The sequence below is a fragment of the Pinus tabuliformis genome, chromosome 7 (assembly GCF_031772625.1).
Source record: "Pinus tabuliformis cultivar Carrire ecotype Pingquan chromosome 7, CPIR1, whole genome shotgun sequence".
NCBI classification, from domain to species: Eukaryota; Viridiplantae; Streptophyta; class Pinopsida; order Pinales; family Pinaceae; genus Pinus; species Pinus tabuliformis.
In genome coordinates, this window is record NC_142293.1 from 773,034,097 (window position 1) to 773,178,275 (window position 144,179).

The following is a 144,179-nucleotide window of genomic DNA, read 5'->3' on the forward strand; positions in this document are numbered from 1 at the left end:
ATTAAATGCATTAACGCAGCAGGGGCTTCATTTATCAGCTGACGGCCTTCTCCTGGTGGCCGTGGTGTTAACACGGGGCAGCCCATGCGTGGCATGTGGCTCGCCCGTCCTTCCCAGTCCGCCACCCGCATCCGGGGCACTTATATATGTCACATTAGGTTTTATTAAAGTATTCATTTAATATAAACATAATGACTTTATGCTTAGTGCCCCTTTTAATTTCTTATATATATTTTAACATTTATTTTATTAATATGATTTATTTATATTATTAATTTATTAATAATCTGGAATATATAATTTATATAGTCCTCTTTTAATATTTACCCATACATTAAGCAATGTGGGTGTTGATGGATAAGTAGAACCTCTATTCGAAGAAGTGTCATGATATTTGCTACTTATAGTTAATTTAGTATATAAATACTAGTGCGGGTATGCGACACATGCATATGTAGCTATCATATGCATGCACCATATGCCTACTATTATTCTTGCGTTCTTTATATTTGTAGATAGGTCATTACAAAATTTGCTTCTTGAAAGTAAAATATTGGCAGCAAAAGATGTATGTTTTATACATCAAAATTTTAACTTCCCGAGAGTATAGTTTTGGGGGATGGGAACCATATAGAATTTAATGTATAAGTTGATGTGAAAATGGGCTAACACACCTCTCCTTTCTTGTGTCTTGTATCAATGTCAACAAGAGTTTAGATATGGCATACACATGGGGTGTATCTACATGTTTTTGAGAGAGTGAACCAATTGCAATTTTATCCATTCCTTCTTTGTATATGACCTCAAAATCAACATTTTAGTTGTCCAGTATTTTTGTTGTTCAAGAGAGGCTCATTGTTCAAAAAAAAGTATAAGATGATAAGTCTTAACCTTGAAAAGCATGCTCGATAGTATTGAAGCCTTCTCTTTAATGCATGCAAGTAGGCCAACATTAATTGTTGTTACGTAGATTTTGCAACATCCCTTCCCTTGTAGTGTTTACTTTGAAATGAAATGGGTCTATCCTCTTTGTAAAGATCACATCAGTCCTATTATTGAAGCATTGCATTCAATCATCAATATCTTAGTAAAATCTAGAATGGCTAAACGACAAAAGCATGGGTGGCGTCATGAACCATTGAATGAATTATTTGTGGGAAGGGTTATGAGAGGGGTGGCATAGCTATGAATAAACCTTTTGTAGTGTCTAGTGAGGCCTAAGAAGCCTCTTAACCTTGTAATGTTTAGCGGAATGGGTGATGTTAATCTAATGAATCAATCTTGTATGGACTTGCCTTGACCCCTTCTTGAGACTGACATGCCTTAAGTATTCAAATTCTTGTCAAAGAGATGCACACTTAGATTTATTGGCATATAGTTGATTCTCTTATATGACTTGAAGAGCTATATATAAATGAGAGGTGGGACTAGGCCAAGTCTTATTGTTGATTAAAATTTCATTAAAAAAAATTAAGAATATGCATCTATAAGTATGGCTTTAAGATCTTATTTTTGGTGCTTTTGAAGGTATAGGAAGCATTTTCTAAGTCTAATTACATACCCATGAGGTGTGACTATGCCAAGTCTTATTGTTAATCAAAATTTCATTTAAAAAGAGAAGAATATACCTCTATAAATGTGGCTTGAGGATCATATTTGTGGGCCTCTGGAGGTAAAGGGATCATTGGCTAAGTCTAATGGAAAACACACGAACTCATAATGACCCTCATGAGTTCATAAGGTCGTTTTTGGAACATCGTCCTTTGGATTTGAATTTAATCATAACCAAAACAAATATCAAGTTTGGAGAAGTAGGCACCCTTGTGGAGTTCATCCAATAACTCATTTATTATGGGAATGGGAAACTTGTCTTTGATTGATATCTTATTTAGTTCCCTATAATCAATAAACAACCACCACAATCCATCATTCCTTTGCAACACAATGACAAGTTTAGAGAAAACATTACAACTAGGTTGGATGTCTTATACATTCAATAATTTTTGAAGTAGGTGCAATCTCACTTTTTTGCGAGCAATAGTAGTGGTATGGGTTGATCTTGAGAGGGATGCTCTTTGTAAAGAAAATCAATGCCATAATCATGAGATGAAGGAAGGCTTAAAATTCTTGAACATTTTTATCCATGCCTGTTTGCAACTGAATGAGGAATATAAAAAGATCACTAATGAAAATGATATAGAGACATTCAATGACCTTATTAGACACTTTTTCGAGTAGTTCTTCCATCCTATGAGAAGATATCACTTGATTGGGAGGATTGTTTATCCCATTGAGTGTTTGAGTGTGACCATATTGCTAGAACTATAGGAATAAGATATCAAATTCATAGAAATGGTGCTAAGAGAGTGAAGCCAATGAATATCACGAACAACATTGATGCTACCTAGCCTGATAGAATACATGGGGGTGGAAAGTCAATATTCAAACATGTTGAGATTGGGTTCTCAGGTGGGGAAGGAGGGGGGTGGGTGGGTGTGCGCATGTGCCTTTTGTTGCAAACAACTTCTTATCCTCTCTTAGAAACTCTTAAGACAATGTCCTAGTTAATTGTGGTTGTTCTTTGTTATTTTCTAGTCCATTTTCAACCTCACTTGATACAATTCCTATTGCCTATGAGCTACAACCTATGATATACCTCTCTTAAAATGTTTTTAAACCATTGTAGTTGATGCAAGCATGTCTATTCCAAAATTGGAATGGTGGTTCACTTTGGATACCATCCTTTTCGCTACCACTACCATTTTGGGTGAATTTCAATTTTCTTTGGGAATGCTTCTACATAATCAAAACTAAATGGTGGCACACATTTGTTTAAATATAATATTAAATCACTATTTTGATATCATCATTGTACTTTGATTCACAATGCAAATGCGATTAAAACTTTGGTTTATGCAACCAATGCCATTGCTCAACAATTGGCAAGGCAATATAATTCAATTCTTGTCTCAATTCAAATAGTAATGTGAATGCAATGTGATGATTTGTTTGGATCTATTTTGAATGTTGGAATGTCATAGAACATTATAGTTCCTCTAGATGTATTGCCATCATAGTGATATTCTTTAGGTGAGTAAGCATACTTATTTTGTAATATGTGATATTCACAAATTAATGAGGTTATTTGTCTTGCAACTTTTTTGTAGGAATTTTGCTTACCACCCCCTTTTGTATGACAAGAAGAACAATGTGGTTCTTTGCTTTGAGAAGGTTTTCTTTACTCTCTCCGTGTATAAAGTTTTGGTTCCAATACTTTTTAGTTATGTGTGACCTTTGCACATGGTTATCATTTTGAGCTTGTACCATGACTTAGAGTTATTTCCTTATTGATATGGTTGTTCTTTCATTAATATGCATATTGTAGTGATTTATTTATTGTCCCGAAAAAAATATCCTTTCTTGAATTTCAATATTGTTACCGCCATGTAGAAAGATACTTTTTATTATAAAAGCAATTACGTTAACACTAAAATATTATATAGTAATCCTTTTTTTATTGAATTGTGGGGTGTAGTTAGGTCAATGGTTACAAGAGTAGACCTTTTGGGTTATAAAATAAAAATCGATATATGAAAAAACAATTTAGGTGATCATATACAAGTCATGGAACAAGGATTGTGGTTATGGAGTAAAGTTGGTTATTTTTCAAACCATAGTTTTCAGATTTTAAATGAACTTCAACCTCCAACCAATCATTGTTGAATATCCCCACCCACTCATAGGATATGTAAATGCTTGAAGCAATTGGAAATTAATTAGAAAAATTCTTAAGCTTGGCCTACGCCATGGGAGTAAGGTAATTTTCACCCATCTCAGTATCATAGGATGTAATTATTCTCAATGGACCTAGAATTTGGATGGTGGAAATTCATTTTTTAATAATAGTTTGTTTCGAGATAAACAACATGAAGGAAGTATGCAAAAGGCAAAGGTTTCCGCAACCCAAAAAATGTAAAAAGTTAACGAATCTAATGGATGTCATTAATCCAATGATGAATCCCAAGAGAAATAAAATGGAGCCATTCAAGCATGTAACTCTTATAAAGGAGTTTTCCACACCCTTTAAGTGGTGTGTTATTAAAATAATACATTCATGACCAAAGTGCTCTTTCTTAAATGCGTTTTTTGGGGGGAATGAATATGAAATATGAATCAAATAACTTAGGCCAATAAAGGGAACTTATCTTTTCCCAAATCACAACGTAATATAATTAAAGATGTTCGAGTATCTACTAAAATAAAAAGGAAAAATAATAATATTATAGTGTACAAAATTCCCAATGATGGAATTTAGAAGAAGGTTGCTCCTCCACTGATTTATTAAAGCAGTGATACTAGAATATTACCTTGGCTAAACAAAGTTTGTATATTATATACTTGGCTAAACAAAGTTTGTATATTATATACTTAGATTGAGATAAAAGGTTAAAATTAAATATCCGACCTTAGATTTGAGCATTTAGAGGTTAAAATTGAATATTATATATTGAAATGGTTGTCTGTGATTGTACTTTTATTTATTGGCAATTTTTTTTTCTTATGAATACAATAATGTAAAACCTTACTAAATATATCAAGCTTTAACGTCAACCCATATCTTTTGGCCATATGTTTATAATATACAAAAATGATATATATATATATATATATATATATATAAAAGTTGGAAGGCTACATCAATTAATTGACTTGATTTGTCTATTATTCTACTTATTGTTGATTCTCTTCATTTTACCAAGTATTTATAGGTCAATTATTCAAATTATTTACTCAATGGATGTGGGAGGCTACATCCAATATCAAAGGGCTAAGACAATGACCATGAACATTATCACATAGTGGATGTTTGTCCCATGTTTCATGGCTACTTTTAACTTTCTTATTGGGTCTTCCATACTCTTCCAACATTACTTATTTTAATTCCCTTAAATTGTCTTACAAAAATTTCAAAATAGTTTTAATTCCACAAGGACCAAACTTAATTTTAGTTCTATAAGACCTAAGCTTAAACTTGGTAATATTTACTTTGCTTTAAGCTTATGATTAGTTGCCAATAAAAAAAACAAACATCTTCATCCTAGTTTTATCTTGGTAACCTCTCAATCTTCATTAAAGTGAGAGTCGTTCCATTTCCTCAACCTCCCATGGCTAAAGAAATTATAAATTTAACTTCATAATTATGATAATTTGTTTTATATAAAACTAATATAGTTTAGAAAATCTTCGGCAAAATCACATAATCAATCTTTTGTCGACGCGTTTCGAACCAACTAGTGTGGTTCATCGTCAGGACAAGTTGAACCACACTAGTTGAACCACACTAGTTGGTTCGAAACGCGTCGACAAAAGATTGATTATGTGATTTTGCCGAAGATTTTCTAAACAATGTTATGGATCACAGAAGTCTAAATTCATTAATAAAACTAATATACTTATTATAGTTTTTAAAAATATTTTTTCAATTTTATTTTAGAATAACTCTAATTTGAAAGTCCTCTTACACATGAGATTTCATTTTTCTTTTTTATTTTGAAGAAATAAGATGACAGCTAATAAGGCCAAGGGGAAAAAGCTGGAACTATGATAATTTGTTGTATATATATATAAATATAATTTTATTTAAGAAGAATTCTAATTTGAAAAGTCTTCTTATACATGTGATTTCCTTTTTACTTTTGATTATGAGTAAATAGGGTCACAACTAATAACCCCAAAGGGTTAAGGTAGGGACAACCAATAGAGTGAAAGAATGGTAGGGACAACCAATAGAGTGAAAAAATGAAGCTGCATAAGAAACAACATGCATGGAAACCATTATGCTTGATCTATCTATGGGTCAATAAAAAAGATAGGGTATATTATAGTTAAGACAATGTATTTGGAGAAAATAAGTCATGTGAAAGATTTAAACTATATTTTACAATAAATACAATAAAAAGTTTGTAATTAAAAAAAACAATTTAAACTTAAATTATTTGAATAATGAGTAAGAGCATGTGTTTCCTCTTAAGAGGTCACAGATTCAAAACCAGAGGGGTAGAGTATGTATGTCTTCGTAGACTTAGTAGTCAAATCGCTGCGCGGAGGTGGGTCCCTTGTCTCATAAACAAGGGAGTCTCATACACTAATTTGGTGTCTGGCTTAGCTGTGACCTTAAAAATAGATATTATTATCATTATTGTTAAAAATATATAAAAACAATATTTTAATAATAAGTAAAAATATGCATGACCAATTTTTAAAAATAAGTGAATAAATACATTTTTCAAAAAAATAAAAATAAAATCCTTCTCAATTTCTCAATTAACTAACCCTATACACTAAAATATCTATCTCTTATTAATATTAAAAATTATATAATTTATTTATTTATTTTTTCACTTTTTCAGCGTAAACTCACAGCCTTTATTTTGCTGCCCTAATTGGTTATTTGTTATTTACGAGCCAAGTTAGGATATATTTTATCACACTCGATTTAATAAAAAAAAAATAAATCCTTGTAGAGAATTTGATTCCAGATTAAAACTTTACTTTCTTTTTGTTGTGTCGAGATAAAGAGAGGTCCGTAACTCGAAAGACACTCACACGAAGAGGGAACGAAATATCACAGAGGCGGAGGCAAAACGCGCAGAGTCGAGTTGAATCTAGTGAGCGAAAATGGCAGCAGAAGAGTTGAATGAGGTTGCGCGAATGACATATTCCAAATATATGACGCAGCAGAACAAAGCTCTGGATTCTCTCACTGATCATGTCGAGGATAGACAGCTTAACTCCATGAGAGTTCACGATGGTTCGAACACCGCCCGCCTTACCTTATGATCGCATTTTGCTAATATAATTATTGTCTCAGCTTGTGCAGTTTAAGTGTTACATTTTGCACAAAGGTCTTTTTTCTGTATGCAAATTGTAATAATATATTATAAAGCAATAGCTCGGAAAAAGTAGACATGTTCTTCTAAGATGCTGCCACTGGGTATCTATTTTGGCAAAGGTAACCCAGCTTTGCAGCCACTCTAACCACATAAAACGGCACTCTTAAGCTTTAAACCAAGCTTGTTATTCCTATCAGGTCACGGAGACCAAACTTAGATCTCGTGTGAAATCAAGCAACCTTTTCATTAACACGAGTCTCAAGTGTAGACTTATTCCCTAATAATACTCGGTTTCAACCATATTAAGGTCGATGGCCATGGCATGGCCTCGTGAAACGGTGAACTAGAAGCAAAAGCATTGTAATGCCAAACAGGGAATATCTTATGTTAAATGATCATCCAAACAATTTAGTAGCAAGGTCACAGCCCCAAGAGAAGAGCTTGTTTTACAGGGCTACAGAGAGAGATAGAGAGGGGGAGAGCAATGTGCAGACTAGACCACATCAATTGCAGCATTCCCTTTTTCAGCTGCTTGAATCCATCTTTTTTCTAATGGGAAGGAGATGTCAAGCAGTGTAGAGACCGCATCAATAGCAGCATTCCCCTTTTCATTTGCTTGAATGCATCTTTTTTCTAGTGGAGAAAGGATGTGCTAAATATTCAGGCTTATACTGCTAATGATTCACTTGGAATATCGATTTGTCATTTATCACTATTATGGATGGTCTCATGTTTTGCTTCCTTTTTGTTGCTAGGCAATCTATCAAAGACAACTTGGAAATAACCTGAAGGTTATCTACCACTTAAAATAAAGAACCAAAACCATTATAGTGTTCTCTTACTTGACGGAAGGATGTGCTTTGCCCTCTTCGTATAACTCAAAAGTTGGGTTTTTACTATCTAGTCAATTAGAATGAGATTTATAAACTACGCGAAGTACCAAACTTTACTAACCATTCTGCCCCCAAAACCATATGGACACCTAATGGGAAATAAGTTTTAGAGGATACCGGAGGTAGCACCACCTACCGCCATCTCTTTGGTTACTGCAAAACAATGCAGTAAGCTCATTTCCAAAACCGGGAAATTTGTTTTCTTGATGATATGCCCTCAAGGAAAGAAGAATACGGTGGCCACGACCTCCAGACAGGGCCTCTCCGCACGACAATTACAGATGGAAAAGGTCGTGGAGGAGTACTCCCCCGCAAGGGTTCCTCTGCACTATCAGGTCAAGCACCCCATCGATCTGACCCCAGGTGTGCCACTGCCCAATGGACAAATCTATCGACGCTCTGTTCTGGAGAACGATGAAATCAAGAGGCAGATTCAGGATCCGCTACAGAAAGGTCACATCTGTTCGAGTTCATCACCCTGTGGGAGCCCGATTGTGTTGGTATAGAAGAAGGATGGGACTTGGAGACTCTGTATTGACTATCGAGCGCTCAACAAGATCACTATCCGTAATAGGTACTCGATCCCACGGATTGATGACCTCTTGGACCAACTGAAGGGGCCAAAATATTTCAGCAAGATCGATTTGAAGTCAGGATATCACCAGGTACCAATCGAACCCTCCGATGTGTGGAAGACTGCCTTCAAAGCCAAGGAGGGCTTTTTCAAATGGTTGGTTATGCTTTTCGGATTGACGAATGCTCCTGCAACCTTCATGAGGCTAATGGATGACATCTTGCAGCCATTCACCAACTCATTTGTAGTGGTATACTCGGATGACATCTTAATCTTCAGCGAGAGTTGGGAAGAGCACCTCCACCACATCCGACAGGTTCTCCAAACACTGCGGCAAGACAAGTTATGTGCCAATTTGGAGAAATGTACTTTTGGCATGACCCAGGTTCAGTATCTGGGATACATTATTGATGAACAGGGGGTGCATGTGGATCCAGCCAAGATCCAAGTCATTTGGGATTGGCCATCTCCAACCACTCTAACAGAGCTTCGCAGCTTTCTAGGTCTTGCCAACTTCTACCGTAGGTTCCTGGTGGGATTTTCTCATATCACTTGGCCCTTGAGTCAAGTCACCAAGGGAGGAGCGAAACCAAAATTCTTTTGGTCTGAATCTCAACAGAAGGCATTCATAAAGTTGAAAGATCGCCTCTGCACGACACCAGTGCTCACTTTACCAGACTTGCAACAACCAGTTGAGGTCGAGACAAATGCCCCTGACTATGCTATTGGGGCAGTCCTTACTCAACACGGGCATCCAGTGGCATATCATAGTGAGACACTTTCAGACACAGTTCGGAAGTATCCCACTTATGACAAAGAGATGTATTCCATTGTGCAGGCCTGCCGACAATGGAAGCATTACATTTTGGGGAAGGAAACGATCATCCACACAGAACACTGACCCCTGCAGGTCATACAGACCCAGGGGAAATTGTAGAATGATCGCCATCAGAAGTGATCCACATACCTGCAACAGTTCCATTTGAATATCAAGTATAAGAAGGGCAGCACCAATAATGTTGCAGATTGCCTTAGTCGACCATCGATCATGGCGTTAACCACCATGCTCAACTCTTGTGGGCACGAGACTTCTGATTGGCCACTTCTCTACGAAAGCGACCCAGAATTCAGCCACACATACCAGACACTCTTGGAGGGTCAGCATGTTCCAGATTTTCACCTCCTGGATGCTCTGTTATGCCACCTGGGTCACCTTTGTGTTCCTTCAAGCGAGCGTGCCAAGATGATTTGGGAAGCACACTACAGTCAGGCTGCTGGGCATTTCGGGGTCGAGAAAACGGTGGCAGTACTGCAGAAGTATTTCTATTGATCGAATCTTCGAGAAGATGTCGGGAAGTACATCAGATCATGCACCGCCTTTGCCATTGCCAAACTGACCATCAAGAAGTAAGGCCTTTATACCCTGCTGCCTACCCCTAGTCGACCTTGGGAATCCATCTCCATGGATTACATGTCAGGCCTTCCTTCCACTAAGCATGGAAACGACTGTGTTTTTGTGGTCGTCAATAGGTTCTTGAAGATGGCCATTATGGCGGCCTGCAAGAAGAATATCACTGCAGAAGCCACTGCTAAACTCTTCTTTGAACGAGTGTGGGTACACTTTGGGATCCCGCAATCTATCATCTCAGATCGGGATAGCATGTTCCTCAGTACATTTTGGTCCAGTCTCTGGTCGATGCTGGACACCAAACTCACTAAGTCCACAGCCTTCCATCCTCAAACTAATGGCTAGACAGAGGTTGTCAATAGGATGATTGTACACATTTTGCGCATGTATAACTCAAAGCATCCACGCACATGGGACGAGAGCCTCCCCTATGTTCAACACAGCTACAACTGGGCTCTCCACAGCTCGACTGGCCACAACCCTTTTCAGGTGGGTTTGGGATTCTAGCCATTATGTCCCATTGATGTGGCCATGCCATTTGCAGCTACTCACGCAGATTCGGCTCATGTCCAGTCTGAAACAGATAAGGCAACCAACTTCATTGAGCACATACAACATATTCGCCAGCAGGTCCATGACATTCTGGAGAATTCAAATGCCAAGTACAAGCAGCGACATGATCAACATCGGTTGCCACACAAGTTTCAGGTGGGCGACAAAGTTTGGTTGCATTTGCAAAAGGAACGCCTTACCAGAGCCTATCAGAAACTTAGACCACTCTGATATGGTCCTTACACCATTACCAAGGCTGTGGGAGACAATGCATTTGAGCTCAGCATTACCCCATTCCTTGGCCTGCACCCAGTGTTCAATGTGGACTGCCTTCGACCATACTTTCCACCATTACTAGACACATCCGACATTGTAGAACAACTCACACCCACAGAGTTAAATCCAGATTGCATAGAACAAGCTACAACTGATCGAATCATGGACACATAGATCAAGCACACTCGCCAGCAGAATATCCAACTGTATCGGGTTGTCAAAGCAGGTCAACTCCTTCACCAGGGCAAGTGGCTCACTAGGGACCAAGTTCAGTAGAAGTTTCCTCATCTCATGGAGGAACTCAACGCAACGGGGACCATTGCTTCCTAGGGGGGGGGGGAATGATCCAGGTGGATATTGGTGGTCACCTGCCAAGTCCATTTGGACCCCCACCATTGTTTCTTTCAGCTTTTCAATTTCCTTAATTGTAGCACAGTTTACTATTTTTAGCAGTTTTTCGGGTCTTGAACATCTGGAGCCGTTTTGAGGCCCTAAACGACGTTTTTTGAGAACTGGGAGCAACATGGGTCCATAGACCGATGTCTCTCTTCCCAAAGTTGTAGTTTTCAGATAGATCTTTCTAACGAGATATTGTACGCGTCAAACGGAGATCGTATGCCAAAGCTACGACCCGGGGAAGTTGATGTACCAATTTACTTAAATGGGGCCCACAGTTTGGCGTTTCATCTTCTAGGGTTAGGTTTTTGGATGTTGAGGGTTTTCCATTGTTTCTTAACAATAAATAGGCCTTCGAGCCTCATTGTAATACAGTGCAGAGGCATGTAGCGGCAACATCTCTTCTTAGAGATAAGCTACCATCGCCCTCGCTGGTCTATTTCCATTGCTGTTTGTAATATTTACATTAATGAAATGAAGTATTATTTCCACTGCATCTTTGTGTTTATGGTTATCTTTGTAATTTGTTGCGTTCCTGTTTAAATCCTGATCATTCCCGTCTGGAAGTTCTCGGTTCGACTCCTCTGAGTCTCTCTACTTCCCGTCTGGAAGTTCTCTTTTGGACTCCCTCTGAGTCCCGATTTCCCTCTTGGAAATCCTTCTGCCAACTGTCAAGTTGCTCCTCTCCGATCGTCTGTGCAATTGCAACACTGATCCAGATTCCTTGGCTAGAAATCCGCCTCGGCAACAACTCCTTCTACCTTGGTCTTGCCCTATTAGGTACTGTTCTAACCACAGTACCCCACCAACTTTGCTCCCGCAAACTGCCCATAGCTTCCTTCGCCCCAGCAACTGAAGGATTGAGCCTCTTGGCTCTGCACAACCTTGACACTGACAAAACAACTCCCTCATCCAACTGTGTCAGCCCTCCTGGGCTCTACCTCTGCGCTGGCCTCTCTCTGGCCCAGACTGATGACGCAGTCTCTCTGTGTCAACCCTTCCTCTGTCGCTTCTGCAAGGATTAGCTACTGTCACTCAGGACAACTGATCCTGCTGCAAATGCTCTGCTTAGCTGATGTCTTTAGCTCTCTTGTGATCTGCAACCACGCTCTGATACCATGTTGAATTTTCTAAGTCTATTCGTTAGAAAATTAATCTGTATTTTGCTGGTTTATTTCTTCTATTTGTAAATTCTGAACAAGTTATTTAAAACATTTAAATACCGAAATAAACACAGTACAGTCACAACATCTACAGATCATCAACTGAAGGAAAACAAGCACACAAGTGACACCGTTATTTTTGGACAAATGTCCCCGGAAAAACCCAATGCGAGAAAACCTGTGCAGCTATTTTGATGGTTTATTATTATGCAGTATTTCCTTGAGTACACTTGGGTGCCTCACTGGCTCACCCGACAGAGAAAAATACACGGCAGCAATACTTCTATATTCAGAAACAGGTACTCAGAAAACCTGTCGCACGAAACCCTCCCCGACACAACTGAAGCTCAGCGTTGGCCCTTCTAGCCTCTGCGTTAGCCTCCTGCTGACTTGCGTTAGCCCCCTGCTGACTTGCGTTAGCCCCAGGACCCTCTGCATCAGCCCTCTGAGGCACTGCGCAACCTCTGGGACCCTCAACGTTACTCCAACAGCCTCTGCATGGATGATGCAGTCCCTCTGGCCTCTGCACTGACTTTGCTGGGTTTTGCGTAGCCTGGATTGGCTGCTGCTTTCACTCTCTCTGCTTCTGCGCTAGTCTCTCAGTATTGTCTCTGCCTCTCTGCCTCGTACTCACTGCCCCTCGCTGCTGATCACTGATTCAACTTTGCTTAGCAACCATGCTCTAGCAAAATAAATGATTGATCACTTTGGTGTATTCTCCAACTGACCCTCAAGCCTCTTCTTATACTTTTCTTGCTGGTCCTTCAACGACTGAGACTAAATCTCTAATCAAAGGCTAAGATTAGATTTGGCTTGATCCATGACTTTTGGAACCTTCTAACCCAGTTTTATATTAATACCCATTAATATTTTTTTTCCTAAGTTTAGACTTAGGAACTCCATTAAAAATATTAATTATTTTAATATCTCCCAAACCGGATACAATCTGTTCAAACCATTTCCGGGTCTTGGAGATCTCATGTGCTTTAGCCTCTCCATCAATTTTCATGGCTAGAGCACATCCGATGCTACCCCAAATCAACAACATTCTCCAGCGATTTCTTCTGCATATCATGCAAGGGGACAACTGCTTTATGCACAGTGACCAACTCCTCATAAAGATTCATCATAGTGTCTCCCAATGCTTGAACTTCACCATATATGGCCCTTTGAAGCTCCTTCAAGTAAACCTGTGCGGGAGACAACTTCTGAATTTCTGCCTGGAGTTGTTCTATTTGTTGTCTCGCAGCCTCCAAGTCCTTTGCTTTCTGTTTATTTTCCGCCATCAAATACTCTGTATTTGCCTTTGAAGCTCCTGGAAAGGCCAAATTGGCTGCGACAATGGTTTGAGGATTTCTCCTAGTATCCATGACAATCACCCTTTCTGTATTCATGAAAGCAAGATGTGTGAGGTCATTGGGGAAATGCTTCTTTCTTGCCTGCACGATTTTTCGCTGAAGCTCATTGAAACTCAGGTTGCAAATATCCATGACCGGGCTATCATCTAAAGGAGGAATTTCCTCGTCATCACCTAGAGCTTACCCATCTGTAGGAGGAGGCGGAGACTAAGTGATGATTTGCTCTGTACTGGGCATAAGATTAACATCTTGGTTCTGCTGCTCTTGTTCTACCTCCATGTTTGAAGAACTATTAAATTTTTGTTAATTTCAGGTATGTTCTATGCTTGAGCAATTTATTTCAATTTTCACAGTTAGCTCAATATCTTTTCCAGATTAGCAATGACATCAGCATTAAAGTAAATTGCAGATAGAACATAAACATAGATCGTAGAAGACAAGCCAAGACAAGAGGACACAAGATGCGGCGCTAGCCAGGGACAAACCCTAATGTGGGGGAACCCTTGATCAATTCTTCTTATAAGTTCTTCAATAGTTCAACAGAGAGAGAGAGACATAGTACATTTACAATAGAAGTCAACACTTTGACTTATCTAAATAAGAGCATAAATCATCTCTAAGAAGGTGATACATGAGATAACTGAACACAGTTGAAGACATGCTGCTTCAACTGATTCTCCAAGGTGACTCCTTCACCTATCATTGTGCTGCACCTCGTCATCATGCTGCACCATGTTGCACCCATCATCACTATGCTGGACCTCATGACCATGCTGCACACATCATACTGCTGCATCTTATGCTGCCATTACTGTGCCATGTGCCATTGCTGTACCATGCTAGCCCCTATTGTCCCATGTGGCACACTGCTGTCCCACAGTTAGTCATCCATTGTTGCTCCTATGATTGCTTGTTGTCCCACTGTTTGCTGCACCAAGCACCATTGCCTAGCTGTCCCATTTATCTAGCTGCCAACATTGCTTGTTGTCCCACTGTTTGCTGCACTGTTGCTCTCTGGTTAGGGCATCACCTACAACCCTATTCCTTCACACAACTCAACAATCAGCCCTCCAAAAGACTGTGGTTTACCAAGGGAGTATGCCTCCACTCCTATCCTGCCATTGTCTGCTTGTTTGACCTCAAACGCAACACATAGATGGCCTCTAGCTGCTGGCTATGGCTTGCAGCCTAGCCCAACAGCTAGTTGTAGCTGCGACTCCCTTATACACCACCCAAACAACCCTTAAACAACACTGTTTTCTCCTCCAGATTTGCGGCCTTCCTTACCCAACAATCTGCACCCAAGATGGCTCTCAAACAAGCCTCAAAGCAGCTCGCTGTAACCTACAGCAACTCGGCCTCTCCACAGAAGTACCACATTGCTCTTTAAGCTCGCCCACGCTGTCCCTTTGGCCCTTCAAACTGCGGCTAAGACTCCTGCAATCCCTGCTCTAAATCTGCACTTGAAACAACCCCAAACAGATTTGTCTAACCCTTAAACTTACCTCAGAAATACGTTGTCCATACAACCGTTCCACGCTGTCTAGGGTAGCCTCCTAATCACGGTTCCAAGCCTCCTTCTCCACGCAGATTTTAGAGCTATATTTAGAGATATATTGCCACACATGGATGCATAGAGTTGTCAAAGGTTAGGGCTTGCTAGGACTGCGGCTAGAGCTGCTAAGACCTCTTCCATAGCTGCGTAGATCCTCCTTCCTAGGGCAACGTTAGGGCTTGTAGAGACTAGTCTAGGGCTTCATACTAGGGCTCCTTTACCTTCTGCGTTTTAGGGCTTCCTCTCTTAGATTTCTCTTACACTAAAACCCAGAACAAGTGGAGAGAAATCAAGGGTGAAGTGTATGTAAAATGACTCTCAAGTCATCTCCTTTTATACTAAAACATTGAGCACATGTGGGGTTTATTTGGTTGCTGGCCGACCTTGACGAATTGTCTATTGACACAAATAAATTCATAACTCCATGAATACTTATCGGAATTGGATGATCTTTAGATCAATCCTACAACTGTCGATAAGAGGGATCCAAGAAAAATATCAGCTGCCATAAATAAGATGCCCCACATGGAGTTTGGCCCTAGTGCCAATTTTAACACTCCCTCTCAATTAGCGAGATCTCCATCCGCTGATCCATCTTCCAGACTGTACTATCTCTGCCATTAGTGCCCTGCACTGCTGAACCATGAAGAAGAAGAATTAATCGAGAATGTCTCATACCATTCTCCACTGACCCGAAGTCAATTCCATATGAAGAGAGTCTATCATACCACTCTTACTGACCCGAAGTCAGTTTCATTGATCCAAAATCAATATCACAAGAGAGTGTCTCAAACCACTCATACTGGTCCTAGATCAATGGAGGTCATTCTAGCATAGGGAGTATGGTAGATACAACGATGCGTCCATTGATAGTATTACTATGGTCCCTAACCCCATTTCCTTACTCATTGGCCAGATGAGATGTACTTCCTATGAGTCCCAGGCTGTATGGGTAGGATGCCTCGATAGGAGAACCACTCATCCTATCCCTATGTCGCCAGCTGAGCCATTCACCCTGTACACAACGCGCCATTAGGGGAGGGTGAGTCGCCCTATGGTCGCTTGTTGCTCCAGGAAGTACCCCAAGCCCCCCGAAGCTCCTAGAGCTCATGCAGGACCCTCATAAGAAGGTCTCTCAACGACTCCAAGTTGTTTGGGAAAGTCACAAATTTGACCTTTCCCCAGGGCTTTGACAAAATGTCTGTGACCTATACATCAGTCTCAATGCGATGGAGCCTCCTCGCTCATCGACATACCATATCCCAGATAAGGTAGTATCTGAAGTCTATATGTTGGAGCAATCATAGAATACGAGATTCCTCAACAATTGAATCCCCCCTGGTTGACACCAAAGATCACGGTGGTATCCATCATGTGTACAAACAACTCACTGAAGAGCTTCCACAACCAGGCAGCTTCACACGAGATCATACTCATAGCTATGTATTCGGTCTCAGTGGTGCTTATAGCAACCGACTTCTGCTTCCTGCTCATCCAGGATATCGAGCAGAACCCAAAGAGAATCAACACTCAGAAGTGCTCTTGAGATCCTCCACACTGCCTGCCCAGTCAGCATTCGAATAATCAAGCAGCTTCATATTTTCAGCAGTGTATCTCAATCCATGGGAGATTGTTGCCTGAAGATATCTGAGAAGATTCTCGTCACCAATCTAGTGAGGCTCAACCATATATGAGCTCACCATGCTAACTGCAAAACATATATTCGGATGGGAGTTCACCAAGAACATCAATGCTAGTATGAGTTTGTGAAACTCAGAGGCATTTCCCAAATCAGGTCCGTTATCCCTATCACATAACTTCTGAAAGTTAAGCTCCATCGAGGTAGTCGCGGGCTTGCTGTTCACCATTCCAAATCCGGAATCCAACTCCCTCTTACTTTTGCAAATGAGAGGGTCTGCATCTGTCAGAAAGAGGTCGTCCTCAGAAGGCGCCGGTATGAGAGATCTATCATCCACAACCTTCGAGCACTGGTTTGGATTGGCTTCACTCCTAGTGAATCTCAGCTTCATCAGACAACTATCAATCCTCTCATACTAAGCCTGAGGTGTTTTGCTTTAAGCCATAGAGGGCTTTCTTTCACCTCCATACATGAGATTCCCGATCATGAATCTCAAACCACTCGGGTTGTTCCAAACCTATGGACTTGCTACATGAGGGGAATGGTACCCTTGTAAGATTTTTCTTCGGTACATCTTGGACATGTACCTTTATGCTCTTCTTGAATTCATGCATCCCTGTCATCATCTGACTCACATCGGGTAGGGTCCCATAATAAGTAGACCTCCGGTGCTATAGATGAGATGTGACAACTGACATGGTCCCCAGTGGACCATCCTGCAACTTGATACAAACTACCAACCCTGAACTGAAAAGCATCTTTGAAAATTCCATTTTCAAACATGTACCTTTCCATCGATGAATGGCACCCTGTAACCTTTGATTTTCATTGCCGAAATGGACACTAGGTTCTTCTAAGTTCTTGCAACCAAGTACATAAAAGAGATTCTTGTAAATGAATCGAGTTATCCTCATTCAATTGAGGGGTAACATTCCCTACACCCTTTTCGGTATAGGTGGCATCGACTCCAACTATAATCCCATGATTGTTTCCATCTCTACCAAATTAGAGAGAACACCCTTTTATTCGATGCAGTGCCTTGAAGCACTACAATCAATAAGCTAGATTCCTAAAGAGTCTGAAGGAGAGGGCCAATATAATATAACGCTTCTTTATCTTATCAGAGACAATATTTGATTCTTCATACCCGGAGTTCCTTGCTTTCTTTGAAGAGTCGACTATTTCCTTGATGACCTGCATTACCTGTCATTCCTCCGATCATTGAAGATGTCCCTGGATTGTTATCATCATCAAGTGATGTGTCCCTACCATTCGGACACTCCTTCGCATAATGGCTGAACTTATTGAAACCAAGGCATCTGTTGCCTTTCCTTCCACCTTTAGATTTGGACTTCCCATTGAAGTGATCTTTAGGTAGGCCATCAGAGGCTTCCGCCGCGCCATTCTGATAATGTTCTTTGCTTTGACTTCACCCTTGGTGAATTAGAAGAGGGATGAGGAATCCACTGATCCTATTGTCCTTTCCCAACTGTCTTCGGTGATTGCTCTTTCACTCTTGCTTGGCTTTGTCTTCACCTCAGCTTTGATACCATGTTAATTTTAGGTATGTTCTATGCTTAGAGCAATTTATTTCAATTTTCACAATTAGCTCAATATCTCTTCCAGATTAGCAATCACATTAGCGTTAAAGTAAATTGCAGATAGAACATAAACATAGATCGCAGAAGACAAGCCAATACAAGAGGACACAAGATGTGGCGCTAGCCAGGGACAAACCCCAATGTGGGGAAACCCTTGATCAATTCTTCTTATAAGTTCTTCAATAGTTCAGCAGAGAGAGAGAGAGAGATAGTACATTTACAACAGAAGTCAACACTTTGACTTATCTAAATAAGAGCATAGATCATCTCTAAGAAGATGATATATGAGATAGCTGAACTCAGTTGAAGACATCCTGTGTCAACTGATTTTCCAAGGTGACTCCTTCACCTATCATTGTGCTGCACCTCACCATGCTGCACTCATCATCACTATGCTGGACCTCATGACCATGCTGCACACATCATACTGCTGCACCTTATTCTGCCACTGCTGCCCCATGTGCCATTGCTGTACCATGCTAGCACAACTGTCCCATGTGCCATAGCTATACCATGCTAGCCACTGCTGTCCCACTGTTTGTCATCCATTGCTGCTCCTATGATTGCTTGTTGTCCCACTATTTGCCGCACCAAGCACCATTGCCTGACTGTCCCATTTATCTAGCTGCCAACATTGCTTGATGTCCCACTGTTTGCTGCACTGTTGCTCTCTAGTTAGGGCATCACCTACAACCCTATTCCTTCACACAACTCAGCAATCAGCCCTCCAAAAGACTGTGGTTTACCAAGTGAGTATGCCTCCACTCCTATGTTGCCTTTGTCTGCCTGTTTTACCTCAAACGTAGCACATAGATGGCCTCTAGCTGCTGGCTATGGCCTGTGGCCTAGCCCAGCAACTAGCTGTAGTTGTGGCTCCCTTATACACCACCCAAACAGCCCTTAAACAACACTGTTTTCTCCTCCAGATTTGCGGCCTTCCTTGCCCAACAATCTGCACCCAAGACGGCTCTCAAACAAACCTCAAAGCAGCCTGCTGTAACCTACAACTCGACCTCTCCACAGAAATACCACGCTGCTTTTTAAGCTCTCCCACGCTGTCCCTTTGGCCCTTCAAATTGCGGCTAAGACTCCTGCAATCCCTTCTCTAAATCTGCACTTGAAACAACCCCAAACAGATTTGTCTAACCCTTAAACTTACCTCAGAAATACGCTGTCCATACAGCTGTTCCACGCTGTCTAGGGCAGCCTCCTAACCACGGTTCCAAGCCTCCTTCTCCACGCAGATTTCAGAGCTATATTTCGAGATATATTGCCACACATGGATGCATAGAGCTGTCATAGGTTAGGGCTTGCTAGGACTGCGGCTAGGGCTGCTAAGACCTCCTCCATAGCTGCATAGATCCTCCTTCTTAGGACAACGTTAGGGCTTGTAGAGACTGCATATAGGGCTTCATACTAGGGTTCCTTTACCTTCTGTGTTTTAGGGCTTCCTCTCTTAGATTTCTCTTCCACTAAAACCCAGAACAAGTGGAGAGAAATCAAGAGTGAAGTGTGTGTAAAATGACTCTCAAATCATCTCCTTTTATACTAAAACGTTGAGCACTTGCGGGGTTTATTTGGTTGCTGGCCGACCTTGACGAATTGTCTATTAACACAAATAAATTCATAACTCCATGAATACTTATCGGAATCGGATGATCTTTAGATCAATCCTACATCTCTCGATGAGAGGGATCCAAGAAAAATATCAGTTGTCATAAATAAGATGACCCACATGGAGTTTGGCCCTAGTTGCCAATTTTAACACTTATCAATCTCTTGGGCAAGTTCTTGATCCTGCTGCTGTTTATTTCCTTCTTCCTGTAGCTTATTCTGTCTTTCTTCTTCTGCTTGGTTCAACATTGCTTCTTCTTCCTCCTTCCTTCTTAATTCTTCTTCTTGAATTTGCCTTTCTTCCTGTTCTTCCTTTTGTCTTTGCTCTTCTTCCTGCTTCTTCTGTTCTTCTCGCTTCTGCTTCCTCTTTTTCTCAGCTGCCATAGCCAGTTTCAGAATAACTGGATCCGCTTTGAACTTGCGGCTTTTCTCCTTTGCTGGACTGTGAGCAACCTTCCTTTCATATTTAATGTTCACTGGGTTGTGCTTCTCTGGTTGTCTTGCTTTCAGAGTAGTGTCCTGGCCCGGAGCCATATCAGAAGGACCTGCTTGGCTGACTGGTGTGTGGAGCCTAGAAGCATTGTAGTAGTTCTTGATCTTCTCCTCCTCTAGTCTAGAGTAGGTTCCACATGGCCAATTAAAATGTAACTTGGCACAATGTTGCTTGCAAATACCTCTGGGATCGTATTAATGATAATCTATCATGCCAAACTTGAAGTTGTCCAACTCTTTACCTTCAGCTTCTGCAATCTTCAGGTACTTGATTTTGTAGGATCCCACTTGCAAAGGCAAAGCAGGCTAGGGTGCTTTCTTTTTCCTTTGCAGTACTGCTAATAAGCCTCTGGCAAGGTGATATGCAACCTCTTCCATGACCAACTTGTCTGTGGCATACCTCGGTAACAAATGTGATGGTTTCTGGATGATATATTGATGGACATGTTTGGACAGTTCATAAAGTGTTATTTCAACCATTACATATGGTTTCTTGTCATTTTAATAAGGTTTCTCAAGAAGGATGTTACAACAATCCATCCATTTTAATAAGGTTTCTCAAGAAGGATGTTACAACAATCCATCCATTTTAATAAGGTTTCTCAAGAAGGATGTTACAACAATGCATCAAAATAATATGACAAGTTACTTTGTCAACTAGTTTTGGTCTTAATGCAGAGTAGTATTTTTGATAAGCCATCATTGAAATTACAATCAACCCAAAAGGCATGGGCTAGATGTAAACCTATAATGATCCCTCTATTTTGTCAGAAGAAGAATACACACAAATATGGAAGATATGGGATATAAGGTTTTATTATGTTAAAGTCTCCCATTCAATGTTGTAGAACACCATATATCTCATACATTAAGTGGTCGTGCAAACTTTTTTTGTGCAAGGAAAAACTTGTGGGAAACCTGGGATGCTTCCCCACATTTTTGGATGGCATCCCTAGCATACCTGTCAACATACATTAGTGTGCCTCACTAGGGATTTGAACCAGGCACTTGTTGACATGGAACTTGCCAAATACCCATCAACAACTAGTTGAGCAATGAGCTAACCCCTTAAGCTTGGTAGTTGTGCTACCTACTTAACCTAGCTAGTTCATATAAATGACACAGTGTTTAATTTGTAATTGTTGTTTACCTTAATTTGACATTTTTTAAATATTAAAATCCCTTTATCAAACTTGAATTGAAGCTAGAAGAGGAGGTAAAAGGGGGATAAGGTTTGAATTGCCTTGATGTTAATGACCCTTTGTACTTCTCATCTGATGAACCTTGTTGCAACTAGCTCTCAACCTTCAAGGCAAAGTGGAAAACGTTTTCAAGAAATGTGATATGTAGAAGATCCATTGTTTGTAGCATGTGCGAGAAAATTCAGTGAATTTAAATCTAAGTTTCACATACAGTTTATTAAAATGGTCAAATTCACTAAGAATTGAAAGGTCTAGATCCATGATTACAAAAAATTGAGCGATTGATAGTAAGTGACAAGGGGTATGCCTACCATTAGTGGGGTTACCAATATATACCCTTCTACAATATCATGTAGAAAATGCTACAAAGATTACCGAAACTGAGAAAGATCCCTAAATCAAGGCTCAATGAGGAAAGACTACTTGAAAACTATGTTACCGGTAACTTGACAAGGACATGTTTCTTGTTTCGTTCCTCTTTCCTTTCTTGTCTTGACATTACACTAGTTATCCTCCAAAGTCCTCTTGCATTGTTTGTCATTTTGTTTCCTTTTCGTGTTTCCCGTTTCATGTATGATAGCTTGAAAACAAATAAAGAGACTCAATTTTCATGAAATTTGGGCACAAAATGCAATGGTTATTTAATTTTTAGCTTTTAAGCTCTTTTTGAAGATTGTTGCCAAGATCACATTAATTGCAAACTAAAACATTTACTTTTGTTCTACATGATTGGTTAAGGGGAGGTAGTGGATATATGGAGATTGAGGCTTTTTGAAGTAAAGGATCCATTAACTAACACATAATTCACATCACTAACTCTCCAACAAAAGTAAAGTGTACTTTGTCAGAAAGAGAGAAGTGCTTGCCATGGAGGATGCTCATCCTGTTGAAATTTCTCAGAAATCCCCTTTTTATGCAAATTCAGAAAATTCACTTGAACTTTGAGGTTCCCTAGATCTATTTCCTATGAGCTTTCACCTTTAGGGTTGAATCCGCAATATAAATTACAACAGTATATATTTCACTTCTGTCCAACCAATTACACAAGGCAGCCCAAGAAAATAAACACTGATCAAATGTATCTCAAGGGAAATATTTTCCCAGCACTTGGGGCGCTATTTCTAAGTTTCAGCATATAGCAGATGTGAAAGTTACATAAGCTGTAAATCAGATTTGCAAGTACGCAAAGTTTGGACATCAAAGAGCTCCTTTATACATGCATAAGATGAAGTTACATGTACATATTAACCACTTTTCCAATGCTGGTACATGATAGTCCTTCAAGCTTATCACAAGCTAGGACATTCCAATGCTCTCCAAACCCTAGCTCCAAATCCAAGTGTATGTAATAGTCGTCAATCACATGCTATTTATCGGAGTTAGCTAAGATGGAGTTGTTTAAACTTTAAATCAACTAATATTATAGTCACTACCCACTACTTTCTTCTTCAATGACTATGGGAGATGAAAATGACTTCATGTGCCTCTATTGTTAGTGATATGAAGCATCACGAGGCGATCTTCATCTGACAACCGTTGAGTTGAGATGTAAGCTTCTTGATGATCAGTTTTGGATGATGTAAAATTTGTTTTGGTTTTGTTGAATGTTTATTTGATATGATACCACTATGAGGATATATATAGACTGTGTTTAGGTGAGATAAAATACTCACTCTAATGTGTGAGAGGATTAAAATCCTTATGGATAAAAGCAATCCCAACTTACATCCACAGATAACAAAATGTATACATAGCTGGTGGAACAAATGTAACACATCTCTTTATATTAATGTTTTTTTTTTGTAAGTCTATAAATTCTATTGATCAATTGGAAATGAATTGCATCACATTTTTTGGTCCAGTGTGCCATATACTAATGGTAACAAAGCTGAGATGTATGATACTGGGAATAGCAAAGGAGACATAGAGGAGCATAAGAAACAATTACAGAGGAGAATCACCCAAATTAGGGCTGATCCTCAAGGCAACCTTTCTTTCCTTTCTTTTTCAAAACCTTGGCCCAACCTTCTGAAGGTGGATTTAACAAACCTATCTGTAGATTATCATTACATGCTGAGGGAGATTCCTTATCAGAGTTCGAAGAAGCCGACTTGTGAGCTTGTTTCAATACACTCAAAGAAGAATTATTATTCATTACCTCTCTACTTGCCGAAGGAGCATGGTTCATAATAGGAGCCTCAGGAGATGTTTGAGGACCTGAGGACTGGACCTTGTCCTTGAATGGATTTCGTCATTAGATCTTTCACCATCCTTGTTCGTAGCAGAAGAGGCCTTGCCCTCCATAGGAGGTGTTAAATTTCCATGAAACTCTGCAACTACTTAGATGAATAACTGAAAACTGAAACTAGTTTACTTTCACCAAGATACAAAGTCTCTTAACAATTCATATACAATGGAATAAAAACACAGAGATAAAAACACAAGCACAAATTGACACACTTTCTCGGGAAACCCAACAAGGAAAACCTACTTGCTTGATGTGGCTATTTTATTGATTATCCTTGGAGCAATTGAATCTATTACAAAGCAATTTGTCTCTCATGAGAAAGCGTTCTGCTTCTCACATAAAACTCAACAAATACAACTGATCTTAGCCTTCCTTGATCACAACTTGATCTTGGTTCCTCCACACAATTGATCCTTTTCCTGCTTCCTTGACTTGCTCTGAATACCCTGCTATCTTGCCTCAATTCTGCTCCTCCTTTGCCTCATTATCCCTTGTGTTGGTCTCTTATTTCCTAGCACACCTCTGGGCCCTATTTCTTAGTGCACTTGAACTCCTATTTTTTAGGGCCCCAACTCCTTTTTGCATACAACCAATTAGCTCATAAATCCTAGGGCATTTGTGCTCTTATTCTTTAGGACACAATTCATGCGCTCGACAATCAAGGCTCTCTCACACTAACTCGTGAGCTTTGTCTTGTCACAATCCTTCGTGCACGAAACAATTGTCTTTTAATTGTGCCTTCATCCTCTCTTTTATAGATTCGATCCATGCTAAATTAGGCTAGTTCAAATTTAGAACTTGAGTTGTGATAGCTAGTTAACTGAGAGTGTTACTTGCTCTCCTTCCTGTCATCACTGGAGTTGTTAAATCCTGCTCTCTCCAATCAACAATGGAGGTCTAACTCGCTCTTCCTTCGATCAAGACTGAAGACTAACTTGCTCTAGTTGAACTGTTAACTGACACCTAGTTCTGTAGTCAAACTGATGAAGATTCCACTTAACTAAAGCTCCAACCCTATGCATGCTAACTTGATGATTATTCTAGTAAAATGGAAATAACTCATCCTAACTAAAGTCTAACTCATGAGGACAATTCGAGGTCTTCACTAGTTAAGGCTCAAGCCAAAAGACCTTTCTCGCTACATTTTCAATAGGACGAGGGTTGCAGGGCTTCCAACTTTTATATATGGAATTTTGGATGTTCCACTTCTATTGAGATTTGAATATTGGGCAATAATTCCGTAAATGGCATGTTTGATGACGAAAGCGACAATGAAAAACACTATTCTCATAGTTCAAAGCTTGGGTCCATTGAAAATCACCTATTTTTAAATTGGTTTGATATGGCAACCCTTTGTTGATATCAATTTCAACACAAATTCTGCCATAGGTGTATACTCCAAGCTGCCCACGAGAGGCATTAGTAGCAAGGAAATGGCCCAGGGAGTCTCCAATGCCCTGAAAGATTGAGTAGTGCCACAAGTTAGCCGGCAAATTAGGAAGCCAAACCGATATTGGCATCTTGGTAATAACTGTGGAAGGGTCAAAATTTGGAAACCAAGGGGTTATGAACAATCCTACATTGCCACAAAACCAGGGCCTTTTGGATAAAGCTTTTTGATAATCTTACAATTCCCCAAATAACACAATGAAAAATCCTTTTGAGCAGAAAATAACCTTGCAATTCTTGGTCCATGAAGAATGGATCCATTGGCAAAGATCAACCGTGCGGGACCAAAAGCCATTAAAATGACAAATTAGGGTTGACTTTGAATAAAGCTGGTGGAGATCCTCCAGATTAGGGTGCAATATTTCTAGGGATGGGACTTCCTTAGTTTTTTCAACCAAAAACGACCCAAGAGTCGCCTAGGGTTGATCTACCTTTGGGGGGGCGTTGAGCATGGACATCATCTTTATAAGAAAAAGTCCGAGAGGTGGAAGGCTTACCCCCAACCCCCCTCCTCCCCTCATAAACGAAGAGCCATAAAAACAATGGCATCTTACCAATGTTAGAGGTTGAGAGAGGGGGATAATCGTCTAGTTGCTTACCTTCAAAAAATAGGCATTGCATGACAAAGGGAATACTCACGCGGATCTGCAAGGAAAACATGAGGTCTCAAACCAGATCTGAGGAACAAACCCTAATGAGAGTGTGTTGAAAATGTAACTAGTGTCGGTCTTCATAATGAAATTCAAATGTATCATTAATGTAATTATTCTATTAATTTATTATGATCATTATTATTATTTTTATTCTAGTCAAAGCATGTTCTTCATGCTTTTAGGGTTTATTGAGTCAAAAGAAAATTTATTGAGTAAAAGTCCTATTTGGACTTCTTGTAAGAAAAAGAAAATTATTTTATCTTGACTAAAAAAGAGTAAAAAAGTCAATTAATCATATCCACAAGATCAAGTCGGCCCTGTCTAGAAAAATCGGCCTAGAAGAGGCTCCTATTTGATCTCTTGGACATGTATAAATAAAAGACACTTGAGCTCATTGAAACACACATCTCACACATCAATTTCTGTTCTGAATAAAAGAAGAAAGATAGGGAAGTCAAAGGAGAGAGAAAACTCGCATTTCTTGGCTTGGTTTTGTTCATACATGCGAAGAAATTGGGGCAACTTTGTGAAATTGCAGGTTCGAAATTGTGTTTGACTAGATTTGACAAGGTTTGGCCAATGTTGACTTTTGTTGACTTTGGCTTGGTTGGAGGAGATTTGAAGGAGGGTTGACTTCGGTCTTTGTGGCAGTCTTGGTCTTGATCTTGGGTCTTGGATATCTCACTTTGATCTGATTCTATAAGAAGAATATTTTGTTTGGGTTTTCCCCCTTGTGGGATTTTGCCTTGGGTTGGAGCCTACATCTTTGTGTTCTTTGTCTTTTGTCATCTTGATGTACTGCACATTTTGGTAATTGTATGATGAAGAAGACACATTAAAATAAATAAAAGCCAACAAACATTCACAAGTAATTATCAAGTAAGAGGAATCAACTCTAATCTACTAGCATATTGATTTCTCAACATGTTATTGGAGGTAAGGTGAAGGAAGGAAGCTTAAAGATCACATTTTGTTGGCACTCTTGTTTAGAGACATTCCTGAAGCAACTATCTTCTCTCTCCCTCTCCAATGGCAAGATAAATGAAGGAAGGTCTCAAGACTTTTAAAAGTCTCCTTGAATCTATTAAAGGTTGCATCATTAAGTTCATCTCCAAGCTATCTAAAGAAGTCATGGATGGAAGTCTTTATTCTGCTCTTACAGGCTCATTTAAAGATGATAATTGACAATGGAGCTTCAAGGCACATGACAGGGGAATGTGGTCAACTCAAAACTCTATCAAAAGGAAACTCTTCTCACTCAGTGGAACTTGGAGACAAGAATAGCTACTCGGTCAAAGGAATTGGATCTACCTCCTTGGAGTTGGAATCTAGTGGAAATATTCATCTCAACAATATCCTCTATGTTCCAGGTTTGAAAAAGAATTTACTTTCTATTTCTTGCTTAGAAGATAAAGGTGATAGGGTGGCATTTGTTGATGGCAAAGTTATTGTTTGGGCAAAGGGATCTAGTATTGAAAATGCAAGGACTATTGGGATTCATGGTGGAAGGTTGTATAGACTTCTAACTCCTCCTCAAGCTCTAGTACATCTAGACATCAACCCTTGTGAATTATGGCATAGAAGGTATGGTCACCTCCATTACAAGATATTGCTATCATTAAATCAAATGGTTACTGATATACCCCAATTAAAAGAAGAGCATGAAGGAGTCAGTAAGGGATGTTCCCTTGGTTTGTGGACCCATGGCAAAGAAGTCACTTGGTGGTCATTAATACTATGTAACATTTATTGATGATCACTCTAGAAAGACTTGGATATACCTCTTGAAGTCTAAAGATGAAGTATTCGAAAAGTTCCAAGAGCTCAAGGTAGAAGTGCAAAATATGACAGAAAAGAAGATCAAAACGCTAAGATTAGATAATGGTGTTGAGAAATCAATGGGCTAGCAATTAGGGTAGATTTCTCTTTACTTGATAATTATTGTGAATGTTGTTGGCTTTTTATTACTTATGCTATCTTTTTTTCATTAAGCAATTACTAAAAATATTTAAAATATGAATATCACAAGAGACAAAGAACACAAGATGTAGGCTCCAAGCCAGGGCAAAACTCCACAATGGGGAAAACCCAACCAATCCTCTTCTTATAGAATAAGATCAAAGTGAGATATCCAAGACCCAAAAACCAAGACCAAGACTCCATACAAGCCTCAAGTGAGCCCTCCTACAATCCATCTTCAACTAAGTCAAATCCAACAAAGTCAATGCCTTCAAAATCTGGTCAAAACCTGAAGTTTTCGGCCCTGTAGTAATCTTGAAATTTTTGGCCCTGCTATAACCCTGAAATTTTCAGCCCCGCAACAGTTCAAAATTATCATAGTGGCAAAATTTAGGGCAAAAATTACAAGATTCTCTCTCCTTTGACCTTCGCTCTCTCTCCTTTGACTTTCACTCTTCTTTCTTTGAATTTTGTTGGTTTTTCTTCTCTTTCTTGCACAAAAATTGAAGTTGTGATGTGATGTCCAAATTATGTCAAGTTGCAATGTATTTATAACTGTTCCAGGAGGTCGAATAGGTGCCTTTCTGGGCCGACTTGAGTAGGAGGGCTGACTTGGTCTTGTGGTGACAAAATTTGACTTTTTGACTCAACAAAAATGATTTTCCTTTTTCTTACAAATAGCCCAAATGGAACTTTGACTCAAGTACATTGTTTTGACTCGTGACAAATTTTCTTTTGACTCAATAAACCCTAGAAGCATGAAGTACATGCTTTGACTAGAAAATAATAATAATAATAATAAATTTCTTTTTTGTCTTTTGCTTTTACATGAAATACATATTGATGCAAGTACAATGATAATTATAAAGACAAAACCTAGTTACATTTTTCAACGCTCCCTCTTAACTAGGGAGTTATTCATAATGACTCAACATGATACTCATAAGAAGAGTTCGAATTGATAAGCATCTTCATCATCATAATCAACATTATCAAACATAGTAAGGCCTTGACTAACAAGCTCTATCTCTCCACTAGATCAGAGCACAATGCTGGGAGGCATACATTTGGACACCAACACCACCTCTCAAGGCATATACCCCATCCTAATGTTTACCAGGTATGTCCTTGTAGGACTATTCTTATCTTGGATATCACCCATCCTCAAAGAATATCAGTCCTTAGGACTACTCTTATCTCGGATATCCTATCCTCAAAGAGTATCGGTCCTCAGGGCTACTCCTATCTTGGATACAAATCCTCAAGAACTATCGGTCCCAGATGCTTATCCAATCCTCCATTCTCCCGAGTCCCTACTGGTGCCTTCACTAGGCTTACAAATGTTAGTCTCGGCCATAGTGCATGACACATGGAGAATGCGGTGTCCTCCCTCACGCCCTCTCAATCAGGGAGGAAATCTTCACTCCCTCTCAAATAGGGAGGAACAACCACAAGCTTAAGCTTGTCTAAAAAATACTCATCAAAGCATCAGCTACATGTTGTGGAGATCTGTTGTAGCTGCTTGGCTCCTATCTGCATCACATCATAACGAGCTTTGACCATCCTGGTTCTTTGTCAATCCTCATGTAGCTTCAACATGTTGTCAAATAGTTCTTCAAACACCTTTTGGAGCCAACGCTCTTCACATCTTCTTTCTTTGTTCTGCAATAGGATTCTGATTTTGTAAATTATATCAACTTCCAGTTATCATCAGTACTGTCAATCAATGTGTTCCTAGATCAAACCAATCAGCTGCTGGTACAATGATATAAAAAATCTTCAACTTCTTGCCAAAGGGTCTTGTCATTGATCTCTCATCTTTCTCCTTTTGATCATAAACTCCCTGGATTTTCTGCCAAACTTCAAGTAGTATTGTATCTAATCATGATCTTAACATCTTCCTCTTTCTAGCTGAGATAGGTAGACTTCTTCCCTTTTGCTTTCATGCTGCTATCCAATTGACTTCTTGTCGAGCATACTTCAAACTTCTTTCTTCTTGTCTTTGTGCTTTGCTGTGTTCTTCCAAATTTTCTATCTGTTAATCAAGCTTAGATAGATCTTGTCTTGACTTGCAATCTTTGTTAGAAGACTATGAAAGAACAAAAGGGCAAAGTGCATAGACAAAATAACAACAGTGATAATCAAAGAAAGTAGATATAGAATACTTATCCTTTGGGAAGAGTCGGTTCCCTCTTAATCTTGGACCTTTTTCATCAATTCGTGTCTTCACGTCAGCATGATGTCATTCTTGTTATTCTCAATATCTAGGTTTTCTTCTTACAATGGAAACACTTGGTTAGGGTTTTCTAACCCAAATCATAGCTAGGGTTTATGAACCCTAGATCCTCCATAGTCACCAAGACTTGTTATTCAAGAATTGCAAGACTTCTACAAGTACGCTGCAAAACCCTAATGATACTATTGACATGCCTTTTATCTATTTCATTTCTTGCTCACAAGACCTAGTCTTCATATGCAATGAACTACTATCAACAATCTCTTATATGTCATGGTCTCTAATATATATTTATGTAGACCCTTTTTCTATCTTTCAAGTGATCATCACCATGACCTAGTGAACAACATAGATCATAAATGCACACAAAAATTATACATACCTCTACAACCTTACCTTTTTCTTTGCAAGGATCCGGTCCTTTGACTTGTCTTCAATTGTCAAGAGTCAACTTTCTTCAACAAAGGTGCCTCAACTTTTTCAACCACAGAAATTTCGTCGAGCTGCTTGCTTTGTCTTGGTTCCTTTCAAACAGGTCAGCTTCATTGATGTCATTCATTCTTCTATTATGTATAGGAAGGAGATCTGGGTAACATGTCTGCTTCATGTACTAGTGTCACAGAGATAAGCTTCAAATCACAGTTCATCCATAGAACTCCAATGTCTCGGTCTTCAAACTAGGATACGAACCAAGGAGATGAATTCTGGAAGGTTTCGATCTTCAAGAGAGTTGTCTTATGTATTTTTCTGGACACAAGTTGTCATACTTCTATTCTCTAGATACCTCATCCACTGTGGTAGTAAAACTCAGGTATGTTGCCAGGAATGTCATAGGAATATGTTGCTTTGTATATCTTCATGCCTTAGAGATGATCCATATGGTTTCTGTTCCTTCCACTATGTATTCCGATGAATTATTGAGGATGTAATCTATATGCACAAACTTTTGGTTCTTCTAGCACATTTATCCATTGATTCAGATCTCAATGATGCCATAGGTTTTAGACCTTTCTCCACAAAATACTTAGTTCTGCTTATGCCCTGACTTCGTCATTAGTAATATTCTGTTAAATTTGGACAACTAGGTCCAAACTCCATGTTCTGATGCTCAGATTAAGAGGCTAATATTTTTGTTGGATTCCTCTTTCTGAGAGGTGTAAAATCCATATAAAAATAGTCTTAATCCGATGAGCAAAACTTATATTTTGAATTTATTATTCTTAATAAATTATATGTGCAAAGGTCAGCCAGTTTTGTAATGTAGGCTCACATGCCCAACAGATGTGTCACACACCCTCATTGATGGATATATATATACAGGAAAAGTTGGAGAGAATTTGATCACAAAAACAACTCACATCTTCCTCTCTCATCCTAAAAAGCACGAGCTACCTGGAGGACGAATTTCAGCCACACGTGGGAAGGACGAAGAGGATTTTTCTGCTGCTAGGGTTTCGCAGAAGTTTGACCAGCGTTGACTTTGGTCAACGCTTGGTCCAAACAAGCTGAAAACTTGTGGGAGGTTCGATTTTTGAAGGCCATACTACCTGGCACAAAAATCGAGGTCAAAGGGTTGACCGTTTTGCTGCTGTGTTGACTTTTAGCTTGCTGCCCCTGCGTTGACTTTTCAGGACAGCGTTGACTTTTGTAGAACTGACTTGGGTTGACTCATCTACTGGTTGGAGGGTTGTTGTGACACATGCTGGGCTGGCTGACCAAAGGAGACTTCGCTGGTTGAAGCATCTTGTTGACCGCCGAAACAATCACATACATTTTTTCTTGTTTCTGATTTGTCTTCTGTAAGATCTGCTTATATGTTCTATCTGCATTTTGCTTATCTACTTGTATGATTGCTGTGAGAAAAGTGAAATTGCTCTTAGCATAGAACATCTACAAAACTTTACATGGTATCAGAGCTGAGGTGAAGACAAACTCTATCTATAGCAATCATCATCGAAGGAAATGGATTCCTCTAAGCTTGAATTCAGGGAGAATGACAAGCTGACTGGAAGTGATGACTTCCATGCCTGGAAGATGTTATTAGATCTCAAATTAGAAGATCATGATCTCCTAGATCATGTGACAGGGAAGATTCAAGAACCTCCATCAAATGCCTCTGCTGCTGTTAAACACAAGTATAAGAAGGGAGAAATCAGAGCAAAACTGCTGATCAGGGAATCCATAAATAAGAGTCTGGTTGCCTACATATCTGAACTAGGCACATCCAAGGAGATGTATGACAAACTGATACTTATGTTCAGAGTAAACAATGTGAACCAAGTGCTATTCCTCAAGAACAAGTTGAAGAATATGAAGAAGGGCCGAGACGAGTCTATTCAAACTTTCTTTATGAAGTTGACCGAAACCAGGAACAATCTGCTAGCTATTGGGGAGACAATAGCTGATCGTGAGATGGTTCTCACCGCACTTGGAGGACTTCCATATGAATGGCAAGTATTCACAACTACCATTCTCAACAATAATACCATCCCTAACTTTGATGAGCTTCTGTCTAGATGTATGCAAGAAGAAACAAGGATGAAGGAATTTGATAATGAAAGAAATGCTGCCTATGTTGCTCATTCCCGAAAGAAGAACTCTGGTGGTTCCAAGGACAAAGGAAGGACTAAGACTCAAAAGAAGAAGGGTAAATGTTTCACCTGCCATAGGACTGGACACTATGCTAGAGAATGCCCCTTCCAGAAGAATTCTCCCGATAGTGACGACAACAACAACAACCGAAGGAATGGGAATCAAAGAAATGACAAATCCAAAGGAAAGAGGAAGGCTCACTTTGAAGGAAACCATCCACCTTCTAAAAGGACCAGAAATACCAGGTATGAGGAGTCTAATGTTGTTGATAAAAGAAATGAGTATATTCTAATATCTGCTCTCTCAGCTGCATCTCCACCCGACACTATGGATGTCTGGCTAATCGATAGTGGTGCCTCAAGACACATCACCGGATTCAAGGAAGCACTTTCTGACATGGTTGAAAGGGATACTAATCTAGAAATTACCCTTGGGGATAATGCCACTTATCCTGTGAAAGGGACCGGGACTGTGACCCTCCACTTGTCTCAAGGACAAGTCCTCCATCTACAAGATGTACTCTATGTACCCAAATTGAAGAAGAACCTTGTGTCTATATCTGCCATGGAAGACAAAGGATTCAATGTAACTTTCTCTGATGGAAAGGTACTCATGTGGAAGAAGAGCTTCAAGGAAGCTATCTCAATTGGTTTTAGAGTTGGTACACTCTACCAGGTTGGAGGGAGTCCGTTGGGAGCTATGACTTGTGATACTATCCGTCAAACCGAACTATGGCACCGAAGATTTGGACACCTTCATTACAAGGCTCTTCCCGAAGCAAGGAAGGTGGTGACAGGGATGCCTGATTTTGGAAATAATCATAAAGGTGTATGTAAGGGCTGTGCTGAAGGAAAACATACGAGGGGACCTTTCCCCTCAAGTGTCACAAAGACATCTGAGATATTGCAACTGGTCCATTCTGATCTTTCCGGTATGTTGCCTGTAACATCCCTGGGGGGATGTTCTTACTATATGACATTTACTGATGACTTCTCTCGCAAAACCTGGATATACTTCTTGAAGAAGAAGGATGAGGCTTTCATGTGGTTCCGTACCTTCAAAGCCTTGGTGGAAAATATGACCGGAAAGAAGATCAAGATTTTGAGGACTGACAATGGCACTGAATATGAGTCAAATGAGTTCAAAGACTTTTGCAGAGAAGCTGGCATTAAGAGGGAGACTACCACTGCATATACTCCTGAGCAGAATGGTGTTGCTGAACGCAAGAATAGGACTATTGTGGAAGCTGCCCGTGCCATGCTATGTGACCAGGGTCTTCCAAAGTTTCTGTGGGGAGAAGCTGCAAATACTGCTGTGTACATTCAAAACCGATGCCCTCATTCCGCTTTGGACTCCAAAACTCCCGAAGAGGTTTTCTCTGGTAAGAAACCTGATGTCTCACATTTTAGAATTTTTGGATGTCCTGTCTATTTTCATGTGCCGAAAGAAAAGAGAAGTAAGCTGGACGCTACTGGGAAGAAAGGAATGTTTGTGGGCTACAGTGAGACTTCTAAGGCATATAGAGTCTATGTACCTGGTCAAAGGGAAGTAGAGATAAGCCATGATGTCACTTTTGACGAAGATGCTTCCCTGAAGAAAGTAGTAGATCTTCCTAGATCTGAAGAAAACCATGAAGAAAGACCTGGAAATCTGGAAGAACCCCAGGATGAGACTATGCCTGATGTTGAAGAGCCAATGGACCCTATTGAACCTTCCCCTTCTCTAGGAAAGAGGCCATCATGGCTCAGGGACACCCTCGAAGATGCTGAGGGTCATGCTGCCCCAAGGGGAACATTCCGAGAAAGCAAGAAGCCGTGTAGATACCAAGGGTATCTAGCTGCCATGAGTACTATTATACAATCTGAACCTGGATCTTTTGAAGAAGCCATCAAGCATCAAGTCTGGAAGGATGCTATGCATGAAGAATATGAGGCTATTATGAAGAATGATGTCTGGGATGTGGTCCCGAGACCGAAGGACAAATCTGTTGTCACCGCTAAATGGCTCTACAAGATTAAACATGGATCTGATGGGAGTGCTGAAAAGTTTAAGGCAAGATTTGTTGCCTGTGGCTTCTCTCAAAAGGAAGGAATTGACTATGACGATATATTTGCACCTGTGGCTCGATATACCACCATCCGATCCATCATAGCCCTTGCTGCTACGCAAGGATGGAGTCTTCATCAGATGGATGTCAAGACTGCTTTTCTGCATGGTGCAATAAAGGAAGAGGTGTATGTAGAACAACCTCTGGGATTTGAAGTTCAAGATCGAGACACTTATGTTTGCAGGTTGAAGAAAGCCCTCTATGGGTTAAAGCAAGCACCCAGAGCTTGGTATGAGAGGATGGATAGTTACTTGATGAAGCTGGGCTTCACTCGAAGCAATGCTGATCCTAACCTTTACTTTAAGGTTGAGGAAGGAAAGCCTCTCATTCTAGTGCTGTATGTGGACGACCTCTTCCTGACAGGTGATGACCCTCTCATTCATCAATGTAAGAGGGAGCTTGCTGCTGAGTTCGAGATGAAAGACCTAGGACTGATGCACTATTTCCTAGGCCTGGAGGTCTGGCAGAGACCTGGAGAGATTTTCCTTTCTCAAGGAAAGTATATTGTGAAGCTTCTGGAAAGATTTGGGATGGTGGACTGTAAGTCCGTGTCGGCACCAATGGAACTCAACTTTAAGAAGTTGAGTGGCAGCGCTGCAGGGCCTATCTTGGCCAATCCTACTGAGTATCGTCAACTCATAGGAGCTTTGATGTTCTTAGTGAACACCCGTCCGGACATATGTTTTGCAGTGAATACTTTGAGTCAACAGATGGTTGAGCCTCATCATTTTCACTGGGTTGGTGCCAAGAATCTTTTGAGATATCTTCGGGGCACGATAAACCATGGGCTGAGATACACTGCCGGGAGTGTGATACTCCGGGGATATACTGATGCCGATTGGGCTGGCAGTGTGGTGGATCGTAAGAGCACATCTGGATGCTGTTTCAATCTTGGTTCTGCTTCGATCTCATGGATGAGCAGGAAGCAGAAGTCGGTGGCTTTGAGCACCGCGGAGGCCGAATACATTGCTGCTAGTATGGCCTGTTGTGAAGCAGTTTGGTTGAGGAAGCTCTTTAGTGAGCTGTTCCAACATGTGCTAGATACCACTGTAATACTCTGTGATAATCAGAGTGGGATTCGTATGACTGAGAATCCTGTGTTCCACGACCGATCCAAGCATATTGATATCAGATACCACTTTATCCGGGATATGGTACAGCGAGGCGCCGTAAGGCTCGATCATATAGGAACTGATGAGCAGGTCGCGGATATTCTCACTAAGCCCCTGGGGAAGGTCAAGTTCCTAACCTTCCGTGAGAGTCTTGGTGTCGTGGAAAGACCCTATGATGTGGGTCCTGTTGGACAATGAGCTCTGGGAGCTCTGGGGGGCTTTGGGGATAGCTTCTCGGAGCTATAAGCACTCATAATGCTTCTGCCCCACCCTTGTGATTATTGAGCTGGTTCGCCACTCATTTAATCTGTGCCCCGTATGCATCCTACCCATTGAGTTCAGGGCTCATGGGAAGTACCTCTCATTTGGCCAATGAGGTGTGGAAAAGCTAGAGACTATTAGCAAAGACTGATGGACGCATCAGAGATTGCCGTACTCTCTATCTAGGATGGCATGGTCCAACCACTTGATCTGGGATCAAGATTTGTGAGGTCTGGGGACCTCTGGACTGATTATGTCAGTCGGGGAATGATGTCTTTGTGACTGACCCACTTCTGTTCTGAAATAAAGAAGCCAGCAAAGCAAGTTTCGGCGGGATGACTCACGATGTTAATTGCACTAATAGATGGAGTTCTCCCTAGTTGAGAGGGAGTGTTAAATTTGGACAACTAGGTCCAAACTCCATGTTCTGATGCTCAGATTAAGAGGCTAATATTTTTGTTGGATTCCTCTTTCTGAGAGGTGTAAAATCCATATAAAAATAGTCTTAATCCGATGAGCAGAACTTATATTTTGAATTTATTATTCTTAATAAATTATATGTGCAAAGGTCAGCCAGTTTTGTAATGTAGGCTCACATGCCCAACAGATGTGTCACACACCCTCATTGATGGATATATATATACAGGAAAAGTTGGAGAGAATTTGATCACAAAAACAACTCACATCTTCCTCTCTCATCCTAAAAAGTACGAGCTACCTGGAGGACGAATTTCAGCCACACGTGGGAAGGACGAAGAGGATTTTTCTGCTGCTAGGGTTTCTGCTGCTAGGGTTTCGCAGAAGTTTGACCAGCGTTGACTTTGGTCAACGCTTGGTCCAAACAAGCTGAAAACTTGTGGGAGGTTTGATTTTTGAAGGCCATACTACCTGGCACAAAAATCGAGGTCAAAGGGTTGACCGTTTTGCTGCTGCGTTGACTTTTAGCTTGCTGCCCCTGCGTTGACTTTTCAGGACAGCGTTTACTTTTGTAGAACTGACTTGGGTTGACTCATCTACTGGTTGGAGGGTTGTTGTGACACATGCTGGGCTGGCTGACCAAAGGAGACTTTGCTGGTTGAAGCATCTTGTTGACCGCCGAAACAATCACATACATTTTTCTTGTTTCTGATTTGTCTTCTGTAAGATCTGCTTATATGTTCTATCTGCATTTTGCTTATCTACTTGTATGATTGCTGTGAGAAAAGTGAAATTGCTCTTAGCATAGAACATCTACAAAACTTTACATATTCTTAGTGATACTTGCCATGTAGATAATTTAGATGATTTGGACCTCTTGTTACAGGAGTAGATTTGGATATCTTCGAGTCACAAAATTTTTTCACCAAACAAGGTCTCGACCTTTGATTATGTAGTATTGGTCTCTTCTATAGATTGTATACCATAGTAAGGTGACCTTTGTGTATGTCACCAAAAATAACCGCAGAACTATATTCCTCAGAATCTTGCTTCTATGTATGGTAAATCCCAATTGTAGTGGATTGTCAAAGAACTTGCCTTTGATTTGTAGTGCAAGGAGATACCTTCTTTTAACCTTCTCATGTTTATCAAACTTCAGATGCTTGACAAGGATGCTCAGTTTGGTCACAAATTGAATGTCAACATGATATAGTGCAGACTTCAGATTTCTAATGAGCCGAGTAATGTCATAGGTCTGTCTTGCCACAAAATAGTATTCTTCCTGTAGCTAATACTAGTCTTTTTGTGGCTCGTACCATTTTATAATCTTCACCACTTGTATATTTCTGAAAACTTTTACATTATCTTGTCAAGCTTTATATATATCAGATTGTTTCAGAGATAATACTTCTCCTTTTGTTTTGAGTGGGAATACTTTGTCCAGATTATACTTTAGTGATGGATGATTCGAATAATACTTCCTCCTGTAGTAGCCGTTTAGTTTCAGACTTTCTTGGAGAAATAGTATATGATGTATTCTATGTCTGTTTTCTAGCCTTTCGCATCAGAGAGGTACTGTGCCTCTTGCAATACGTATGCCACAGAATTTACATGGTACTTTGCTTAGGATGCAATAAAGACAAACTTCATGTACCTTTAAATAATAAACTTCGGTCTACTATGGATGTCATCTTGTGATAGAGGAGAAGTTGTTTTAAGAGTGCTGATGAGCAGGAGTGTTGCTGAGAGGGAACCAAAAATCTTTAATAAAGTTAGAGAGAGATAGCTACTTCAATGATCTTCTTCAAGAGTATTGGCTGTTGCAAAGATGGATCACTTCAGGTCTTCTGCTTTTCCTTTGCCAACAAATTGTGATCTTCAATCTGCGTTCGTTCAACCTTAGCTCTGATACCATGTTGAGAAATCAATGGTCTAGCAGTTAGGGTTTTACTTGATAATTACTTGTGAATGTTGTTGGCCTTTTATTACTTATATTCTTTTCTTCATCAAGCATTTACCAAAAATACTCAAAATACAAAGATCACAAGACACAAAACCCCAAGCCAGGGCAAAACTCCACAAGGGGGAAAACCCAACCAATCCTCTTCTCATATAATCAGATCAAAGTGAGATACCCAAGACCCAAAAACCAAGACCAAGACTCCACACAAGCCCCAAGTTAGCCCTCCTGCAATCTTTCTTCTTCCAAGTCAAATCCGACAAAGTCAATGCTGGTCAACACCTTCAAAATCTGGTCGAACCCTGAATTTTTCTGCCTGGTAGTAACCCTGAAATTTTCGGCCCTGCAACAGTTCAGAAATCTTGCACGTGTGGCAAAATTTAGGGCAGAAATCACAAGGTTCTCTTTCCTTTGACCTTCGCTCTCTCACCTTTGACTTTCGCTCTTCTTCCTTTGGCTTTCACTGGTTTTTCTTCTCTCTCTTGCATAGAAATCGAAGTTGTGATGTGATGTCCAAATGAGGTCAAGTTGCACTATATTTATAGCTGTTCCAGGAGGAGGTCGAATAGGTGCCTTTCTGGGCCAACTTGGTCTTGTGGTGACAAAATTTGACTTTTTGACTCAACAAAAATGATTTTTCTTTTTCTTACAAATAGTCCAAATGGGACTTTGACTGAAGTACATTGTTTTGACTCATGACAAATTTTCTTTTGACTCAATAAACCCTAGAAGCACGAAGAACATGCTTTGACTAGAAAATAATAATAATAATAATAATAAAATAAACAATTTCTTTTTCTTCTTTTGCTTTTACATGAAATACATATTGATACAAGTACAATGATAATTATGAAGACCAAACCTAGTTACTTTTTTCAACAAATGGTGGAGAATACACCTCTAAGGAACTTGTGGATTTTTGCAAAGAAGCAAAAATTAAGAGGGAGCTAATAGTCCCCTACAATCCTCAATAGAATGGTGTGGCTGAAGGGAAGAACTGATCCATTGAAGAATGTGTAAGAGCCATGCTACATGACCAAGACTTTCCCAACTTCTTATGTGGAGAAGCTTTTGTGACAACAACCTACATATAAAATAGTGTTGAAAATTGGCAGTTGAGGGAGCAATTCCCTCCTTGGAGAATCCCAACAAAACCTAGTGAGACCCTACTTGCCCTTGGAAAAATTTAATTTGCTCATGGAAAAATATTATTTTCAAAGTCAACAAAAAAGTACAAGTCAACCTAAAAGAGAAATTCGACCTCCTCAACCACATATAAATTGACCATGCTAGACTTCACTTTGGAGGCATCACATCACACATTCATCCTTCATTTGGTTTGATCTGGTCTGAAATTGCAGGGGCCGAGTTCACACGTGCGAAGGAGAGAGAGGACATGTCTGTTGACTGCATTGACTTTTTGTTTCGGCGTCTTTGACCACCGTTGACTTTGGGTGGATTGACTTGGTTTTCGGGTTTGTTCTGGAAGGCAGAATTCAGGGAGAAGAAGACCAAAATTTTATGGGCACTTTGACTGCTGATTTGAAGCTAGGGTTTTCATAGGTTGACTTTGACTTTGACCAAGAATTGTGGGCAGATTTCTTGGACTCTTTTGACTGAATTTGACAGAGCATAAGAGGCCACATTCTTTGACTAGTTGATCAAACTTTTTAAAGCTAATTTGACCATTGACCATGCACTGGTTAGGGTTGTGTTGATTGCTGTTGCCTTTGACTGAAAAATTGTAGAATTGATATTTGATTGTATCTCTCATATTTGATTGGATATTGGATTGGTATATTGGATTGGTTGACTTAAAAATCAAGGCTTTGACCTTTGACTAGTGTTGGATGTACTTGGACTATGTATCTCTACTGAACATTTGATGAACATCTAATAGAAGAAGAATTTGGTTGGGTTTTCCCTCATGTGGGGGTTTTCACTGGTCTTTGAGCTAAATCTGTCTCATTTGACTTGGCTATCTTCTATTGTGCATATTGTTTACTGTTCTATCTACAATTGCTTACTATTTTTGGGTGATTGAAATTTAATTGGAAAAGTGATTGCTACCATGAGAAGAAATTGTCTAAGTGATTGTTACAACATAGAACATTGAAAAATTAACTTGGTATCGGAGCTGAGTTGAAGACAAACCCAAGGAGACAAGAGCAATCACCCTTTGAAGATATCTTATCCGCTACTAAAGTTCATTTGACTTGGTCAAGATGACTACCTCATACTTCAAGATTGAAGAGAAGCTGAATGACTCATCTAACTATGTTGTTTGGAGAGCCAGGGTTGATTTGACTTTGGAGGAGAATGATGTTATGGAATATGTTGAAGGCAAGGTACTTGAGCCTCTAGAGAATGCTATTGTTGTTGTCAAGTCCGAGTACTAGAAAGGTGAGGTCAAAGCTAAGAAAATCATTATTGATTCTTTGAAAGATCATTTGATCACTTATTTTTCAAAACTGAAGAAGTCCAAGGAAATGTAAGATAAGCTGGTTGGGATGTATGGAGTCAACAACTTGAGCCATATTCTTTCTTTGAAGAATCAACTCAAGGACATCAAGATGAACAAGGGGGAGACCGTTTAATCATACTTCATGAGGATATCTCAACTCAAGGATCAATTTTTGTTTGCTGGAGAGATTACATCTGATAGAGAGCTGGTACTAATCGCCCTTGGAGGTCTTCCTACAATCTGGGAGACATTTATTACAACCATTAGCAACAACAACAGGTTCAACAATAGAAGAAGAAGGGATGCTCTTTCTACTCGTGAAGAAGGCCACTTCCCTCAAAAGAGATCAAGGAATTCAAGGTATGATAATAATAATGTAGCTGCAACTCAATCTGAATACTTTCTTATTTTTGCTCTTTCTAGTTCCTCTCCTCTGGATTCGTTTGATAGTTGGTTAGTAGATAGTGGGGCTTCTAGACACTTCACTAGTTATCGTGAAGTTCTCTCAAACTTGGTTGAGAGCGAGACCAATTTGAAGATCATTCTTGGGGACAATTCTACTTATCCTGTGAAGGGGTTTGGTTCTGTATGTGCCGAGATTGAGAAAGAATCTTGTATCTATATCTTCCTTGGAGGAAAAAGGAATGAAAGTTGCTTTTATAAATGGAAATGTTCTTACTTGGCCAATGGAATCTAGCTTGAGGGATGCCTTCACTTTGGGATAAAAAATTGAAGGCCTTTATAACATCAATGGAAGACCAATCCAAGCATTGGTTCATGATAGTAATCATCAATGTGAACTGTGGCATTGAAGATTCACACACCTTCACTACAAAGCCTTGCCTCATGTGAGAAAGATGGTTTTTGGGATGCTCGAGATTCGTGTAGATCATGATGGAGTTTGTCAAGGATGTGCCAATGGAAAACATGTAAGGGGACCATTCCCTTCAAGTAGAAGCAGGACTAATGGAATACTTCAACTTGTACATTCTGATCTATGTGGACCCATGCCTGTGACCTCTCTTGGTGGCTACCTGTATTATATAATCTTTGTGGATGACTTCTCCCCTAAGATGTGGATTTTCTTCTTGAAGAAAAAGGATCAAACATTTGACATGTTTAAGGACTTCAAGGCCCTGGTGGAGAATTAAATAGGGAAGAAGATCAAAATCTTCAGGTCTGACAATGGAGGAGAATTCATTTCAAATGAATTCATTGACTTTTGCAAGAAAGTAGGAATCAAGAAGGAGACCATCATACCTTACAACCCCAAGCAAAATGGTGTAGTTGAAAGGAAGAACAAGACCATCATGGAAGCAACCAAAGCTATGTTGCATAATCAAAAGTTGCCAAAGTTTCTATGGGGAGAAGCTATTAACACTGTTTTCTATGTTCAAAATAGGACTCCTCATCAAGCCTTGGGTGACAAGACTCCCGAAGAAGTTTTCACAGGTGTAAAGCCTGAAGTTGGACATTTGAGGATCTTTGGTTGCCCCATCTACTTTTAATTTTTAAGTGCTGAAGGACAAGAGGAACAAGTTGGAAGCTTCAGGAAAGAAAGGTACTTTTGTTGGTTACTATGAAAATTCTAAAGCTTATAGAATATATGTACTTGGTCAAAGGAATATAGAGTTTAGCAGGGATGTGACATTTGATGAAGATGTTGCTCTTGGGAAAGCAAGGGACACTCCTCCCCTTGCCAATGTTGAGAGAAAGGATGATGCCATGGATGTACAAGAAGAGTCTCCTATGCCTGAGCTTGACACTGATCTTGCTAATGATCCCATGGAACCCATGGACCCCTTGGATCCCCCTCCGTGTGATCCTCCTGCTAGGAAGAGACCATTGTGGCTTTGTGACACTTTACAAGACGCTGAGAGACAAGCTGCTTTAAGAGGAATCTTAAGGGAAAGCAAGAAGCCATGTCGATACGAGGGATATGTTGTAACTATGTGCAACATCATATAGGTTGAACCATGCACTTTTAAAGAAACAATGAAAGAACAAGTATGGAAGGATGTTATGGCCGAAGAATATGAGTCCATCATGAAGAATGATGTGTGGGAAGTGGTTCTGAGACCCAAAGGAAAATTTGTTTTGACATCAAAGTGGATCTACAAAATCAAGTATGGTGCCGATGGAAGTGTTGAGAAGTACAAGGCGAGGTTCATGGTTAGAGGATTCTCCCAGAAAGAGGGAGAGGACTATGATGACATTTTTGCACCAGTTTCCCGATATACTACCATCCGATCTATCGTTGCTCTTGCTGATAGCTAGGGATGGACACTTCATCAGATGGATGTGAAGACCACATTTCTACATGGCTTTCTCCAGGAAGAAGTATATGTGGAGCAACCACAAGGCTTTGAGGAGCATGATAGAAAGACTCATGTGTGCAGGCTGAAGAAAGCTCTTTATGGATTGAAGCAAGCCCCCGGGAATTGGTATGCCCGCATTGATAGCTACTTGATGAAGCTTGGATTTACGAGAAGCAATGCTGATCCGAATCTCTACTTCAAAGTTGTCCAAGGTATGCCCCTAATTTTGGTATTATATGTTGGTGATTTATTCTTGATATGTGGAGAGCCTCTTATCCTCCAGTGTAAGAGGGAGTTGGCCTTTGAATTTGAGATGAAAGACTTTGGTTTGATGCACTACTTCCTGGGCTTAGAGCAAAGACTTGGTGAGATTTTCCTTTCTGATGGAAAATATGTTGTCAATCTATTAGAGAGATTTGGAATGGTGGAAAGCAAGTCCATGGCCACATCGATGGAGATGAATTCTAAGAAGTTGTGTGGTGAATTTGCGGGACCTAATTTGGCAAATTCCTTTGAGTACCAACAATTGATTGGGGCACTGATGTTCTAGGTGAACACTAGACTGGACATATGTTTTGTTGTCAACACTTCGAGTCAATTTATGACAGAGCCACTACATGCACACTGGGTTGCTGCTAAGCATGTGTTGAGATACTTGCAAGGGACTATTAATCTTGGACTGAGATATACTACTGGAGACGTGAGACTTCATGGATACACTGATGCTGATGGGGCCGGAAATGCTGTTGATAGGAAAAACATATCAGGGTGTTGTTTTAGCCATGGATTTGCCATGATATCTTGGATGAGTAGGAAGCAGAAGTCTGTTTCCCTTAGTACGACCGAGGTCGAGTACATTGCTGCTAGCATGGCTAGCTGTGAGGTAGTATGGTTGAGGAAGCTCTTTGGAGAGCTGTTTGAGCAAGTATTGGATACAATTGTGATATACTACGACAACAAGAGTGGGATCCGACTTTCAGAGAATCCCGTGTTCCACGATAGGTCCAAGCACATTGAGATCAGATATCACTATATTTGGGATATGGTGCAGAGAGGAGCTATAAGACTCCATCACATTTCGATTGATGAGTAGATAACTGACATTCTTACCAAGCCTTTGTCGAAAGGGAAGTTCTTGGTCTTCAGAGAGCAACTTGGACTGGTGGATGTGACCCTTTCGGGAAGGGGTCACGACTGATTGAGAACACTTAGCTATGCTCTCCCCCCTTTGTTGAGCTCCAAGGGTGTGAATGGAGCTAGAAAGCTCTTGGGGTTGAGGGAAATCTAGACAATAGGTGTGTGTGATCCTTACCCTTTGCGATAAGTTGTATCTCTCCTATTGTCACTATAGGGTGTGTGTGATCCTTGTCACTTGTGGAAAGTTGGGTTTCTCCCCCTACTATCAAGTCTGCGCTTGATAGAGTATACCCCAGTGTGCAACCTACCGACAAGCTGGGCTTGATGGGATTGCCACTCATCTGGCCAATGGGTGATCCTTACCACTGGTAAGTTGGGTATCTCCCCCAAGTTAGTGGATGCAGGTGTTCTACCACTTGATTCTTGAGGGTCAAGGTGGGAAGATCATGGAAAATAGGATGTGTGTGATCCTTACCTCACATGGTAAGTGGTATCTCGCCTATTGTCATTGGATATAAGGTGGCAGATTAACCTCCCTTATGATGATTCTTCTTCTTTAGATCGAGACATCATTGTTCAATAGATGAGCAGAGACCTGATATGATATGATGTAGCGATGATGATGATGAGACATGTACATTTGAGATGAGACTTATGATGCAGTCAGAAATTCCTCCCTAGTTGAGAGGGAGTGTTGAAAATTGGTAGTTGAGGGAGCAATTCCCTCCTTGGAGAAGCCTAACAAACCCTAAGGAGACCCTACTTGCCCTTGGGAAAATTTAATTTGCTCATGGAAAAATATTATTTCAAACTCAACACAAAAAGTACAAGTCGGCCTAAAAGAGAAATTCGACCTCCTCAACCACATATTAATTGACCATGATTGACTTCACTTGGAGGCATCACATCACACATTTATCTTTCTGCATTTGGTTCAATCTGGTCTAAAATTGCAGTGTTTGAGTTCACACGTGCAAAGGAGAGAGGACATTTTTGTTGATTGCATTGAATTTCTGTTTTGGCATCTTTGACCAGCGTTATCTTTGGGTGGATTGACTTTTTTTTTGGATCTGTTTTGGAAGGTCAAATTTAGGGAGAAGAAGACCGAAATTTTATGGGCACTTTGACCGCCTTTGACCGCAAATATGAAGCTAGGGTTTCCACAAGTGGACTTTGACTTTGACTAGAATTTGTGTGCTGATTTCTTGGATTGTTTTGACTGAATTTGATTAAGCATAAGAGGCCACATTCTTTGACTGGTTGACCAAACTTTTTGGAGTTGATTTGACTATTGACTAGTTGGTGCTGCATTGATTGTTGTTGACTTTGACTGAAAAATTGCAGAATTGGTATTTGGCCAGATTTAACTATATCTCTCATATTTGATTGGATATTGGATTGGTTGACTTAAAAGTCAAGGCTTTGACCTTTGATTAGTGTTGGATGTACTTGGACTATGTATCTTTGCTGAACATTTGATGAACATCTAATAGATGAAGAATTTGGTTGGGTTTTTCCCCTTGTGTTTTTCCCTGGTCCTTGACCTAAATCTCTGTGCCTCATTTGATCTTCCTTGTCTTATATTGTGTATATTGTTTACTGTTCTATCTACAATTGCTTACTACTGTTGGGTGATTGAAATTTAATTGGAAAAGTGATTGCTACTGTGAGAAGAAATTGTCTAAGTGATTGTCACAACATATAACATTTAAAAATTAACAAATAGAAGTCTTGATAGAATTCTTGATGACATGACCCCGGAAGAAGCATTCATAGGAAATAAGTAGAGTGTTGATCACCTCAAAACTTTTGGATGTCTTGTATACATTCACATTCCCAAGGACAAAAGGAAGAAGTTAGACCCGACAGGTATGAAAAGTATTTTTGTTGGATATAACACCTCATCAAAAGCATATAGTGTCTACATCAAGGAAGAACATCATATTGAAGTAAGCAGAGATGTCATCTTTGATGAAAGTATTGCATACAAAAAGTCCAAGGATATTCCCATTGATTCTAATGAAGAAGAACCTATCTTTACAAATGAAGAAATTTCAAGGCAAGAGAATCCTCCAGAATCTACAACTAATCATGAAGAACCTGAAGGACTGAGTGAACCTGTTCAACCAATCATCATTCCATAAACTCGAAAATGACCAGCTTGGTTAAGATCAACCCTACAAGAAGCCAAAGGACATGCAACAACAAAAGGAACATTCAAAGAAAGCAAGAAACCCAAGAGATATTCAAGTTATGCAACTTACAGGACTAAACTTATTGAAGCAAAACCTACCACTTATGAAAAAGAATTTGAACATCAAGTATGGAAGAATGCAATGCTAGAAGAATATCAATCCAAAATGAAGAATGATGTTTGGGAATTTGTTCCTAGACCTAAAAACTGTTAAATTTTGCAGATTTAAAATTTAATTTATGAGATCGTAAACCATAGAACAATGTTAATGAACAACAAGACACAAGATTTGGTCAAAGACCAGGGAAAAACCCTACTATGGGGGAAAACCCTTTAAAATGCTCTTCTATTAGATCATCTTTAAATGTTCAACAACATTACCCCTTTTCAAACTAGGACAAATCTTTTGAAGTGTGAGATTTGATCACAAATGCAAAAACTGATACAAGGGAGATTTGCCACCAATGATAATACAAGATAGAGATCTTGCCAATAATACGAAATCTGCCAAACAATAATGCAAGAAAGAAATCTCCAAAAATGCGAGAGAGAAATCTCCACTAGATCTGCCAATGATGAAACGAAATAACAAGCTTCCAATAAATTTGCTAACAGTGAGAGAGATAAAAATACTGATGCAAGGGCTTTATCACCAATGTGAAAGAGATCACCAGTGATGATAAGAGATCTACCACTGATAATCAAAGATTTGCCATTGATAATAAGAGATTTGCAAATGATGATAAGAGATCTGCCAATCTGCAATAGATCTACTAACAATAAGAGATCAATCAAGATAGCTTCCACAAGTTTTAAGGTCTTCTTCACAATGTCTTCTAGCTAGATCTGAAACAAGAGGTTGATCCTCTCACCATACCATAGAGACAGATCTCAGATCTTCTTCCCTTTTGAGGCTCAAACTTGAGATAGAATACAACTCTGTGAAGGCATAAGCTCAGACCAAATCACAATTCAAAAATGGCTCAAATCTAAATCAGTGGAGGCATCCTGAGGTGGCTTGGATCTAGATCTGTGTGAGGCAGATTTGAAATGTATTAGATCTGGATCTATGGAAGCAGATCTGAAGTAAATCTCGGCCTAGTTACAGGCCTGGAGCAGTTATAATCTTTGACCAATCAATGAGCTCAGATCACAGAATAATGAACAACCAAATCACAGTCTTCAATAAAAGATAGAAGAGAAATTTCTTCACTTGATCTGACCCTTAAACATCTCTTTGAATACCTTCACGTAGGAGAGTAGATGAGCAATGTATGCATGATTGAATTACATATCAAGGAAAGCAGATTAACCTCTTTATATAGCCATCATGTGATCTGAATGAGAGTGTTTCAAGGCAAGCCAACTAGCCATCATGTAAGTTTCTAGGCAAGTTGAATTGACCATCTAGAAGAGCCAGCCTAGCACTTGTGGAGCCACTTGAAAATAATTTGCTTCAAGGGTGAAAGGGGTTAACTCTTAGAAAGGAAATTTCTCCCTTAGTTGCACAAAATTCAACACTCCCTCTCAACTAGGGAGGAATTTCCATCAAAAGTGTCAAAACTGCTGTACTTGTCAAATCATCATGGCTCATGCTGAACATTCTCGAATCTAAAGAAGAATACTCATGGCAGGGGAGGCTCAACTACCACCCTGAATCCAAGCTCAGCCAAATAAAGGCTAAGAAACCATTACCGAAGAGTCTCAAGCTCCAATCTGGCCTAAATATCATCGGGGAGCCAGATGCTTCCACCCGACATCAGGGAGCCACATGCTACAACCTGGAATAAATATCATCGGGGAGACTCATGCTACCACCCAGAATGAATACCGCTCAGTCATGAAGACTAAGAAACCACTGCTCAGCCAATGAGGCTAAGAATCCATAATAGCTCAACGCAAGGCTAAGAATCCATGTTGTTCAAGAACACCAACATCTTCGAACTTGAGTGAGATACAACTTACCATGACTAGTAAGGATCACCATTCGATCTCAAGTAGCCAACACGCATTGGCCAGATGGGTGGGAAAACAAGATGCATGACTGGGGCATACTCCTAGTTGGAGGTCCCTCATCCCCAGGAGCTCACTAGCCTCATCCTTGGGAGCTCAACTAGGGGGGAAGAGCACACATCTCAGTATTCTTGATCAGCGGGGTCCCGAACTTGGAAGGGGAATATCCCTTAAATCAAGCATATCTCTAAAGACTGGAAATTTCTTCTTTGGCAGTGCTTTAGTAAGTATATCAACAATCTGCTCCTCAATCTGAATATTGTGGAGTTTCACTGCTCCTCTCTATACCATGTCTCGAATGAAATTATATCTGATTTCAATGTGCTTGGATCTATCATAAAATATGGGATTCTTAGACAATCGGATCCCACTCATATTATCATAGAATATCACTGTAGTATCCAGGACTTGCTCAAGTAACTCTCCAAAGAGTTTTTTTAACCAGACAACTTCACAACTAGCTAAGCTAGCAGCAATATACTCAGCTTCAGCAAAACTGAGAGCAATTGATTTTTGTTTCCTGCTCATCTAAGAGATTATGGTGGATCCCAAACTGAAACAACATCCTGAAGTGCTTTTTCTGTCAATAATGTTGCCTGCCCAGTCAACATCCGTATAACCATGCAACTTTATATTGCCAACAGTATATCAAAGACCAAAGTTAATTGTCCCATGTAGATATCTAAGCACGTGTTTAGTAGCAACCCAATGATTATGTAAAGGCTTGGTCATGAATTGACTCAAGGTGTTTACATCATAGCAAATATCAGGATTTAGGACGAGTGTTCACTAGGAACATCGATGCTCCAATCAACCGATGATACTCAGATGGATTAGATAAATCAAGTCCAACTTCATCACCACAAAGTTTCTTGAAGTTCATCTCCATGGGAGTTCTCATGGATTTGCACTTTACCATTCCAAACCTTTCCAATAGCTTTACAACATACTTCCCTTGGGAGAGAATAATTTCGCCAGGTCTTTGCTAGACCTCCAGACCCAAAAAGAAGTGCATCATTCCAAGGTCTTTCATTTCAAATTCAGAGGCAAGCTCCCTCTTACACTGAATCATCAGAGGTTCATTACCTGTCAAAAACATATTGTCAACATATAATACCAAAATCAAAGGCATACCTTGTACAACTTTGAAGTAGAGGTTTGGATCAGCATTGCTCCTCGTGAATCCCAACTTTACTAAGTAGCTGTCAATGCGAGAATACCAAGCCTTGGGGTCTTGCTTTAAGCCATAGAATGCTTTCTTTAATCTGCATACATGGGTTCTTCTGTCATGTACCTCAAAGCCTTGAGGTTGTTCAACATATACTTCCTCCTGAAGAGCACCATGGAGAAAAGTTGTCTTGACATCCATTTGATGGAGAGTCCACCCTTGACTAGCTGCTAAAGCAATAATAGAGCGAATGGTGATATAGTGAGCAATGGGAGCAAAGATGTCTTCATAATCAATTCCCTCTTTTTGAGAGAATCCTCGAGCCACAAATCTTGCTCTATATTTTTCAATATTGCCATCCATGCCATGTTTTATTTTGAACAACCACTTTGAAGTCACAACTGATTTACCTTGAGGTCTAGGAACAACCTCCCATACATCATTTTGCATAATGGATTCATATTCTTCTGTCATGGCATCTTTCCAAACTTGAAACTTTACTACTTCTTCAAATGATTGTGGTTCACTCTATATGATAGAACTCACGACAACAACATAGTTTTGATATCGACTGGGCTTCTTGCTTTCTCTAAAAGTGCCCCTGGGAGCAGTATGTTTTTCAACATCCTGTAGAGTATCATGAAGCCTTAGAGACCTTTTCCTATATGGAGGAGGATCTAATGGATCCATAGGCTCAATAGGTTCATCTAGGTCCTCATGATCAGGTTCATGAGTAGAGGGATCCATATCATCATTTGTTTCTTTAGAAGAGATAGAAGGAGGGCTAATTCTTACTTTTTGAAGAGCCGCATCTTCATCAAATGTTACATCTCTGCTGAAGTCTATTGTTCTTTGACTAGGTATATAAATTCTAAATGCTTTAGAATCTTCACAATAGCCCACAAACATACCTTTCTTACCTGAAGCCTCAAGCTTGTTCCTCTTTTTCATGAAAATAAACCGGACAACCAAAGATCCTTAAATGATTGACATCGGGTTTCTTGCTTGTGAATACTTTTTCGGGAGTCTTGTCATTATAATGCTCGATGAGGAGTCCTGTTCTGTACATATACGATAGTGTTGGCATCTTCTCCCCATAGGAACTTTGGCACATTCTGATCATGTAGCATGGCACGAGCAACGTCCATGATAGTTCTATTCTTTCTTTCTGTCACACCATTCTATTAAGGATTATATGGTACAATGGTCTCTTTCTTGATATCAACTTCTCTGCAAAAGTTAATGAATTCTCCTCCATTATCTGATCTGAAGACCTCGATTTTCTTTCTAGTTTGGTTTTCAATCAATTCTTTGAAAATTTTAAACATATCAAAGGCTTCATCTTTGTGCTTTAGAAAGTATATCCACATTTTTCTAGAGAAATCATCTACAAAGGTGATATAATACAAATATCCACCTATGGATTTCACTGGCATAGGTCCACACAAATCTGAATGAATTAGCTGCAGGATGTCATGAGATTTGGTACAACTAGAGGGGAAAGGCCCTCTCGTTTTCTTTCCACTTTCACAACTGTGGCAAACACAGTCATGTTTTGATTGGATTTCTGGCATTCCAAAACCATTTTCTTTACTTTGGGCAGTGCCTTATATGAAGATGAGCAAATCTGCGGTGCCATAACTCAATTTGATTGAAATTTCATTCTTGAGCCATAGCTTTAATAGGTCTCCCATTGACCTTGTAAAGCCCTTCAACTCTCGATCCAAGAGTAAAAGCATTTTTCATGTTTGTTTTCTCTGGCCAGGTTAACACCTTTCCTTTTATAAAAGCCACCTTCGTTCCTTTATCTTCTAGAGTAGATATATATACAAGATTTTTTTTTAGACCAGGTACATATAAAACATCTTGAAAGTGAATAGTTTCTCCAAGATCCAAATGAAAAGAAACTGAACCAAACCCTTTTACAGGGTATGTAGTATTATCTCCAAGGGTAATCTTTAAACTAGTCTCCCTCTCAACCAAATTAGAGAGGACTTCTTTATAACTAGAGAAGTGCCTAGAGGCACCACTGTCCACTAACCAGCTATCTAAAGAATCTGGAGGAGAAGCACTAGACAAAGCTGAAATCAGAAAGTACTCAGATTGAGAAGCAACAACATTATTTTCATACCTTGTATTTCTGTATCTCTTTTGAGGATGAGGCTCTTGATCATGATCACTGCGAGCATTGCTTCTTCCTTCATATCTTCTTCCTCCATAATTCCTCCTTTTTCAATCAAGAGACTGATTATTGTAGTTGCTGCTACTCCTTTGATTATAAGAGGATCTTCTTTCTGGACAATCTCGAGCATAGTGCCCATGCTTGTGACAGTTAAAGCATTCAACATTCCTCATGCTCTTCTTGAAAAACTTGGGTTTGGACTTTGGCTTAGAAGATTTTCCCTTTCCTTTCTTCTTCTTTGCTTGTGCAACAAAGGCAAATGGTTCTCCTTCTTCATGTCTTTGAATTCTGCCCCTTGAAATCATCCTTGATTCTTCTTGCTTGCATCTTCTGATCAATTCATCAAAAGTTGGCAGAACATTGTTATTGCTGATAGTAGTAATGAATACTTCCCAAGTTGTAGGAAGTCCATCAAGGGTTGTGTGTACCAATTCCCTATCAGACAAGGGCTCGCCAGCAGACAAAATTTGGTCCTTGAGTTCAGTAATCCTTATAAAATAAGACTGAATAGATTCTCCCTTATTCAATTTGATATCTTTGAGCTGTTTCTTTAGGTCAAGGACGTGATTCAGATTTTGGACTTCAAACATGCCAACAATCTTGTCATACATTTCCTTAGATGTCTTCAGTTTGGAGATACAGGTAAGAAGATGATCTTTCAAAGAATCAATGATAATTTTGCGGGCTTTGATCTCACCTTTCTTGTATCTTGCTTTAGTAGCAGCAGGGGCATTTTCAGGAGGCTGGGGTACACCTCCTTGGACATACTCTAGAACATCTTCTCCATCCAAGTTGGTGTCCAGCCTGAGTTTCCAAGCAACATAATTTGAAGCCCCTATCAATTTCTCACTGTCCTTGAAGAAGGATGTAGCCATTTGAACTGATAAGGTCTTTGAGCAGATAATTGCCTTCAACTTATTGTTCTTGAGCTTATCTTCACCATGGCTCTGATACCATGTTAAATTTTGCAGATTTAAAATTTAATTTCTGAGATCATAAACCATAGAAGACTGTCAATGAACAACAAGACACAGGATTTGGTCCAAGACCAAGGAAAAACCCCACTATGGGGGAAAACCCTTTTAAAATGCTCTTCTATTAGATCGTCTTCAAATGTTCAGCAACATTACCCCTTTTCAAACTAGGACAAAGCTTTTGAAGTGTGATATCTGATCACAAATGAAAAAACTGATACAAGGGAGATCTTCCACCAATGATAATACAAGATAGAGATCTTGCCAATAATACGAAATATGCCAAACAATAATGCAAGAAAGAAATCTCCAGAAATGCGAGAGAAATCTCCACTAGATTTGCTAATGATGAAACGAAATAACAGGCTTACAATAAACCTGCTAATAGCGAGAGAGATAAAAATGCTGATGCAAGGGCTTTATCACCAATGTGAAAGAGATCATCAGTGATGATAAGAGATCTACCACTGATAATCAAAGATCTGCCACTGATAATAAGAGATCTGCAAATGATGATAAGAGATCTGCCAATCTGCAATAGATCTGCTAACAATAAGAGATCAATCAAGATAGCTTCCACAAGTTTTAAGGTCTTCTTCACAATGTCTTCCAGCTAGATCTGAAACAAGAGGCTCATCCTCTCACCATACCACAGAGACAAATCTCAGATTTTCTTCCCTTCTGAGGCTCAAACTTGAGATAGAATACAGCTCTGTGAAGGCATAAGCTCGGACCAAATCACAATTCAAAAATGGCTCAGATCTAAATCAGTGGAGGCATCCTGAGGTGGCTTGGATCTAGATCTGTGTGAGGCAGATCTGAAATGTATCAGATCTAGATCTGTGGAAGCAGATCTGAAGTAAATCTCGGCCTAGTTACAGGCTTGGAGTAGTTATAATCTCTGACCAATCAATGAGTTCAGATCACATAATAATGAACAACCAAATCACAATCTTCAAGAAAAGATAGAAGAGAAATTTCTTCACTTAATCTGACCCTTAAACATCTCTTTGAATACCTTCGCGTAGGAGAGCAGATGAGCAATGTATGCATGATCAAATTACATATCAAGGAAAGCAGATTAACCTCTTTATATAGCCATTGTGTGATCTGAATGAGAGTGCTTCAAGGCAAGCCAACTAGCCATCATGTAAGTTTCTAGGCAAGTTGAATTGACCATCTAGAAGAGCCAACCTAGCACTTGTGGAGCCACTTGAAAATAATTCTCTTCAAGGGTGAAAGGGGTTAATTCTTAGAAAGGAAATTTCTCCCTTATTTGCACAAAATTCAACAAAAACAAATTAGTGGTGACTTCCAAGTGGGCGCACAAAATCAAGCATGCAGTTGATGGACGCATTGACAAATATAAGGCAAGATTTGTGGCAAGAGGATTCTCTCAACAAGAAGGAATCAATTACGAAGAAACTTTTGCTCCAATAGCCAGATATACGACCATTAGATCACTCATTTCTATTGTAGCTACTATGGGATGGAACATTCATCAAATGGATGTAAAAACAACCTTTCTAAATGGGACAGTTTATGAAGAAGTCTACATTGAGCAACCCTAGGGATTCAAATTTCATGGTAAGGAAACACATGTTTGCAGGTTGAAGAAGGCTCTATATGGGTTGAAGAAGGCCCCCTAGAGCATGACATGCCAGGATGAATGCTTATCTACTAAGACGTGGTTTCCTCAAAAGTTCTACAAATCCTAATCTCTACATCAAGGTGGTAAAGAATGAACCCGTGATCATACTACTCTATGTGGATGACTTACTAATAATAGGTGTGGAGGATTGTATTCAAGAATGCAAGAAGCAACTAGCAACTGAATTTGATATGAAGGACCTTGGACTAATGCACTACTACTTGGGACTAGAAGTATGGCAGAAACTTGGTGAGATTTATCTTGGTCAAGGAAAATATGTGATCAAGATTTTGCAGAAATTTTGGTACGATGGATATTAAACTTATGACAACTCCCATGATCAAAAATTTGAAGAAGTTAAGGAATTCAGATTCAAGCCTTGTTGATCCTACATCCTACCGACAGTTGATTGGCTCCTTGATGTACCTTGTGAACACCTGACCAGATATATGTTTTGTAGTAAACACTCTTAGCCAATTTCAGATGGAGCCAAGGCATGATCATTGGATAACAACCAAACACATTTTGAGATATCTTCATGGGACTATACATCATTGTTTGAGATACATTGCAGGTAATGAGATTCAGTTATTGGGCTACACAGATTCAGATTGGGCAGGCAGTGATGCAGATGGAAAAAGTACTACAGGTGGATGTTTTTGTTTGGGATCCTCTATGGTTTCATGGATGAGTAGGAAACAAGATTCAGTTGCATTGAGTAGTGCTGAAGCCGAATATATAACAACTAGTGAAGTTGGTCGAGAAGCAGTTTGCTCTGAAAGTTGCTTGCAGATTTGTTTGAAACTTTGAAGGACCTTTAGACTCCACCATCATATGTTGTGACAACCAAAGCTGCATAAGATTGATAGAGGACCCAATTTTTCATGCAAGGAGAAAGCACATCAATATTAAGTAACATTACATTTGAAGCTTGGTGCAAGATGGGATCATGAAGCTACAATACATCTCCATTGACGAACAAGTGGCTGATATATTGACAAAGTCTCTTCCTAACATGAAGCTTGAGTATTTGAGAGACAAGCTTGGGCTTGTGGATATTTCCTCCCTGGTTGAGAGGGAGTGAGAGTGGACACTGTATTCTCCATGTGTCATGCACTATGGCCAGGACTAACAACTGTAAGCCTAGTGAAGGCACTGGTAGGGAGAATGGTGGATTGGATAAGCATCTGGGACTGATACTTCTTGAGGAAATGTATCCAAGATAGGAGTAGTCCCGAGGACTGATACTCTTTGAGGATAGGGTATCCAATATAAGAGTAGTCCCGAGGACCGATATTCTTTGAGGATGGGTGATATCCAAGATAAGAATAGTCTTGTAAGGACATACTTGGTGAACATTCAGATGGGTTATGTGCCTTAACAGGTGATGGTGGTGTCCAAATTTATGCCTTCCAACATTGTGCTCTGATTTAGTGGAGAGATGGAGCTTATTATTCAAGGCCTTATCGTGTTTGACAATGCTAGTTATGATTATGATGATGCTTATCAATCCGAATCCCTTCTTATGAGAATATTTCAATTTGAGAGTATCCCGTTGTGTCATTATGAATACCTTCCTAGTTAAAACTTAAGAGGGAGTGTTGAAAATGTAACTAGTGTCGGTCTTCATAATGAAATTCAAATGTACTATTGATGTAATTATTATATTCATTTATTATGATCATTATTATTATTTTTATTCTAGTCAAAGCATGTTCTTCATGCTTTTAGGGTTTATTGAGTCAAAAGAAAATTTATGTAAGGTCTTATTTGGGCTCCTTGTAGGAAAAAGAAAATTATTTTATCTTGATTTGCCACTTTGAGGATCTAAGATAATTTTAGAGTTTCAGCTTCGTGCAAAGCATGTTTAGTGCCTTTGGCACCTATTTAATTCCTTCGGCCCTATTTTTAATGATTTCAGAGGCGCTCTTGGCTACTCTTTGAGCAATATTGTGCTGTTCTGTATTCACCACCATTGTTAGGGTTTCATGCCCTGGTTTGCAGAGCTCCCTGAGATTTGGTATGTTGCATATAAATTAGTCACAATTGTCTCTTCATATTAATGTTATTAAAACCAAACTGATCGACGCCAAAATCCAGAACCAAAAACAAAACTAATCAACCAAAAAATATGTAAAATATTCAAATTTTGATTATATATATATATATACACACACACACACACATGTCAATGTATATCCAATCTATTAGACACAATATATACAAAGTCTTTTCTAGCATGTTAGGGTGGTTATGGCAAAATGACACAAGTGAAATACATATCTGAATAAAAATATATAAATAGAGAGGGCTCTAAATGGTCTTTAGAGCCGAAAAATATTCACACTATAGTCGGCAATCAAATCAATTATCAAACTACATAATCATCTAAATCCAATTCATCTACATTCTCTGCATGGGTATGCTCAACATATTGACTATGTGCCCTTGAATGCCCAACACCAATGTCTGTATCTTGCGGTGCTGGAAGTGTTTGAAAGTCATCCAAGATAAGTCCACCCTGTTGATTTTTGGTGGCATTGAATGTGATCTAGCCATGAAATTTGGCGGAGAGGCTAAGGCACATGAGATCTCCAAGACCCAGAAATCGTTTGGAGAAATTCCACCCAGATGAAGAGATATTAAAATAATTAATATTTTTAATGGGTCCCTAAGTCTAAACTTAGGAAAATAAAAATATTGATGTGTATTAATATAAAATGGGTGAGAAAGTTCTAAGTGATGAGGATCAAGCCAATTCTAATCTTAGCCGTTGATTAGGGACTTAATCTCGGCCGTTGAATTGTCAACAGGAAAAGTATAAGAGGAGGCTTGAGGGTTAGTTGGAGACACACCAAGAGAGATCAAGAATTCGATTTTTTGTGGTTGGGTTTGCCGAGGAAATCGAGTTAGTGATCAGTTGCAGCGAGGGGCAGTTTAGCAAGGGATTTCCATCCAGGGCTGAAGAATACATAGCAGAGAGGCGGTGAAGTGCCGGAAGAGGCAGTGCAGGCCCAAGAAGGGCTGACGTAGAGGTTGAGGAGGCCAGCGCAGAGGATGCAGAGGGTGAAGACGTACGCAAAAGTCGTAGAGGCTGACGCAAAGAGCTTCAGAGGCTGCGCTGAGGAAGTTTGTGGGGCAGACTGAGAGCAGATTAGCTGGGAGAGGGTGACGTAGTTCCAGAGTAGTGCGTGGAGCAGCTTTCGCTATCCAGCACAAGGAACAACCGTAGTCACTAGAGGATTGTTCATTCGACTGCTGATTTGCTGGAATATCTGTCTCTAGATAGAGGTATTGCTGCCAAGGATATTCTCTGAAGGGTGAGCCATTTGTGGCACCCTAGTTGTATTCAAAATCTGCTTAATAATTAAACTCTCTATATGCTGCACCGGTTTTCCCGCATTGGGTTTTTCCGGGGATGATTGTCCAAAAATAACGGTGTCCCTTATGTTGTCTCAGTTTATTTCAGTAGCTGATATGTATATTTGTGAAGGCTGCAATTGTGTTTACTTCGATGCTTATGTTATTAAATAACTTGTTAATGTAAAGTACAAGTAGGAGATAGTAAACTAGATATTGCAGTAGGGGTTTTTGATGTGTTAGATTCAGAAATTTTCACATGGTATCAGAGCGATTGCAGATCAAAGAGAACTGAAGACACCAGCTGGAGAAATCTGAGAATTTGCAGCAGAGAAGCAGTTGTCTCGAGAGACAGCGTTGTTCCAAAGCTGAAGAGGCAAGAGGAGGAGTGACGCAGTGCAAAGAGGGTGACATAGGGGCCCATGCAGAGCCCGCGCCAACATTCTGAGCCAGGAGAAGGGCCAACGCAGAGGCAGAGAGGGGCAGAACAGGGTCGCACAGAGCCACGTCATCTTTCTCAGCCAGGAAGGATTGACGCAGTTGGCTGGGAGGAGCAGATTCAACCCAAGCCGTGATTGCATAGAGCCTGAAGGGCTCAGTTTCTCCAGTTGATGGGGCTAAGGGAGCTGTGCAGATTGTGATTTGAGGAGCTGGTGTGACGCTGTTTCTGTTTATGCAGAACAATGTCTAAGGAGACGGAACCAAAGTAGAGGGAAGCACTACCTCAATAGATTTCTAGCCAAGAAATCTAGACCCGAGTTGCAACAACAAAGGAGGATTGGAGAGGAGTGATTCGACAATTGGCCGGAGGATTTCTAGGAGGGAAGTCAAGACTCAGAGGGAGTCTAGAAGAGAAGCAGAGATGTCAGTGAACAGATTGAGGGATTAGGACATATTAGACGCGACTTCCAATTTTGTCATCTGGAAAGCCAAGATCCTGGCAATCCTGGATACATATCACATCAAGGACTATGCCTTGAAAACTGTAGCTGTCCTTGTTGACCTTGATGCAAATGAGAAGTATGAGGAGGCCATGGCGAAGGCAAAATGCATGATTCTAGACGGGGTCAAGGATCATGTAATACCACATATTGTTGAGAAGTCAACAACAAGGGAGATGTGGGAGACCCTGACCACCTTATACCAGGGCTCTTTCGTGCAACGAAAGATGTTATTGGAAAATTAGCTAAGCTCATACCAGATGCAGAAAGGATAGGAGATAGATCACTTCCTTCTTAGGCTGCAAGGAATTCGCGACCAACTTACTTCCGTGGGGTCTACACCGGATCCAGAGTTTATGGTCAGGACTGCTCTGAATGCATTCTCCGAGGACTAGGAGACGTTTGTCAAAAGCATTTTGGGTAGAGCGACTCTCCCAGTTGGGAGGAGATGTGGGTAGCTCTTCGACATGAAGAGATCAGGAGGTTTGTAATATTCCCTATCAGAGGTATCCCTCCAACACAAGCAATATAGTAGCCGGGGTGCTCAAAGATATAAAACAAAAATAACAGTAATGCAACATACAATAATGTATACATGGAATATAAGCAAGTACTCGAGAAATGCAGAGAGAAATTCTAAGCCATTTTATTATACTGAGTAATGGAAAGAGTACAAGAGGTGATTAGACAGGTGGCACCTTGACTTGCACAAGGCAAGTGAAGAAATACACTCAGAATGGTAGGGAAATGGCCTCTCTCTGAACTGCGTCCAAACTGTCGGAGAATTGTTGTGTTGCTGCTACTGCTGGAATCAAATGAGGATTTGGGGCTGTTCCCCTCCTCAGAAAATGCTGAAACTCTGGAATCAGCGTCTGCTCAATAAACCCAGAAAAGCCCAGAAAGCTTTTCTAAAATAGTTGACCCCCGAAAATCACCCCCTTGGGGATCTGCGCAATCCCTCAAGGCTCTGCGCTGCACCTGAAGAGAATCCTCCAAAACTCTACCCGAAACTCTGCCAAAATCCTCCAATATGCAAGGGCTGATCCCTAGCTCAATCTCCCAGCTCAAATCCTCCACAAACCCCAGTCCTGAGTTCCTACCCAAAGCAATTGCGTCCTCCCCTCTCAAGACTGCGCAGTCATCAGATGCTCAGCTCCTCCTCAACTCCAAAGATCGCTCCTCCTGCAAAAGACTGATGAAACTACCTTGCCCGAGCAGGCACTCGAAGTCCCCCGGGGCTAAGGGTGAGATCTCTGAACAGAGACACTCGATGCACTAAACAGTGCTGCAGATAGGCTAAACAGCCAGCGTGCTCTAAGTTGAAATGACTAGCTCAAATGCAACATAATCGAATGATCAAAATGAGGAGGCTCCTCTCTCCTTTATAGAGTTGGCCTTTCTCAAAACCCTAAGGCCACCTCCTCTAACGTAGCCTCTCTCTTGCTACGTGTTCCTTCTCATCTGCGCAGCCCCTCCAAGTGTCTGTGTGGGCCCCTTCTCTACGTGGTCCTTGGGCTCCCTTGGCTCCCCTTTTAAGTTACAACGTTGTGCTACGAGGGAGTGACTTTATTCATAAAGTGAGTTATGTCCCCCTTTCCTCACTTTTTTTATTTATTAATAATTATAGAAGGCAAAATTGAGCAAAATTGAATATTCCAATTAGCCGTGGCTAATTAGGAATATTACAAGGTTGACCAAGGCGGGGAGTAGTGGTAAGAGAGTTCGAATCAAGAAAGAGGAGTAAGAGGATGCAACTCTATCATCTGTGGGACAACTGGGGGTTCATAAGAGGAAGAAGAAAGATATCTCCAAGGTCGAGTGCTTCAACTGTGGGGAGCTGGGACATTATGCATCTCAATGCCCCAGGAAGAAAGGCAAGGGAGAAGTTTCCGACTCAAAGGCACCTCCAACAAAGGCGGAGAAGGATGTCAACACTGATGATGATTGTGCCATGACTGCTCATGCGCCTCTAGAGAAGAAGTGGGGAGACATTGAGTTGTAGTCAAGAGGACTACATGCAGGGGCAGGATCCTTGAAGTGCCCAAACTCTTGGATCACATACGGCTACGGGAGCCCTTAACGACAGTAGCATGATGACAGGTGTCGGGTGGGGCAAAGTGTGGTGGAGCGACAAAGCAATGCTAGGATTCAGAAGTCTGTAGCAACGCAGTGGAGGTTGCAACAGTGTGAAAGGCACAGAGGTGTTTGCAGCAGCGTAGTGGCAACAGAGGGATCACAAGATAGCAGCAGAGGTAGCTTCAACATCACAAGGCTTCTAGACTGATTGAGATGTTAGTATTTGGGTGAAGTCAGTTACTTACTTCTTGGTAACTGAGTTGCAGTGCAGCAGTTAGCAGTGGCAGTGCTATGGGTAGCATGATGCAGCATGTTGAGAGGGAGCTGCAGTACAGATGTAGCAATGGTAGTGGCAGTGTCATGGGCAGCAGTATAGGAAGCAACAGTGCAGTGGATGTGAGGCAGCAGGCCAAGCATCAACACAGGTACCGATGCGGAGGATCAGTGTGATGTTTCTATGGTGAAGCATTACTAGAGCACATTCCTCGCTAAGAGGAAGTGTTGATTTTTGGTAGCATCGGATGTGATCTAACCATGAAATTTGGTGGAGAGGCTAAGGCACATGAGATCTCCAAGACTCAGAAATCGTTTGGAGAAATTCCACCCAGATGAAGAGATATTACAATAATTAATATTTTTAATGAGTCCCTAAGTCTAAGTCTAAACTTAGGAAAATAAAAATATTAATGTGTATTAATGTAAAATGGGTGAGAAAGTTCTAAGTGACGAGCATCAAGCTAGTTCTAATCTTAACCATTGATTAGGAACTTAATCTCGGCTGTTGAATCGTCAATAGGAGAAGTATAAGAGGAGGCTTGAGGGTTAGTTGGAGACACACCAAGAGAGATCAAGAATTCGATTTTCTGGGGCTGGGTTTGCTGAGGAAATCGAGTTAGTGATCAGTTGCAGCGAGGGGCAGTTCAACAAGGGATTTCCATCCAAGGTTGAAGAATACATAGCAGAGAGGCAGTGAAGTGCTGGAAGAGGTAGCGCAGGCCGAAGAAGCGCTGACGCAGAGGCTGAGGAGGCCAACGCAGAGGACGCAGAGGGCCAAGAGGCTGACGCAGAAGCCGTAGAGGCTGCGCTGAGGAAGCCTGTGGGGCAGACTGAGAGCAGATTAGCCGGGAGAGGGTGACACAATTCTAAAGAGGGTGACGTAGTTCCAGAGGAGTCCGTGGAGTAGCTTTCGCTGTCCAGCACAAGGAACAACCACAGTCACTGGAGGATTGTTCATCCGACTGTTGATTTGCCGGAATATCTGTCTCCGGATAGAGGTATTGTTGCCAAGGATATTCTCTGAAGGGTGAGCCATTTCTGGCACCCTATTTGTATTCAGAATCTGCTTAATAATAAAACCCTCTATATGCTGCATCGGTTTTCCCGCACTGGGTTTTTTTGGGGATGAATGTCCAAAAATAACGGTGTCCCTTGTGTTGTCTCAATTTATTTCAGTTGTTGATTTGTATATTTGTGAAGGCTGCAATTGTGTCTACTTCGATATTTATGTTATTAAATAACTTGTTAATGTAAAGAACAAGTAGGAGATAGTAAACCAGATATTGCAGTAGGGGTTTTTGATGTGTTAGATTCAGAAATTTTCACACACCCATGATAAAGCGGGGATCATTAAATTGATGGAAATTAGGTTTTAGGGCAGTTGTAGGGTATATATATATATTGTTTTGTTTGAGGGATGGAGATATATCTATACAGGCAGGGAACCTGGTCTACATTCATAGTGCCCATTGGCTTCTTGCTTGGAAAGACCCAAGGTACAAGGTTCTTCCAATAAATGAGACCAATTCATAGATGATGCTATATGTATGGATGAGAAGATTGAACCAGATGGCTTTGTTGAGCTGCCTGCAATTAGAAATCCAACAAATGAGCTAGTGCTTTAGAGTGAGAAGTCCTTAGAGATGATTTTTTAATTTTGATTCAAGCAAATACTATTGAGCATTTTTTGATGAACTTGAGTGAGAAGTCCTTAGAGAGGATTTTTTAATTTTGATTCAAGCAAACACTATTGAGCATTTTTTGATGAACTTGTTTGAAGTTTGAACATTTGGATTTTGAAGTTTGAATCAAATAAATCTTTTTGATTTATGACTCTTATTTTCTTGTCATTTTGAGGATTGAGTGTGAAATTGTTAATTGATTATGGTTGTTGAGTGATAATAATATAATTCGTCAATGAATCATGTTGTATTACTTTTTAATTTTCAACTGTTTCAGTTTTACATAAGTTTTGCTTCTGTTTTACATATTTTATGTGTAACACATTCTTCCTTGCACCACTATGCACCTTGATTTCAAAAATGGCATACCCATCCTCATTCCTATCGATGCACCAACACCCCCACAAATCCTAGCTACTTAGTTGAAAACATAGGGCTGCAATAAATTAGGAATTTGTAGAAGCATTTCCTAGACAATAGATATTTATGCCAATAGGGCTTTCATAATTTTAATTAATTATCAATAATTATTAGGTGGGTGGTAGGGATTTAACCTCCATAGAGTATTCTAGAATATTCTTAGTATTTTACAAAAAGTCAAGGCTGAGATTTATTTCCAAAGTAGTTATGCATTTTTCTAATTAAACTCATTAATTAAAAAAATGTCATATGAACAAGTGTCATATGAAATGAGTTATGGTGTTTTGGGCATGTGGTATTGGTAAACCATGGTATTATAACAAAATCTATTTACAAATTAAGAATCTCTATGATAAAGTGGGGGTGAAACTCCATAGTTAACAATCTTGTTACATGTTTTTTTTTAAATGTATATGTGTAACTTATATATTAATTCTTTTAATCATTATTAATAATAATTATTATTTTAAATAAAGTTATAATTTAGTTAATTCTTATGATTTTTTTTTTTCAATTTTAGCAACTTGAGATGTATGAAATAAGTGTTGGCACTTATTATGAATTGATGGCTATCGAAATTTAGCAGCCATTTCATTTATATGGCTGTCCTAGTTATGTTTAAAACTTTTATCATGTCTCTAGAAAATGATAATGTCTAGAACATACTACAAAAGATTTACTTGGATTGATTATGGTGCAGGCAATGGCGTCAATAGCCTCATCAGCAGAGGCAGATAGGAATGCAATGAGGATGAGGTAAATAAACCATGTACCATATGATAAAGTATTCAGTGTTGACCTTTTGATTTTGGTTGTACTTGATTAATAAGTTTGACTGCAACATAATCTACAATGAAGATGCTTTGTCTTTTAAGGTCCCTGCTTAGTATTTTTTTTTCCCGCAATCTACATCTTGCTACACATTGCAAAAGAGACATTGTTGTTTCATATCAAGTGGTCTCTGGAAGAATAGTTTTGGTGGAATATGCGTCGTATGTTTTTGGCAAAATTAATATTTTTCTTTGGTTGTGGACATAAATCATTGTTTTTATGTTCATCACTTGTGTCAGTAGGAAAAAACAAATTGTAATAGATCCCATCCTAACCCTTCATAGTATCAGCCTAAAGACAGATATTATACTGTTGATTTAGACAAGGGTTACATCTCTAAGTTAGGTTTTAGGTTGTTTTAAAATTTTATTTGGTTATGGGGAATGCCTGATGATTAGGCTCTCTCCTCCAGTTCTCTGGAAACATTGTGGGCTTATGTACATAGCCGCCAAACTCCTTTTTTTTCCATTGGTTCTAAGTTACCACGAAATGGAAAGGGATCTGGATCCACCAGATTTTTGAAAATCCAGGATCCAAATACGGCGGGGAAACACCACATACACAATACAATAATTTTTTTTTGTTTTTGTTTTTTTTTGAAATAAAAAAAAAAAAACATATTCAGAGTTAAAAATCAAAACCATTCAAGAATCACAACGTTAGCACTGAAATCATTAGATAACTTATAAATCTGAAGACTGAAATCATGATGCATCACGCTTTATACGAAAAAAATAACTGTAAATACAAAATTGAGTGTCTCATCAATGATCACTCTATGGAAATGATGATGTAGAGTGGGTCTAACTGCATGTGCAAAAATCGGTCTACATGTTCAACATTTTCATCATTTGAATATTTCAACTCTACATCATGATCAACCTGTCATCTTCCTTGAAATTAGCCTCAAAATCTGAAAATTCCCATCTAGTTACAGTGGTACATGAATATTATACACTATTTGAGAGCATGCTATAGTCTACGTATCTGTTTGTTTTAAGGGAATTCCTCATCTAGAGTTGGATGGAATTGATCTAATTAAAGTATTAATGACACAGCTATCTTTTGTACACTATATATGATTATCCATGTATATTGTCTCAAAGCACTCTTGTTAGCATTATCAAAAATTGAAAATTAAAATTTTGATGTGTCAGACCTTTCCTACTAGCGTTATCATGTGCTATATAGCCTATAGGTAATTAGTAACTTATATGTCTATACAGCCTACATATTATTAATAAGTGATCTAACTAAAAATCTAAAGGGTATTTGCTTTTTATGGTTTCAATGCGGTGACAAATATTAAAAAAAATAAAAAAAAAACCAAAAACTTCAATGTTATTTGCTTGGGATCCAGCACGTGAGGGCAAGCAGGCACAGGATCCATTTCAGTAGCATGGGATACAATTCCAGGTTTGAAGGATCTATTTACGTGGCGGATCCTACGTGGATCTGGGTGGATCCATAACCATATCCATATCCGAAATGTGGATCCGTGGATCCAACATCAAGGCCTTGTGGATCCGGTAACACAGCATGATTCCTGTGCACAGATTGGACTCTTCCCCTTTCAATCAATCCTTAGAAGGTTTTGAGTAGCATCTCCCCCTTGATATGTGTACATGAGAATGTGCCACGAGCTCTTCACAGTCATTCAGCACCTGGACCATTTTATTTCAAGGTTTTCAAGGTATTTATCCTCAGCAATTGGAATGGTACCGTCTTTATGTTTCATGACTGGTTCCTTATAGCTAGGCTTACTAGAATTCTCAAAACATTATGCATGGGTTTATCTAGAGTTTCTAGATTCAAAATCAACAATGACGCAACAGATGGATCTTCTCAGCAACTCTCTATTTCTTTGGTGCTAACTGAACTGCCACAAGAAGTTTTTGATTACTCAAAGTGGGAGTGAATCCCTGTGTATCCACCTTCAACCTTTTTCAGGGCAGGTTGAACAAGTGCACTTCTACTAAACTAACTTGAGTTGTGGCAAGTTTTAACTGTATCTGATGTAAGTTAAATTCCGATATTGTTAGAAACATATGGGTGTCCTACTTGTAGAAGAAATATTATTAGAAGGTTGGGAGGAATAAAGGTTTAATAATATACTCCATATATTCTTATATATAAATGGGGCAAGCACCCTAACCAAGGCAACTCTTCTCTAAGATTAGCTCACTCAGGTAATGGTCAGCTTGACATGTGGGAAATGCCAACCTCATGAAATTTTGAATTTTTTTAACAATGCCACTGCTTGTGTCAGTGCTGCACTTATGATTTTCTCCCGTTTCAAAATACCAATGTTAAATTGATATCCCACTGCACTGTTAAAAGCCCAACATTTTAAAAAGGCGTGTAGCCTTGCCAAAAATTTTAGACAAGTTCTTCCAATTTTTGTATAATTCCAATTTCCATTGCACTGTTAAAAGTCCAAAATTCTGAAAAAAACCCATGGTTATTGTCTATAAAACATTGAGCGAATTCTTCCAATTTCTGCACCAAAATGTTTCAGCAGGAAGCCAATCTTCTAGTATACATTCTACCAAAATTTAACCATGATTACCCAGCCTAAAGTGGTCCCACTGTATGCAAGCTCTTGACTAGAACTGCACAGCCCCTTTCTCTAACAAACAATGGTTATAACAAGGGAGGCACTTATGTTTATCTAGAGTTTATCTAGAGTTTCTAGATTCAAAATCAAAACATTATGCATGGGTTTATCTAGAGTTTCTAGATTCAAAATCAACAATGACGCAACAGATGGATCTTCTCAGCAACTCTCTATTTCTTTGGTGCTAACTGAACTGCCACAAGAAGTTTTTGATTACTCAAAGTGGGAGTGAATCCCTGTGTATCCACCTTCAACCTTTTTCAGGGCAGGTTGAACAAGTGCACTTCTACTAAACTAACTTGAGTTGTGGCAAGTTTTAACTGTATCTGATGTAAGTTAAATTCCGATATTGTTAGAAACACATGGGTGTCCTACTTGTAGAAGAAATATTATTAGAAGAAGGTTGGGAGGAATAAAGGTTTAATAATATACTCCATATATTCTTATATATAAATGGGGCAAGCACCCTAACCAAGGCAACTCTTCTCTAAGATTAGCTCACTCAGGTAATGGTCAGCTTGACATGTGGGAAATGCCAACCTCATGAAATTTTGAATTTTTTTAACAATGCCACTGCTTGTGTCAGTGCTGCACTTATGATTTTCTCCCGTTTCAAAATACCAATGTTAAATTGATATCCCACTGCACTGTTAAAAGCCCAACATTTTAAAAAGGCGTGTAGCCTTGCCAAAAATTTTAGACAAGTTCTTCCAATTTTTGTATAATTCCAATTTCCATTGCACTGTTAAAAGTCCAAAATTCTGAAAAAAACCCATGGTTATTGTCTATAAAACATTGAGCGAATTCTTCCAATTTCTGCACCAAAATGTTTCAGCAGGAAGCCAATCTTCTAGTATACATTCTACCAAAATTTAACCATGATTACCCAGCCTAAAGTGGTCCCACTGTATGCAAGCTCTTGACTAGAACTGCACAGCCCCTTTCTCTAACAAACAATGGTTATAACAAGGGAGGCACTTATGTTTATATTGTAGCTTTACTTTTTTTTATTGAAAGTGAATCCTTCATTACATTACTAAACATAAGATTTACATCAAGAAGTTTAGGTTGTACGTTGCTGCAAAAGTTCTGGTCGGATCTAGGCTATGATAGCTACAAACTGTTTTCTTAAATACACAAGTTATTATTTTTATTTTTTTAATCAAAACAGAATTTTTATTCATTCAGAAGGGCTGCTGCTGAAGCATTCAGTGGATTAGGAAGAGCTGATTCCTGTTGCTGTCAGAAAAATAAGACAGTTTGCTGTGTATGCATCAAAAGAATTCAGGCAAACTACCAGGCAAATGTTCCAGTTTTGCCTACATGTGGCCAGTTTGACATAGACTCCTACAATACATATAACTGGGAAATGCATATATCATTAACAAAAAACAAGGGCACTACCCTCATCTTCTTGTCCCTCATCAGATTGAGGGGAGCTTTGTCCTTTGATTTTCATAGGGTCTCAACTGTTGGACTGTCTCTTCTTCCTTTAGTGCAGCCTGGAATGAGTTCTCTGTTTCCCTGTTATTGGATGCCATTGATAAAGAGTCCATGCTCTGGGTGAGTATAAGGCTTCGCAGCATATTGTGCTCGGCTTCTAGGGAATTGAGCTTCTGCTTCTGATGCACTAGGATACTCGTGATATCAGCAGTTCGAGTCATGCAAACCTGCTCAATCTCTGTAATTTGGGAAGATACTGTTAGCAGAGCATAGTGATTGGCTTGAATGAGACCCTCATAGTGGTGCATGGCTCTATGGAGCTCCTGGACATCTCCATCATCCATGAAAAAACTTGCAAAACAGACCTGAAGGAGAAAGCAATGGAGAAAACGAAACCTTCTGCTCAGACCAACAGAATTAAACACATCTGTTAGTTTTTGTAGCATCAGAGGTGTTCTAGTCTCGAAACTTCATGGAGAGGCTAAAACACATGAGCTTTCTATAACCCATAAATCGTTTCTGGCAACATTCCACCAAGGTTCCGGGATGAGGGGGCGAGGGAGCAAGGATACGCGGGAGTGGCCTATGCAAAAGCTCCCCACCAATTTTTAGGAAACGTGGGGGGACGTCAGGGTCTTAAAAACTTATAAATATAAAATATAATTTATAAATTGAGTCCACTATGACAATTGGGTTTGAATTGAAACGCTGCAAAGCATGATCATTGATATGAATATCATTATCATATAAATTTAAAATTCTAATTTATAATCATACATCATACATTATGATTAAACCATATTGATGTTCCACTTCCTACTATGAACATTGAATACTGAACAGTGAATATTGACATAAAATTATAAAAGTCAAGTCTGATACATCAAGAGTCAAAATTTTATAGAGTCAGAATAACATAAGAACATCAACATATCAAAAGATAAACAAGCATAATTTTGCTCAAGCCTCAAGGTAATGCCCTGCTAGTCTCTGCATCCAGCTGTTGCATGAATAAATCAGGATAAACCATATCACCATCTGAATCTGAATCACTAGCATTCTCAAACATGCTAAGTGGCACACCAACTGACCCCATCTGTCTCTCATCAAGTCTCTCCTCCATATCTACCTGTGCATTATCCTTTGGATCAACATCCCATCGTGTTGCTGCTCCCTTCAAATACTCAGGTGTCTTCCTATGCTCAAGACGCAGGGCACTATGCAGGGCAACTAACTTCCCTGTTCTTTTAGAGGTAAGCTTGTTCCTTTTGATAGAGTGGATGAAGCTATATGTGGACCAATTCCTCTTTGCTGCAGAGGAACTAGCAATCTGAGACAACAAACACATAGCTAGATGTTTGAGCTTTGGAGCACCATCCCCATGCATCCTCCACCAACCAATCAGGTCATCTTGGGCTAGATCTATGCGATTTGCCTGAGCACCACGTGTGTTGAAGGGGCCACTAAGAGATGCAAACTGAACAAACTGTCTTCGAAATCTTGCCCCCTCCTCCTCATTGTACATCTTTGCAATTGCATCTAGGAAGCCATTCTTTACCTCAGGATCATCAATAGGAGGCACCCTCCCAAGTCTCTCAACATACCATTTTGGGTTTAATGCATATGCTGCCATGTGCAAAGGTGTGTTCATGCGATCCCACCTACGCTGAATGATGGGTCAAATCTGGGATGTATAGAACTCTAATGAGGGCCCCCTCTGCTGAATGGCTACCTTCACACGACCCACCATGCTATCAAATGTCTTATAGATTTGTCCAAGACTACGAGCATCTGAATCAGTGTAACAAATGACCTCCACAATAGGGCCCAAGAATGACACCAAGTAAGAATAATCTGCCCACCAATCATTGTCCAACAACTGAAGCTTGACCTTCTTCCCCATGTCTGTCTTTGATTCTGACCACCTCGCCCTCTCTGAACTCACAACCAAGGATTGTAGAGGTGCTTGTACCTCTAACTTCCTCTCCAATAAGAGAAAATAGCTAGCATATCTAGTGTCAGTGGGCTTGAGGAATTCATTCCACGTGTGAGCCCTGTACATAGCCAAGGAGGTGTGGTGGTTGCAGATAAACATCTGCACATCTCTTGCCACTGTCACCAAGTCTGATATCCACTGAATCTTGCCAATGTCCTTCAGTGCATTATTGAGTGCATGCACACAACAAGGAGTCCAAAAAATATGTTGATACTTGTTTTGAATCAATAACCCAGCTGATCTACAAACTGTCGCTGTATCTGTCACAACCTGCACCACACTATCAGGCCCAACATCCTCTATAGCTCCTCGAAGAAGCTCAAATTGGAAAGATGCATCCTTGTGCTTTCCAAAACAACCAACAGCTTTAAGAAAGAATGGACCTTCTGAAGATGTCACTATGATGTTGATTAGTGGGTGTTTTCGGATGTCAGTCTATCCATCCATAACAATAGAGAAACCAAACCTCAACCATGTTTGTCTCATTCTCTCTTTTTGCACATTAATTTTGGACACTTGTCTATCTAAAATTGTTGTTCGTAGTTTATGTTCTCCAGGTGGTACATATGAAGGCCCTATTCTTGCAATTGCTTAGACCATTTCCTTGTAATAAGGAGAACGAACAACATGGAAGGGAATTCCATTGGAAAAAAGAAATTTGCCAATTGCATCATCTGTGTCATCTCGATCTAGAATGTTGTACATCCCAGACACTGTACCACCCATTGCACAAGAACGAGATGCACCAGTAGAAACCTTTGTCTTTTTTGATGAAGCACTGGATGGAGGAATATTTGTGGATGGATCAACATGTCTACTAGAAAACAATCCTTTTCTAGTGGTTGCCCTTTCTAGCCTCCAAAGTTTCTCTCTTTGAGCTAAATTCAGGTTCTTTGAGGGACACATATTGACTCCTTTACCTGTAATAGCCAAAATGTGTTGCTTCACCCTGGTATAGCTGCCAACAAAGTGATGCCCACAAATATTGCAGACCCAATCACGCGAGCCACCACCAACTTTTGGATTCTTTTTCGGCAGTCTGGTTGCATAGATTAAAAGTGGTTTTAGAGGTTTAAATATCCCCTTTGCAAATTTTTCTAGCTCTCTTGGTGGGCCTCCAGAATCTACACCATGCCTATTCTGGGTTCTTGCCCCCTGTGACCGCTTTCAACTTCTTGTGCATCTTGTGGCTCACTACCACTATAGCTGCTGTCACTGTTCTCACTGTTCCCAAAAGAAGTCTGACTCTGACTCATAGTTGTAACTTTGTAAGTTGAATGACAAATCAAAATGTAGGTTGCAGCCTGTAATGAAAATAAAAAAATTTAAAAACATTACACAGGCTGACTAATACTAACAGGCTACAGCACACACATTGAACAATGATTTTTGTTTGTTTGTTTGTTTGTTGTTATCTAAATTTACAAGAAAAAAATTAAAATTAATACACAATCAAAACAAAAAAATTAAAAAAAATAAAATTTACAAAAAAAAAATGAAAAAACAGTGAATTTTTTTTTTTTTAAACACAGTCAAGTTTAAAAAAAAAAGAAAAAAAAATGCAGCCTAAAATTAATACATAGTCAAAACTAATTTCTAAAAAATTTTAAAAATTAAAATTTACAAAAAAAATTGAAAAAAACAGTGAAGTTTCAATTTTTTTTTTTTTTAAAACACAGTCAAGTTTAAAAAAAAATGAGAAAAAATAAAAACGCAGCTACAGGACTGAGAATTACAAAAAAAATGGAAAAAATTTAAAAACAACAGTGGATTGTGGGTACTTACCGTTACAGGCTACAACTTGACTCAAGACTGTCGATGGGGGATGGAGAGGTAGCAGTAGCACGGTGTGGTGGTCACTGGTCAGGCAACAGTAGAAGTGAACACGGTGCAGTGGTTGGGTAGTAGTCAACACAGTGCTTCAACGTTCAGTGGACTAGCGTCCACGGTGCTTCAACGTTCGGTGGACCAGCGTCAGCGGATGGTTCAGGTGATAGGCGTCCATGGTGTTTGAAGTTTCAGCGTTCAGGTGCAGGCTACAGTGTGGCTTCAGCCTTCATTGGACCAACAACGATGGCGACGGTGTAGTGTGGCTTCAGCCTTCCAGCGGACCAGCAACGATGGCGACGGGGAGTGCTGGTTAGCGGTGTGATGGTGTCTGTTGCGAATGGAGTGAGGGAGGGAGGGCAACAAATGCCAAACACACTTAAAAGTTAAATGAAACCCTTGCGATAAACAAAAATTAAATTTATGATAAAAAAAAATTTCATTTACAAAAATCGGACCCCCCTCGACCCCCCACGATCCCTTTTTTGGAAATGACCCCTCAGCGAAAGGAAACGACCCCCTGGCACATCCCCCTGTGTACCTTGTTTTTTGGGAGCATGGGGAAATGATCCCCTCTCGTCCCTAAGTCCCTGGAGCGCGGGGGAGCTAGGAAACTCGATCCCTAGGGGGGCGAGTCCTCGTGGAACACTGGTTTCTGGAAATTCGACCTAGAAGTGTCTCAATTAGATTATTAGCCTATTTTTTAATATTTCCTAAGTCTAAACGTAAGAAATCCTATTAATTAATCAGAATTCATTGAGATAAAGTGTGAATCATCTAAAAACTCACACGGATCGACTGGGAAATAATTTGGGCCCTTGATTAAGTTTTAATCTTGGCCGTTGGAGGTCCAACGAAAGATTATAAGAAGAAGTCGATGGGTAGATGGAGAACACGCTTGTGGAGACACAAAGATTGATTTCCTTGGGCAGTTCGATTTTCCAGAGGCAACAACCGGAAGAGTTCGAGCTAGAAGGAAGCTGAGACAGAGAGGGGCAGGGACAATGAAGTCAGAGGAAGATTTCCAGATCTGGTGAGTGCATTTGCAAAGAGGCCGAAATTTCTCTAGGAAGCTACGCAGAGGCAGCGCAAAAGCTTCCGGGGGCAGTTCGATTTGCTGAAGGAAGAAGACGTTTTCAGTTCTAGAGGTCAGGTAGAGGTTCTAGAGGACCGGAGAAGCGTTTTCCCAGTCAGTAGTAGGCAGGACAATGTGATTTTTCAGTTGTTCCGGGCAGTGTGAGGACTTGCGGGCAGTGCGAGTGTAGGCAGCGAGAGTGCAGGCTAAGTGTGTAGCAGACTGCGTCAGGGTGACGCAGAAGCTGCACAAGGCTAGGTGGACGACTTGATTTTCAGTGGTAGTCATGTGCCAAGATTGCTGAAAGTGAGGGTAATTTCCCCAGATATTTTCTCCTGTATTTTCTTTGCAGGATAACCAATATTCGACATCTAGATTGTAATAAGATAAATTCACTGGTGCTTAATAATATAAAACCCTTAGCTGCTGCACTGGTTTTCCTAAGTTGGCTTTTTCTGGGGACTTTTGTCCAAAAATATTTGTCATATTTTATGGGTGTGTGCTAGCATTTCTTAGTTTCCAACGCTATTATTTTCGACAGTATTTTTGTGAAGATTGCAGCGTGTTTATTTCGTTGTTGCCATAACAATAAACTGTTAATTTAATTAACAATTAGAAGAAATAATACCAGTTGCTCCAATAGGATTTCAGATTTGAAAATTTCACATGGTATCAGAGTGTGATTAATCAGACATGGAAGCTCAAAAGCGAAAGCATATATTCACTGTTCAGAGGGAGCAACATGACAAATTTCTGGAGGCTGCGCAGAGCCTAATCTAGACAGATCAAATTGCTGGGCAGATTGATTTTTCAGTGCAGGTTGGCAAAAAAATTCAGCTTGCCAGATTCAGTGATTTCAACAGGAAGAGTGAGCAGTGTTAATTTTTGCAACCGCAGTAAAATTCCACCTTGGACAACTCAAATGACTAAGATAATGATTGCATTAGATTCCACATGTGCGAATTTCTGGGCAACTATACAAACCGCAGGACCAAAAATTACAGGGCCAAATTTCAGATCTTAGTTGTAGGGCTGAAATCTTGAGCAGGAGCAGATTTGACTTTTGTTGACTTTGTGAACTTTGACTTACTGAAGGAGGGGTTTGAAGGAGTGTTGACTTGATACCTTAGGAGGTCTTGGTCTTGGTCTTTGGGTATTGGATATCTCACTTTGATCTGATTCTATATATATATATATATATATATATTTTTTTTTTTTTTAATTTATTTTTTATTTTTTTACTTCTGGGTTTTCCCCTTGCAGGGGTTTTGCGCTGGCTTGGAGCCTGTATTTTGTGTTCTTTGTGTTCATGTATTTTATGTCTTGGTAATTGCTTCATAAAGAAGACAAATAAAAGTAATAAAAGGCCAACAAATATTCACAAGTAATTATCAAGTAAGAGGAATCGACCTAATCTACATCTACATTGATTTCTCAACATATTAGACAACTTTTGCATGCCCAGACATCAACACTCCCTCTTAGCGAGGGAGATACTTCTACCACCTGGAATTGACTCTACCTTCGATCTTGAAACAATGTCCCACACTCCATCCACTACCATGATTGCTCCCTCTAAAGTGGAAGCCTTCCTTGTCAATTGGTTCTAAATCTTCTTCAATGACTTGCTCCTAGAAGCCTTTTGCTCCTAAACATCTTACAAAACCATCTCATATCATGAAACCTTCTTGACAAACTTTGAAGGATTTTCTGATTTCTCCTCCCTCTACTTTCAGAGTTAAGACTTTTGTGAGTAGAGCAATTTTGATCTAGTATTTCCGGATCTATTACAATTTTTTTTTTTTAGTCGACGTTTCGAGCCAACAATTGTGGCTCATCATTAGGATGCTGATAAAAGATCTGATCACGCTTTGAAAGTTAAATAGGTGAGAGATGCATGGTCATGAAAATGAAAAGAGATGTTAGGTAAACATTAGATGATTAAAAATAATAATAATAATAATAAGAAGATTAATTAACTAATACATTCATATTAATTAATTAAAAATATAAAATTAAATAGTCAAATATATAAAGATCTAAGTATAATAATATAATAATATAAATAAAATAACAAATTATAAATGAGAAAATAGAATACTGATAATATCCTTAATGTATGGAAAGGATTCAAATGGTCAAAATAATTTATATAAACCATAAAGAGATAACTAATTAATAATTAAAAATAAAGAGATTATTTAATTAGTACCAAAGTTTAAGGGTCATTATAAAATTTTAATGTGAGAAAATAATAGAAATATAAGAATATGAATATTATATTAAAATACCAAAATAAATATAAGCAAGTCAAGAATTAAAAATAAAAATTTAAATTTTTAATCAATACAAATGGTGTATATATATATATATATATATTTTGATAGAAAGATATAATGATATCAATAATGTAAGGATAGAGAAATCAAGGAAAGAGATCAAAATCTAAAGAATAAAAGAGTCTTCAAATTAATTTATCAGGGTTAAATTGAAAGAATATAACAACATTGTATCTATAGGATAATTAAAATAAATAAATAAATAAAATAAAATTTTAAGGAAGGAGAATGGAGGGTATCTATAGAGGCAGGAAAAAAAAGAGAAACAAATCAATCAAAAGGGAGAAAAAAGAGAAGGTTAGCAATAAGAAAAAGGAAAAGGATTTGCTTAAGGAGGAAGCAAAGTTAGAAGAGAGGGCAAGAATCTAGTTCTTGCTAATTTCCCATCTGTCATCTTTGTTCAGAGTGCTAACTCATTTTTCAATCTTAATGGCTTCAAAGGGGTCTACTTAATCCTGTGTTCATGGGGGGCTCCCCATGTGGGTGAGACAGGTCATTCTGTTAAGCAAAGGATTTAGGAACATATAGTTGACATTAAGCATAGTTGGTCCCGTTCCTCAGATCTAGTTGAACATGCTCGGAAAACCAAGCACCACATCTGCATTGAAGACTACAAAATGCTGGCCAAAATCGAATACTATACTCATAGGAAGTTCAAAGAAGCCATTGAGAATGAAAAACGAGTTGGCAATCTGAACAAAGATGACGGATGAGAGATTAGCAGGATTTGGATTCTTGCCCTCTCTTCTAGCTTTTCTTCCTCCTGAAGTAAATCCTTTTCCTTATTGCTAACCTTCTCTTTTTTCTCCCTTTTGATTGCTTTGTTTCTCCTTTTTTTCCCTGCCTTTCTAGATTCCCTCCATTCTCCTTGATAAATTAATTTGAAGACTCTTTTATTCTTTAGATATTGATCTCTTTCCTTGAATTTTCTATCATTATATATATATATATATATATATATATATATATATATATATATAGGTGTAGTCTAACTTATAAATGAAATAGCCTTTTTCACTAGAATCTGGTGATACAATCACAAGCAAGATTATGATTTTTGTTGTTTAAAATACGTTTTTGAATGCATAAATGGATTCAACACCTTGAAAAATCCCAGGGCCACTTAAATTCTACAAATTAAACAACTTAAACTCAAGTTTTTTAAAAATCTCTCCTGGATTTTGATTAAAATTAACAAAAAAATGTTTTGAAAAATGCCATTTTGTCTATAAGTTAGACTATATATATACACCATCTGTATTGATTAAATTTTTTTATTTTTTATTTTCAATTCTTGACTTTCTTATATTATTTTTTTTTGTTCACTAGCGGAATCGGCAACGACGGTGGTATCGTACTCGCGTTACACGGGGTCGAATCCCACCGGCTGCCACTATAACCTCTAGGAAGAACCGCCCAGCCCACAAGAACGACCCTCGGTTAAGACGAGGCTCGAACTCGTGACCTACACAACGGCACGGACGACTTAGCAAATCGTCCGCTAAGGCCACGAGACCAAACCTCTATGGGCCTTGACTTTCTTACATTAAGGATAGTAATAGTAATATATTTATTTTGTTATTTAAATTTTTAATATAATATTCATTTTCTTAGATCACTATTATTTCCTTACATTAAAATTTTATAATGACCCTTAAAACTTTGTTACTAATTAAATAATCTCTTTATTTTTAACTATTAATTGGTTCTCTTTATGATTTATATTAATTACCAATTTTGACCATTTGAATCCTTTCCTTACATTAAGGATATTAATACTATTATATTTTCTTATTTATAATTTGTTATTTTATTTATATTCTTATACTTATATATTTATATATTTGATTATTTAATTTTTATATTTTTAATTAATTAATATGAACATCTAAATTAATTATTATTATTAATGTTTTTAATCACCTAACGTTTACCTAACATCTCTTTATCTTTTCTTAACCTTGCATCTCTCACCTTTTTGTCTTTCAAAGGGTGATCATATTTCTTAGTAGTGTCTTGATGATGAGCCACACTTGTTGGCTCTAAATGTCGAATACAATTTTTTTTTGTGATGTATCTGGAAATACCAGATCAAAATCCCCTTACTTGTTCAACCTTTGGAACTTCCCACTTTTTGTTCTCTATTACCATTCTTCTGCTTTCCATTTCTCGAATAGGTTGGCCTTTTAGCTTAAACAAATTGCCCTCTCTAACAATCGTTGTCTGAACATATCCCTTGCAATAATTCTACGAGCCTAGCACTTGTGCACAATATTTGAGATAATTTTTTGATGCAGGAGCATCACTCCGCGTTTTGATTACAATTTTTTTTTTTTGATTTTTTTTTCATTATGTTGTGTCTATGTGGTACTTGGAGGGGACATGTGTACAAATCGCCTATTTTCTGGTAAGTGTATGTGTTTTTTGTTTAGGATAGGTGTAGTCGTGTCTAAAAGGGCTTCTAGAGAAATGCCCGTTGTCAAATTTAGATTGGCTACTGTTGCTAACATCACTGCTATCGGTTAGAAGATATTCCTTTTCTTTATATTGCATATATATGTTATCAAAAAGACCTCGCGGGCGCGAGGGAAGACTGAGAAAAAGAAGTGAATGAATTCATTTATGGCCTGAAAGCTTTGATGTGAGTTTAATTACTGTTGGATTTTTATTTAAGTTGTTTGTGGTTCTTATTCTTTTAGTAGAGGAGCCGAAAAAGAAGGAACGAGCTCTCATTTTAATTGTGCCTTTGAGAAATTTATTACATACTTCAAATATTGTCCATTTAGTTGGGTTGAGATTTGTTTTGGAAGTCCAGTATTCTTGAGTTGAAAGCACGACATTAACGTAGCTGAATCTTGGATAATTGACCAATAGAAGTCAATTTCCTTTAGGGAGAGAAAACTTTGGTCGCTGAGTGAAGGATCTTTACAAAGGAAGAAAGTCAAAATAAATATATAGCTTTGTATTTTACTTCGTCCTGGTTAGTGTTGTGGACCTGTGGTCGAAGGTTGGCCTCCGAGATTTATGTAGGTGTGATCATAGAACAATTCTGCCTGACTTGCGTGAGGGTTTGTGGAATTGTCGGGCGTGGACCAATTAGTGGTGGCGCGAGGAGTTTGGGAATCCCAACTTGACCTCAAGTCTGACCCCAACCTTTGAGAAGATCATCGACTAGTCGGGAGTTGGAGGGAGCTGTAGCATTTGCTCTGGTGGTCAAGTGAGAGAGTTTTGACTCCCGACTAGTCTCAAAAGTTGTGGGAATCTGGAGGTTGCACATGGATTGTCCTTAGAGCATTTGGCCGTGTTGACCACTAGAGTGGCCCTTGAGGATTTTCTGAAGACTCCACGTCCAAGGATGTACCAAAGGATGCTTGTACCATCAGAGATCATCATACTACCATAGTTTTTCAACTCTACTTCTTCTTCTTATCATTTTTTGTTGTACTCAAATTCCATAATCCCTGTGGGGATAATGTAAAAGTGATACTAGTATGAGGAGTCAAGTCATGTAACAGGCCTGGGTAACCTGAGACCTTATCATCAAGTGAGTATTACTCTAGGAGGTTTTTTTCACTTGGTTTATTATCATCTTCTTACGAGGACTTAATAATTAAATTAATTGAGTTTTTTCCTCCAAGCATAACCCCCAAAGCTGGAGTACGGTTTGATGGTGAGGCTTTGGGTGAGTCCTAGTGTCTAGGGTCATTGTATATTACCATACTAGATCAAACCAAAATTTTCGTGGAATTTGGTTAGGTCTAGGAGGTCATTTTTTAATTTTTAAAATTTCCCGCAGGGTAGAAATCAGAATAAAATTTGTATATTAAATGTAATAAGTGATGTCTCGAGAAGTTGTATGGGGTATGAGTAGTAAAAATTACATCTCTCACCCTCAACTTTCTACTATAACACATTTTGAGGGTTTAAAAATGTGTTATAGACCCTCAAAACCCACTTTTCCAAAGTTTAGTGGGAAATATGACAATAAATTAAACCAGAAATAAATTAAATGGAGAGAAATAAATCGCTCCATGTGACAAAATGACATGGAAATGACTTGGAAATTATCTCAAGTCAAAGGAGTGAGTCAAAAGACAAGTTGGAGGATGATTTGTTACCTTGCATCATAAATACATGGCCCACTCAAGGAAATCGATTTTTTTAACATAAATGCAACAACTTTTGACTGAGAAATTTGAATTTGTGGAGTTAATGCACATTTGGGAGAATATTTGGTAGAGATTTTTGTGGGAAATTGCTCCACATTGGTTCCCACCCATATACACTTGTCATTTCATCATGGGATTCAATTTTTCTTGAGGGATTCTTGATGCTACTTGAAAAATTTGAATTTGCATGAAGGTGCTTTGGGAGTGTCACCCATTTGCTTTTGGATTGTCACCTTGTGCCTTGAGATTGGCTCCTAAGCTTCTATATAATAAGAGCTTTGTGCTCTCACTTAGGTATCTTTTGTACTAGCTATTATGCTTGGGAAAACTCTGCTTCTATGCACACTTGTTCTTCATATGAATAAAAAGACTTTGGGGTTCATTCATGGGTGTTTCTCTCTTGGAGTTTGTGTTTGACTCAATGATGATATAATTCTCTACTTGTTTTTAATTTGATTTTATTCTTTCATATGCTTTTATAGAATTGTGAATGTATAGCTATCTTATATTTGTAATTGGCTATTTGATATGATCTAGATTAGATAACTCTATCTATTTTCAAATGAATTCTAGAGTTATCTTGTCATTGTTTATTGATTTAATCCATATGAGCTAATGTGCATTTGATGTTCTGTAGAGCCCATCTTTTGGATCAACTAGTAAGCGTGAGGGGAAGTCTTCAATAAACCAACTCACTCTTGGCATAACTTTTAATGAGCTCCTATCGTTATTTGAATCTTAATAATTTATCTTTTGAAAGTGTTGGTTTTGTAGGGATCCTTTGACATAGTTTGTGTTTAAGTCAATTATTTCAAGCAAATCTGTATCTTATACTCTTGTGCTTTTATCTCTTAATCTAGTTAGTCAAGAGCTTCACATAAGCTAGACAAGTGATGGGGTCTTCTCCCATCACTTGATTTAGTCTTTGTATATTGTTTTGTAGCATTATCACTCATGTACATGCTTTTTTTTTCACACTAACTTTTGTTTTAGTTTTGCAGCCCTAACATTCTTTCTTGTAGGTTCTCTCAAGCTTCAAGTCTCATTCCACGGAGGTCGTGGGCATTTGGAGGATTTGTAGAAGAGGCTAGGCCGTGTATCATCCTAGAGCTTGTATTTTCTAATTGTAGAACTTCACCTCTTGTGAGACTCCCATACTTGGAGGGGTTTCATTGTTGTTTCAAGATCTCATTTTGTATTTTTCCTCAATTCCTTGGGTAGCCCGTTAAGAGGCTTTAACCATCATTGTAACCATAATAATAAAAATTTCTGTTTTTGTTGTGGGAGCGTGGGTTTTACCCATGACATCCTATTTTTCCATTTAGGGAGAAAGGCTTGTGGGTGGATTGATTTTCTAACATTTTCCATTTCTCTCATTTTTCACCCATATGCATGCTTTAATTGGGAAGTAACACAAATTACATTTCTTTTCAAGTTTGCTACATGCTTTAAGCTTGCACCACTTATCATTGTTGCTACAAGTTTCAAGTTTAATTTGCAAAGCAATTTACTCTTACTTTGTGCAAGCATCTTTATTATTTTAGCAAACTTTGATATTTTTACCTTGACACTTGTCTAAATAATTCATGCCTTATTGTTATGCCACATTTCCATTTTGAGTAATCTAAAGCACTGTGTATTAGACAAGTTCATCTTTCAAAGCAACCATTTACTTTCATGTCAAGCTAATAATTTTTCTCAAGTAAAAGTTTCTTTTGCAATACTATTGTGAGCATCAATCTCATTTTAATTCACTTTCAAAGCATTGCCATTTACCTTGAGAAATTTTACATGCGTTTTATTTGCTCATCTTGCAAGCACATACTTTTCAAGATTCATTTGCTTTAGTTGGTTATTTGTCCATCATTTGTCAAATCAATGATTTAACTCACAATTTTAAATTTTTTCATGAAGCTTATGTATCTTGTATTTATTTGAGCAACTATACAAGTGATTTTGTGGAGCATATTTTCTTGAAGTAATTCCATCTTTTACATATCACTTGCAAACTCATTTGCATTAGGCATTTTAATTTTAGCTGCATCTTAACTTAATTTATCTCCAAGCATAAGCTTGGTTGAAAGACAATTTTAGGGACCCCTTTCTTCCATCAACTTGAGAGACATAGACCCTCTTATGTGGTTAACACGGTGACCTTACTGTGGTCAGAGCCACAGTCTCTGTAGTGCCGGAGGCATCAAGTGAGTTGGGTAATCCAAGGAAGGTATCGTTAATATAGCCATTGATGTCTTTCTCTTGGACCCCTTCCATAACTCACATAAGAGACTTGTTTCAAAATAGTCGGGAGGAAGGATACATCTAGAAAAGGCATCTAGAATTTAAAAGTAACCAAGATAATTACATCAAATTTAGTTTAGGTGCATTTCATTTGTTTTACTTGCAAATAATCCATACACTTGTCATTTATGAATATGTGTTGAACTAAATACTTTTTTAAGGCAAGTATCATCTCATTTTGCAAGTAAAATTCTAATTGTTTTCTTTTGCAAGATATTTTCTCTTTGTATGCTTTGGATTAATAAATGATCATATATTTTGAAAGCACCTCTTGATGACATTTCTTGCATTTATATTTGTATCTTGCTAACAATCTTTTGTTTCAATTGATAGGATTGCTTGTGCTTCAATTTGAAGCACTTTATTTTATTTTGAGCAAAATATCATTCATTTTAGAGCAATATTTTGAAAGCGCTGGTTTTACATATGATTACCATTATCTCATGCGTTGATGGTTGTTAAAGTTTATTTTGTTTTATATTGCTCATCTTATTTGCCCACAATCTCAAGTAATCCTAATTTAACATTTTCTAGAAACCTTCTAACTTAGTTTTCCATTTAGGGACCACCCCTTTTAGCTAACCTAAGAGATAGCTTAAACAGAGAGAGTTGGAAATACGTGACAACCCCTTCTCTTAGTTCCTTGCCACCAACCACACCTTGTGGGGTTAAAGGCTTTTCTCACTCACTGGTAGGTGTAAGCGACAAGCGTTAACATTTTTGGCGCCGTTGCCGGGGACAAGTCTTTTTGTCCCTGGAATACGACTAACTTTTGATTTTTGCATGTTGGAGTTTAGAGTTAGATTCCTATTCAAGTGGTGACTCCACTTATTTCATTTTCTGCGAGGATTTATGCTTGAAGACTTCTTGCTAATCTTGGACAAGAGCCTCTTTTTGGTATCCATTTGCTCTTTCAAGGTCAAGTGAGCATGACATCATGAATGATTTGTTTGTTTGCCCCTTGTGATTTTACTGACATTCCAGGCTATCCGAATTTTATTCCGGATGAAAAGCCATTGAGGCTATTGAAGAGTTGCCTAGTTTTCTAGGTAACAATGCCATTAGTACTGAAATTCACCTTAGGAATTTCCACCTTTGTGTGAGCAAATGGTGCCATGATAGTAACCATGAGGACGTTAAAATGAGACTTTTCATCTTTTCATTAGGTGGCGATGCTATGGATTGGTTCATAGACATACCTACTAACAATTTCGATTCTCTAGAATCAATCATTGATGCCTTTAAAGAAAAATATGGAGATGAAAGAAAGATCAAAGCGAAAGATGAAGCAAATGATAAGGATCTCATCAAGGAGTTGACTCAAATGATTAAGGATATGCAACTCAACCAAGCTTAATTCATTAAAAACATAGAACTCAATCAAACAAGGTTAATAACAGATCATGCGAAAGAAATGAGTACTATGGAGGTTAATCTTTCTAGTCAAATGGCCTCTCTTCAAAACAGGTTACTCACCATGGAAGAAAAATAAGTACAAATAATCAACACCATGGAAACAAATCATGCCAAGGAGATAAGTGTTATGAAGGCTAATCAAATCACTTTTCAGAATAGGTTGGAGGAAATGGAAATATTATAGGTACAAAAATTCTAGCTTAGGTCAGATGATGAATGGGAGAGGAACAAAGAAACAAATCATAAATCTCTTAATCCATTGAAGCAAGCTTCACCTTATTATGAGGATGTCATTTATTCCATTGAAAAATGGCTAATTAAAGGCAACCTGGATAGCAAGGAGACCAAGGGGAATTAGGTTTATACTTATGAGATTGATTCATCACCCATGTCAGAGCAAATGCAAAATGGAGAAAGGCAGGTCACAAAAGTCTTGGATACTTCACATTTTCTATCTGAGCATCTTCAAGATCGGGCAAAAATGTCTACTTTGATCGCATCAACATCAACATCACAGTTTATTGAAAAGAAAAGAAAAAAGTGGAAAGGATTTGGTAAATCTGATGACCATGTACAACACAGTGTTGGGATGGATCAAAGTCCTAAGATATTAAGAATTGGACAGGGCACAGCAGAAAAGTAGCCCATGGATCTGCCCGAAAGTAAACAGGTTCTTAGCATGAATTTCATTGAAGACATCTGATGAAGGTTCTTAGCATGAATTTCATTGAAAGTAAACAGGTTCTTAGCATAAATGACAATTTTTTTGTATAGTAACTCTATCCCTTGTCATTTTGGTTAAGTAGTTTAATTTCATGAATAAATTGTCATTTATGCTATTTAGAATAAATTTCCCACATTGGTTCCCACCCATATACACTTGTCATTTCATTAGGAATCTGATTTTGCTTGAGGGATTCTTGATGCCACTTGGAAAATTTGAATTTGCATGAAGGTGCTTTGGGATTGTTACCCATTTGCTTTGTGAATGTCACCATTTGCTTTGGGATTGGCTTCCAAGCTTCTATATAATAAGAGCTTTGTGCTCTCATTTAGGTATCTTTTGTACTAGCTATTGTACTTGGGAAAGCTCTGCTTCTATGCACACTTGTTCTTCATATGAATAAAAAGAATTTGGAGTTCATTCATGGGTGTTTCTCTCTTGGAGTTTGTGTTTGGCTCAATGATGGTATAATTCTCTACTTGTCTTTAATTTGATTTCATTATCTCATATGATTTTATAGAATTGTGAATTTATAGCTATGTTATATTTGCAATTGATTATTTGATATGGTCTAAGTTAGATAACTCTATCTATTTTCAAATAAATTATGGAGTTTTCTTGTCATTGTTTATTGATTTAATCCATATGAGCTAATGTGCATTTGAAGTTTTGTAGAGACTATCTTTTGGATCAACTAGCAAGCGTGAGGGGAAGTTTTCAATAGACCAACCCACTCTTGGCATAACTTTCAAGGAGCTTTTATCATTATTTGAATCTTAATAGCTTATCTTTCGAAAGTGTTGGTTTTGCAGGGATCCTTTGATACAGTTTGTGCTTAAGTCAATTATTTAAAGCAAATCTATATCTTACACATTTGTGCTTTCATCTCTTAATCAAGCTAGTCAAGAACTTCACATAAGCTAGACAAGCGATGGGATCTTTTTCCATCACTTGATTTAGTCTTTGTATATTATTTTGTAGCATTATCACTCATGTACATGCTCTCTTTTTCACACACATTTTGTTTTTAGTTTTGTAGCCCTAACATTATTTCTTGTGGGTTCTCTCAAGCTTCAAGTCTCATTCCAAGAAGGTCATGGGCATTTGGAGGATTTGTGGAAGAGGCTAGGTTGTGTATTTCCTAGAGCTTGTATTTTCTAATTGTAGAACTTCTTCACCTCTTGTGAGACTCCCATACTTTGAGGGATTTCATTGTTGTTTCAAGATCTCATTTTGTATTTTTCCTCAATTCCTTGGGTAGCCCTTTAAGAGGCTTAAACCATCATTGTAACCAGAATAATAAAATTTCTGTTTTTGTCGTGGGAGTGTGGGTTTTACCTATGGCATCCTATTTTTCAATTTAGGGAGAAGGGCTTGTGGGTGGATTGATTTTCTAACATTTTCCATTTCTTTCATTTTTCACACATATGCATGCTCTAATTGGGAAGTAACACACATCACATTTCTTTCAAGTTTGCTACATGCTTTAAGATTGCACCACTTATCATTGTTGCTACAAGTTTCAAGTTTAATATGCAAAGCAAATTACTCTTACTTTGTGCAAGCATCTCTATTATTTTAGCAAACTTTGATATTCTTAGCTTGACACTTGTTTAAATAATTCATGCCTTATTGTTATGCCAAATTTCCATTTTGAGTAATCTAAAGCACCGTGTATTGGACAAGTTCATCTTTCAAAGCAACCATTTACTTTCATGTCAAGCTAATAATTTTTCTCAAGTAAAAGTTTCTTTTGCAATACTATTGTGAGCATCAATCTCATTGTAATTCACTTTCAAAGCATTGCCATTTACCTTGAGAAATTTTACATGCGTTTTATTTGCTCATCTTGCAAGCACATACATTTCAAGCTTCATTTGCTTTAGTTGGTTATTTGTTCATCATTTGTCAAAGCAATTATTTAACTCACAATTTTAAATTGTTCATGAAGCTTATGTATCTTGTATTTATTTGAGCAACTATACAAGTGATTTTGTGGAGCATATTTTCTTGAAGTAATTCCATCTTTTACATATCACTTGCAAACTCATTTGCATTAGGCATTCTAATTTTAGTTGCATCTTAACTTAATTTATCTCCAAGCATAAGCTTGGTTGAAAGACAATTTTAGGGACCCCTTTCTTCCATCAACTTGAGGGACATAGATCCTCTTATGTGGTTAACACGGTAACCTTGCTGTCGTCAGAGCGACAGTCTCTGTAGCGCCGGAGGCACTGGGTGAGTTGGGTAATCCAAGGAAGATATCGTTAATATAGCCATTGCTGTCTTTTTCTTGGACCCCTTCCACAACTCACATAAGAGACTTGATTCAAAATAGTCGGGGAGGAAGGATACATCTAGAATAGACATTTAGAATTTAAAAGTAACCAAGATAATTGCGTCAAATTTATTTTAGGTGCATTTCATTTGTTTTACTTGCAAATAATCCATACACTTGTCGTTTATGAATATGTTGAATTGAATACTTTGTTTAGGCAAGTATCATCTCATTTTGCAAGTAGAATTCTAATTGGTTTCCTTTGCAAGATATTCTCTCCTTGTATGCTTTGGATTAATAAATGATCATATATTTTGAAAGCATTTCTTGCATTTATATTTGTATCTTGCTAACAATCTTTTGTTTCAATTGATAGGATTGCTTGTGCTTCAATTTGAAGCACTTTATTTTATTTTGAGCAAAGTATCATTCATTTTAGAGCAATATTTTGAAGACACTGGTTTTACATATGCTTATCATTATCTCATGTGTTGATGGTTGTTAAAGTTTATTTCATTTTATATTGTTCATCTTATTTGCTCACAATTTCAATTAATCCTAATTTAACATCTCCTAGAAACCTTCTAACTTAGTTTTCCATTTAGCGACCACCTGCCTTAGCTAACCTAGGATATAGCTTAAATAGAGAGAGTTCAGAATAGGTGACAAACCCTTCTTTTAGTTCCTTGCCACCAACCACACCTTGTGGGGTTAAAGACTTTTCTCACTAATTGGTAGGTGTAGGTGACGAATGTTAATAGGCCGCAAAGTTTTATTTTTCAAAAAAACGAAAGGGAGGGGGCCGTAAGAGAGTTCGTTCCATGCGGTCATTGTGGAGCAAGACCCTTGAGAAACAAATTTTATTTAAGAGTGGATTGAAATAATTTTGGAAGGTATGCGACTTGTGAAATAGTGGGATACGAAGAAATTTTTTTCCCTCGTAGAATTGCGTTTTGGGAAGCGGGGACAACCAAAGAGTGGTGGAGGAATAAATTGGGTTTTTCATGTTATTATTTATTTTTGGGGAAGAAAAAAGGAAAAGGACGTGCTACCACTGCGTTATTTGGGGTATCAGAGCATGCTTTGAGCTATGAAATAAAAAGGAGAGGAAGCTAAGAAGGGCATGGAATGGATAATTACTGGAGGTTGGAGCTTGTGTATCCAAGCAAGGATGAAGGCAGTGGATTTCGCCCAAAGACGAGATCCTGATGTAGGAGACATCAGTGAGAGTGAAGATACGAGTTCTAAGGAAGAGTTGGAAAGAACTCAAGGAAGAGAGGAACCATATGGGCAACTGATTAAACTTGTTACCAAGGTCTGATCTAGACTGAAGATGGAAGTGCCGGTATATGAAGACAATCTGAATGTGGAAGAACCGCTGGATTGGATCAACACTATAGACAAGTATTTTGACTATGAGGATGTTGAGGACCATTAGGTCAAGTAATGTTGTGACCAAGTTAAGAGGACATGCAACACTACAGTGGGATGAGTTGCAGGTTGACCGTAGAAAAAAGGGAAATGTAGAGATTAAAAGTTGGGATAGGGTGGTGGCTAAATTCAAGGGAAAATTTATGCCCAAGGATTACCAATTGAATTTGTTAAGGTAGCTACAAAATCTGAGACAAAAATCCATGACGGTGAAGGAATATGCAAAGGAGTTCTACAGGATGAATATAAGAGTAGGTCTCATTAAAGAAGATGTGGAGAAGTGTGAAATTTTCCTTGAAATGGAGCAACTGTAATTAGTTCTTCTAACTAATAAAATTAAGCACTTTATTTTGTTACAACAAAATAACGAGTTAATCACATTTGCAATTTCTTCACAGTAAAAATGCTATGGAAAAATAAATGCTGGAAACTGAGAAATATAGAGCGCACAATAAAAAAGACACCATTATTTTTGGACAATTGTCCCCAGAAACCCAATGCAGGAAAACCAGTGCAACAACTGAGGGTTTTATTATTATGCAGCAGTGAGAAATTTTGAGTACAAACTATGGACGGCCAGCTAGCTATCCAATCAGCGAATATGTGACAAATAATTAGAGAGAAAATTTCTCTCTCCACAAGCAATCCTGGCACTTGGCTCTCTTTGAGAACTGGCCGTCCAACTCTTTCGCAGGCCCTTTTGCGCTGCTTCTGCTTAGACCCTCACATGTGTGGCTAGAATCCTTCTCTGATCAAGCTGTCCTGCCTGTCTCTGTTGCTAGAAGTGACTCTTGCGGCCTCTGGAAGCTGAATCGATCTCCCTCTCTGTCAGTCCTTGTGCAACCTCTGCTGTGGAATACCTTTGTTGTTGATTTGGGTAGCATCGAATGTGCTCTAGCCACGAAATTTGGTGGGGAAGCTGGGGCACATGAGATCTCCAATACCCAGAAAGGGTTTGGGCAGATTCTAAACAGATCAAGAGATATTAAAATAATTAATATTTTTAATGGAGTTAATGTGTATTAATACGAATTTGTGTTAGAATGGTCCAAAAGACATGGATCAAGCTAGATCTAATCTTAGCCGTTGATTAGGGACTTAATCTCGGCTGTTGAATCGTCAACAGGAAAAGTATAAGAGGAGGCTTGAGGGTCACTTGGAGAATACACCAGAGTGATCAATCATTCTATTCTCTAGAGTGGGGTTTGCTAAGAGAGATAGAATCAGTGATCGGGAGAGCAGCTGAGGGGCATTGAGTACAGAGAGATAGAGAGGTATAGATAGTGCTAGGAGAGCAGCAGAGCAGCTAGAGAGAGAGATGCAGGAGCAGCTAGTGCTCACGCAAGGCCACGCAGAGGCAGCTAAGTGTTGCGTAGAGCACTAGAGGGGCCAACATAGTTGATGCAGAGGCTCAAAGAGCTGATGCAGGGCCTCCTGGGTCTGACGCAGGCCAAGATAGGCTGACGCAGGGCCAACGCTGGGTTAGGAGAGGCTGACGCAGTCTAGATTAGGCAGACACTGGGGTTTCTGGGGCAGATTGGTGTTGCGTAGCTGCCGAAAGGATTATCCGGGGTTTCAGCCAGTAGATTTGTCAGAAACAGAGAGGTATTACTGCTAAGGAAATTCTCTGTTGGGTAGGCTAGTTTCGGCCCCCAGATTGTACTATGATATTGCTTAATAAGAAAACCCTCAGATAGCTGCACGGTTTTCCCACATTGGGTTTTTCCGGGGACATTAGTCCAAAAATAACGATGTCAGGTGGTGTGTTTGTTTTTGTTTCTTTTAGTTGCTGATCTGTAATATGTTGAGCATGCACTCGTGTTTATTTTCAGTATTTACATTGTAAATAACTTGTTAAGGAAAATAACAAGTAGGTAGGAATAAATCAGATAAAGTGCATGGAGGGTTTCTAACTAAGTAGACTTAGAAACTTCAACATGGTATCAGAGCGTGATTGCAGATCACAAGAGGACTAAAAGACATCAGCCGAGCGGAGCAATAACAACAGAAAACAGCTGTACCGAGGTGACAGAAGCTGTTTCTAGCAGCGCAAAAGCCAAGGAGTGTGACGCAAAGCCAACCAGGGCCACGCAGAGGAAGCCGGGAGTTGCGCAGAGCCTCAAAGAGGCCAGTGTTGCTGATGCAAAGGTCAGAGGGTTGACGCAGGGCATCCCAGGGCTGATGCAGACCCATCCGGGGTGACACAGTTCACATAGAGGCAGTTACTGTGGTCTAGAAGGCTGCAGGAATATTGCAGAGTGGAGCTGGTGAGGTACTGTAGTCAGAACAGTACCTGACAGAGTAGGGCCAGAGGACTTGTTACCGAGGGTTTCTAGCCGAGGAACCCGGATCAGAAGTGCAATTGTACAAGTTGATCAGAGTAGGGGGCATCTCGACAAGCGACAGAAGGATTTCCAGGAGGGAAATTAGGACTCAGAGGGAGTCTAGAAGAGAACTTCCAAACGGGTAGTAGAGATTTAGAGGAGTCGAACAGAGAACTTCCAGGAGGGAAGTAGAGGAGCATCATGGCACTACACGGGGTAAGAGACCAGGATAGACTGGACGGAGCATCGAACTTCACAGTTTGGAAGGCCAGAATCTTATCCGTGCTTGACAGGAATCATGTCAAGAACTTCGCCTTGAAGGTAATAGCTGTCCCAGTCGACCCCAGTGATAATGACAGGTATGAGGAGGCAACGACGAGGGCCAAGTGCATTATCCTTGACGGGGTCAAGGATCATGTGGTACCACATATAGCTGAGAAGGAAATGGCATTTGAGATGTGGGAGGCTCTCAAGAAGCTGTACTAGCATACTTCTGTGCAGAGAAGAATGCTGCTCGAGAATCAGATGAAGTCATATCAGATGAAGAAGGGACAATCGAGTGACACCTTCCTCGGAGGACTGAATGAGATTCGAGATCAATTGACTGCTATAGGGGCGACACCGGATCAAGAGCTAATGGTGAGGACAACCCTGAATGTTGTCTTAGAAAATTGGGAAGTGTTTGTCCAGAGTATATTGGGCAGAGGGACACTTCCACCGTGGGATGAGATGTGGGCAACTCTTCGTCAGGAAGAGATTAGACGACAGTCGAAGACAGGTAGCAGCAACAAGGGGATCAAAGTTAGGCAGGAGGAGGAAGATGTTGCCCTAGCATCTAAGGGAAAGCAGGAGAAGCGGAAGAAGAAAGATCTCTCCAAGATCAAGTGCTTCCACTGTGGGGAGCTGGGTCATTATGCGACCCAGTGTCCAAGGAAGAAGAGTAAGGGAGAGTCTTCCGAGACTAAGGCAACGCTAGCATGGGCAGAGAAGGAAGTTTTGACAGACAATGACTGTGCCATGAGTGCACATGCACCACTTGAGAGGAAGTGGGGAGACATCGAGCTGTAGTCAGATGGACTACAGGCGATGAGGGGCAGGATCCTCGAGGTACCCAACCTCTTGGATTAGACCTTGCTACAGGAGCCCCGCAGAGGAGTAGCAGGACTGGCTGAGTCGAGTAGAGACGGATGTGGATGGAGCGACAGAGAGAGCTACAGTGAAAGAGTCCTGAGACAGCACGAGGCTAGCAGGCTACAGCAGTGCGAGAGGCACAAGAGTGTTGCACCAGTGCAGGAAGGCACAGAGAGGTGTGCAACGGTGCGAGATGCAGGGAGTTGTTGCAGCAGCGCAAAGGTCAGAGAGGAAGCACTTGTCAGCGACAGAGGGAGCTTCAGCATCAGTGGGTGTCTCTAGCCCAACAGGGAGGTTAGTTGGGAGATTAGTTACTTACTTCTCAGTAACTGAGTTGCAGTGCAGCAGTGGGCAGCACGATGCAACAAGATGAGAGGAGGTGCAGTGCAAATGCAGTGTTGGGAGAAAGGACCATCAGTAGCATGGATGTAGAGGGAGCCATCGTACAAATGCAGCAGTGGCAGTGGCGGAACCATGGGTAGCAGTACAGGATGCAACAGTGCAGAGGATGTTGGGCAGGAAGGCCTAGCATCAGCACAGGTACCAATGCCGGATGATTAGAGTAATACTCAGTGAAGAGTATTGCTAGAACACAATTCTCGCTAAGAGGGAGTGTTGATTTGGGGTAGCATCGGATGTGCTCTAGCCACGAAATTTGGTGGAGAGGCTGGGGCACATGAGACCTCCAATACCCAGAAAGGGTTTGGGCAGATTCTAAACAGATCAGGAGATATTAAAATAATTAATATTTTTAATGGAGTCCCTAAGTCTAAACTTAGGGAAAATAAAATATTAATGTGTATTAATATGAATTTGTGTTAGAATGGTCAAAAGACATGGATCAAGCTAGATCTAATCTTAGCCGTTGATTAGGGACTTAATCTCGGCCATTGAATCGTCAATAGGAAAAGTATAAGAGGAGGCTTGAAGGTCACTTGGAGAATACACCAGAGTGATCAGTCATTCTATTCTCTAGAGCGGGGTTTGCTAAGAGAGATAGAATCAGTGATCTGGAGAGCACCTGAGGGGCATTGAGTACAGAGAGTTAGAGAGGCAGAGATAGTGCTGGGAGAGCAGCAGAGTAGCCAGAGACAGAGACGCAGGAGCAGCCAGTGCTCATGCAGGACCACGCAGAGGCAGCGAAGTGCTGCGCAGAGCACCAGAGGGGCCAGTGTAGCTGATGCAGAGGCTCAGAGAGCTGATGCAGGGCCTCCTGGGGCTGACGCAGGCCAAGATAGGTTGACACAGGGCCAACGCTGGGCTAGGAGAGGCTGACGCAGTCCAGATTAGGTAGACGCTGGGGTTTCTGGGGCAGATTGGTGCTGAGTAGCTGCCGGAAGGATTATCCGGGGTTTCAGAGAGTAGATTTGTCAGAAAAGGAGATGTATTATTGCTAAGGAAATTCTCTGTTGGGTAGGCCAGTTTCGGCACCCAGATTGTACTATGATATTGCTTAATAAGAAAAACCCTCAGATAGCTGCACCGATTTTCCCACATTGGGTTTTTCGGGGACATTAGTCCAAAAAATAATGGTGTCATATGGTGTGTTTGTTCTTGTTTCTTTTAATTGCTGATCTGTAATATGTTGAGCATGCACTTGTGTTTATTTTCAGTATTTACATTGTAAATAACTTGTTAAGGAAAATAACAAGTAGGTAGGAATAAATCAGATAAAGTGCATGGAGGGTTTCTAACTAAGTAAACTTAGAAACTTCAACATTTTTCACCTACTATTGCCTCTCCAGAACTAGAAAACTTCCTCCGGACTCATTGTCTCTACCCCTCGTTGTCTCTGTGTTGCTTCTCTGGATCGAACTCTCCTCTGCTGAATCACTACAACTGGGAAGCTCGATGTTTGCCAAGGAACTCGACCTCAAGTGTATTCTTCTCCAACCCCATCGACCTCCTCTTATAATCTCTAGTTGGATCACCAACGACCATGGTTAAGTTGTAACGAACAAGGTTCGTATACCTGTAATAATCTTCAGAATATTTCAAAGACAAGGACATCCATTGTAGGACAAGTAATGTATATTGAATAGTGTATAAAAGAATTGATGTGAGATGATTACAATGAAGGTGAAGGCTCACTTATATACCCTAGGCAGGTACCTCTTCACCAACAGTTATGTCCTTGACTCCTTAGGGAAATACCTTTTCATTAACTAGTTACTAATTAATCATTATTTATTATTATTATAGTTTTACATTATTTGTATTATTTTACATATATTTTTATTCATAACATTGCCGTCCTCTTCAAAAAGATTTGTCCTCAAAGCTTACTGATGGAAGGGCTTGATCTCTTTTCTCGTTTCAAATATCTTATTGTCTCTAAACTTTCACCTTCGTTGATACAAGTCGATATAATAGTCTGAGTGATAAACAGAATTATTGGACTGAGAATGGATCAGACCATCCTAGATTAACCTTCTGTGGAATCTTTTGATTGTTGGAATTTTGTAATGAATTGTTATCATATGACTGGATCCTGCAAACTTTAGTATTCCTTGGAACATAAATCTGTGGCTTCCGTTCTGCATGGTTCAAATATGTAGACTAACTTAGTTGTCTACTCTTGTGATTCAGATGTCAATAAGGAGCTCTTGTAGTTTGATCTTGCCCTAATCTGTTTGTGGTGATTTCCTGATTTACTTCAGGTACTGTTGTTGTTGAGTTGGTTACTGAATCATTACTTGGAATTTCCATTGTTTGAACTGCAATATTTGAATTGGTTTTAACTTCTATAGATTTCTCTTCTTCTTGAGTTGTGATATTGACTAGGTCGGTACTTAATATTTATTCCTTTGTCTCCAACTTGGAATGAAACCACTGAAGACTTCAATACTTCTTCTTGAAGTTGTTCTAACTTGTCATTTAGCGACTTCTTATCACTTTTAAGCTTCTTTATTTGCGTAAGAAGGTTTTGGTTATGATTCCTTAGACGTAAAAGTTTGTCATTTTCTGAATCGTTGATTTTGTCCTTATTATTTTTTTCTTTATCTTTTATACTTTTGATTTGTTCTAATAGCCTTTGATTCAGATCTTTTAGGCACAATTTTCTTCTTCCTTCTTCGATAGATTCTCATTAAATTCCTTCTTAGAACTTTCATTTTATTGCTTTAATTTTTGCTTCTTAACTTTGAACTTCTTGCTTTGTTCAAGTAATTTTTGATTATGGTCCCTTAGGCACAAAATTTCCCCGTCCTTTTCTTTTGACTTATTGTAAAACATGTTTTTGAGATTTTTATATTTCTTTTCCAATGCATTGTTTTTTATTGAAACTTTGTGATTTCTTCTTTTAATCTTTTAATTTGTGCCTGTGTACTACTTTGATATTCTTCCAAAATAAACAATCTTCGACATTTCGGACAAAGTATTGTGTGATTTTTGAAAATCAATGAATTCTGATTTTTTGTTCGAAAAAATGGACATCAGGACCAAAATGTAGAGTTATGTATGGAATCCATAGTTTCTTTGTTCGAATTGGACTCCATTTTGCTTTGTTGATAATTTATAAAAAAATTGTAACTAAAGACTTGTTTTTAGGTATATATTTTCAAGTTCCTTTGAGTTTTGTACTTCAAAACCCCCCTTTTTTTCTTTTTGACTTTCCTAAAAACCTTGTATTATACCTTTCCTTGAAAATTTGGCAAATTAATTATGATAAATTTTTTAATTATAACTTGAATGCCCTTATAATAAACTTATTTGATGCTTTAAGAGTATTATATCCTCTTTTTATTTTCTCAATCTTAAAAGAAAACCTTGATACTTTCCTTGGCTATTACACTTTATGTAGCATAAACTCTTATCCTTAATAAAAGGAGATTCTTTCACTTTATAAGGAGTTTCCTTTCACTTTTTAATATCCCCACCTTATATAACATTTATATATACATCAAGTAATTTTTAAATATTTTTATAATATTAAGTTTGTTTTTTTAACTTTAGATTGAATTATAATTCACCCCTTTTGTTTACCTTGTGTCTTAATATATAAAAGTCATGCAAAAGATTGTGACTCTTTTCCTCACACCTCTAGCCTTTCACCTAATATGACACACGACTATGGAAAATAGTAAGGAAATTGAATGAAATGTGCTGGGGTAAAGGTGCGAGGGAATGTTTGATGGCTGAGCAACGCAAAGAGATGGGAAAAACGGGGACGCAACAACATTGTGAGAACAGTTACCGAGTTGAAGTGTGGATGTGGGTGTGGACGGTGGAATGAGTGAGCACAACAGAGGAAAACGGTCGGGGGAATAGGAAGGAACCAACAAAGTGAAGGAACCAACAAAGTATGCTGTAGAGGGTGCAACGGACGACATAATGGGTTCAGTCAACGACAGAAGTTGAATGGAGATAGGGATCGATGACAGATAGAGAAAGGTGACTGAGGCTTGTCGACTTGTTGCTGTGGGCGGAGCAGAGCAAAAGCATGAGTGTTAAATTTGCTATGATGACTGCGTGCAAGACATCGGTGGTGGAAGTTTTCTGTTTCGGCAGCAACAAGGTGCCACAATCCAACAATGCGTGATGTTTGTCAGCCGACAGGGTTTTCGCTACGTAGGCCAAGTAATTTTTGTTTTATTTTTATTTGTTATTTTATAATAATGTTTTTCTTTAATGATTTTTTTAAATAATTTTTTTTAATAAGTATTTTTTTCCATTTTTTTGTTTTAATCTTGAATTTTTTTTAATATATAATGTATTCCCTTTTTTTTATACTTTGATTTTATTTTTTATTTTTTTGTTAAACTAGTTTTTTAATCTTTTCTTTTATTTATTTACAATTTCTCTCTCTCTCTCTCTTTTATCTTATGGCCAAAAGCCTGATGGCGAAATGGAAAAGCTCCAAATTTTGTGTAGCAAAATGCTTCAATTGCACAACAAAGTTGACGGAGAGTTGATGGCCAAAGGTTGGATTAGACGTGGCTCCAATACCACTATAACGAACAAGGTTCATATACTTGTAATAATCTTCAAAATACTTTGAAGACAAGGACATACATTGTAGGACAAATAATGTATACTAAATAGTGTATAAACAAATTGATGTGAGATGATTACAATGAGGGTGAGGACCTCTTCACCAACGGTTATGTCCTTGACTCCTTAGGGACATACCTTTACATTAACTAGCTACTAATTAATCATCTCAATTAATTCCCATTAATTAATTGATTTTCCTAAGTTAGACTTAGGCAATTTTAATTATCGATCAATTAATTTAATTGAACTGTCTCTAGGTGGAATTTCCAGAAAAGATTTCTGGGTTCTAGAGATTTCATGTGTTTTAGCCTCTCTGCAAAGTTTGAGATTAGAACACCATTCGACGCTACAAAAATCAACAAGAAGGTGGTCAGGGACATAAATGGCCTAAGATTTGAGATTCAAGATGAAATCAACCTCTTACCCTTGAAGACTGTGGAGGATGCCTGTTAGGCAGCACTGAGGGCATAAGAAAAGCTGGCTAGGAAGCAGAGCCGACACAATAGAGGAAGGAGTCTAGCTAGAGGGAAAGGGTCTCCCAACAGGGGAAGAACCTAGACTCTTAGAGAAGAAGTAGGGAGTTCAAGCAGTCAATCTTCAAGAGGAGGAGAATCAAGGGGAAGGAAATTTTTCCCAAGAGGCAGAGGCAGAGGCAGAGACAGGGAAGTCAGATGCTACATATGTGGAAAGACAGGCCATTTGTCATGGAATTGTCTTGAAAATAAATCAACAGGCCAAAGAGGAGCACATGTTGCAGAAGCTAGGCATGAGGCAACAACAACAAAAGTAAAAGAGAAAACACTTGCGTTGGGTGAGTCTCTAATACTGAAGATGATTTTAATTAGAGAGAAGATGAAACAAGAGCCAGCCCAACGAAGAAATCTGTTTAGAACAGTTTGTAAATCTAAAGGAAAGTGCTGCAAAGTAATTATTGATAGTGGCAACACTGACAACTTGGTTTCGGTAGAAATGGTGGAGAAATTGGGATAGCAAAGGATGGTACATCCCACTCCTTACTGGGTGATATGGCTGCAAAAAGGACATCAGATTTTAGTCAATGAACAGAGCAAGGTGGAATTCCAAATTAGCATCTACAAGGACGAGGTGTTGTGCGATATCATGCCTATGGACGTTTGTCATGTCTTATTAGGCAGACCGTGGTAGTATGACAAAGGTGCTATCCATGATGGGAGAAAGAACACCTACTCTTTCGAGAAGGACAACTGCAAGCACATGTTGTTACCATTGGAAGAGAAAGGAGCCAAAGAGGATGCAGGCCCAAGCGTGCTAATGATGACTGGGAAAGCGCTGCTACAACAGTTCAAACAATAAGAGGAGGTGCAGTTCGTTGTAATTGGTAAGCCTCGAACTATCCTTACACACACGAATTTAAATGAGTTACTTGCTGAAATTCAGTCATTATTAGATGAATTTGCTGATGTTATTGTTGATGAGTTGCCAAATGCTTTACCACCTGTAAGAAGCATTAGCCATCATATAGATTTAATTCCAGGAGCTTGTCTACCTAACAAGGCAGCATATAGAATGACCCCTAAGGAAAATGAAGAAATCAGAAAACAAGTCCAAGAGTTGTTGGACAAAGGGCTGATCAGAGAGAGCCCTCGCCCCTGTGCTGTGCTAGCTGTCTTGAGTCCAAAAAAAGATTGAGGTTGGAGAATGTGCACCGATTCTAGAGCTATTAACAAAATAACCATCAGGTATGGATTCCTTTACCCCACATGGATGATATAATGGACTGTCTCAATGGCGCCAATTGCTTTTCAAAAATAGATTTAAAGAGCAGGTATCATCAGATTTGCATGAGAGAAGGGGATGAATGGAAGACAACAATCAAAACCAATGACAACTTGTTTGAATGGCTAGTTATGCCTTTTGGCTTGACTAACGCACCCAACACTTTTATGAGTCTCATGAATGAAGTTCTCAAAGAATTTATTGGCAAGTTTGTGATTGTTTATTTGGATGATATCCTTGTGTATAACAGAACCAAGGAAAAACACCTCAGATTTTTAAAGCTAGTATTAAAGAAGCTGCAACAGGAAAAACTTTTAATAAATTTGAATAAGTGTTCTTTTCTCAAGACAGAGTTGGTTTATCTTGGATTTATAATTTCTGCTGAAGGGCTGAAAATGGACCCTAAGAAGGTAAAAGCCGTTAAAGAGTGGCCTTCCCCAACTAGCATACATGAAGTGAGAAGCTTCCACAGATTGGCCAACTTTCACAAAAAAATTATTCGAAATTTCAGCCGCATTTGTGCACCAATGGTAGAGATAATTAAAAGGGAACAACAACCTTTTAGATGGACAACAACTATAGAAGAACCATTCCAATTGCTGAAGAAGAAATTAATGAGCAACCTATATTAGTTTTGCTTGATTTCCAAAGCCTTTTCAGGTTCAATGTGATGCCAGTGGAACAACAATTGGAGCTGTCCTTAGCCAGGATGATAAACTGGTTGCATATTTCAGTGAAAAGTTGAATGAGGCCAAACAAAAGTATTCTACTTATGACAGAATTTTATGCAATAATTCAGTCTCTCAAGAAGTGGAAACATTATCTTATGCCCAAGGAGTTCATCCTGTACATTGACAACCATGCATTGCAATTTATCTGTAGACAAGACACGCTGAACCAAAGACATGCAAAATGGGTTAAGTACATGGAAATTTTTTCTTTTGTTTTAAAGCATATAAATTGAAGTGCTAACAAAGTTGCTGATGGTTTAAACTGGTGATGTTTAATTCTGCAGGAGTTCTAAGTTAACACTTTGGCATAGGAGCATCTCCAAGAGTTGTACAAGGAAGATCCAAATTTTAAAGAAATCTATGAAGCCTGTGAAAATCCTGTGATCAGAGATCGAAGCCCATGGCTTGAATATTTGGTTTAGGATGGATTGCTGTTCAAGGGCAACAAGTTGTGCATCCCAAGAGGGATCAATGAGAGATAATTTGTTGAAAGAGAAGCACATGGGGGACTTGCTGGTCATTTTGGCCATGACAAGACCTATGCACAATTAATTTCTTTTTATTATTGGCTTGGTATGAGGGCAGATGTTAATAAGTTCATGGATAGATGAAAAATCTGTCAACATGCTAAAGGGAGCCAACAAAATGCAGGACTATATCAGCCACTGCCCATACCAAGCAGGCTTTGGGAGGGCATAATTTTGTTCTGGGTTTGCCAAGAAGCTAGAGGAGTCATGATTCAATTTTTGTAGTAGTGGACATGTTTTCTAAAATGGCACATTTTATTCCTTGTTCTAAAACAAATGATGCTTCCCATATCACAATTTTTTTTTATCCGGGAAGTAGTGAGACTATGGATTGCCTAGGAGCATTGTCTTAGATTGAGACACCAAGTTTGTTGGACATTTTTGGAGAACTTTATAGAAGAAATTGGGGACAAACTTGACCTACAACTCAGCCTATCATCTCCAAACAGATGGGCAGAGCGAAGTGGTTAATAGAAGTCTGGGAAATTTACTAAGGTGTTTGGTTCATGAGCATAATAAACAATGGGATCAAGTTATCCCACAAGTTGAATTTGCCTATAATGATTCTCCTAATAAGAGCACAGACAAAAGTCCTTTTCAGATCGTGTGTGGCATGTAACCTAGAGGCACTTTTGAATTCCAAAATTTGGGAAAAGGAGAAGATCGAAGTGCCAATGCAGAGGAGTTCACTACAACAATGCAGATGATCCATGAGCAATTTAAAGGGCAACTACAAGAAAGCAGTCTCAAATATAAGCAAAGAGCGATCTCAAGCGAAGGGAGGTGAATTTTGAAGTTGGGGATCTGGTTTTAGCTCATTTAAGAAAGGAAAGCTTCCCAAAGCACGAGTACAATAAGTTGAAGCTTTAAAAGATTGGCCCCTGTAAAATCATGATGAAGTTTTTAGTGAATGCTTATGAGATTGAATTTCCTCCGAATATAGGGATTTCCCCTATATTTTGTTGATTTCTGGTAGCATTGGATGTGCTCTAAGCCTCAAAATTTGCAGGGAGGCTTGGAGACATGTATTTCACAATACCTAGAAATCGTTTTCAGAAATTCCTCCCGGACATAGTTTTATTAAAATAATTAACTATTTTTAATTGGTGCCTAAGTCTAAACTTAGGAAATTAAAATAATTAAAGGGTATTAATCAAACTGTGGGTGAAACTTCTAGAAGAAGACGAGGATCAAGCCAAAATGATCTGAGCCATTGATTATAATCTAATCTGGGCCATTGGTTCTCAACTAAAAGATTATAAGAGGAGGCTTGATGGGCATTTGGAAAACACATCAGTGGGAGATCAAGAGATCAAATTTCTCAGAGAGGGTAGTGCAAGAGTTGCTAGAGAGAAGATCGAAGTGATTTCTTGCAGTGAGGGGCAGGGATAGTTTTGGTTGGAGAGTTTCCTGATCTGGGAATACAATGCAAAGGAGGCAGAGAGAGATCTGAAAGAGACAAGGTAGAGGCCATGCTGGGCAGCGTAGGATGACGCAAAAGTAGCACAGAGCCTGAGAGGAGATTCGTATTTTGCTAGAGAAGTAGAGTTCTGGAGCCAAAAGCCGGGGTGTGAGACCGGGAGGGCAGAAGTCAAAGTCACAGAGGCAAATCGATTTGCAAAAGGAGTGACGCAATCCCCAGAAGCTATGACACAGGGCCTACTCAATGACTATGCAGAGGCAACAAGGGACTAGCCATTATGTGGCTGAATCAGTCAGGTTCACCAGTGATAGTGTTATCACCCCAAGAAACTCTCCTAGGTTGTATCTCAGAGATGCTCGGGAACATTACAAACTCAACAAAAACGTTGGAAAATGGTGGATGAATGAAAGAAATGCTGCATATTCAAGCCAGATAACCACTTCTACTATGCTTGGCCCCAGACATGGGTGAATACCCCCAGACTACAAGGCTTTAGACCACCAATTACTCACAGTTTAAGGAAAATATGATGATGGAGAATACTGATCACACCAGCAGATGCACAGGACCCTGTGATGGCCAGCTGCAACCAGTTAAAAGGTCTGTAAATCTATTTCCTAATGCACAGACAAGCTGACAACTCCCTGGCATTAAAACAACAGAAACCTGCATACAAATTCAATGATGCACCCTAAATTCTAACACAGAGGTGGGATGACAGCCCCTCTAATGCTAAACATCAACAGCACATGAATAAATGCATAACAGGCACAACCTGGAACAAAGAAGAAGAAGTAGAAAGTGATCAATTAACAACAAAAGAAGCTTGCATTAGCTGAAAATGAAGACCAGAAGCTGCAGGTATCACATTAGTTACAGTCTCCAGAAGTTGAACCTTACATCAAGATAACATTCATTAACCTGATTACATCTTCCTTTTGGGTATATATAGAGTTTGTTTTCAAAATGGCTCTGTTGCCCTAAGCGTGGAGGGGTCATAACTGGCCACCAACCACATTTACAATTAGATATGGGTCCTTGCTGCACACTGTGTGTTTTAATGAATCAATTTGACATTTACTGGTACTTTGTTGTCCTTCCTGAACAGGTGAAGTATTATTTGAATGAATTTCAATAACTGCTGCAGTCATTGAACTGCTCGAGGATCATCCTTCTCGTCCTTGGCCATGCTGTTCTTTGAATGTGGTAGCTGAGGATTTAATGCACAGAGTATTGAACCATGGGCTCTTTTCTTCTTCGGGTGCACAGGACTGCCACAAACACGAAAATTGCATTGAAAACGGACGAGGAGCTGATAACGAACGCTAGCCGTTGGATGGATCAGACAGACGACCGAGATCTGTTGGCGGGCAGCGTCGGGAGAAAACGGAAGCGCGATGGAATACTAGCCGTTAGATCTGGCAAATTGGACGGCGGAGATTGGATTATGGAGGCTATCGGAAGACAAGGGAGCAGGGAGATCGAGGACCGTCGGATCGCGAGATGGACGATCGGACGGTGGACGGGCGCAGAAGCTGCGGGATGGTTAATGGGCGGGAGTCGTACATGTGGGTGGTAAGCGGTTTCCCCGCACCGCTCACGGGAGTTGGGCGGTTTTCGTACATGATGGCGCGATCCAGTAATAAGGCGCCGCATGGCAGATGGGACGGCAGGGAAACAGCTTTCCCCGCTGACTAACAGGTGTGCAAGTTACGGGAGTGGGGGCTGCGTAAAGCGTCGGATCCCGCGGGAGAAGATCAGACAACGAAGAATTAAAACATGTGCTTTAATTGATATGACAGGTGAAAAGACGTAAAAAAGGCTAGTGAAAGGGTTATAACAGGTTATCGGGTTTTCATAGTATTTAAACAAAAACGCGCAGGAGCTAAGTAAACAAGGGTTTTATGCCAAAAGTGGGTGCAAAACAGGGTAGCGGGAGTTATAAGGAGAAAAGGGAAAATGAAGGAGAAAGCACGAAAAAAAAACTGCTGCCAGCCTTATACAACCAAACCAGCACTGCTCAACACCTATTTTAATCCATCAAGTGTCAAAGAACATAACAGAGCTAACACTGGCTCCTTCTGGGGATGAGATCCTCCCTGTGAGGTCTTAAGAACCTGCAAATCAATGCCTTTCCTGATGAAAAACAAAATAACAAACTTCCTAGTGTTCCATTGGGCATGGAGTCTACTTTGCCTGCACAAAACTGATAAAAACAAAATATTTACAACTTTTAAGGCCAAAAGACCTTAAACAACATAATTTTTTAGAAAACGCCCATTAACTGGGCCATCAAAAATTGCTTCTCCTCCCATACTTTTCAGTATGAAGGTGTTGTTCCCCTGAATCTGTGAAATGATGAAAGGCCCTGTCCAGAAAGCATCAAATTTCCCATGGTTGCCTTTCTTTTCCTTTAGTGCATCCCATTTCAAAACCAAGTCTCCAACCTGAAAATCATCTATTTTTGCCTTCTTGTCAAAGGCTTCCTTGATCTTTTCCTGATGTGCTGCAGCCTTTTCAACTAGCTGTTCTCTAATCTGATGCAACTCTGCTAAATCAGTGATCCTCTTTGCCATGTATTCTTCCTCATCCTGCTCTTCTTGAAGGAATTTTGCCACAGGGAGAGTTAGCTGAATTGGAAATACAGCCTCAGTGCCATATACTAGCTTGAAAGGAGAATTCCCTGTGGATTTCTTAATGGTCACTCTGTCAGCCCACAGTGCATACTTGAGCTTTGAATCCCAATTCTTTTTATTGTCCTCTAATAGCTTTTTAATTATCCTGATCAGAATTTTATTAGAGGATTCTGCCAGACCATTTCCTTGAGGATAATATGAGGTGGAATGAACAAGTTTAATACCCATTGAATCACACATTTCCACCAATTCTTTTGCCCTGAAGGCTGCTGCATTATCTGTTATTAATTTGTGTGGACAACCAAATTTGCTGAAGATATTCTTTGTCAAAAACTTCATGACCACTTTATGATCAGCCTTCCTGGTAGGGATTTCTTCAATCCATTTAGTGAAATAATCAGTGGCTACTAATATCCACCTGTGCTGGCAACTGGAATGTGGTTTGATTTCTCCAATAAAATCCAAGCTCCATTGCTGAAAAGGTCCTTTTGCATGTATTGGTTTTAGGGGAAGGGACTTCAACTATTGTTTTCCTTCAAATCTTTGGCACCTGTCACAAGATTTAACAAAAGAAAATACATCAGAAAATAAAGTGGGCCAATAGTACCCAGCTCTGAGAATTTTATGGGCTGTAGCCTTCCAATAATGATGCCCTCCACACATGCTAGAATGAAATTGCTGCATAACCTCCTTTGACTGTTCTTTGTCCAGACATCTCAAAAGCACTCCCAATGGATCCCTCCAGTAGAGCAGATTTTCATAAATACAATATTTTGCTGCTCTGAGTTTTAAAGTTCTGGCTTGACTTGTGCTTAAGCCTGAAGGGATTTCTAGCTTCAACAAAAAATTAATTATTGCAGAATACCAATTACAAGAAGCTAGATTCTCGGCCACTGACTGCTTCCTCTTTGTTTCAGCTGCTTCCTCTTTTTCTGCCTGATCATTTTCTGCAATTGTGCACAAGAAATCAATATCTAAAGACCTGCAATTTTCTTTAGCCAATAACTTGGCAAGTCCCTGACCTCTGACAAGCTTGGTGGGCTTCAGTTCTATATTAAATTCTATCATCCTTGCAATCCATTTTGCCATTCTTCCATCAGCATCAGGTTGTGTCAAGACATCTTTTATTGCAGTAGAGGGCACATACGCAATTATCTTTGAATGCAAGATATAAACTCTGAAAGCTTTCAAGGATTTAATAAGAGCATATGCCTGTTTTTCAATAATATCATACCTCAGTTCAACATCCCTCAAGTTCTTACTGTAAAATGCTACTGGATGTTTTGAACCTTCTTCATCTGCCTGCAATAACACTGCTGCAATGGTATCTTCAGAGGCAAATGAGAATATATGGAACTCCTTGCTGTAATCAGGGCTTATCAAAGTGGGAGGCTCCATAATAGCTTTTTTAATAGACTCAAATGATTTTCTTGTTGCATCAGTCCACCTGACCTCTGCTCCTTTCTTCAACATGGAGGTAATATGCTTCACATATTTAGCAAAATTTGGAATAAACCTCCTTACAAAATTTATTTTGCCCAGAAAGGACTGGATATCTTCCTTTGATCTAGGAACAGATAAGGTCTGTATTGCTTTTACTCTTTCTGGATCAATCCGGACACCTGCAGCAGACACCACATGTCCCAACAGCTTGCCTTCTTCTAAAGCAAATTGTGATTTTTTGGGATTGACTGAAATTCCAAACCTCCTGCACTTCAGAAATACTTTTTTCAAATGCTGCAAATGATTTTGATGGCTGCTGGAGTAAACTGTTATATCATCAAGGTAGATAAGGACAAATTTAGCCTTCTCTCCTACAAATGCTATATCCATAGCTTTCTGAAAGGTTTGCTCCAGCATTCATCACTCCAAAAGGCATTTTGGCATATATAAAAGTGCCCGAAGGAGTGGTGAATGTAGTCTTCTCTTGGTCATCTGGGTGCACAACAATTTGATTAAAGCCTGAAAAACCATCCAAGAAAGACATTACTTTAGCTCTTGAGACTTTTTGAAGCAAATGCTCCATCTTGGGCAGAGGATAGTTGTCTTTCTTGGAGCATTTGTTCAAATTTTTGAAATCAACACACAATCTGATTTCTCCACTCTTCTTCCTCACCACCACTAGATTGGCTATCCATTTTGAATATCTGAGAGGAACTATAATCTTGGCAGCCAACAATTTTTTAATTTCTTTTTCAATCAGAGGAAGAAGCATAGGATTTATTGGTCTCAGCTTCTGTTTGAAAGGAATGGTGTCTTTCTCTAGAGGGATTTTATGCTGAATTATGTTCTTATCATACGTTTTCAGATCACTATACTCCCAGGCAAACACATCAGCAAATTGCCTCATTAAATTGCAGTATTCAACACTTTGATCAGCTGAAAAATGAGTGGACAAATTTACATATCTAGGCTGACTTGGACTTCCTATATCATGCTTACAGACTGCAGATTGGTCTTCTTTTTGGGCAGCTTTGTAAGGCACATCATTCTGGTCAAACAATCTTTCAAGAGGAATTAGACCCTTTGGAATATGGTTGCTGGGAAGTTGGACAATATTGTCTTTACCAATTTTATTTCTAAGCTGGGATTGGGGACTTTCTTCTAAGGCTTCGTTCTCTTGGTCAATTTGCATTTCGAAGAACTCATCAATGACTTGCAAGAACCTATTTAACTCATCATCATAATTAAAAACTTTCCAATGTTGGACATTGTCAGGCAAGGATGGTCTATACTTCATTTGGACTTCATAAACTAGTTTGGGAGGCATGGGAGGTATAAATAGACTGGCAGAAACAGCAAGGGAATCATCAAGTTGATTTTGGGCTCTAGGAATATATGAAATACAGAAATAATCGAAACAATTTCTGATTCTCCATACCTCATCTCTGTATGCTTTCAGCCTTGGGTGCTTTGCTTGAAATGTTTTATTTACTTGCTGAATGATCATATCAACATCTTCAAACACCTTTATTCTCCCAATCCCTCTGTATTTTGTTGCATTAAGGCCCAATAGCAGAGCTTCATATTCTGCTATGTTCTTTGTGACTTAAAAAACCAGCTTAAAAGACAATTGAATGCTTTCTTGTTGTGGAGATACTAGCACCACCCCTGCTCCTGCAGTCTCTCTGGAACATGCTCCATCAAAGAACATCTCCCAAACCTGACTTCCTTGCTCTTCTTCAGCCTGAACTGTTGGTTTCCTGATCTGCATTGAGGCCTTCTGAGATTCTTCTATTTGGAGAATACATGCTCCAAAATCAGTGTCCACTGCATATATGGGATGATTTGTAGGATTCTTTTCATCATTGATGATGTATGCCAACTGTGCTTCTCTGTACAATCTCCTGCTTTCTCCTCCAAAAACTGGGACAGTTGCATAAGAAAGATCATTCTGTAAGGTCCCTCCTAGTCTCTTAATCCATCCTCTGGACAACAGCATGCCAAACTTAGGAGGGACATCTGCTACCACAATATCCATCATCATACTCTTCATGGGCAGCTGAGTTAGGGTAATGGCAAGATTTTTAATCAATCCAAAACATTTCACTTTCCTTGAATCAAAAGAGAATAAATCATGATAAGGTCTGGTGATATCAAGGCCTAACTCTTCCATGACAACTTTAGGCATCAGATTGTGGCTGGTCCCTGTGTCTAACAGGGAATTGTGGAGGATTTTGTCATGAATGGTCAAGGAGACATAAAAAGACGGAGAATTATTATCAGTAGGTTCAATCATGGGGCTAAGCACAATGGCAGGTTTGTCATCTTGCAAATTGACAGAGTCAGTGGAGGTTTGTGTGGTTTCTAGCTCAAGGGCTTTAAGGATAGACTTTCTAAATACTTCACTCTTTACCAACTCTACCAGAGGCACATATATTTTCAATTTCTGAACTTCTGACTCAAAGCTGAAAGAAGATGATAACTTACCAGAACCTTTTACCTCTTGAATTGGAGCTTTGAGGATGACTGGATCAGCTGCTGGTCTTTTTTGCCTGATATTCTGTGACTCTGTTTGGACATAAGCTCTTTGGTCAGAACTTTCTTTGACATTTTTTGCATTCGACCTCAAGTTATATCTCTGCTGCTGCTCAGTTTGTAGAATAGCTCCTCTGTCCCACTCCTGACTGTTTTGTTCTTGCAACAATGATTCTTCATAAGCAGCCAGAGTAAAAAATGCAGCACTACCTTTATCTTCCATGCAGTGAATTTCATCCTCATCTTCTTCAAATTGTTCCTCCTCCATGACTACATTTTGGAAAGGAGCTTTAACTTTATGTTCTTCTTTTGATTCTTCACCCCTCTGAATTATTTGCAACTGTTCATTTGCTCTTCTGAATGGATTTGGATTTCTTGGAGCAAATGTGTTCTGCTGCCTTGTTTTTCCTGAATTTTTCTCAACCTTTAGCTTAGAAATTTCAGCAGCCAATGACTCTATCATCTTAGTCATTTTGTCTAATTTAGGCTCTGAAGATGATGCAGAAGAAGTAGAAGCCTGACCTCTCTGCCTCCTTCTATCAGCTTGACTTTTGAGCTTTTCTATAGCCATGATATTAGACTCTACTTCTAGGGCTGCATCCTGCATATCTGCCAGAGTGGCACATCTCCTTTCTCTCAACAATAGGCAGAAATCTAAGTCAAAAGCATTGGCATAAGTGAGTTTGGCAGAGGTGGGGGTAGGTTTTACCTCAGCTGGTATCTTATTATACATTCGATTAAATCTTTTATTAAAATCAGGCAAAGATTCACCATTTTCCCTCTTTAGGTTACCAAACTCAGTATGGTAATACAGTAGGTCTTTTTTATCTCCCCAGTGCTTCAAAAATGCATCATCTAATGCTTCAATATCTGTTATAGATCTCTGGGGTAATTCTCTGAACCACTTCCTAGCCTCTCCATCAAGGCTCTGGACAAAAACTCTCATCCACACATCATTTTCACTTATATCTAAATTACTAGCATAATTGTAAAAAGCTTATAGGTGCTCTTCTGCTGTTACTCCCTCTGTTCTAGTGAATTTAGGCATACATTTTTGATATTCTCCCACAGGCATAGGATTTAAAGGAACAGGCAAGACTAAAGGTCCATATCTAGCAGCAACAATTCTCTCAATCTTCGTGGGTGCTTGCTGTCCTGCCATGATTGAGATATGTGGAAGAACAATGGCAGATTGAATAGTAGGAACTAATGTGATGGATGGTAGAGACCAAGGGATGTTTTGGACTAAATGGGAAGTTTTCTTTGGACTGAGATTCAAAGGGGAACTAACTGACAAAGGGGCTGTATTAATCTCTGAAGGAATTTCCTTAATAACAGTACTGGGGTCTAAATCTTTAAACTGTATATCTTCAGCAATAACTTTATCTTTAAATGTTGCATGAGATTTCTTAGGCTTACCTGATCCTGATGCCCCTTTCTGTGATGCTTTCTTCGATTTGACAGTCCTCTCAGAGTCATGCACTGGTTCAACTGGTGATTTCTGAGGATTTCTTCGAGTATGTCTCACAAACTGAGGTAGAACTTCAAAGTGGAGTTACCAAAGGATGGTCTTCCTCCAGTGGAGTCGCCAGATAGATGATTACAACTAGAATATGTGCCCAAACCTTGTCTATCATCAAAGTTTGGAACTGTGTCGTTCTCCCAGGGAAGCTGAGCTTCAATTCTCCTCTCCCCGGCAACGACGCCAATTAATGTTATCACCCCAAGAAACTCTCATAGATTGTATCTCAGAGATGCTCGGGAACGTTACAAACTCAACAAAAACGTTGGAAAATGGTGGATGAATGAAAGAAATGCTGCATATTCAAGCCAGATAACCACTTCTACTATGCTTGACCCCAGACATGGGTGAACACCCCCAGACTACAAGGCTTTAGACCACCAATTACTCACAGTTTAAGGAAAATGTGATGATGGAGAATACTGATCACACCAGCAGATGCACAGGACCCGGTGATGGCCAACTGCAACCAGTTAAAAGGTCTGTAAATCTATTTCCTAATGCACAGATAGGATGACTGCTCCTTGGCATTAAAACAACAGAAACCTACATACAAATTCAATGATGCATGCTAAATTCTAACACAGAGGTGGGATGACAACCCCTCTAATGCTAAACATCAACAGCACATGAATAAATGCATAATAGGCACAACCTGGAACAAAGAAGAAGTGGAAAGTGAGCAATTAACAACAAAAGAAGCTTGCATTAGCTGAAAATGAAGACTAGAAGCTGCAGGTATCACAGTAGTTACAGTCTCCAGAAGTTGAACCTTACATCAAGATAACATTCATTAACCTGATTACATCTTCCTTTTGGGTATATATAGAGTTTGTTTTCAAAAATGGCTCTGCTGTCCTAAGCGTGGAGGGGTCATAATTGGCCACCAACCACATTTACAATTAGATATGGGTCCTTGTTGCACACTGTGTGTTTTAATGAATCAATTTGACATTTACTGGTACTTTGTTGTCCTTCCTGAATAGGTGAAGTATTATTTGAATGAATCTCAATAACTGCTGCAGTGATTGAATTGCTCGAGGATCATCCTTCTCGTCCTTGGCCGTGCTGTTCTTTGAATGTGGTAACTGAGGATTTAATGCACAAAGTATTGAACCATGGGCTCCTTTCTTCTTCGGGTGCACAGGACTGCCACAAACACGAAAATTGCATTGAAAAACGGATGAGGAGCTGATAACGAACGCTAGCCGTCGGATGGATCAGACAGACGACCGAGATCTGTTGGCGGGCAACATCGGGAGAAAACAGAAGCGCGATGGAATACTAGTCGTTAGATCTGGCAAATTGGATGGCTGAGATCGGATTACGGAGGCTATCGGAAGACAGGGGAGTGGGGAGATCGAGGACCGTCGGATCGCGAGATGGACAATCGGACGGTGGATGGGCGCGGAAGCTGCGGGACAGTTAACGGGCGGGAGTTGTGCATGTGGGCGGTAAGCGGTTTCCCTGCACCGCTCACGGGAGTTGGGCGGTTTTCGAACATGATGGCGCGATCCAGTAATAAGGCGCCGCGTGGTAGATGGGACGGTGAGGAAACATCTTTCCTCGCTGACTAATAGGCGTGCAAGTTACGAGAGCGGGGGCTGCGTAAATCGTCGGATCCTGCGGGAGAAAATCGGACAACAAAGAATTAAAACATGTGCTTTAATTGATATGACAGGTGAAAAGATGTAAAAAAGGCTAGCGAAAGGGTTATAACAGGTTATCGGGTTTTCATAGTATTTAAACAAAAACGCGCGGGAGCTAAGTAAACAAGGGTTTTATGCCAAAAGTGGGTGTAAAACAGGGTAGCGGGAGTTATAAGGAGAAAAGGGAAAATGAAAGAGAAAGCACGAAAAAGAAACTGCTGCCAGCCTTATACAACCAAACCAGCACTGCTCAACACCTATTTTAATCCATCAAGTGTCAAAGAATAGCAGAGCTAATAGATAGTGTGAGGTATTTCTCACACAATTTTCTGTAGCAGTTGCTGGGGCAGAAAAACATCAAAAGGAAGAAGAGATACTGTTGAGGGAATTCTTCCTTATAGGACTTCCAGCCAAGAAGTCCGAAATCTCATTTGCTGAGCAACAAAAGGGAGCAGTAGATCTACTAACTCCAGCAGGGAGTGCGTAGGCCAACCCAGTAGCAGTGCAGAGGAGAGAGGAGGCAGTGCGACATTTCATTGGCAGAGATGGCAGCTAATGTGTTACGAGATCAAGATCGGTTGGAGGGTGCATCCAACTATGTGATCTGGAAGGCAAGGATTTCATGCCTTATGGATGAGCACGATCTCAAAACCTATGTCGACAGTGTGGTAGCTGTACCCGTAGATCCAGATCTGCTCAAGAAGTACAAGGCTAAAATGGCGAAGGCCAAACGATTGATCCTCGACGGAGTGAGAGATCACATAGTGTGTCACATTGCCGGAAAGGATATTGCTCGATAGATGTGGGAAGCATTGACCACGTTATACGCAGGATATTCCAAGTAGCGGAAGATGTACTTGGAGCAGAATATGAGATCCACGTAGATGCAAAAGGGGCAACACATTGATCCTTTCCTAACGAAGCTTCAGGAGATCCGAGACTCGTTGGTAGCTGTGGTGTCAACACCTCAGCCTACCGAGATGGTGATGCTGACCCTGAATTTAGTCTCAGAAAAATGGCAAAGTGTTTGCCCAGAGTATCCTGGGCAGAGAGAGATTTCCAGATTGGGAAGGAATGCGCGCTGCTCTTCAGTAGGAAGACATGAGGAGAGACTTAGTCAAGTGCAAATTTGATAATAGCAGCAACAACAGTGGGTCGAAGCCAATAGAGGAGGAAGAAAATGCAACCCTTGCATCTAAGGGGCAGCAGGAGCAGCGGAAGAAGAAGAAAGATGTTTCGAAGATCAAGTGCTTTCGACGTGGTGAACTTGGTCACTACGCTACACAATGTCCTATCAAGAAGAAGGACAAGGAAGAGAAGCATGATCTGAAGGCTGCATCCGCAAAGATTGAGGAGGAAGAGTTTGCCATGGTTGCCTAGATACCTCCAGGGGAGAGGTGGGGTGATCTAGAACTGTAGTTTCGAAAGAACTGCAGATGGGCAGGATCCTTGAGGAGTCCACCTCTTGGATCGATACCTTGCTACGAGAGCCTAGATCAGAAGTAGTAGGATGGACCATTTTCAGTCTGTGCAGAGGAGTGCCGGAGTGACAGTTGTAGTGGCTAGGAGCGCCAGAGATTGAGCAGCGCAAAGCAGAGTTGGCAGCAGTGCAAAGTCAGTAGTAGCGCAGGGGCTTCAGAGGGTCAGCATAGAGACTAGCAGCAGTCAGAACTCCAACAACAAATGCATCATGCTAAACACATGTTTAGTAATTTTGGATGCTTTTCCGTTGCTGGTGCAGTGGCAGTAGCAGTTGGAGAAGGTTACAGTGTTGGCAGTGGCAGTGCTAGTAGCAGCATAGATGCAAAACTTATGAGGGTTGTAGTACATATGCAATGTTGGCAGTGGCAGTGTCAGCAGCTGTATAAATGCAGTATTTTCGTAGAAGCTGGTGGGCAGTGATGTCAGACATCAACAATGCAGAGAGAGATGTTACAGAGAAGGGTGATGCTTCAGCAAGTTGCATTGCTAGAGCACATTCCTTGCTAAGAGGGAGTGCTGATTTCTGGTAGCATCGGATGTGCTCTAAGCCTCAAAATTTGCAGAAAGGCTTGGACACTTGTATTCCATAATACCCATAAATCTTTTTGGGAAATTCCACTCGGAGACAGTTTTATTAAAATAATTAATTATTTTTGATTGGTGCCTAAGTCTAAACTTAGGAAATTAAAATAATTAAAGGGCATTAATCAAACTGTGGGTGAAACTTCTAGAAGAAGACGAGGATCAAGCCAAAATGATTTGAGCCATTGATTAGAATCTAATCTGTGCCGTTGGTTCTCAACTGAAGGATTATAAGAGGAGGCTTGATGGGCATTTGGAAAACACATCAGTGAGAGATCAAGAGATTGAATTTCTCAGAGAGGGTAGCGCAAGAGTTGCTAGAGAGAAGATCGAAGTGATTTCTTGCAGTGGGGGGCATGGATAGTTCTGGTTGGAGAGTTTCTTGATCGGGAATACATCGCAAAGGGAGTTGAGAGATATCCAAAAGAGGCAGCGTAGAGGCTACACTGGGCAACGTAGGTTGATGCAGAAGCAGTGCAAAGCCTAAGAGGAGATTTGTATTTTGCTAGAGAAGTTGAGTTCTGGAGCTAGAAGCCGAGGTGTGAGATCGGGAGGGCAGAAGTCGAAGTCTTAGAGGCAAATCGACCTACAAAAGGAGTGACGCAGTCCCCAGAAGCTGTGACGCGGGGCCTATGCAGTGAGTGTGCAGAGGCAGCAAGGGACTAGCCATTCTGTGGCTGGATCAGTCAGGATCACTAGTGATAGTGTGAGGTATTTCTCACTAATTTCTCTGTCAGCCATATTCTCTGTATTGGATAGCCAACAAGGCAGCCAAAGATTGTAATCAGAAAACAACTGCTTAATAATACAAACTCTTAGCTACTGCACCGGTTTTCCCGCATTGGGTTTTTCCAGGGACGTTTGTCCAAAAATAACGGTGTAATGTGTTGTATATTTCTTTCTTGCTCAATTTCTTGTTTCTGCATATAAATTTAATTGGTGAAGGCTGCAACGTATTAGTTTCGGTATTTTCTGTAGGAAGTAGTATATAATTTGTTCAGTAATTAACAAATAGAAGGAACTTAATCAGTTGCTGTAGTAGAAATTTGGGCTTCCAAATTTTCACATATTTAACGTTGTAGACTTGTAGCCTTATCAGGAACCCGAGGAAGAGACAAATGAAGAAGAGCAGATTTAGTGGGAGACACAATTACCTACAACTCAAAATCTACAGATGGAAATGATTCTTGACGTAAAGCTCATTAAAAGAACCAAAAACAAAAATTATTATGAGTACTTGGTTAAATGGAAGGGTCTTCCAACTAAAGAAGCAGTTTGGATAGATAAAGCAGAGACCCTGAAGTGTGGTAGCCTTGTTGCAGATCTCATGGACAGGAGTCCATGAATCTTTTTGTTCCCAGGGAGTTTGATGTATACTGGTGGAGCTAACCAGTGTCATAGTGAAAGGTAGAAGAACAAGTTCAAGTTTTGGCTCAGGCCCAAAAAGACAAAAATTCATGAAAGCGTAGAAGTATTTCAAGGACCATATTACAACTTAGTCTAAGAAGCCATAGCCTTTGAAGTTCACAGAAGATAAAATGCCTTAATTAATAAAAACACTGTAGCTGCCTCTGGTTGTAGCCAGCGATATGTATTCAGAAGTCTTCCCAGAAATTTAAAATTTCAACACAAGTCTCCTCCTCTAGCCTCCTCTTATGCCATTTCCTATTTTTTTTTTTCTTCATGTATGTATCTCCTCTTTTCAATTCAAATTACTCTCTTTGAATGGAGAAAAGAGTCCTATTCCAACTTTTCTTAACTTCCAGAATGTAGGGGATAAGATGCTAGGATGTAGGAGGTGGTTACCTAAATCGAAGGGATGGTTAGGTCCATTACTATCTTAAATTAGGTTATAGGCTAGGCTCAACATCAATATTATAAAAGAGTGAAGCGCTAGGGTGATGGCAAGCTGGGTTAGACAATTAGGCATAAGAAACACTCCTTTGGATCCCCTTACCTTTCCCTTCTCATGCTATTGTAGCCCTTTTAGGTGCTCATTCTCGGTTAGTTTGCCTTAAAAGACCATTTTTTTTTTTTTTGGAAACGTTTACCAAAAGCACATCTAGTCATTCACTAGTTGGGCTTTGGGCCTGAGTTCCCCATTAGGAATTTATATAATACATTTACATCAGTTAGAACATATGCATAATCAGGTCCAAGACATTTGAAGGGCCAAATTCTGGTTGTATTATGTTATCGGCAATCTGCTGCAAATATCTTCCATTTGTAGTTTTTAACTTTTTTACTTGGTTTTTGATCTGATTGGAGATGAGGGCATTTTTATGAAGATTGCCTTTTAAATGGTGGTTTTGACATTGAAATTGGAACTAACTTCTAAGAAACTATGCAGAGAAAAAGAACTTGCAGCTGTCAAAATTGATCCAGCTGATGTAGACCTGATTGCAACTGAGCTTGAGGTTTAAGCATTTCTTGGACACACGTTATTACTTCTGTCATTTTCTGTGTTCCAATGTTTTTTTTATAGTTTATAAAATTTATTTTGTACTGTCTGACATGTAGTTGGATTAACTTTTGATGTGTGGTCCAGTTGGACAAGAAAGTGGCTGAGAGGACATTGCGAGAACATAAGGGTGATGCAGTAGCAGCTATACAGTCTTTGCTTCATTGATAAAGCTCAAATATCGTCTTTAAATAAGATAGTAAACTCAATAAATCTAGTTGCATTGTATCCTAGAAGCTTGCAAAGGGGCAATTTCGGAGAAGTTAAGGTTATGCTGAAGCTGCAAAAACTGCCAATTGACTTTTGTAGACTGACTAATTTGGTGCATTACTGTAATAGTTGATTCATTTGTGGAATTGTGTATACAGGTATCAGTAGTTTTCTGTAGATTCCTTTGGCACATTGGACAAGTTTGAAGTGACAATGAATGATATGATATTTTATAATGAATTATTACTGGCAACAACCATGCACTGATCAATAAATTTTTTGGAAAAATGGCTTGTAAGTGTATATGTACTTGGGGGTTGCAATCTAGAGATAATTGTGTTCATTATGTATTTTTTAATTGAAGTGCATCATGTTGCACTGACTGTAAAAATGATTTTGATTAAAGACCGAGGAGAATCCTTAATTTAAAATAAGTTTGGGAGAGTAGATTTTTCCTCAGAAATATATATACCCAAAGAGTTACAATCTAGAGATAATTGTGCTGGTTATGTATTTTTTAATCGAAGTGTATCTGGTTTCATTGGTTGTAAAAAAAATCTGATTATGAACCGAGGAGAAACCTTATTTAAAAGTTATTTCATAGTTTGGAAAAAGTAGTTTTTTAAACAGAAACAAAACAAAATCCTTCTCTCTTTATATTTTATCTCCAACAAAAAATAGCTATTTCATTCAAATATGAAAAAATCACATGCTCAAGTGTCTTGTCGATAGGTCGATAAGATAATTTTCTGCCAAAGACCCTGAAAAGCCAATAAACTTGGCACATTAATCTAGTTGATATTGTTTCAAGAGATCAGGTACCATATAGTAATCCAAATACAAAGAAAACCTAAATACAAATACATGGTCTCACCCAACCCATCCACTCTTTGCATATTATTCATAAAAAACAAAATTAGATACCCGCTACTACATCGACTCTTTGTAAATTGTAGGGTTTTCTGTAAAGCTGTGACATTAACAACATAATTTCCTTCCTTCACTTTTGAAAGAGAAATCCAACACCTAATTGTTTACCTTTCGACAAGCTATCCGCCCCTTGATTCAATTCTCGTAAGAGTGAAAGGGATAGTTTTAAAAGTTCCAACAAACTTTAACAAAAGTTTACTCATAGATCTAAGTTGTACATTATGTAGAGAGCCAGCCCCTTGCATCGAATTTGTAATCAGTGAGGATTCACCATACAGCTATATATCTTTATCCTTTGATCAATTTTTCATTTTAATTTCAGTCATATAGCTTTCAATTCCACACATAATCTTTTTTTGTTCCAGGACCAGTTCCAGTTTTCACTCTGATAAAGTGAAAGCCAGAAATAAAACTCACACCCCTAGCACTACTGAAATCTTCATCATGTTCCCAGGGACCGTAAAAAATCCTTCATGGAGTGGACTTGTTCTAAAAAAACTGGGCACTCGTGTAGTTTTTAATTTGAGACCAAAGCATTGATTCTTGCCATCAATTGAAAAGTTGGATAAATTTCTCTTTAAATAACAAAGAATTTATGGAAAACCATAATCCCCAACATACGAGTCATGGAAGTCCCTTGAGTTCTTTTAGTTCCTTCTTGTTTAACCATCTTTTTAGACATTTATCAATTGTAGATCTTTCCCATACGTTTGCAAACATGTTACAACTCAACCTCCCTACTTATTTGCATTGAGAAAGGGCAAGCTATTAACATATGATTTATATTTTCTACAATTGCCTTACACAGAGAACAAATATTTGGGCCTTGTTTCTGAAGGACTACCATAGAAAATCTTTGGGTTCCTTGGGCATCTTCACTACCAAACTAAGCCTTGTGGATTTGAAGGAAACATAAATTTATACCTCAAATCTTGTTATACCCCTCTCTAGATTTGTTATAATCCCATGTTAATAAATCAAAATCCTCCCTTGGTTTAATTGAGCCCATTTGGGGTTTTCAATGTAAACCTTCCACAGGTTGCGTATACTCCATCAAGCCCCAAATCCTGTGCTTGCAACCAGTCTTGGGACCAAGTTTCTGTTGATACGGTTACAACAAAATCTAGCACTGCTGCATGATGTGCAACCCCGAAGCATAAAGGGGCTAGTTTGTGCAACTAAGGAAGGTTATCTACTATCAACTTAGTGGCTCTTCCTCTTTTTTGTGTTGGCTCTTCAACTCAAGGGGGGCTTCCCTAAAGGGTAGGATTGCTAGGCTATAGAGTAGATGCACAAGGTGATTCAATGAAGAGTTAGCTAGCTTAAACAAATCGAGCGGTATTGGTATTGGTATAATGGATTAATGAGTGGTGTGAGAAGGAAAAGATGAAGGGAAACCCCAAGACCAAGTGTCTAATCACAACTTGGGAAAATGGAGTCAAGGGAGCATAGATCAAAGAGGGAAAGTGCATGAACATGTAAGACGATAGGGGCTGTTATGCATGCCACAAATAAGCCTTAACTTGCTAATTTCTATTGCAGAAATTTATCCTTGGAAAGCTAAGTGTGCTATTCAAAATGTTGGCATGAAGGTGATACCAACAATATTGAAAAAATACCATCCAAAATGTATTCAGCTGAAAATTTATGTATGAAAAATGTGAGAGATGAAGGCATATATTACTGAAATAAATATGAAAAATTGTATTTGGAAATTTGCTCCACATGTTCCAAATCTACAATATCCATTATCACATGCCTATGTGGTTGCCCAAAATACCCAAAATCTGCAATATTAGTTTTGCTTTTTTTGCCGACCTCTTTTTTATGTGGAGCCACATGTGAATCTTCACCTCGTGCAATCCTAAAACATTATATTTTTCTTTAACATATTCAAACAAAAATGTCCAATGCTTCATTTTTCTTTTTTATTTTATTCAAAGAGCTTTTGAAGGGTTCTTTTTGGACAGATAAATATCTATATATTCCATATGAGGAATATGCATATTCCATCCATTAAATCAAAGTTCATGTCACTTGTGGGAATTGAACTTGGGTGGCGAGGATCCCAATCATTCCTCCCAACCACCCGGGATACACCCAATTGATAACTTTTGAAGGGTTCTTCTCATGTACATGCATAATATTATAAATTCCGTTTCATGTTTTTACAAATTTCAGCTTAAAGAAAAATATCATTTAATATTTCCATGTGATCCTTTGCATCAATCTAAAATTCTTAAAAAGCATGGAGGAGATAACAAATGGAGGATATTTTTTTGGATTGAAATTACAATACCATTTTCTTGCAACCCTTTTCATAAAGAGTACAAACATTTTCATAATCACATTTTCATGGACAATTAAAATTTTCAATATAAAGCAACAAAAGGAAGAGAATCATTATGATTTCCATAAAATCTTGGAGCATGCTTTTTCCAAGCTCATGATTGAATACCTGGATATTCATGAATGTTGAAATGTCTAACTAGGTCCGGTCTTCATAATGTCTAATGTAATCATGATTTTATGTATTTGATGAAAAGAGAAAAATAAAATTGATTATTATTATTTTTGTAGCATGGGTTTCATGCTCAAAGTCAATTTGTTTTAGGTCAAACGCCCATTGTGTGCTTCTAGGGTTTTGTCTTGAAGTCAAGAAGTTCAAAGAGTCATTGTAATATGTTAAAGTCCCTTTTGGGCATAATGTATCTAGTCAAGATAATTTATTTGAGTCAAAATTGAGTCAAAGTCACCCTCCAAGACAAGTCAACCTGCAGATGACAAGTCAACCTACAAGCTGTGAGAAGTTGGGCTATTAGGGCTCCCGAGAAGCCTATAAATAAGTACTCGACCTCATTCGAGATCCATCCATCTAGTTTGATATAGCACAAGAAAGATAACACAAGTTCGATATAGCACAAGAAGGAGAGGAGAAATAAAGGAAGAAAGAGCGAAGTATTAAGCACTGTTTTGAGCCACTTTCATCTCACACATGCAAGCAAGTTAGGGCATATTTTGCAGCAACAAAACCAAAATTGCAGTCACCACATAAGGCCGAATTTGGAGTTAGAAGGATCAAGATTGCTGACCAAATTATCAACGAAGAAGCAGCTCCTCAAGTGAAGGAAGAAAGAGCCATTTCTCACCATCATTTACTCACACATACCAAATTAGGGTTTATGCAGTAGAAGATGAAGTTTCTGTCCTGAAGCAACAAGCCAAAATTTTGAAGGACCAAATTTTGAAGTATTGACTTTGTGGAAAAGAAGCTTATCAAAGAAAAGGTTGGCTTGGTCTTGGAGAGGTCTTTGTCAAGGGTCATAGGTCTTGGAATTCGTCATCTGAACATTCTATAAGAAGATACAAATTCTTATGGGTTTTCCTCTCAAGAGGAGAGGTTTTGGCCTTGGCTAGCAACCTACATTTTGTGTCATCTTGTTTCATTGATCTTTATTGTTTGGTCGCTGTTTGATGATAAAGAACACAATAATAATCAAGTGAAAGAAGCAGCGAATAACAAGTACATCAAGTTAAGTAAAAGAACATCTCAAGCAATTATCAAAGTAAGATAAATCACTTAACCTAGCTGCCCCTAGATTTCTCAACATGGAATTAGAGCTAAGGTGACAACAACAAGAAGAGACAGCTTGAAGATCACTCCAATTGAAGAAGGATACACAAGGGATGAGCACAAGGAAATCATCAAGGAGGACTAAGAAGCATCAAGGACATCAAATCATTAAGAAATACAAAGAGCATCAAGGAGTACCCTTCACATCATCACAACCTGTGGAAGAAGAAGAATACCTTAAAGACCCTACCTCTTAAGGAAAGGACTTAACACTTTTGAAGCATCTCGAAGTCTCCACATTCCACATTTTCTACATCTAAAGTAAGCAAGAAGAAGCATTGCCATCGTCACAAAAGAAATCAAGGTGATCTCCCTCTAATTGAAGAGAGGATCACATCTCAAATGTACTTGAAGAAATACATCTTTTATCATCTAGAAAACGAAGTATTGTCATCTTTGAAGAAGGTAGACATCATCAAGGAAACAATCGTCATCAAGAAGGCATCTTTAATTGTCAAGATAATTAAGAAGGCATCAAGTTGAAGATATCATCATCAAAGGAGCATCTTCACTTGACAAGTAATTATTCTATATTCTATGTCTCAATCTACAAATCAAATGACTTTATTTTGCGAGGAGAACAATAAATTGGTTGGGACCTCAAACTACCTTGCATGGAAGAAGAGAATTGATTTAATTTTCATGGAGAATGAAGTTATTGAATATTTAAAAGGCTCCATCACCAAACCATCACAAGAGCAATCTCAAGCTATATCAAAGTACATGAAAGGAGAAATAAGGGCTCAAAGTATCCTCATAGAGTCAATCAAGGGTACTCTTATCCCCACACCATTTAGGAATAGCCAAAAGCGAACGCCGGCACGAAGATCTGAGATGTCTTCCCGGGCGGGCATCATTGTCAGACGGGCTTATGTAGCAAAGTTGAAGACATCTAAAGAGATCTATGACAAATTGGTGGAGTTGTTTTTTGTGAGCACTGTAAGAGAAATCATATCTTTAGGAACCGAACTATACAAGATAAAAATCTCAAGGGAAGAATGGATAGATTCATATTTCATGAAGGTATCTTAGATTAAAGACCAACTACAAGAACTTGGAGAAGTAATGTTTGATCAAGAAATGACCACCATTGTGCTCAATGCACTACTTGATGACTGGGGCAACTTTGTAAACCACTCCATTCAACGATCTGTGGTCATTATGCAAGATTGAGGAATCTAGACTAAAAGTGAAGAATGGTGTTGGATCAATTGAACCAACACAAGCATATGTAACATCAATAAGGAAGAAAGGGAAATTTGGGAAGTTTCAGCCTCGAAAGAAGTTTCAAAAGAGAATTGATATGCCAAAGATCTAATGCTATGAGTGTAATGAATATGGGCATTTCAAAAGGAATTGTCCTAAACTCAAGAAGGACGACAAGAAGAAAAAGGAAAGAAATGAAGCCCATGTCATCGAAGAAGTAGAAGAACTAGAAAACAAGAAAACAAAGGAGGAAGTGAAAGACCTCTACTATGACTGAGATAACATCATACACTTAGTTCTTTTCAGTTTTTAGAAGATAATTGTCATGATGGAAAACATCACAAGTATAAAAGGATGCATTGTAGTAAAGATCGAGATGACATCATCATAGAGGCGTGGAAGGATAACTAAAGTAGAAATCTATATGGTTGAAACAATCATCATGATAGAAAGAAAGTAGATCATGGCATCTTCATTTGGAGCAAATAAGGATAACCGAAGTAGCAGTGTAAATGGTTGAAGTCATCTAGCAAGATAGAAAGATAAAGAGATCATCATACATCATACATCATTAGAAATGAGAATTTGCAGAACAAGGATCATCAAGATCCTCCATTGGAATCTTTGTCAAAAGGTTCGACTATACTTAGAAGAAGTAAGTGACTCACAAATAGTCTACATTCCACCATGTATGGGATCCACAACTTAAAAGGATGATGGTATGATGACAAAGAAGTGCAACATGTCAAGTTGGTTAAGTACTCCCATCTTCAAGCAAGGAAAGAACGCTGCCCGAAGGAAGTCTAGATGGCCACATGAAGGAAGAGGTATGTATATATTTAATAATAGATAAAGTCATGTCATCATATAGTTGCAAATAGAATGGCTAAAAAATGCTCTATCTCATGAGCATGATTAAAGAAGGTGTTGAAATATGTAACTAGGTTAGGTCTTCATAATTACTCATGTAAACATGATTTTATGTATTTTTTGTAAAGGGAAAAATAAATTTATTATTGTCATTCTTGAGACATGGGTTTCATGCTCAATGTTTTTTTTATTTAGGTCAAGCACCCATTGAGTGCTTCTAGGGCTTGTCATTGAGTCTACAAGTCAATTGAGTCATCGTCATGTATGGAAGACCCTTTTGGGCATATTGTATATTGTAAAGAAAATTTATTAAGTCAAAATATAGAGTTGAAGACCCTCTAATACCTTGTCATGGTGCTACAACAAGTCTGCCTTCAATAGATGACAAGTCGGCCTACCAAGAAGAACAAGTCAACTTCAAGACAGGGCTATTCAACCATCATAAAAGACTATAAATAGAAGCACTCGACCTCATTCAAAGGACATCCAAGAAGCACACAAGAAGTTCGATCAATAAGATAAGAAGACCTAGAGAAGAGCAAGGAAAAGAAGAAGAAACAAGCAAAAGAAAAACAAAATTTCTGATCTGTTTTGGGCTACATCTCCTCACATGTGCGAGATCTAGGGCATCACTTCATTGCAGTAAAGACGAGTTGCAAAAGAAGCTGAATTTTGTGTGACAAGAAGTCAATTTTGCAAGCTGAGTAATCAAGGAAGAAAAGGCTGCCCTAGTGAAGAAGAAAAGGAGCAAAAGTTACCATAATTACCTCACACGTGCCACCTAGGGTTTCTGTTGTAAGCACCGAAAATTGCAAGCCAAAAAATTGTAGTTAGTTGCAGGTCCGAAATATTGATCAAGGGTGAAGTTGCTATCGTCATAAGGAAAGTTTGACTTGGATTGACTCCGTGAGAAGTAAGTTCTTCAAGGAGTTTTAACTTTGTCTTGGAGGGGTCTTGGTCAAGGGTCATAGGTCTTGGAATTCGTCATTTGAAGTTCTATAAGAAGAGTTCTTGTGAGTTTTCCTCTCAAAAGGAGAGGTTTTGGCCTTGGATGATAACCTATATCTTGTGTCCTCTTGTCTCATTGTTCTTTATGGTTTGGTAGCTGTTTGATGATAAAAACATAATAATAATAATAATAAGTGAAAGAAGAAGCTAATAAAGTTAAGTTCAAAATACATCACAAGTAGTTATCAAAGTAAGAGAAATCATCTAATCTAGTTGCCCCTAGATTTATCAACATGGTATCAGAGCTAAGGTGACAAGACAAGGAAAGGCAATGTGAATCAAGGATCATCAAAAGGAATATCAAGAAAGTCAAGACATCAAAGAGGACATCAAACCATCAAGAATGACTAGTCTTCACAACATCTTGTAGAAATGATCTAAGGATCATCAAGGAAGACTACCCATCTCATCTCAAGGATCATACTATCTAGAAGAAACAACAAGAAGATGACTACAAAGACTCAACTTTCGAGAAGGACCCTACCTCCAATAAGGATTACACATTAGAAGCATCTAGAAGTCTCCACATTTTAAGGAAATAAGAAGAAGCATTACCATCATCATCGAAGACATCAAGGTGATCTCACAGTCATAAAAGCAAGGATCACATCTCAAGCATATTTGAGAGAAAGACATCTCTGAAGTATTGTCATCTTCAAGGAAGCTATCATTATCAAATATCATCAAAAACAAAGAAGGCATCAAGTTGAATATATCATCTTCAAAGAAACATCTTCACTTTGTTGAAGAATCTAGGGCAATTAGGTGTAGTGTGATTCTTCTTCTCTTGATAACAATTTGTGGAGTCTTTTTACTTTTATTGTTAGGTTAATCTTCTTCTTCTTATTAATGCATGTGTGTGTACTTCATCAAAATGCTATAAAAAACACAAGAACAAGAACAAAAGATTTTGGCTCTCTGCCAGGGCCAAAACCTCTCTTCTCTTAAGAGGAAAACCCTTCGGTGAGTTTTCTCTTACTGAAGCTTCTTATTGATCAATGCCAAACCCTAGACCCTTGACTAGAATATCCTCGAAGCACAAGTCAAGTCCTTTCTCCTTTCTGCACTTTGTTCCCCGACACTTAGTCTTCCTTTCGGCACTTCGCTCCCCAACACTTCGTCCTCCTTCTTTCAGTAACAGGTGATGGACCTTGTTTATGTGAGCTCTAGAAGGGACTTTAATCTTTGGTCCTTGGTGAGATCCTTCACCAATGAGGATACCTTCCTTCCCTTGATCCAAATTAGATTCTTCTTGAGGTGTAGTTGCATACTTGATATGGCTGTCCTACAACCCTAATTTCTAGCACGCGTGGGAGGTTTCTGCTATGCTTTGGTTCCTTTCTTCTTCGCTTGAGAGACTCTCTTCTTCGCTTTGAGTAGGAGGCCTTATAGGCCTAGGTTAGTAGCCCAAACAATGTGATATTCATGACCGTTATCTTGCTACTGTAATGACTGTAAGGAGACTTCTATTTCTTGCATGTGTGATTGTTTTCTACCCTAGAAAACAATCCTCTTAACTTCGACCTAGACTTCACCTTGTACTCTTCACTAGAGGCTCCCTTTCTTGTCACCTTTTCACCCTTTACTCTTTCCTTTTTTGCTGATTACATAGGCACTTGTTTGACGTTATGAGGGAGTGGACAACCTCTATATATAGAGGACTGTCCCTCCTTTAGGTGACTTGTAAGCCGACTAGAAGAGTACAGGCTGACTTGACATATTTAGCTCAAATTGCTTCTTTGGTGGTGTCACATGCTTGGAGGAGATTTTGACTTTGCTTGGAGGTATTCTCTTGACTCTAATGCAAAATCATACATGGTGTAACATGCCCTTAAGGCCTTCAACATTTTCTTTTGACTATTTGACTCACCTATAGCACTTAACATGTGCTAGACCTATTTCAATGAGCAAGAAACTCATTGATATATATTATAAAAATAATATTTCTTTTCTTGAATAAGTATAAATATAAAAAGTACATTTATGAATACCAAACCTAGTTACATTTCCCTCAACACACTGGACAAGTAAGTACCTTTATATCTATGCCCAATTCTACTATTAAAATGAATTCATTCTACAAGGAGAGCAACAAATTGGTTGGGTCATCAAATTTCCTTGCATGGAAGAAGAGGACAAATTTGATCCTCATAGAAAATGAAGTCATTGGACATGTTAAGGGTTCAACCATCAAACCACCTAAAGAGGAATCTCAAGCTATGTCAAAATATATGAAAAGAGAAATAAGGTCTCAAGGAATACTTATAGAATCAATCAAGGATTCCCTCATCCCTTATGTAGAAAAGCTGGAGAATTCAAAAGAAATTTGAAATAAGTTGGTAGAATTATTCTCCGTAAGCACTATAGGAGAGGTTATATCTTTGAGAACTGAGCTATATAAGATGAAGGTATCAAAGGAAGAAGGGACAACCTCATATCTTATGAGGGTGTCACAAATAAGAGACCAACTACAAGAGTTGGGAGAAATAATGTCTGATAAAGAAATGACCACCATTGTGCTCAATGCACTACTTAATGAATGGGACAACTTTGTATTGAGCAGCTATGGAAAGAAGGAAGCCACCCCATTCAGTGAACTCTGGTCACTATGCAGGATTGAAGAAACTAGGTTGAAAGCAAAGAACAATGTTGGGTCAAATGAATAGGTTCAAGCATTCGCTGCCATGGCCAAGAGGAATGAAATTTTGGAAATTTTGGTCCTTAGAAAAAGAAGAAGATCGATATTTCAAAGCGCCAATGCTATGGATGTTAGGAATATGGGTATTTCAAGAGAGATTGTCTTAAACTCAAGAAGGGGAACAAGAAAAGGAAAGAAAGGAATGAAGTCCATATAACCAAAAAAGTAGAACTCGATGAGAAGAAATCCAGGAAGAAAGAAGGGATAGATCTTCACTATTAAGACTTCTCATCTTTAGATACATAGAAAGGAGAAGTAGGAGGTGAAAAGACCTTTACTATGGTCAAAGATTGCAGTTAAGGTGAGAAGCATTGTGAGTATGACATGATGCATCATATTAGAAGCATAAAATTAAAGCAAAAAATAGCTTAAGACATCATTATAGAAGCTTGAAAGGATAACTAAAGTAGAATTTTACATGGTTGTAGCAGTCATCGTGATAGAAATAAAGTTATTCATGGCATCTCCATTAGAAGCATTCAAAGATAACCATAGCAGTAGTATGTATGGTTGAAAGAAAGTAATCTAACATAATAGAAGATGAAGAAATCATCATGCACCTTAGTCATTAGGAAGGAGCATTTGTAGGATGGGGATAATCAAGATCCTCTATTTGAATCTTCATTAGAAGGTTCACCTCTACTTGGAAGAAGCAAGTTGTTAGAAATACTGAGAGGGGGGTGAATCAATATTCCTTAGCAATTAGCACTTTTAAATCTTTTTCAGAGCATTAGTTAATCTTCAATTATTATTAATGTTTATGCAGTAATAACAATAAATAAAAGAACACAGTAGGCACAAGAATTTTAGGTGGAAACCCCCCTCCAGGTTAAAAACCACCGAAAACCCCATCCAGATAAAAAACCATCGAATGTTTTTCTAATAAATTCTTTAATCTTCAGCCCCAACTGAAATGAAATCAACAACTTCCTAGAATTATAAAAAAGCATTATTCTCCAGCTCCCACTAGAAGGTGTTGGGTCCCTATAATACTAGTGATTACCCCATTACTATTGTAGTTATACCCCTTATTTATATTTTTGTGCCCCTATTACCCCCATGTTGTTATTTCTGTGCCCCATAGAATCCCTCTATTGTTATTTTTGTGGCTTTATATTATTATTGCTAGGTCGGCTGGATTATATTGTGACTCCTTAGACTCCTATATATAGAAAGGAGGTTTTGTCATTTGTATCATCCAAGAATTGTTCATTTATGTAATGTAAAGAAGTTTTCCCCCTCGAAGAGGCTGAATTCTAAGGCGTTGATCTATCTTTTCTATCTTTTCTTGAGCTGGTTTCATAACATTTGGTATCAGAGCTTTGGATTCTAGGGTTTCGGTGCTCCAAACAGGTCATCGTGGCATTTTCACTATAACTTTTTTTCTGTGATGTTTCAGAAGTCGCAAAAAAAACCCATTTGAGAAGAAATTGCGCTGAACCTTGGGTCTGAATTTCAGAGCTTTTTGCGCGATATTTGCGGAGATATGATCTGAGGAAGTTGGTCTTTTTGCAGACTCCTGAATTACATTCAAAACAGGTGACCTGGGGAAAATCGTCATAACTTTCTCTCTGGGGATTGGATTGAAATTTCGTAAGAAGGTATAGAAAGAGGACGGACTGTAGTTTCTTGTATACATGTTTCAGATCCAAAGGTTGAAACAGTGACTCGTGGCACATCGTACAAGTTTGCTCTACTGAACTAGTCTAAAAGAAAGTCACTGTGGGAGATTTCACATAACTCTTCCTTGGAGAATCCAATTTGGGTCAGACTTATGGCATTGGAAAGAGGACATAGAAGGCTACTACAGGTTGAAATTTCAGAACTGGATGATCCGAAATTACAGAGATACATCAGATTGAATATCAGGCTTCTATAAAGTGAAAAAAGGTGTGTAGTTTTTTTAAAATTTTTGTGTAAGCTTGGTTTAACGGAATTCAAAGGGCATAGTAAAGAATTATTATCGGTAACTGATGCCCCGAGGAAAGAAAATGCAAACACCTAGTAAGGAACCTGAAAGCTCTAGCATGACTCATGAAGAAGAGGAAGAAATGCTACATGATATATCAAAATTACAAGAACAAGTGCAACAAATGTCACACTCACAAAAGCTAACAGAAGCTAAGATAAATGGCGTGGAATCTAAGATAAAGGGCATGGAAGCTAAGATGGATGATTCGAAGATAGATTTGAAGAGAGACATGGCAGATTTGAAGAGAGACATGGCAGATTTGAAGACAGATTTGACAAATTTTCTACAAGAAATACTTACTAATGGTGAAAAGGTTGTAAAGGAAACTCATGATGTGAACAAAAGAAATGTTAATCATGATTCCATAGACTCTAATGTTGGATCAAAGACCCACCATATTCCAAAAATCGATATGAGGAAGTTTGATGGCAAGGATCCCGCCACATGGATATTACAGATGGAGCAGTTATTCGATCTCAATAATGTGCAAAACACACAAAAGGTACGTATGGCAACTGTATATTTGGAACCAAATCAGTTTGTATGGTATCAATGGCTTTGCTTTCGTAAACAATTTATCACTTGGGCAATTTTTACGGAAGAATTGATAGCACATTATGAAGATACAAAAAGCAACACTTTTTTTAGCCAATTGATAAGTCTCAAACAAAAGGGTTCAGTAATGGAGCACATTGAGGAGTTCCAAAAATTGAACATAAGGGTAAAAGATATTCCAGAGGAGCATAGGATTGATGTGTTCATAGGGTCTTTAAAGGATAATATCCAACATGATGTTCGCCTTTGGGAACCTGATTCATTAGAGAAGGCATTCAGGTTAGCAAGAAAAATGGAAAGCAAAATTATGGCAACCAGGAAGCATACCACTCACAACTATAAAGACGGAAGTGTTGTTGCCCCTAGTCTTCCACAACCTATAAGGTTGACACCACAACAATTGGAAGAAAAAAGAGAAAAAGGGCTTTGTTACAGTTGTGATAGCAAATACACTAAAGGTCATAAGTGTGCTGAGAATAAATTATTCTACATAGATTGTGAAGAGGAAGAAGAAACGGAGCAAGAAAGGTCAAAAGAAGAATATATACTCCAGGAACAAAGCCTAGATGAAGAAAAATAAATCCGACCATATCTTGTAATGCATTGGCGAGAATTACCACTCCTCAAACCATCAAGATAGAAGGACAAATCAAGAAGAAAAAGGTAATAGTGTTGATTGATTCAGGAAGCACCCACAATTTTATTCATTGTAGGGTAGCAAAAGAATTGAATTGCTTCCTATATCCAGCACCAGAGTGTCAAGTGATGATTGCAAATGGAGGAACAATAAATTGCTCTGGAAAGTGCCATAATATCAAGCTATCCATGGGAGAATATGTATTGACTAGCCCAATGCTTTCCATTCCAATGGGAGGTGCTGATGTTGTACTAGGAGTCCAATGGCTACAATCCTTGGGTACAATAGCTTTTAATTTTCAAGAACTTTTCATCAAATTTTCTACGGAAGGAAAGGAAGTTGAATTAAGGGGTATTGCAGGGAAACCAGGAAAGATAATCAGCTCTAATGGTATGACAAAGCTTCTAAAAAAGGAGAGAAGAGGTGTAATTGCACAATTATGTTCGCTAGATGTTTCCACATCAGAATCATCTATTTCTCCAGATCTCCAAAAAGTCCTGGACAATCATTCCAAGGTATTTGAGACTCCCAAAGGTCTCCCACCTATGCGTGATCATGATCATGCTATTCATCTGATTCCAGGAAGTGTTCCTCCAAACATCAGGCTGTACAGATATCCTTATGTCCAAAAAAGTGAAATTGAACATATGGTTGCAGAAATGCTAGAGGCTGGTATAATTCAACCAAGTCAAATTTCTCTGCTCCAGTAGTATTGGTGCACAAGAAGGATGGATCATGGCGCATGTGTTCGGATTATAGGGAGCTCAACAAGCTCACTATTAAAGATAAGTTCCCCATTCCTGTCATTGATGAATTACTGGATGAATTGCATGGATCAATTTACTTCACCAAGTTGGATCTTCGTTCGGGATATCATCAAATCAGAATGAAGATTGAAGACATTCCAAAAACGGCATTTAGAACTCATGAGGGTCATTATGAATTTTTGGTCATGCCTTTTGGCCTTACCAATGCACCTTCAACATTTCAAGGTTTGATGAATTCAATTTTCAAACCATTCCTTAGAAAATTTGTGTTAGTATTTTTTGATGATATACTAATCTACAACAAGTCTTGGAAGGATCATGTTGAACATGTTGACAGGGTGCTACAACTATTGGAGGAGAAACAATTATATGCAAAAAGATCCAAATGTTTCTTTGGAGTCCAGGAGGTGGAATATTTGGGTCATATTGTATCTCATGAAGGAGTTAAGGTAGACCCTAGCAAAATTAAAGCCATTAAGGAATGGAAAATCCCCACATCCATAAAGCATCTGCGAGGATTTCTTGGGTTGACAGGGTATTATCGCAAGTTTGTTAAGAATTATGGGAGAATAGCAGCACCTCTAACAACATTATTGAAGAAAGATGCATTTTCATGGACTCCGGAAGCAACAAAGGCCTTTGAACATCTTAAAGAGGCAATGTGCCAAGCACCGGTCTTAGCTACACCGGACTTCACAAAAACCTTTATTGTGGAATGTGATGCTTCAGGAAATGGAATTGGTGCTGTTCTAATGCAAGATGAAAGACCCATTGCTTTTGAAAGTCGTCCAATCAAGGGAAAGTTTTTAAGCAAAGCTATTTATGAGAAGGAAATGTTGGCAATACTCCATGCACTTAAGAAATGGCGACCCTACCTAATGGGAAGACACTTCAAGGTAAAAACGGATCATGATAGCCTTAAATACTTTTTAGAACAAAGATTATCCTCTGAAGAGCAACAAAAGTGGGTCACAAAGATGTTGGGTTATGACTTTGAAATCATCTACAAAAAAGGGAAGCAAAATGTGGTGGCAGATGCACTCTCAAGAAAGGATGAGGATGTGGAAGCATTGTTGTGCGCCATTTCTATTATCCAACCAGATTGGATAAACGAAGCAAGGGAGGAATGGAAGAATGATGAAGAAGTGTGGGCACTTATTCGAAAGCTACAACAAGATTCCAGTACATCTGATACATTTAGCTGGCAAAATGATTCGTTATGGTACAAAGATCGCTTATACCTCTGTAAGAATTCCCAGCTAAAACAAAAGATTCTTATGGAATTGCACACTTCTCCCTTAGGAGGGCACTCAGGATTTTTAAAAACTTACCACAGGGTTAAGAAGGAATTTTTTTGGGATGGCCTTAAATCAGATATTCAAAAGTTTGTGGCGGAATGTTTGGTTTGCCAACAAAATAAAGTTGAAACAATTAAGACACCGGGTCTATTACAACCTTTATCCATTCCAAGCCAACGTTGGGAGGAGGTTTCAATGGATTTTATCACAGGTTTACCCAAGTCTGAGGGAAAGAGTGTCATCATGGTGGTAGTTGACAGACTTACCAAGTATGCACACTTTTGTGCATTATCACATCCATTTAAAGCCAGTACAGTTTCTACTGCATTTATGGAAACAATTCAAAAGCTACATGGAAACCCAAAGATTATTGTAAGTGACAGAGATCCCATTTTCACTGGAAATTTTTGGACAGAATTATTTTCTTGTCTTGGTACTCAGTTAGCTCATAGCTCATCTTATCATCCTCAATCTGATGGGAAAACTGAGATAGTAAACAAATGTTTGGAAGGATATCTTCGTTGCTTTGTATCTGATAAACAGACACAATGGGTCAAATGGTTGCCTCTAGGTGAATGGTGGTATAACACTTCCATACAGCAACAAAAATGACCCCATTTATGGCACTTTATGGGTATCAACCACCATCCATCACATCATATTTAAGAGAAAATTCTAAGGTTCAGGCAGTGGAACATCACATCGAACATCAACAACAAGTCCTCCAACTCTTAAAGGATAACCTCGTGTTGGCACAAAATAGAATGAAACAACAGGCAGATCAACATCGCAGTGAAAGAAGTTTTGATGTAGGTGATTGGGTATTCCTACGGCTACAACCATATAAGCAAATGTCCCTAAAGCAAGCTAAGAAGGATAATAATTATCACCAAAGTATTATGGTCCGTACAAGGTGTTGCAAAAGATTGGTACTATGGCATACAAATTGGAGCTTCCTGCAGCTTCTCGATTGCACCCAGTTTTCCATGTTTCATGTTTAAAGAAGGTTATAGGCGACAAGCTCCCAGTTCAAACAATATTGCCAGAACTTGACGAGGAAGGAAAAATTATATTGGAACCGGAAGCAGTCACAGAAACAAGAACTCGACAGCTACGAAATCGATCAATTTCAGAGTATCTTATCAAGTGGAAGAACTTATCCGCTGAAGATTCCACATGGGAGGATGAGAATTTTATGCAGAAGTATCCAGAACTACTCAAGCGTTGAGGACAACACTTTTTTGAAGGAGAGGGGCATGTTGGGTCCCTATAATACTAGTGATTACCCCATTACTATTGTAGTTATACCCCTTATTTATATTGTTGTGCCCTTATTACCCCCATATTGTTATTTCTGTGCCCCATAGAATCCCTCTATTGTTATTTTTGTGGCTTTATATTATTATTGTTAGGTCGGCTGGATTATATTGTGACTCCTTAGACTCCTATATATAGAAAGGAGGTTTTGTCATTTGTATCATCCAAGAATTGTTCATTTATGTAATGTAAAGGAGGTTGCCCCCTCGAAGAGGCTGAATTCTAAGGCGTTGATCTATCTTTTCTATCTTTTCTTGAGCTGGTTTCATAACAGAAGGACGCCCCAACGCCCTGGTTTCTTCAGTAATCAACTGAATGGATGCCCCAACACCCTAGCAAGCCACAACTCGCCCTAGCACCACCCTACCACCCTGAAGTGTTCACAAGCCCCAACTTGTAGGCGACTTCATACACCTACCTAGCACCTCCCTGCCATCCTATAATGACTGAAATACGACAAGACTGTGAATTCCCAAACTAGGGACAACAATCCACAGTACAATAAGATGTACAATGATTTTCATGTACTTGACCAAATACCCAATCAGTCTATGACCTGCAACCCAACCATGACATCATTCCAAGAGTGACTCCTATAGTTCCCAACACTGCCTCTTTGAAACTAGGCAAAATGAATCTTTTACAATCTTTACAATGATGAGTCTTTTACAAATGACTCTTTTACAACTTTACAATGATGACTCTTTTACAAATGACTCCCTTACAACTTTATAATGATGACTCTTGGCTTTAACAATACTTAATGATATCTGGATGATTGTCATGTCTTCAAGGATGTCTCGCTGCAATGCTTCCTTTGATTTGATACTTCTGCTCTTGAATTCTTGCTTGATGTTGTACTTGAATATTATTCTACATTCATGCAAAATTTGCTTGGCGAAACCAATCCCCAAAAAAAAAAGTACCGTTCAACTTACCTCTCCCTGCAAAACACATATAAGTGCATAATAATGAATAAATACAAATTAAATTACAATGCGCACCTGAAGTGTGTTTGTCACTTTTGTTGTTGACTTGTTGCAGTAGTAGACACAGACTCCCACTCTTGATATAGGCCTGGACTCTATGCAAGACTATATTCAACACTGACCTAAATATATATACAATAAAAATTGATGACAGGCCCTAGAGTTGTGATGGACCAAGTTATAAGTACAACAACAAGGACCATTCTATCAACTATGAAAAGACAAGTAACATGAACTTACAACATCATATAGATTTAGTAGACTTGGCGTAGCATCAAGAATATGTAGCATCAAATGTGTAGTATCAAGAATAGAACATCCAAAATGTGGTATCAAAACTAACTGTGACATATAAAGACATAGAGATATAACCGAGACCCTGTATATACTTACGTTGTCCTGCAAAAACATATGTCAGAGATGATACTCAAAATTAAAATGTAAACACTAATCATACATACCTTGTTGTAGGAGACTTACCCTTGACTGTTGACGTGTGGTCCTTACTGTAGTGATCCTTGAATGCATGCTTTTTCTTGCCTTCTAGGAGCTCAATATTGAATTTGTTGTATCTATGTAATTTCAGATCTCTAGGGTCTAAAATTTCATCCTATGGTAGCCCTCTGAGTCCTCTTTCCAACCCCATAAGTTTGATCAAGATTGGATTCTTCAAGAAAGAGTTATGCCCAATCTCCCACGATGACCTGATTATAGACTGGTTCAGTAGAGCGAACTTGTACGAAGTGCCACGTCACTGTTACGACCTTCGGCCCTGAAAACGATACGCAACAAACTACAGCCCATCCGATTTCTGTCATTGTTTATGAAATTTGAATCCAATGCTCAGAGAGAGAGTTATAATGATTTTCCCAACGTCACTTGTTTGACACAGAATTCGAGAGCTTGCAAAAACCCTAACTTCCTCAGATCATATCTCCGAAAATATAGTGAACCAAGATATGAAATTTAGTCATGAGGTTCATCAAGATTTAGGCCCAAATGGGTTTTAATCCACGATGACCTGTTTGAAGCCACAAAATCCCTACTAGAGGAGGATATGAGGGTCACTATTTATATGAATGTATTGAGTTGAGAGTGTCCCCAACGAGTTGACGTTGGAGTGATTTTAGGAGAGAAAAAAAACATTATTAATTATTCACTATTGAATGACCACAACCGATTATGAGTGCCATGCCACAACCACATAGGGTTTTAGTCCACTAACTGGGGTTACTAACTTCAAACATGAATATCTCTCAAACCGTGAAGAATTATGTGGCGTGACATATATCAACGGAAACATCTCGATGAGTAGAATCAATCTAGAAGATCCTTGACTCAGAATAGAGTAATTTTTCAAGTGAAAATGCCCATGCAAGATCGGGGTAGCCCCTGGTGCTACTTGGGTTGACATCAATGATAACCACTGATAAAAAATCTCCCCCTTTGGCATTGATGGCAACACAAGTACTCCCCCTGTGATCATGACATCTCTTCCTACTGCCTTCTCTCCTTCTTTGTCATCAATGGCAAAGGGTAACTCCCCCTAACAAATAGTCATCCTATGGATGTGTACACACCTCCAATCCCCCTTTCTACTTAGTTATATAAGAGAAAGATTCTAATGAGAACTTGGGAGAATCCAAAGCTTTTGGCGAAGATACTCAAATGCTTCATGAGGTAATGGTTTGGTAAAGATGTCAGTAATTTGTTCCTTTGTGCCAACATATTCAAGCTTGATATTCTTTTTGGCGACCTGCTCTCTAACGAAATGATATTTGATCGAAATGTGCTTTGTTTTGGAATGCATCACATGATTTTTGGAGATACTTATGGCACTGGTGTTATCGCAAAAGATGGGAATAGGCTCATCAAACTTAACTTGAAGATCTTGCAAGATTTGCTTCATCTAGAGAACTTGAGTACAACAAGCTATTGTCATGATGTATTCTGCTTCTGCTGTGGATAACGAGATTGAAAAATGCTTTTTTTTACTTAACCATGAGACAAGGCAACCACCTAGGTAGAACACTGCTCCACTGGTACTCTTACGATCATCAACACTTCCTGCCCAATCTGTATTTGTATAAGCTTGGATGACCAAATCATTTCATTTGGGATACCATATACCATATTTCATTGTACCCTTAAGGTATCGAAGAATTCTTTTGACGCCAATAATATGAGATTCTTTTGGTGCTGCTTGGAATCGTGCTACTTGTCCAACTACCTGCATCACATCTGGCAGGGAGACTGTCACATATAGGAGACTACCAATCATGGATCTATACAACCTTTGGTCCACATCCATTGACGAATATTCTTGTAACCTGTTACCATGGGGGTAAGGATAGGCTTGCAATCTTCCATCTTGAATTTCTTGAGCATTTCCTTGATGTACTTGATTTGATATATGAATATTCCTTTATCCTGCTGAGATATCTCGATAATCGTTAGATTGTCTTGATCCACTTTCACATAGAGATTTCTTATCAGCGCTTCCTTTCTTGAATCTGTAATACTTCAAATATTCTTCTCCCCCTGAACATGTAATGAAATTGCCATCTTGTTCAAACTACCTGTCTATTAATCATAGCCTTGTGTCATATACTGTTTTATTGACTCCTCATCTTCAAATTTCTAGGAGTCGATAAGATAAATTGTTCAAGATATTGTGTCATTTAACGAACCTTCTTGAATCAAGTCATTAATTGAAGCAGCTGCTGCCTCACAATTTGTTACGAATCATGAAAGCATAACTGTTGGGAACTTATTCCTTTCTTGCTTTCCTTGCTCATCTTGTACTTGTTCATCCTGTACCTGTTTTCCTTTCCAAACCTTCTTATTCTCATCACCAAGCTTTTCATTCATGGTTGATTCCATCTTGTGCCTATAGCTACGAGCTATGTGTCCATAATTATGACATTTGTAACATTCAATGTTATTCATAGAAGATTCCGCTTGGTGTCTATCTCATGATCCTGCAAATTTTCTTCTAGGGTTTTACTGATAATAATTGTACATGTCTAGAACTTCAAAATCCCTAGACATATGTCCAAAATTGTTACATTTGTAACATTCGACATCATCTCTCAAATGATCAAATTTTTTGATATTATGCTGAGTTCTAGAATATCCATTTATGAAGGATCTCCTGGAATTATATTCATTCTAAACATACATGCGACATTCTGCAGCTCTATGTCCAAACCTTCCATATGAATAACAATGAACATAAAAGATAGGTTGGTACTTGGGAGGAAATCTTCTTCAAGGAATTGTGTTCCATGGTTCTTTCTACGAGTCTCGGTCTCTTGATTTAGTCGAGAGATATATATGCTTGGTAGATTTTGCATATCCATCTTCTTTAATTGTCATAGAAGGACTCGACTTCTTTTCAAATTTTTCTTTGTAACCAAGACCAATCTTGTCGCTGTATGATCGTTGGTTGCTAATGAGTTCGTCCAAAGTCTTTGAACTGTTGGCGTAGTTTTGAAAAGTTTTTCCATTTTTTACTTCCTTTCGTAGAGAAACTATTTCAAGTTCCAATGCTTCTCTTTCCTTGTTTTCCTTTAATTCTTTCCTAAGAGATTCTTCAATTTGCTTGTATTCTTCAACCTTGATTTTAAGGTTGAGGACCTGTTCTCTTTCTGTCTTCAATTCGTCTTCAAGAGTGTTGACATGCTTCTTCTCGGCTTTGAGCTCTTTGATAACCTTGATCACTTCATTTTGAAATTCAACCTCAGTCATTTCTTCTTCTTTGTCTCCTTCTTCGTCAGGTGCCTCTTGCTTATTGTGCTTGGCCATAAACAATACTCTTTCGTTGAATTCTTCTTCGTTATCACCAACTTCTTCGGATGAGGAACTATCTTCTTTGGTGAAGAAACTTTTCTTAAACCATTTCTTCTTTCCTTGCTTGTTGAACTTCCTAGGACCTTTCTTTCCATTCGTAACAACCTCATTTTTGTGAGGACATTTGGCTGCAAAATTCCCAACCTCACCACAGTCAAAACATATTAATGGAAGTTTACCTTTGAGTTTTCCCGTACCTATCCTCATTTTCCACATGAAGTAGGTGAATTCTTTATCTGAGAGTTCTTCTTCCTCTTCTTCCATTTCTTCATCCTTACAATTGCAAGTTTTTGCTTTTTGAGTCTGCTTGTCCTTATCATTCTTCTTGGATGCGACAAATGTTGTTTCTAAGTGAGATGTGCCATTCTCTTCTTCAATCCTCATTTCATATACCGTAAGAATTCCATGCAATTCATATATGCTGAGATTGGTCAGATTCAATCTATCTTCCAAGACATATACCTTAGGGTTAAATCTTGCTAGCAAGGTTCTAAGGATCTTTCAGACAACAATTTTCATTTGAACAGGTTCTCCCAAACCTTCCAATGTATTTGTTGTTTCATCAACGCATTGAAATATGCAACAATATCTTCATCTTCCCTCATTTTGAGTTGCTCAAAAATTTCCCTAAAAATTTGAAGCTTTGCTTCTTTCACCTTTGAGTCACCTGCATATATATTTTCAAGCTTGCCCCATACAACTTTAGCAATTTTGTAACTCAATACCTTAAGATAAACAGATTCAATAATCACACTGATAATAAGATCTATAGCCTTTGCATCATATACCATATTTTTCTTACCTTGTTCACCGACCATCCTGGGTCGGTGTGAAGCCTTTGTCAACGATTTCCCATACTTCGTATCTTTGCGCCAGCAAATGAACTTGCATTCTTCCACTCCAAAGTGTATAGTTATTTCCATTGAACAAAGGAACTCTATTCTTAGTATACTCCATGATCTCCTTCCAGTTGTTATACTGTTATTGAAGGAATCAAGCTCTGATACCAATTGTTGGAAATACTGGGGGGGGGCTGAATCAATATTCCTTAGAAATTAACACTTTTAAATATTTTCAGAGGATGAGTTAATCTTCAATTATTATTAATGTTTATGCAATAATAATAGTAAATAAAAGAGCATAGTAGGCACAGTAATTTTAGGTGGAAAACCCCCTCCGGGTCAAAAACCAACGAACATTTTTTTAATCAATTCTTTAATCTTCAATCCCAATTGAAATGAAATCAAAAACTTGCTAGAATTCTAGAAAAGCATTCTTCTTCAGCTCCCACTGGAAGGACACCCCAACGCCCTGGTTTATTCAATAATCAACTAAATGGATGCCCCAACAACCTAGCGAGCCACAACTCGCCCTAGCACTACCCTACCACCTTGAAGTGTTCATATGCCCTAACCTATAGGCGACTTCATAAACCGACCTAGCACCTCCATACCATCCTATAAAGAATGAAATAAAACAAGACAGTGGATTCCCAAACCAGGGACAATAATCCACGATACAATAAGATGTACAATGATTTTCGTGTACTTGACCAAATACCCAATCACTCCATGACCTGCAACCCAACCATGACATCATCCCAACAATGATTCATATACCTACCAACACTGCCTCTTCCACTCTATGCAGAATGAATTTTTCACAAATGACTCTTTTATAATCTTTTCAATGATGACTCTTTTACATATTTACAATGATGACTCTTTTACAACATTACAATGATGACTCTTGGCCTTAACAATACTTCACAATATCTGGATGGCTATCATGTCTTCAAGGATGTCCCGCTGCAATGCTTCTTTCGATTTCGTACTTCTGCTCTTGAATTCTTGCTTGATGTTTTACTTGAATCTTCTTCTACCTGCATGCAAAATTTTCCCGGCGAAACCAATCCCAAAACAAAACAAAATACCCTTCAACTTACCTCTGCCTGCAAAACACATGTAAGTGCATAATAATGAATAAATACAAATTAAAATTGCAATGTGTACCTAAAGTGTGCTTGTCACTTTTGTTGTTGACTTGTTGCAGTAGTAGACAAAGACTCCCATTCTTGACATAGGCCTGGACTCTATGCAAGACTATATCCAAAACTGACCTAAAGATATATATAATAAAAACTGATGACAAACGCTAGACTTGTGATGGACCAAGTTCTAAGTACAACAACAAAGACCATTCTATCAAGTATGAAAAGACAAGTAGCATGAACTTACAACATCATATAGATTTAGCAGAGTTGGTGTAGCATCAAGAATATGTAGCATCAAATTTGTAGTATCAAGAATAGGACATCCGAAATGTGGTATCAAAACTAACTGTGACATATAGAGACATAGAGATATAATCGAGACCTTGTATATAATTATATGGTCCTCAAAAACATATGTCAGAGATGATACTCAAAATTCAAATGTAAACACTAATCATACATACCTTGTTGTAGGAGACTTACCCTTGACTGTTGATGTGTGGTCCTTATTGCAATGATCCTTGAATGCATTCTTTTTCTTTCCTTCTAGGAGCTCGATATTGAATCTGTTGTATCTATGCGGTTTCGGATCTCCAGTGCCTGTAATTTCGTCCTATGGTAGCCCTATGAATCCTCTTTCCAGACCAATAGGTCTTATCAAGATTGGATTCTTTAAGAAAGAGTTATGCCCAATCTCCCATGATGACCTAATTATAGACTAGTTCAGTAGAGCGAACTTGTACGAAGTTTCACGTGTCACTGTTATGATCTTCGGCCCTAAAAATGATATCGAACAAACTACATTCCATACTGTTTCTATCACTATTTACGAAATTTGAATCCAATGCTCAAAGAGAAACTTATGATGATTTTCCCAACATCACCTGTTTGTCATGGAATTCAGGAGCTTGCAAAAACCCAACTTCCTCAGATCATATCTCTGAAAATGTAGCAAACCAAGGTCTGAAATTAGGTCAGGAGGTTCATCAATATTTAGGCTCAAATGGGTTTTTATTTCAGCTTCTAACTCTTAGCAAGAAACAAGTTATAGCGAAAATTACACGATGACCTGTTTGAAGCCACAAAATCCCTACGAGAGGAGGATATGAGGGTCACTATTTATATGAATGTCTTGAGTTGAGAGGGTCCTCAACAAGTGAATGTTGAAGGGATTTTAGGAGCAAAAAAAAAAACATTATTAATTATTGACTATTCAATGACCACAACCAATTATGAGTGCCATGCCACAACCCCATAAGGTTTTAGCCCACTAACTAAGGGATAGATCTTCACTATTAAGACTTCTCATCTTTAGGTACATAGCAAGGAGAAGTAGGAGGTGAAAATACCTCTACTATGCTCAAAGATTGCAGTCAAGATGAGAAGCATTGTAAGTATGACATGATGCATCATATTAGAAGCATACAGTTAAAGAAGAAAATAGCTTATGATATCATTATAGAAGCTTGAAAGGATAACTGAAGTACAAGTTTACATGGTTGTAGCAATCATCATGATAGAAATAAAGTTATTCATGGCATCTCCATTAGAAGCATTCAAAGATAACCATAGCAGTAGTGTGTATGGTTGAAAGAAAGTAATCTAACATTATAAAAGATGAAGAAATCATCATGCACCTTAGTCATTAGGAAAGAGAATTTGCAGGATGAGGATAATCAAGATCCTCCATTTGAATCTTCATAGAAGGTTCACCTCTACTTGAAGAAAGTGTCTCACTGATAGTCTAGATTCCACCTTGTGTGGGATCCTGTTAAGTTATGGTATGTTCTATGCTTAAAACAGTTAACTTCTTTTTCTTATTATATTCCACCGATTAGCAATCACATGTACATAAAGTAAAGTGCAGATAGAACATTAAACGATCGACAAAAAACAAGCCAAGACAAGAGACACAAGATGTGGCGGCTAGCAAGGGACAAACCCCACAATGTGTGCTGAAACCCTTTGATCAAATCTTCTTTTATCTTCAATAATTCAGCAGAGAGAAATAGTACAATAAATCTGATTCATATAAGCAGTAGCAAACCCTAGATCAGCAACATCAACATTAGCGGCTTCATTATCAAACTAGGGCAGACCATATCTCACAAACCGACCGTCAGATTGACTTCATTCCACCACCAAAAGTTTTGGATTCCAGAGGAGGTTCAAATGAACCTACAACGCAGTTCAGATGAGGAGATCTTCTAGGCCACACAAGTCAATCTTTACTTCTACAGTTACAGCTTCAGTTTCAGTAGTTTCCGGATCCAAACTAGGGCAGTCGATATCTTGCAAACCATTTGTCGGATTGACTTCATTCCACCACCAAAAGTTACGGATTTCAAAGGAGGTTCAGATGAACCTATAGCATAGTTCCAAAGAGGAGATCTTCTAGGCCACGCAAGTCAATCTTTACTTCTGCAGTTACAGCTTCAGCTTCAGCAGTTTCCGGATCCAAACTAGGGCAGTCGATATCTTGCAAACCGTTCGTCGGATTGACTTCATTCCACCACCAAAAGTTGAGGCTTTCAAAGGAGGTTCAGATGAACCTACAGTGCAGTTCCAAAGAGGAGATCTTCTAGGCCACGCAAGTCAATCTTTACTTCTGCAGTTACAGCTTCAGTTTCAGCGGTTTCCGGCTTCAAACTAGGGCAGTCGATATCTTGCAAACCGTTCGTCGGATTGACTTGATTCCACCACCAAAAGTTGCGGCTTTCAAAGGAGGTTCAGATGAACCTATAGCGCAATTCCAAAGAGGAGATCTTCTAGGCCACGCAAGTCAATCTTTACTTCTGCAGTTACAGCTTCAGTTTCAGCAGTTTCCGGCTTCAAACTAGGGCAGTCGATATCTTGCAAACCGTTCGTCGGATTGACTTCATTCCACCACCAAAATTTGCGGCTTTCAAAGGAGGTTCAGATGAACCTACAACGCAGTTCCAAAGAGGAGATCTTCTAGGCCACGCAAGTCAATCTTTACTTCTGCAGTTGCAGCTTCAAATTCAACAGCTTTCGGCTTCACATGTGTGAGAGAGAGAGAGACCCATTTCAGCGCAGTAGAGAAGAGACTCATATCTGCGCAGTAGAGAGAGAGAGATGTGATGAGATGAGTGAGTCCAAATGAGGAAAAGTCCTCTTATATTTATACACAACGTTGGTGGGTGAATAGATGCGACTTTTGGGCTTCTGAGCCGACATGAGTTGTAGGTCGGCTTGATAATAATTCCATAATCAAAATAAATTCATATCTCCATGAATACTTATCGGAATTGGATGATCTTTATATCAATCCTACACCTCTCGACGAGAGGAATCTAATAAAAATATTATCAGCCATGAATAAGATGACCCACATGATGTTTTTCCCTGGTTGCCAATTTTAATACTCCCTCTCAACCATGGAGAACTTCATCTGCAATCTGTCTATCAGTCGTTACTATTCATCCATCAAATGCACTGCCTTGTACAGCCTGACCCTTACCCTGCTCTGCTCTATTTTGCTTGTTCTGCTTTGTCTTGTTCTGCCCTGCACTGATTTGTACTATTTTGTTCTGTTCTGCTCTGCTCTTGCATTGTTCTGTTCTACTCTGCTTTTGTCCGAATTATGAAGAAGAAGAAATGATTGAGGATGTATCATACTGACTCAAAGTCATTCTCAGAGTATGTACCACTGGTCCCAGACCAGTCTCAACCAACCCAAAGTCAGCGTCATAGTGAGTACAACTCCAATGGTCCCAGACCAATATCATCCTCCACTGACTCAAAGTCAGTCTCAGAGTATGTACCACTGATCCCAGAGCAGTCTCAACCGACCCGAAGTCAGCGTCATAGTATGGTACAACTCCTACCACTGGTCCCAGACCAGTATCATTGATCCCAGATCAATGGAGGTCATCCTAGCGTAAGGAGTACGGTAGTTACAACGATGCGTCCATCGGTACTACTATGGTCCCTAACTTCATTTCCCTGCTCATTGATCAGATGAGAGGTACTTCCCATGAGTCCCAGACTGCATGGGTAGGATGCCTCGACAGGAGAACTAATCAATCCTGTCCTCACAGGAGAACACATCAATCCTACTACAATTGCCATGGAGAACACATCAATCCAGACCTCACAGGAGAACACATCAATCCTGCTACAATCGCCGTGGAGAACACATCAATCCAGGCTGCCATGGAGAACACATCAATCCAGGCCTCACAGGAGAACTAATCATCCTGCTACACAGGAGAGCGAATCATCCTGTTCCACAAGAGAGCGAATCATCTTGTCCCACAAGAGAGAGAATCATCTTGTTCCAGTGTGCACCACCAGGGGAGGGTGAGTCACCCTGTGGTCATATGTTGCTCCAGTAGGAACCGCAAGCCCTCAGAGCTCCCAGAGCTCAATGTATGCAACATGCAGGACCCTTGTACAAGGGTTTCTTGCTGACTCCAAGTCGTTTGGGAAAATCACAGATTAGATCTTTCCTCGGGGCTTTGACAAGGTGTATCAACCTGTACATCATCTTAATGTGATGGAGCTTCCTTGCTCATCGACTTACCATATCCCAGATGATGTCTATCTGCTGAAGCAATTGACGAATACGGGATTCCTCAATAATCGAATCCCACCTCTGGTTGTTACAGAGAATCGTAGTGGTATCCAATGTAAATCCAAACAGCTCACTGAAGAGCTTTCGCAACCAGACTACCTCACATGAGGTTATGCTAGCAACAATATATCTTGCTTCGGCGGTGCTCAAAGCCACCGACTTCTGCTTCCTGCTCATCCAGGATATCGAAGCAGATCCCAAGGTGAAATAGTACCCGGAGGTGCTCTTACGGTCCACCACACTGCCTGCCCAATCAACATCAGTATATCCAAGTAGTCTCACATCTCCGGTAGTGTATCTTAATCCATGAGAGATTGTGTCCTGAAGACATCTCAGAAGATTCCTGGCATCAATCTAGTGAGGCTCAACCAAATATGAGCTCACAATGCTAACTGCAAAACATATGTTCGGACGGAGGTTCACCAAGAACATCAATGCGAATGAGCTTTTGAAACTCAGAGGCATTTCCCAAGTCTGGTCCGACATCACTACCATATAACTTCTAAAAGTTAAGATCCTCGAGGTAGTCACATGCTTGCA

General features: G+C 39.1%; 1 protein-coding gene across 1 annotated transcript; it reads left to right on the forward strand.

Annotated features, from left to right (window-relative positions):
• Positions 1–6,542: 6,542 nt before the first annotated feature.
• LOC149249867 (DNA-binding enhancer protein-like protein) lies at positions 6,543–115,721 on the forward strand. Its single transcript, XM_089458809.1, has 4 exons — positions 6,543–6,808; positions 64,165–64,222; positions 114,996–115,062; positions 115,194–115,721. The coding sequence occupies exons 1-4, from the start codon at positions 6,679–6,681 to the stop codon at positions 115,272–115,274; spliced, it is 336 nt and encodes a 111-aa protein (XP_089314935.1). The 5' UTR covers positions 6,543–6,678; the 3' UTR covers positions 115,275–115,721.
• The last annotated feature ends 28,458 nt before the right edge of the window (positions 115,722–144,179 follow it).

Coding starts and splice junctions, on each gene's coding strand:
- LOC149249867 (XM_089458809.1), top strand. CDS start 6,679: ATGGCAGCAGAAGAGTTGAATGAGGTTGCGCGAATGACATATTCCAAA. Junction 6,809..64,164: donor TAACTCCATGAGAGTTCACG/ATGGTTCGAACA, acceptor TGATTATGGTGC/AGGCAATGGCGTCAATAGCC. Junction 115,063..115,193: donor TGATTGCAACTGAGCTTGAG/GTTTAAGCATTT, acceptor TGTGTGGTCCAG/TTGGACAAGAAAGTGGCTGA.